At 57.5% G+C, this 135,106-nt stretch overlaps 10 protein-coding genes and 2 non-coding genes across 16 annotated transcripts; 9 read left to right on the forward strand and 3 right to left on the reverse strand.

Moving 5' to 3' along the window:
* Positions 1-6,702: 6,702 nt before the first annotated feature.
* Positions 6,703-10,057, forward strand: PRTN3 (proteinase 3). The gene is made up of 5 exons (XM_020890349.2): positions 6,703-6,769; positions 7,434-7,593; positions 8,005-8,146; positions 9,202-9,432; positions 9,780-10,057. Exons 1-5 carry the CDS (start codon positions 6,703-6,705, stop codon positions 9,948-9,950), a joined length of 771 nt encoding a protein of 256 aa, XP_020746008.1. The 3' UTR covers positions 9,951-10,057.
* On the forward strand, positions 8,762-8,833 carry TRNAG-CCC (transfer RNA glycine (anticodon CCC)). The gene has a single exon. It is a non-coding gene; the product is annotated as a tRNA-Gly (tRNA).
* A 3,624-nt stretch (positions 10,058-13,681) lies between the features above and the next one.
* On the forward strand, positions 13,682-16,170 carry ELANE (elastase, neutrophil expressed). Its single transcript, XM_020890303.2, has 5 exons — positions 13,682-13,862; positions 14,174-14,330; positions 14,514-14,655; positions 15,474-15,704; positions 15,859-16,170. Exons 1-5 carry the CDS (start codon positions 13,796-13,798, stop codon positions 16,063-16,065), a joined length of 804 nt encoding a protein of 267 aa, XP_020745962.1. The 5' UTR covers positions 13,682-13,795; the 3' UTR covers positions 16,066-16,170.
* A 2,101-nt stretch (positions 16,171-18,271) lies between these two features.
* CFD (complement factor D) lies at positions 18,272-20,683 on the forward strand. The gene is made up of 5 exons (XM_020890304.2): positions 18,272-18,567; positions 19,185-19,341; positions 19,431-19,575; positions 19,663-19,920; positions 20,464-20,683. Exons 1-5 carry the CDS (start codon positions 18,510-18,512, stop codon positions 20,623-20,625), a joined length of 780 nt encoding a protein of 259 aa, XP_020745963.1. The 5' UTR covers positions 18,272-18,509; the 3' UTR covers positions 20,626-20,683.
* A 1,250-nt stretch (positions 20,684-21,933) lies between these two features.
* MED16 (mediator complex subunit 16) lies at positions 21,934-37,521 on the reverse strand. Its single transcript, XM_020890283.2, is given in 18 exon segments — positions 21,934-24,212; positions 25,336-25,476; positions 25,972-26,055; positions 27,326-27,542; positions 28,024-28,216; positions 28,372-28,505; positions 28,871-29,081; positions 29,952-30,158; positions 30,825-31,036; positions 31,275-31,430; positions 33,111-33,216; positions 33,855-34,286; positions 34,858-35,027; positions 35,279-35,386; positions 35,947-36,019; positions 36,021-36,125; positions 36,483-36,616; positions 37,263-37,521. Coding segments are annotated over 15 exon segments (2,490 nt in total). The 5' UTR covers positions 36,081-36,125; positions 36,483-36,616; positions 37,263-37,521; the 3' UTR covers positions 21,934-24,212; positions 25,336-25,349.
* Positions 37,522-37,776: 255 nt separating this feature from the next.
* LOC139034600 (U6 spliceosomal RNA) lies at positions 37,777-37,883 on the forward strand. Its single transcript, XR_011487123.1, has one exon. It is a non-coding gene; the product is annotated as a U6 spliceosomal RNA (small nuclear RNA).
* Positions 37,884-40,571: 2,688 nt separating this feature from the next.
* Positions 40,572-50,151, reverse strand: R3HDM4 (R3H domain containing 4). The gene is made up of 8 exons (XM_020890306.2): positions 49,991-50,151; positions 44,725-44,879; positions 44,217-44,341; positions 43,696-43,819; positions 43,376-43,461; positions 42,828-42,913; positions 42,686-42,741; positions 40,572-41,561 (listed from the first exon to the last, which is right to left on the reverse strand). Exons 1-8 carry the CDS (start codon positions 50,071-50,073, stop codon positions 41,458-41,460), a joined length of 819 nt encoding a protein of 272 aa, XP_020745965.1. The 5' UTR covers positions 50,074-50,151; the 3' UTR covers positions 40,572-41,457.
* A 3,676-nt stretch (positions 50,152-53,827) lies between these two features.
* On the forward strand, positions 53,828-57,895 carry KISS1R (KISS1 receptor). Its single transcript, XM_020890348.2, has 5 exons — positions 53,828-54,227; positions 55,016-55,140; positions 55,634-55,769; positions 56,031-56,263; positions 56,475-57,895. Exons 1-5 carry the CDS (start codon positions 53,984-53,986, stop codon positions 56,871-56,873), a joined length of 1,137 nt encoding a protein of 378 aa, XP_020746007.1. The 5' UTR covers positions 53,828-53,983; the 3' UTR covers positions 56,874-57,895.
* Positions 57,896-65,842: 7,947 nt separating this feature from the next.
* ARID3A (AT-rich interaction domain 3A) lies at positions 65,843-98,828 on the forward strand. 4 transcript variants are annotated; one of them, XM_070465266.1, is made up of 9 exons: positions 65,843-66,041; positions 69,513-70,156; positions 71,142-71,466; positions 90,142-90,214; positions 93,154-93,337; positions 93,631-93,878; positions 95,747-96,028; positions 97,588-97,686; positions 98,111-98,828. In XM_070465266.1, the coding sequence occupies exons 2-9, from the start codon at positions 69,780-69,782 to the stop codon at positions 98,296-98,298; spliced, it is 1,776 nt and encodes a 591-aa protein (XP_070321367.1). In that variant the 5' UTR covers positions 65,843-66,041; positions 69,513-69,779; the 3' UTR covers positions 98,299-98,828. The 4 variants fall into 4 exon arrangements, with proteins under 4 accessions (XP_070321367.1, XP_070321366.1, XP_070321368.1 ...); XM_070465265.1 differs by having other exon boundaries at positions 65,843-65,991; XM_070465267.1 differs by lacking the exon at positions 65,843-66,041 and adding an exon at positions 66,117-66,150.
* A 6,309-nt stretch (positions 98,829-105,137) lies between these two features.
* WDR18 (WD repeat domain 18) lies at positions 105,138-112,439 on the forward strand. Of its 2 annotated transcripts, XM_020890309.2 has the most exons (10): positions 105,138-105,370; positions 106,378-106,488; positions 107,515-107,648; positions 107,843-107,984; positions 108,434-108,577; positions 108,667-108,731; positions 108,855-108,979; positions 109,106-109,272; positions 109,594-109,662; positions 109,957-112,439. In XM_020890309.2, exons 1-10 carry the CDS (start codon positions 105,161-105,163, stop codon positions 110,086-110,088), a joined length of 1,299 nt encoding a protein of 432 aa, XP_020745968.1. In that variant the 5' UTR covers positions 105,138-105,160; the 3' UTR covers positions 110,089-112,439. The 2 variants fall into 2 exon arrangements, with proteins under 2 accessions (XP_020745968.1, XP_070321369.1); XM_070465268.1 differs by lacking the exon at positions 107,843-107,984.
* A 2,084-nt stretch (positions 112,440-114,523) lies between these two features.
* GRIN3B (glutamate ionotropic receptor NMDA type subunit 3B) lies at positions 114,524-123,682 on the forward strand. Its single transcript, XM_020890350.2, has 9 exons — positions 114,524-115,010; positions 116,740-117,332; positions 117,804-118,836; positions 121,684-121,829; positions 121,920-122,035; positions 122,138-122,289; positions 122,594-122,758; positions 122,850-122,908; positions 123,079-123,682. Exons 1-9 carry the CDS (start codon positions 114,585-114,587, stop codon positions 123,419-123,421), a joined length of 3,033 nt encoding a protein of 1,010 aa, XP_020746009.1. The 5' UTR covers positions 114,524-114,584; the 3' UTR covers positions 123,422-123,682.
* On the reverse strand, positions 123,610-130,543 carry TMEM259 (transmembrane protein 259). The gene is made up of 12 exons (XM_070465270.1): positions 130,317-130,543; positions 130,099-130,264; positions 126,930-127,205; positions 126,378-126,477; positions 126,156-126,266; positions 125,787-125,909; positions 125,600-125,700; positions 125,430-125,487; positions 125,259-125,342; positions 125,040-125,172; positions 124,868-124,967; positions 123,610-124,782 (listed from the first exon to the last, which is right to left on the reverse strand). Exons 1-12 carry the CDS (start codon positions 130,373-130,375, stop codon positions 124,237-124,239), a joined length of 1,857 nt encoding a protein of 618 aa, XP_070321371.1. The 5' UTR covers positions 130,376-130,543; the 3' UTR covers positions 123,610-124,236.
* Positions 130,544-135,106: the final 4,563 nt, after the last annotated feature.

Genomic DNA, 135,106 nt, shown 5'->3' on the forward strand with positions numbered 1-135,106 from the left:
TGGAGCCCCAGACACTGACACCCTCGGGGATAGAGTGTTTTCTTTTTTTAAAGAGAGGAGAGAAAAAAGAGACAGAAACTCTGAGGATGAGCCTTTCTTGCTCACCTTCCCTGGATCCCGGGTGTGTCCGCCCAGGTCTGCTCAGCCCCCTCCCAGCTCCAGTTCCCGGCAAGATCGTTGACTGTTGCGCCAGCTACAGTTGGAGCAGGAAGGGGACAAAGCCGCAGCTTCCAGCCCCGCTTCCTCTCCACCCATGGGCCTGACCCCCGAGGCCCCAGAGAGTTCCCTCCAAGTTACAACCCCCAGTGCCCCCAGCTCCCCACCCAGGCCCACACTGTCCCATCCTCCAGACCAGCCTCCACCTTCGGGAAGCCCCCCAGTCCTGCTCTCACCTGCCGGCCCCCATCCCAGGCCTGGAGCAGAGAGGCGACCCCAGGCCATCCCCTTGTTGTGACTGATGATGTGAACACCCCCTGACTCTGAGAGGCTCCTTGGGGGGTAAGAGCTCCCTGCCAGGACCTTCTGGGCCATTCTCTAGCAAAGTTATGTATGTGTGTGTTTCTTTTTCTTTCTTTGGTTAAAGATTTATTGAAATGTACTTCACACACCATACATACAACTCACCTACTTAACAATTCAGGGGCATTTAGTACAGTCATGGGATTGTGTAACCACCGCCTCTAATTCCAGAATATTCCATCACCCCAAAAGAAGCCCTATCACCATCTGAAGTCACCCTTCTTCTCCCCAAGCCCCTGACAACCAGGAACCCACTCTGTGTGTCTGTGGATCAGCCTGTTCTGGATGTTTCCCATCAGTGGAATCACGCCCTGTGTGTCCTTCTGTGTCTGCTCCTCTCACTGAGCATCATGTCCTCAGGGACCGTCCATGTGGTAGCAAGTTTCTTTCCTTTTCAGGACTGAGTGATGCTCCGTGTGTGTCGTTTCATCAGCTGACAGTTCATGGAGCTTTCTTCTGTATCAGGTGAATCAACCTCTGACATGGGGATGTTCTCATCACCCACATCACTAACAGATGTGGAAACTGAGGCTCAGAGAGGTGGTGTGCCCAGCCCAGATTCACAAAGCACAGCAGAATGTGAACCCAGATGAGGAACTACAGAGCCTGGCATGACGGTGACAGTGACACGGCTGGCACCTCTGCTCACCATGTGCCCAACACCCTCCAATACTCTCATTTATTCCACCCTCCCACTGTCATCCCCGGGGAGGGACTATGGCTACCATCACCCCACTACTGTTCAGTTACCAAGCTGTGTCCAACTCTTTGCAACCCTGTGGACTGCAGCACACCAGGCTTCCCCATCCCACACCATCTCCCGGAGTATGCCCAAGTTCATGTCCACTGAATTGGTGATGACATTCAACCATCTCATTCTCTGTTGCCCTCTTCTCCTCCTGCCCTCAATCTTTCCCTGCGTCAGGGAAAGTTGGTTTCCTAATGAGTTGGTTCATCACATCAGGTGACCAAAGTATCGGAGTTTCAGCATCAGCATCAGTCCTTCCAATGAATATTCAGGGTTGATTTCCTTTAGGATTGATTGGTTTGATCTCCTTGCAGTCTAAGAGACTCTCAAGAGTCTGCTCCAGGACCACAGTCTGAAAGCATAAGCATAACTCAATGAAGCTATGAGCTATGCAGTGTAGGGCCACCCCCAAGACTGAGGAGTCATAATGGAGAGTTCTGACAAAATCTGATCCACTGGAGGAGGGAATGCCAAACCACTCCAGTATACTTGCTGTGAGAGCCCCACCTCACCATACAGGTGGGGGAACCGAGGCACCGAGCAGCCGGCCTGCTGGACCAGAAGGAGATAGTCTGCAAAGATGCTCTTGTTGAAAGAGAAAATCCTGTTCTGAAAGCAGACAGCACAGCAGCCCCGGGGTTCTGTGGGGACATGTCAGAGCCACACCCAGAGCTGTGGCAGATGCCCTGCAGGAGGACCTGGGGACCTTTCCCAAATGACCCGGCTGGTGCATGAATTAAAAATGTGTTGGCAATACAGATGGGCATTAGGCAAACAAAAAGCTGCTCCACATTGCTAATTCATAGAGAAATGCAATTCAAAACTACAATGAGGTATCACCTCACATCAGTCAGAATGGCCACTATTAAAGTCTTCAAGGGGCTTCTCTGCTGGTCCAGTAGTTATGAATCTGCCTGCCTAGTCAATTTTGAAAAAGAAAAACAGAGCTGGAGGAATCAGGCTCCCTGAATTTAGACTATACTACAAAGCTACAGTTGTCAAAAAGCATAGTACTGGCACAACAGTAGAAACATAGATCAGGAGAGAACAGGAGAGAAAACCTAGGAATAAACTCATGCACCTATGGCCAATTTATCTATGGCAAAACAGCCAAGACTATACAATGCTGAAAAGACAGTCTCTTCAACAAATGGTCCTGAGAAAACTGGACAGCCACATGCAAAAAGGAAGTTCAGATCATTCTTTAACTCTATACCCAAAAATAAGCTCAAAATGGATTAAAGACCTAAATGTGAGACCAGATACTATAAAACTCCTAGAGGAAAACATAGGCAGAAAACCCTCTGACATAAATCACAGCAGCATCTTTTTTGATCCATCTCCCAGAAAAATGGAAATAAAAGCAAAAACAAACAGATGGGACCTACTTAAACTCAAAAGTTTTTGCATAGCAAAGGAAACAAAAAACAAAATGAAAAGACAACCCACAGTTTGGGATAAAATATTTGCAAAAGTGTGACTGATAAGGGATTAGTCTCCAACATTTATAAACAGTTTATGATGCGTAACAGCATCAAAACAAACAGCCCACACAAAAAACGGGCCGAGGACCTGAATAGACATTTCTCCAAAGAGGACATAAAGATGGCCAACAGGCAGGTAAAAAGATGTTCAACATTGCTAGTTACTAGAGAAATGCAAATCAAAACACCAGTCAGAATGGCCAGCATAAAAAAAACAACACAGGGACTTCGCTGGTAGTCCAATGGCTAAGACTCCATGTTCCCAATTCAGGGGGCCTGGGTTCAATCCCTGGTCAGGGAACTAGATCCCACATGCCACAACTAATGATTCCACATGCTGCAACTAAGACCTGGTGCAAATAAATAAATAAATGCATTTTTGAATCCATAACAAATTCTGGAGAGGGTATAGAGAAAATGTACAATGTATGTACAGTGTACATACCTACACTGTTGGTAGGAATGTAAATTGGTACAGCCACTGTGGAGAACAGTATGGATGTTCCTTAAAAAACTAAAAAATAGAGCTACCATATGACCCTGAAATCCTACTCCTGGGCATATATCTGGAGAAAAACATTATCTGAAAGGATACATGTACCCCTATGTTCATAGAAGCACTGTTTAAAATAGCCAAGACACAGAAGCAACTTAAATGTCCAACAACAAAGGAATGGATAAAGAAGATGTGGTGTATATATATATATAAAACATATGTATATGTATGTGATATATATAGTAGAATATTACTCAGCCATTTAAAAGAATGAAATAATGCCATTCACGGCAACATGGATGGGCCTAGAGAGTGTCATACTGAGTGAAGTGGAGTCCCACACAGAAGGAGAAACATTGTATAACATTCCTTACATGTGGAATCTACAAAGCGACAATACAAATGAACTTATTTACAAAACATATAAAGACTCACAGACTTAGAAAAGGAAATTATGGTTGTGAGGGCAGGGGGAGGATAGTTAGGGAGTTTAGGAAGGTCATGTACACACTGCTGTATTCAAAATGGAAAACCAACAAGGACCTATTGTATAGCACATGGAACTTTATCAATGTTATGTGCCAGCCTGGATGGGAGGAGGGTTTGGAAAAGAATGGATACATGTATATGTATGACTGAGTCCTTTTGCCGTTCACCTGAAACTACGATGACATTGTTAATCGGCTATACCCTGACACAGAACAAAAAGTTTATAAAGTTCAGGGAAAAAAATTCATGGTGCCTCCATTCTAAAGCAGTTTATGTAGACATTTAAAAAATAAAATGCCTCAAAAAAAAAAAAAAAAAAAAGAACCTGCCTGCCAATGCAGGGGACACAGGTTCAATCCCTGATCCACTGCTGAGGGGCAACTGAGCACGTGCTCCACAACTACTGAGCCCAGATGCCTAGAGCCCACGTTCCTCAACAAGAGAAGCCACTGCAAACAGAAGCCTGTGCACCACAACTAGAGTAGCTCCCTCTTGTCTTAACTAGAGAAAAGCCTGTGCACAGCAACAAAGACTCAGCGCAGCCAAAAATAATTAAAATTTTTTAAAATCTTTATTGAATTTGTTACAATACTGTTTCTGTTTTGTTTTGGCTTTTCGGCTGCAAGGCATGTGGGATCTTAGCTTCCCGACCAGGGATCGAACCTGCACCCCCTATATTGGAAGGTGAAGTCTTAACCACTGGACCACCAGGGAAGTCCCCAAAAATAATTAATTTTTTAAAAGTCTACAAATGGGTCTTCCCTGGTGATCCAGTGGTTAAGAATTTGCCTTGCAATGCAAAGGATATGGGTTCAATCCCTGGTCAGGGAACTAAGATCCCACATGCCTTGGAGAAATTAATGCCACACACTGCAACTACTGAGGCCCCACGCCACAGCTAGAGAGTCTGTGCGCAGCATTGAAAGATACCGCATGGTGCCACTAAGACCTGACACAGCCAAATAAATGTTTTTTTAAGTCTACAAAGAACAAATGCTGGAGAGAGTGTAGAGAAAAGGGAACCCTCCTACACTGTTGGTGGGAATGTAAATTGGTGCAGTCACTGTGAAGAACAGGATGGAGGTTCCTTGAAAAACTAAAATTAGAGCTACCATATGATCCTACAATCCCACTCGCGGGAACACACCCAAACAAAACTAGAATTCAAAAAGATATATTCACCCCTATGTTCACAGCAGTTCCATTTACAATAGACAAAACATGGAAAAAACCTAAACATCCACTGACAGAAGAATGAAGATGTGGTACATGTATACAATAGAATACCACTCAGCCATAAAAAAGAATGAAATGATGCCATTTGCAGCAACACTGATGAACCTAGAGATTTTCAAACCAAATGAAGTAAGTCAGAAAGAGAAAGACAAGTACCATATGATATCACTTGTATGTGGAATCTAAAATATGACACAAACGAACATATCTACAAAACAGATACAGACTCACAGACATAGAGAACAGACTTGTGATTGCCAAGGGGATAGGAGCGGGGGAAAGACTGTACTGGGAGTCTGGGGTTAGCAGATGCAAACTAGTACATGTAGAATGGATAAGCAACAAGATCTTACTGTACAGCACAGGGTACTACATTCAATATCCTATGACAAACTACGATGGAAAAGAATATGGAAAAGAATATATATATATATATATATATATATATACACACAGATATGTATAACTGAGCCACTTTGCTGTACAGAAGAAATTAACACAATGTTGTAAATCAACCATACTTCAATAAAATTTAAAAAATAAAAATATGTCAGCAGAGGTGGGGCAGCCAACTGCAAGGGTCCTCAGTGGGCAAAAGGCAGAACAGGCTGTTTCTGCCTCGGACGATCCTCCTAGACACTAGATCATTCCAAACGGGAAAGTGTGACTTGGCAGGACGGACCTGGAGTCCGAGGGACCTCCGCCCAGGACGCAGACCCTGACTCCATGTGGGGGCCCCACACAAGCTCCAAATGCCCACCAGTACACAATATGAGGGACAGGGAAGGCTGAGCAGCTGCCCCAGAGCTGAGGAGACTCAGGGGGGCTCCTGAACCAGGGACAGGCGATTGTGACATCCAGGCGACCTGTGGAAGAGACAAAATTTGTGCAAGACCAGGGTCCCAGGGATGCCATGGCAGCAAGTCTGGGAACCTTGCAGACTTCTGAAAACATAAAATGGTTTCAACATAAAAAACCTGAAAAGTGTGTTTTTGCCCCCCAATTTCATGAACTCTTCTACCTATGCTTCTGTAGGTTTGAGCCAGTTATAAATAAAAACACAAATAAATAAAAGTCTCCTGGGCACCCAAGGTCTCCCCCGCCCTCCCACCCCCGATATGGAACAGCATCTCTGGCCTCAGCCGCTCCATGCCAGGTGCCCCCACCCCAGTCATGATGACCACAGGTGTCCCTGGGGGAAGACCACCCCAGGCTAGAACTCTGCTATGGAATGAAGCATGAATCCCCCAGACAAAGTCAGGGCAGAGAGATGACCCTGTGGGTGTGAGAAGGTTAAGGGTGCTGAGACCCCCCCCCCCATTCCCTTTTATATCCCACAGAGGGGGCTTCACCCTAAGCCCTGCACCCATCAGCCATATCCGACCTTGCTGGGGCTACAGGGACCCTGTAGGAGGGGGGCAATGTCCACTTGGAAGTGTGGAAGGCTGGAAGGCTGTGGCCACACTGCCCCCTGGCCCAGAGGACCCCGGCAGGGGTGGTGGGTGCTAGCCAGCTTCCCACACTTCTTGGGGGTGGGGTGGGACCCTGAGCCTGAGCTTGAAGCCCCTGCAGCCTTCTTGGGGTGCAGCTTTAAACCCCAACCTTCCTGAGGCCCTGGAGTTGGAAGGAGGAAGTGGGGACGTCCAACCCAGGTGTGGGGTAACCCCAACGGCCTGCTGAATGCGACTATAAGAGGGGGTGGGCACATGGGCAGGGGGCACCGCTGGACCATGCCCGGAAATTGCAGATCCCCTTGCCCCTCCCTGGCCCCAGTGCTGCTGGCTGTGCTGCTGGGTGGTGAGTGGGGTCCACGTCCGCCCAGCTGTCCATCTGTCCCACACCCTCACTGCCCAGATGGGGAGAGTGAGGCAGAATCAGGCTCAGGACAGGAGCCTCAAGGGGAGGGTAGGAGGAAAGGAGAGGGATGGGTCTGTTTCCCCATCTGTGAAGTGGGCAAAACCTAGTCCCTTCCGCCCAGGCAGGTATCCTGGGGACTCAGTGTAACCGGAATCCCCAGACAGTGCCTGGCAAACAGCAAGCGCTTAATATGTGTGTGAGGGCGCACCAATGAATGCCTGACCTGGTGAATGAGGCAGGTGTCATAGGAGGCCTGGGTGAGGGGCCTCCACCCTCACCCCAAGGAACCTGACTCATGCCTCAGCTTGTCCATCTCCTGGCCCCCAGGACTGGGCGCTGGGCCTCCCGGAGCCTCCAGGAGTAATGATAATGACCTCGGGGCTCTCCGCCCCAGCGCTAACAGTCCCAGGCAGGGTCCCTTTCCCCCAGCAGACCCCAGTCGGTGCTATTATAGGACCCGCAGTTTGCAGATGGGGAAACGCAGGTTCCGCGGGATTCCGGGTCAGACAGCAACTCTGCCTCTTCCCCGTGCCCCGTCTGGGCTTCCTGGAGGTGGGGCGGGGGCATCAGACGAGGCGACTGCCCCTGACCCCCGTGTCCCCAGGAGCAGCCCAGGCCGCGGAGATCGTGGGCGGGAGGGAAGCCCAGCCCCACTCGCGCCCCTACATGGCGTCGCTGCAGCTGGCTTCCGGCAGCCACTTCTGCGGGGGTACCCTGGTGCACCCGAGGTTCGTGCTGACCGCCGCTCACTGCCTGAACAACGTGTGAGTGCGCCGGAACGTGACGGGCCGGGGTCCGAGGAGGAGGGCGGACCTGCTCGGGAGTCGGGGGTCCGGAGTCCGGGGGGCGGAGGGCGGGCCTGCCCGAGGGTCCGAGTCGGGGGTGCGGCCCTGCCTGCGCTTCGCCTGGCCTCACCCTTCCATCCGTCCACCTGCCCAACCCTCTCATCCCAGACTAGGCGGGCACCTGCCCTGCCTGCTCTCCGCGCCCGACGTGGCCCCCTGATGCCCCAGGAGGATGAGCTCAAGCCAGGGGCCCAACCTTCGGGGGCGAGATGCAGACGGGGTGGCGGGTCTCCTGGGGGCAGCGGTGGGGAGTCCCTGAGGGGCTGCACCCTGGGCTTCAGGACGGGCATGGGGAGCACGGGTAGGCTTAGCACGAACGCCCCGACCCAGGAACCCTCAGCGCGTGCGCGTGGTACTGGGAGCCCACCGTCTGCTGACTGCCGAGCCCACCCAGCAGAGGCTCGGCATCAGTCGCCTGTTTGAGAACAACTACGACCCGCAGGAGAAGCTGAATGACGTGCTCCTGCTGCAGGTAAGTGGGTGGTGCCGGCGCTGTGCTCCATCCTCTAGCGCCTCCCGCTGCAGGCGGGAGGCCAGGCCAGGCACCAACTTCAGAGTATGCGGGCCCCCCCCGCCACCGTGGACTTTGCCCGGCTGTGTCCCCTCCCTTCTCCCTGCACTGTTCCCAGATACCCTCACATTTGGCTTCCCAGATGGCTCAGTGGATAAAGAATCGTCCGCCTGCAATGCAGGAGATGCAAAAGATGAGGGTTCAATCCCTGGGTCGGGATGATACCCTGGAGGAGGGCATGGCAACCCACTCCAGTATTCTTGCCTGGAGAATCCCATGGATGGAGAAGCCTGGCAGGCTACAGTCCATGGGGTCACAAAGAGTCAGACATGACTGAAGCGACTGGGCACCCACAGCTTTGGCACCAGCCTCCTCTCCTCAGGGAGACCTCCCTAGGCTGTCCCTGTATCACCTGAGTGATGCCCCCCACTCACTGTTCAGGATGAGGCTCTATTTCCCTTGACTGTGCCACCTGCCCTCCTCTTCTCAGCCCTTCCTGACCCAAAGATCAGCTCCCAGAGCAGAGATGTAGTGTCCCTAGGGCTTAGCCAGGATCAAGCATACAGTTGGGTAACTTCCCTGGTGGTCGAGTGGCAAGATTCTGTGCTCCCAATGCAGGGGGCCCAGGTTCGATCTCTGGTCAGGGAACTAGATCCCATGTGCCCCAACAAAGAGTTTGCATGCCGCAACTAAGATCCAACACAGTCAAATAAATAAATAGTTTTTTTTTTTAAAGCATACAGTTGGTGCTCAATAAGTGCTTTGTATGTGAATGAACACCACGGTGACCAGTGCTGGAAACAGGTGGCTCATGGCCTCAAGGAAGGTTAAACTGAGCCCTTGTCAGTTTGGAGGGTGATCAGGACAGCCTCCCTGGAGGAGGTGACCCTTGAGCCAGGCAGAGGGAACAGCATGTGCGAAAGCCGGGAGGAGGCACTTTGGGATAATGGTCTGTGGGTGGATGGGGGTCTAGAGGCGGGAGCTCACTGCCCCCTCACCCCCACCCTCTGCCGTAGCTGGACCAGCCGGCCACCCTCAACACCCACGTAGCGGTGGCTCAGCTCCCCCAGCAGGCTCAACCACTGCCCCACGGCACCCAGTGCCTGGCCATGGGCTGGGGCCGCCTGGGCACCCTCAAGCCACTGCCCCAGGTCCTACAGGAGCTCAATGTCACCGTGGTTACCTTCCTGTGCCGGCCACAGAATGTGTGCACCTACGTGCCCCGACGCAGCGCTGGCATCTGCTTCGTACGTACTGGCGGCTCTGGCGCAGGGACCGCAGGAACTGCCCCAGGGAGGAAGGGTGGGCAGCGGGGACCCAGCCCTGCCTTCTCCTTCCTGAGCTCCCCATCTGGAAGGTGGGCACACCCGTCGTGAGGGGTGATGTGGCCTTTGTGGGACTGGGGGCTCATCCATCCAGGGGCTCCTCGAGTGGGTGACCAACCCCCACTCTGTGGCCACACCCATCTCCCCGTCTCACTGGAGAGGCTTCAGTGAGACAGGGAGCATTTCACCCCTGCGCGGCCCCTTCCCCGAGGCAGCCTCGTCTGGCTGCTGGCCTGGCCTGAGGGACTGACCAACCTGCCCCTCCACAGGGGGACTCCGGGGGCCCCTTAATCTGTGATGGGATACTCCAGGGCGTGGACTCCTTCGTGATCCGGGGATGTGCCACCGGCCAGTACCCTGACTTCTTTGCTCGTGTCTCCCTCTATGTGGACTGGATCCACTCCGTGCTGAGCAGCGTTGGGGGCGAGGACAGCCCCTGAGCCCCCCAGAACCCCTGCAGGTGCTGCGGACAGAGGTGGTGGGTCTGTTTCTGTGTCCGTGCCCCATCTCCCTCTCCCTGGCAGCCCAACCTGTGCCGTCAATAAAAGCTGAACCACCCCCTTGGCTCCTGTATGTCCTTCCCACGGGCAATGTCAGGGAGAATGGGTCAGGCTCCTCAGTGTCTGGGTCCTGAAACCCCAAACTCAGGGTAGGGGTGAGAACAGAGGCCTGGAGGTCAGATGAGGGCCCAGGTCACCATGGATCCCACTCCCCAGATGCCCACACCCTGCCTGTGTGACCCTGGGCACATGGCTGCCCCTCTCTGTGCCTCCGTTTCCTCATCTGGAAAACGGAGTTGCCCCACACATGTCCAAGTGTCCAAGGAGCCCCACTCTGGCTCTGGGGGCTGGGGGTGTCCTGTCCAGTTCTATGTGTATTAGTTAGTCGCTCAGTTGTGCCCGACTCTTTGTGAATCCATGGACTGCAGTCTTCCAGGCTCCTCTGCCCATGGAATTCTCCAGGCAGAAATTCTGGAGTACATAGCCATTCCCTTCTCCAGGGGATTTTCCCAGCCCAGGGATCAAGCCCAGGACTCCTGCATCGCAGGCAGATTCTTTACTGCCTGAGCCACCAGGGAAGCCCTTTCATCAAAATGGCCTCTTGACTAAGTCATCACGACCTGGGGTGCCCAGGGCTGGTGGGGCTCCTGAACAAGCATGGGCCGGCAGAGGGCCATCAGGAAGGCTTCCTGGAGGAGGTGGCAATGCCTGAGATGACTCCCAGTGCAGGAACAGGAACAAAAGAAGGGTTGTACAGACAAGGCATAGACCAGGCAAGGGCCCTACATCAGGAGTAGCTTGGGAATGTGGGGAACAGCAAGGCCAACTGAATGGGGAAGGGAGAGCAGGTCAGGGAGGGGCAGGGCTGGGAGCACACACAGCCACCGGATGACCTGGGGTCTAGAGGAGGAGCCTGAGGCAAGGCAGAGGTAGGGGTCACAAGCCAGCCATGGAGAGGGCTGGTGGCCATGGCAATGCAGCAACGGAGGCTCAGAGAGAGGAGCCAACCAGCTCTGGGCACACACCAGCGTTGGAAGGCAGCTCTTTGGTTATTGATTTACTCTGCTGCCACCTGGTGGCAACATGCAAATTCGAGCTGGAGCCAGAATCCCCTCAGGCCCGCTGCCTTTTTTTTTTTTTTTTTTTTAACTGTTTCACAACTCAGCTGACCACCCCAGCGAGGAGCTGAGGCTGCTTGCAGCAGCAGCAGGAGCGAGCCTGCGCTGAGACCTGGGGCAAGGCCGGAATTCTGGGAAACCCCCCGCTGATAAACGTCAGGGGAGGGCCGGGAATTCCCCCCCGCAGCTCCCACGGGCCCACGGCAGGGAAGTGGTTTCTATAAAAAGCCCAGAGGGACCTCTCCCGCGGCGCTGGGGATAAATGAGGTTTGCTGGAGGGCATGTTGGACTGAGCCCATTGATGGGAACAGAAAGACCCAGAAAAAACAGCCCTGGGTGTTTTCTATTTTCTGAGCTCCAGCACATGAGTGTGTGTGTGGTGTGTGTGTGTGTGTGTGTATGTATGTAAGATGAGTCAGAGGAAAGCTCTGCACAAAAATGATCAGATCCAAGGAGGGGAGAACAGGGACCTGGGAGCTGGGGCTGACTTCTGGAGGTTGACAAGGCTGTTGACATTCAGGGGAGGACCGGGCCACAGGAATTATAAACAGGATGTTGCAGAGAAGTGACCCGGGGAGGGGGGTGGCCGGGGAGAGCAGGGCGGCCCCCAGAAACACAGGATCCCCTAGCTTCCAGAGCATCATTGTCCTGTGAGATGCTCCACGTGGCATCACTACTCTGATGGGAACCAGAACACCCCCAAGAGGATCATCACCATACCCTCTGGGAGAGGGTTAATGGTTAACAAACCCTCAAGGACGGCACTTTCTTATCTAAGAACTTCACACAAGTTCATTCATTTAATCCGTGGGACAATCTCGTGAGATGGGAACCTACAGCTTCCATTTTACAGATAAGGAAACGGAGGCTTGGAGAGGGCCTGAAGTCACAGTGGTCAAGTCCCCTGGAGTCCACAAATTTAGCCATCGCAACCTGTGAGGATGTAGCATGCAGGTGGTCCTCAAAAGATCCAACTTTGTTTAAATCTGGTCTCCCCACCTGAGACACAGCCTCCTCCATTCTCCCTAGCCCCGATGGAAACTGGGTTATGTATACAGCAGGTGCTTGCCAAGTGCTCTATGGTAGCTTTAACTCAGCAAAGTGGGGAACCTGCCAAGAGGGGAGAGATGGGCCACTTGCCTGTGGCCACACATTAGGGGTGGGGGGGGGGCCAGGGACAAACTGGACTCCCACCCCAGCTGGGCTCTGGGTGTCCCTGGGTGCCCCCGCCCGCCCCTTCCTCAGATGGATCCGTTGGTTCCCGCCCCGAGCCTTGCTCCAAGCCAGGAGAACGTTGCTTCTTGCGACAGCCTTGGCTACGGCCGTTACAGCTGGAGCAGCTGGGGTTGGGAGGTGGGTGGGGTGAGGGGAACGGGCGTCGTGGGGCTGGGGGTTGGCCCTGGGGGACCCCATCTCCCTTGTCCAGATTGAGCTCTTCCAAGGTCCATGCCAAAGCCCTCAAACTTGGATGGAGATCCATGGTCCAGCCTCCAAGCCCAGGAGGGAATTCTCTCCTCTGGCTCTGGCTAGAAGGGGTTTCAGAGAAGTTCAGAGGGGCAGGGGTGGGATGGGTTGGGAGGGGTTCCTTCCCAGAACCTCAGAGGGCCCCCAGAGACTGACTGAATCCCAGGTAGGAGTGAGTTCCCTGTTAGGTGCAGCAACCAAAGACAGGTTGGAAGTCCAGGCTCCCAGAGGGACATCCAAAGCCAAGGAAGAGTCAGCAAGTCCCCCTCTAGCTGTGAAGTTTGGGTTCAAAGCCCAGCTCCCCCAACCATGTCACTGGGCAGGTGGCTCACATGGAGACCCCGCCATGCCTGCAAAATATTAGGACAGAGTTGGGTGCACGTGATTGCTGTTATCAGAGAGCCCTGGGGAAACTGAGGCACATGGCATCCCAAGCAATTCCTTTGGGCCAGAGTGACCAGTATTCTTGCCTGGAGAATCCCACGGACAGAGGAGCCTGGCAGACTACAGTCCGTGGGGTCGCTAAGAGTTGGACACAACTAAGTGACTTAGCACGCATGCATGCATGACCACATTTAGCAAAAATACAGGACACCCTGCTAACTAACTTCGTACAAAACTACATGTAGGGAATATTGGCTTCCCTAGTGGCTCTGGTGGTAAAGAATTTGCCTGCAGTGCAGGAGACCGGGGTTCAATCCCTGGGTCAGGAAGATCCCCTGGAGAAGGAAATGGCAACCCACTCCAGTATTATTGCCTGGAGAATTCCAGGGACAGAGGAGCCTGGGAGGCTATAGTCCATGGGATTGCAGAGTCAGACACAACTGTGTGGCTAACTTTCACTTCACTTACACAGGGCACCCTGCTAACTTTGAATGTCAGATAAACTTGCACATAACTACATCCCATGCTCATATGTGGGATACACTTATGTTAAAAAGATGTCTATCTGACATTACAGTTTAATTGTGCACCCTGAGTTTGAACTGGTGACCCTCCTGGGGCCTCCTGGTCACTTGCACAGGTCCTTCCCCAACTGTTCTTCCCATCACCCAGTCGGCCGTCCCCCAGTCCCTGGGATGGGGAGAGGAAGTAGGGGCACCTGGCCCCAGCGTGGGGCAACTGCAACTGCCTCCAGGCGTGGGGGCTATAAGAGGGACAGGTGGGCACAGAGGGCAGAAACCCAGGAGCCCCCAACCGACCATGACCCAAAGCTGCAGATACTTCAGCCCCGCCCTGGCCCCCATCCTGCTGGCCCTGCTGCTGGGCGGTGAGTGGGGTTGAGTCTGTCCCTGGTCTTCTGCTCCCGCCTCTCCACTTGCCCTGGACCCTGCCGGCCCCCTCATCCTCATGGGATGAGGAGGAGACTGAGGTTCTGAGTGGTGAGGGTGAAGGGGGGGTTCACCCCGCACCCTGTGGGGACTTCAGGTCTGGCTGCGCCGGGGCAGGAGGACCGCACACGCCCCCTCCCCTCTCTGGATGATAAGCAATAGAGGAGCCCAACCCAGCGGGGTCCTGGTGGGGGTTCCAGGGGTCGGGGTTCCTCCTCCGCTTACCGCCCCACCCCGCCTGTGCCCCCAGGCCCCGCGCTGGCCTCGGAGATCGTGGGGGGCCGGGCTGCCCCGCCGCACGCATGGCCCTTCATAGCTTCGCTGCAGCGACGCGGAGGCCACTTCTGCGGCGCCACCCTCATCGCACGCAACTTCGTCCTGTCGGCAGCGCATTGTCTGAACGGCCTGTGAGTATCTCCGCGCGCGCACACATCGGGTCCCGGCGCGAGGGGAGTGGGGCCGGCCCAGGGTGGGGGCTTCCGGCAAAAGCGCGAGGGTTTGCAGGGTCCTCCTGCGCCCCAGCTGGGTCTCTCCGCCGCTTCCCATCCCGGGGGCCCCCACATCACCTCCTGTCCGCCCCCCGACCCCAGGAACTTTCGATCGGTGCGCGTGGTGCTGGGGGCGCATAACCTGCGGCGGCGGGAGCGAACGCGGCAGAATTTCAGGGTCCAGAGGGTCTTTGAAAACGGCTTCGACCCCTTGAGCCTGAGGAACGACGTCGTGGTTCTCCAGGTGCGCGGCGGCCGGGCGGGCAGGGCAGGTGCAGCGCCCTGAGAGGCTTGGGGAGGGCGTGAGGAGCAGGAGACTGGGGGGTGCGGCTGGCGGGGGCAGACCTGGTGTCCCCCCTAATCCCGGGGCTTCAGTCACCCTTCTGTGAAATGGAGAAGTGCACCCCCGCACCCCGCAGGCCTGCCAGAGATTAGATGATAGGACAGCCAGAAACTCTGAGCAGCTGTCTTTGCTGGCGGTGGGCACCTACGGCCTCCTTCTTTGGGAAATGGGGCAAAATTACCTACATTCGGGCGGGTGGGAGTCTGGAGGCAGAAAACTACCTTTCCCCTCTGCTTGCACAGCTATGATTATTCACTGAGACTGTTCTAGAACAAGGGCCTTATGGTCTCTGGTGTGGCCCACGGTTTGTTCTGTTGAACACTTACTGTTTACTGCATTCAAGACACATTGAGGGACTTCCCTGGTGGTCCAGTGGCTAAGACTGCACGCCCAAATTCAGGGGGCCCAGGTGCAATCCCTGGTTGGGAAACTAGATTCCGCATGCTGCAACTAAGACCCCGCACAGCCAAATAAATAAATATAAAAAAAGAAGAAAAAAAGACATATCTAGAGACGTGGCCTCAGCCAAGGTGGTTCCTCCCACTTTACAGATGGGGAAAGTGAGGCTTGATGGGAGGCATGCTGAGGGTGGGTGTCCTGCTCTTAAACACCCCAGGACAATGGCGGAGCCTCTGCGGGGGAACCCGGCCCCAGAGTCACAGCCGTGGCTCACCGCCCCTCCCCCATGACGGCTCCGTACCCCCCACCCTCCTCTGCAGCTCAACAGGATGGCCACCCTCAACGCCAACGTGCAGGTGGCCCGGTTGCCTGCCCAGGACCAGGGCGTGGGCGAAGGTGTGCAGTGCGTGGCCATGGGCTGGGGCCAGCTGGGCACGAACCAGCCACCGCCCCAAATCCTGCAGCAGCTCAATGTGACCGTGGTGACTGGCCTCTGCCGCCCCACCAACGTGTGCACCCTGGTGCCACGCCGACACGCTGGCATCTGCTTTGTAAGTACCCTGGGTTCCCCCAGCCCCCACCCCACTCCCTCCCAGGCTGCTGCAGCCAGACCCCTGGAATATCTTACCCACCCTGAAGGGCAGGTAGGTGGAGCTGAGAGGGCTGGGCCGGGACCCCAGCCCCCCAATTTGTCTGGCTCCACAGGGGGACTCCGGCGGGCCCCTAGTCTGCAACGGGCTGGTCCATGGGATCGATTCCTTCGTCCGTGGAGGTTGCGGCTCCGGGGTCTTCCCAGACTCCTTTGCCTCTGTCGCCAAGTTTGCCAACTGGATCAACTCTATCATCCGGCGCCACGGTGACGACGATGGCCCCTCTCTCCACCCCAGGGACCCCGTGAGCAGGACCTACTAGAAAGGCTGCACCTGTCACGCCCCCTCACCTGCCCCTGGCTGGGCCCTTCCCATGAAGCATCACTCAGCATCTGGCACAATAAAAACCTCTCTCTGTTTTGTAGAAGGTGTCTGCGTGTTTGTTGGTTGTACAATTGTGTCTTGAAAAGTCCTCAGGAGAAGGTCCTGGGCATGTCACAAGTACACAGCCACCAGGTGGTGGCTAATTCAGGGCACTGGGGTAAGAAGTCCCTTCCCTACCTTCCACAAAAGGATCCCAGTTGCTATTTCTGGTTTTCCCTCCTGTTAAACAATTAAACCAGCACTGCAGGTGGTGAGAACACAGAGCACTACAGCAGGTGTTCACATATGCTTACAAGCACAGACATCACTCTGAGTCTTTGGAAGTATTCACTCAGCTGGTCCTCTCTCTGCCCTCGAAACAGAGGGGCAAACAGGTATGAAGTCACATTCAAGAGTCTGGGTTCGAGTCCCAGCTCTGTGACTTTGAGCAACTTGTGTGATATCTCTGAGCCTCTCTTTCCCTGCAGGAAAGAGTGATGGACTGTCTGGGAAGCAGCCAGCCAGGAGATGGGGTCCCGGGCCAGCCTCAGCATCATTGAGTGGGGAGACAGTCCCTCCCCCACCTCCCCAGACTTGGTGGGGAGGTGGGGGAGGAGGGAGGCAAAGACGTCAGATGTCTCACAAGGAAACACTTCAGCCCGAAGGAGTCACAACAGCCCTGGAGAGGCGACCAGCCTGTACCCCTCTTCTGCTTCCCTGAGCCTGGGAAGGAACCCCCAGGGGCCCACAACACATGTAGGCTCTGCCATCATGCGGCTCACAGGCTGATGGTGGGGGAATCAATTGCCTAAACCAGCAAATAAATTTGAGAAGTAACATCAGGCAATGCCCCCTCCCCCACCCCCTCCCCCACACCACGAGGCCAGGATAAACTTCTCTCTGCACCAACCCCGCCCCCCCCCACATCCTCCCAGTGGGGCACACCAGCCTGGGCCCTACCTGACAGTCAGTCCTTTTGCTAGTCCCTCTGTCTGCCGGCTCTTCCTGAAGGTATACCTCCCCACAAGTGCCAGCGGCTCAGAAACGTGACCCGCTGCCCAGCAATCGCTTTTTCCATTTAATACTATACCCTGGCAGTATTCCCAGGTCAACAGAGCATCCGGGGACACGCGGGGTTATCCATTGAACTGACCTGTCTTGTTGGGTCATTTCAAAATTTTGTTGCAATTTCCAATACGCTTACTTACATAATCTGGACTCCACTTGCAAATGTGCTTTCGTTTCAGAGATTCTGATTTTAGTATAGAAACATGTCAGGATCTAACGAATCACATTTGCTATGTTGTTTTCTAATTTTCTTTTCACTGTGAAAAGGAGAGGGGGAAAGATGGTGCACTGCTTCCACTGGGAACAGCTCATAGCTCGAGGTCCTCCCCACTCTTCTGGGAGCACCCAGCATCTCCCCCTAGTAGGTTCATGAGATATTGACCCGCCATCCCCAACTTACAGAGGACTGTGTGACTCAGGTTCTGCTCATCAGAACCTTTCACCCCCTGCCTGCAAAAGATGGTTTAGGGGCATGAGATCCAAGTTCGGCCAATGAGAGGCAGGCTTGAGACCCTGGCTACAGTGATGGGGAATTTGTAGAGGGACTGACCCAGCTTCTGGGCTGAGTCTAGGGCTCCTGGGGCCACAACAATGAAGTCTGTTGAGGAAAAAAGTCATCAAGGAGGAAAGGAGGAACCAGAGGGAGACCTGACCTTGTTCAGGTGCCTGGATCAAACTATAGCTGAAGGTGGACCCATGAACTTTCCATGTAATTTCCTTGTTGAAAATTCCACCCAGTTTGCCTTGGTTTTTCTGTCACTTGTATCCAGTCTTTCCAGCCACCCCTACACATCACTTTTCCCATATTCTACTTATTGGGATATCAAGCTCCAGAGCCAAACCAGTGGGAACAAGGGTGTTGGATGACCTCTCCCCACCCCCACCTGACCTCTTCTCCAAGTTGTAGGAGGAAGAGAAAGAAGGGAGGAGCAGAAAAGGAGGAAGTGGGTTGTTTACAGACTGTGGTCTTCAGCTGCTGTTGCGAAACTTTTGGAGCTGGATAGACACTAGGGGGGACTGGGCTGGGGGGCTAAGGGTGGGTCCATCCCTCTGCTCGGCCCGCTGCCCATCTAAGGGGCAGCTCTCCACACCAGGGCTGGCCCTGGGTCAGGCTCACAGGGGTAGTTGGCATACTCAGAAGCCTATCTATACTCAGTACAAAGTCCGTGGGAGAGAACCGCACCCCTGGGGAAAATGGACAGGCAGCTTCCCTTTCTCCAGCTGGGCTGATGCCCACCCGGCAGATAGGGCCTGTGGGAGTGCCCGCCTCCTTCCAGCCTCATAAAAGCACCCCCAGGGTCCTGCCTGGGTCAGTGTCAAGGCCACGGCGGCATCATGGCAGACCGCACCCTGCACCTGGTGGTTCTGATCCTCCTCGGGACAGCCCTGTGTGGTGAGTGGATGTGGGATGACCAGTGGGGGCCACCAGCTTGCAGGGCAGTCAGCGAGGTGGCCCCTTCATCAAACAGGACTATTCCCCAGCCCCACATGAACAGAAGGCTCTGGAAACCAAGGAATTCTCCAAACTTTAGGGATTTGGGGGTTGTTTTTTGTTTTGGCGGTGCCAAGCGGCTTGCAGGATCTTATTCCCTGACCAGGGATTGAACCCCTGCTCTTGGCAGTGAGAGTCCCAACCACTTGCCTGCCAGGGGATGCTCTTAAAACTTTGCATCTAGCTTTCCACACACTGGCAAACCGAGAGGCAAATGCTGGCAGAGATGTTGAGTTTGGGCGGCCCAGCTTTCCTCGTGTTTAAATTGAAGCCATCAGGCCCAGTGTGTAGGCATGGGGTTTTCCCCAGGCTCCCTCACTCCTTATTCTATGTCTTCTCAGACGTTCCTCCCTGGGGCCCCGGGAGGTTGTAACTCTGTTGGGGAGGATTGCAGGATGGAATTCCAGGTCTGAGGGGGTATTACAGCCACCGGAGGGCGGGGTCCACGGGGGATCCTGAGGGCTAGGCTGCAGTCACCTAAGTCACCAAAGTCCTCACGCTGACCTGCCCACCTCCAGCGGCACAGCCCCGTGGCCGGATCCTGCGTGGCCAGGAGGCTCCATCCCACTCCCGGCCCTACATGGCATCCGTGCAGGTGAACGGCAAGCACGTGTGCGGAGGCTTCCTGATAGCAGAGCAGTGGGTGATGAGCGCAGCACACTGCCTGGAGGACGTGTGAGTGGCCCAGGACAAAGAATGAGGCCGAGCGGAGCGGGGCGGGGCGGCGGGGACGTGGTTCTGATGTGCGTCCACCCCACTCCCAGGGCCGATGGGAAGGTGCAGGTCCTCCTGGGCGCACACTCCCTGTCGCAGCCGGAGCCCTCCAAGCGCCTGTACGACGTGCTCCGCGCAGTGCCCCACCCGGGCAGCCGGCCAGAGACCATCGACCACGACCTACTCTTGCTGCAGGTCTGCCGCGTCTAGACGCAGTCCCCCCGCTGCCCTGGGGCTCCGCCCTGCCCCGGGCCTAACGTTGGCTTCTGCCCCATCCCCCAGCTCTCTGAGAAAGCCGTGCTGGGCCCTGACGTGCAGCTCCTGCCATGGCAGCGCGAGGACCGCGACGTGGCTGCGGGCACTCTCTGCGACGTGGCGGGCTGGGGCGTGGTCAGCCACACCGGCCGGAAACCCGACCGCCTGCAGCACATACTCCTGCCGGTGCTCGACCGCGCCACCTGCAACCTGCGAACGTACCACGACGGCACCATCACTGAGCGAATGATGTGCGCGGAGAGCAACCGCCGGGACACCTGCAAGGTTCGCAGGCGGGGCGGGACAGAGAGGGTTCAGGCCTGCTGTGGGTGGGGCCTGTAGAGGGGCGGGGCAGAGAGGGGACCAGCCCGTTGGGGGTGGGTCCAGGAGAGGGGCGGGGCGCCCTGGGGACTGGGCAGAGAAGGGCAGGTATGCTGGAGGGCGGGCCCAGCAGAGGGGCTGCGCACAAGGACACGCTGGGCGGGCATGGCTGGCCTGAGGACAAAAAAGGGTTGGGAGGAGAGGTAACAACTGGGAGAAGATGTGGATGCATTGGGACCCGACCTTGAAGGCTTCGAGGGGCTGCTGCGCAGACACTGGGACGGAGGGTGGAGTGGAGCTTGAAAGAGGTGGAACCGAAATCCGTAGGCGCGGCCTTGATGCGCGGCAGTAGGTTGACCCTGGGGAAACTGACGAGTGAGGGAATGACTGGGGCCTCAGGGCTGAGCGGAATTGGAACAGGCTGGAAAAGCAGCAGGCTCTAGTGGAGCCGAACCAGAACGCGGGAGGGCGGGCCTGCACCGGACCTCACGACCCCGCTCCCCGCAGGGCGACTCTGGAGGCCCGCTAGTGTGCGGCAGCGTGGCCGAGGGCGTGGTCACCTCGGGTTCACGGGTCTGCGGCAACCGCAAGAAGCCCGGTATCTACACGCGCTTGGCGAGCTATGTGGCCTGGATCGACGGCGTCATGGCTGAGGGCGCAACCGCCTAAGGAGCCCCTGAGAGGCTGCGGTCACGGGGCCCGAGCAATAAAATCATCCATTCCTGCACCCGATCCGCCTTTATTAATTGCACGCTGCCTGCAGGAGTGGACCGAAGTGAGTCAGGCTGAGGGGGCGGCGGAGTCCTGGTAAAGATGGTAAAGCTGAGATTTGCCTGAAGGAGGGACATTCGGGCTAAAGTCCGGAGGCTCCACGCCCTTCAAGCCTGGCTTCACTTCACGCCTCAGCCACACGGTGGCGCCCTTACTCTTCCTAGGAAATAGAAGTGCCCTGAGACCTAGCAAGGGGTGTGGGTGGGGTAGTGTCCCCTTGGTTCCCGCTTCCCAAGAGGAATGTGAAGGCCTACTGTGTGCAAGACCCCGCTCTGGGCTGAGATCTAGGTACACAGACAGGTTGTATTCTTAGAACCGTGTCCCAAATGGGGAAACGCTCAGAGACACTGTGTGACTCTGCTGAGCAGCCTGGAATTCAGCCCAGAGCAAGGTACCTGCCTGCGTTCACAGTCTGTCCCCACGTGCAGTGTGGCTCACTGACTGTCCAAAGCTGACTGATGTCCCAGAGCAGCCCCCCTGATTGGGGACCTAGATGATTCACCACCTTCCTGGGTCTTGGTTTCACCCTTCTGCGAGATGACAGGGCAGAACCCAGGGACTGAGGCCCTGGGCCCTCCCACCCCCGGATAAAGGGCCACTGAAGCCCAGCACCTACTTGGCCCCAGGTGTTAAAGCCTGACCCACAAAAGGAGCCTCTGACCTCCCTTTGGTCGATAAAGAGATTGAGGGTCTGAGAAATGGTCATATGCCTCACGAGGGACTGGAACTGGAAACTGGCCAGGTGTTTTTCTGCTATGAAGCATTCATTCACATGGAAGCTCTTGAGACACAGCTAAGACCCAGCCCTGCTCATAGCAACCGGGTCATATATTCCCGGATGCACAAATAGAACTTCTGAGTGATACTGAGGACGGGCTGGGGGTTCTCCTCAGTGTGCTCAGGAATTTTTTTTATGTGGGATTTAAGAAGCTGCATGCACTTAAGTGACAGCGGAAAGGAAAATGTAACTGCCGGTCAGTCAGCCATCACAGACTCACTCGTCCCATGGTTACTTCCTGAATTAAGTCAAGACACTGGGGAGTGGCCCTAAAATGATCCAGTTGGTAGGTGGAGCAGTAGGATTATCAGATTTAGCAAACAAAAATGCAGGTTGTCCAGTTACATGAGAGTTTCTGGAAAATTTTGTTAAGTATGTCCCATGTCCCACGGGACAGACTTAGACTAAAATACCATTCATTGTCCATCTGAAATTCAGACTTAACTGTCCTTCTGCATTTTATCTGGCAATACTAGTTGGGGGTACAGATGAGATAAAACAGTGAGCAATGGCCCCTGAGGTCAGTGGCTGGAGCAGAACCAGATGGAGTTGGTGGGGCGGGTGGGGATGGAGGGGACTGTAGGCCTCCAGGGGGAGACACAGGCTCCTACCATCTACCCAGGTGGGATTGGGGGGAGGGGGGCACGTTGCTGCAGTCACCTGGAACCCTGGGACCCTGGAGGGCTTCCGCTTCCACTTCTATCTGGAGGATGGTGTCTTCAGCCTCCTCAAGCACAATGGGGTCCCGTGGGCCCGGCTCTGAGGAGACTGAGGGCACAGGAGACATGCAATCGGAGGGACCGAACTGCCTCTTCTTGTCACAGGAATGCCTGCTCTTGTCCCCAGAAGGGGACCTGTGTGGACACGCGATGGGGGAAGGATGAGGGGCAAGGAAATCTCCCCACCCACAAACCCCCTTCCAACAGGGCCGTCAGATGACCTGACGCTTCTGGACAGCCGGGCATGGGCACGCCCACTGGGCTTGTCACAGCAGCTCATGGGCGCCCTGGTCATCCACCGCTCAGTGACAAGCTGCCCTGAACTCGGTGACGCTGAGCCATCCCATCCCCTTCATCTCACTTGGTTTGTGTGGGTCGGGGTCACACGGGCATAGGGGTGTCCCTACTCCACCCCCTGGATGACCAGACCCTAGGGGCCAGCCTGCAGGTGTCCAGAGGCTCTAGGAGGCAGCCCAGGAGCCAGGCCAGGTCCCACCAGCCTCAGGTCAGCCGGCACCACCTCCCCTGCACAGGATGGGTCGGAGCAGGTCCAAGGGGAAGGGCCTAGGACTCGTCCTCCAGAGACCATCCGAGGATGGTGGGTGTGGTGTAAACCCCCACAATTTAACCTTAAAGCAATGAAATGAGTGCAAGAAACACGCTCACTTTTCTAAAACAAGTAGCTGCTTTAAAGACTTTAGAATGACTTGAGAAAGGCAAGTGGCTTAAAAAATATACAGTCAGATGAGGTAAAAGGCTGAGAAAATGTATGCAAGAACCTGGGCCATGTGCCGCTCCACCAGAGAGGCTGCCCATTTCAGGCCCATTTCTCCAAGGGGCTGGGGCACCAGCAGCAGCACGGGTGGGGGGTACCCCAAAGGTCCCTGCAGAAAGCACTACTCAGATGGCAAGACATGGACACCCCTGAGTGCTGGGGCCACAGGCAGGTGGGCAACTGGCTCAGGTAATGGGGCCCCTGGAGCGCTGCCAGTCCCTGAAAGCCCGACACAGCGGGCAGCATGCTGACCTCCACAGGGCGCCTACCCGGCCTGCCCTCCCTTGAGCCTCCAGAAGGAAAACAAGAGAAGCAATTACCGCTTAACAGGCAGGCACTGTGCCCGGGCCCTGGGGAGCCACATAATCGGTAAGAATGGTTGCTGGCGAGGCAGGACCCCTGGGAGCCACAGCCTGAGCTCCCAAAAACCTGGTGGGGGAGGGGAGGAAGGCAGGGAGGCAGAGAGAAAGAAGAGACAGAGATACTCCTGTGTACAGGAACCCAGGCAGTAGGAAGCAGCCCCCGCCCACGTCCAGTCCACTGCTCCCCACTGGGACGCCTGCAACTGGTAGACAGGAGGTGCTCAATAAATGCTGGCCAAGCAGGAGAGCAACACACACAGGCACAGAACCCCATGCGTGTGAAGGGGGAGGGGCTGTGGGGGGTGGCGCCCAGGACACCGACAAGACACCTGCTGCCCAGGGGGATGTTTCTGGGGCCTGCCCATGTCAGAGACAGCAGTGACAGGTACAGGTGGGGGACCCAAGGCTGACGCCCAGATGGTGTCCTTGACAGTGGCCACTGGATGCCTGGCAGATTCATGTGTCATGTTCTAAAGCACAGAGCCCTCAGATCCTGGACCCTCTGAACTGGGACCTAGGGGTCCTTGGGGTCCTGAGGGGCAGCACTTGCCGTGGTTCTGCCTGGGGCAGGCCCCAGCCTATCAGTCACCACCTTGCAGGGTGATCACATGGCCAGGTCCTCCTCCCAGGTAAATCAACAGGCTCCGAGGGAGAAAGCCTCGACGGCTGGGCTGAGGTGCCAACTTGAGGCTTCAGGCTCTGTCCTCACTGGCCCTGTCGGTTACACGAGTGCTGGCGCAGCAGACAAGGCCCCCAAAGCATAGTTCCAGGGTGGTGGTGTCTAAGAACACCCAACGAAGGTCTGGAGCACGTGGCTGCTCTGTCACCGGCAAGGGGACAGCATGGCTTTCCTGTAAGTTCATTAGGAATCCACTGACATTTTGCACAGCAGAGGAAACCATACACAAAATGAAAGACAACCTACAGAATGGGAGAAAATATTTGGAAACGATGCAACTGACAAGGGTGCAATTTCCAAAATATACAAACGACTCATATAGCTCAATGTCAAAAAACCAACCCAATCAAAAAAATTGGCAGAAGATCTAAAGAGACATTTCTTCAAAGAAGACATATGGGTGGCCAACAGACACACGAAAATGTGCTTCACATCGCTAATTATTAAAGAAATGCAAATGAAAACTACAATGAGGTATCACCTCACACCAGTCAGAATTGCCATAGTTAAAAAGTCTGCAAATTCTGGTGAGGGCATAGAGAAAAGGAAACCTTCCTACATTGTTGGTGGGAATATAAGTTGGTGCAGCCACTGTGGAGAACAGTATGGAGGTTCCTCAGAAAATGAGCATTCTTACTCCTGGGCAAATATCCAGGCAAAATTATAATTCAAAAAGACACATGCACCTCAATGTTCACTGTAGCACCATTCACGGCTGTCAAGACATGGAAACAACCTAAAGGGCTATCAACAGATGAATGGACAAACACATGGTACATATGTATATAATGTAATACTGCTCAGCCATAAAAAAGAATAATGCCATTTTCAGCAACAGTGGTTGGACCCAGAGATTATCATACTAAGTGAAGTAAGTCAGACAAAGACAAATATCACTTGATATCACTTACATGTCAAATCTAAAATATGACACAAATGAACTTATTGACAAAACAGAAACAAAGAATGCCAATTTACAGTACCAGAGGGGAAAGATGGGAGGGATAAATTGGGAGTGTGGGATGAGCAGATACACACTGCTACATATAAGAAAGATGAACAACAAGGTCCTACTGTACAGCACAGGGAACTACATTCAATATGCTGTCATAAGCCATAATGGACAAGGTATGAAAAAGAACATGTGTGTATACATATGACTCAATCACCGTGCTATATGCCAGAAACAACACTGTAATCCTTACTATAATAACTTTTAAAAAATTATCCAACTAATAATTAAAGACCATAACAAGTGAAAAAAAGAAGAAAAGAAAGAAAAAGAATGCACTTACAGGCCGGGATGCAGTCAGGGGTAGCTGTGGGGCATGCGCCACCAGAGCCCCCCACACAGGCAGTTCTTGATCCAGCGCTGTTCCCACTGCTTGACGGCGGTGGTCTTGTTGGGTGACTTGAGCATGGTGACGCAACCGCACCTGCAGATAGAGTAAAAGTGGGTGGGATGCTAGGCAGGCCAGCTGTAGCCACAGGGCCTGGCACATGCTACGCCACCTCAGGAATGGTGTTCCCTGCAACCCTACACCCCCACAGTGAGCTAATTATGCCACATCCTTCCATCCCCACTCAATACCACCCCTCACTTCCCTGAGTGGACAGAGGCTGGGCCAACCTTAGTGGTTGACCCTGGGGTCATCTGGCAGCAAGCAGGACCACATCTGCACAGAGCAGCACTGAGGCGGTCACTCCTCCATTTCTGCCCTTGTCAGGTCACTGGGAGCCCCAAGAGGGCAGGCTTGGGCCAGCCACTCGCCGCCACCCCCCTACCTCGGCCCCACCCTTTATGAAGACCGCCAGGGATACCCGCTCAGGAGCCCCAAGGAGCCCCAGAGAGACACACTCCTGGGACCCTGGCTTGTGGGCTGGGAAGCTGCCGGAGGCGGAGCAGAACCGTGTCTCCTGCAGCTGCTCACCTGGTACAGGCCTTGCAGGCCTCCGTGGGGTAGGCGCCCAGGTGCAGTCTCCGCAAGTGGTCCATCTTGGGCTGGCCAGGCGCCCTGATGGAGATGAGCAGGGGAAAGGCTCGGGGATGTGTACATGCACATATGCACACAAGCACTGGCGCACACGTGCATGCACACACACGCATGCGCACATGCAGACACAAGCGCATGCACACATACAGCCGTACAGGCCGATCTCCTAGAAGCAAAGCGTGTGTGAGAACAGAGAGAATCCAGGAGCCGGGCTTCTACACAACCTCTGTCCACAGGCCCCCACTGAGGGTGGCGCTTGGAGCAGAGTGGGGCAAGCCCATCAGGATTCCTGAGGCTGGGGCACTCGTATCACACAAGTTTGAAAACCGAGAGTGTGAAAGCCCTTTGGCGACCAGCCACCTCTCTGTGTAAAGTGTTTCCTGAAACTCGAGCACAAACCACAGTGTGTGATTCATCAGGCCGTTCCTCCCACGGCTTTAGAGATGAGAAAGAAAATCCGGAAGTGGAGGAGGAAGGCCCAGAGTCTTCCCAGGGGGGAGGGGGGCTGTGGGGACACTAAGGCCCCTCCCCAGTAAAGGACTCTCCCCAGTAAAGGACTACTTGATAATCCATCCCATGACACCTTGAATGGGAGGTGGCCTGTGGGGTCCTAGGTTTGCCTTCTGGCCTGGTGTCTATCTCTGGACTGCACCTCGGAGATTGAGTTTACCTGCCTGTAAAGTGGGGACAAATCCTCCACCCAGGGTGCTGCTCCCTCAGCAGGCCTGGGCTTTCTGGACTCCGCACATTCAAAGAATGGCCCCCGAGGTCACTCCCAGCCAGGTCTGCCTAAGAGTGTTCTGCTTCCTGGGGCTTTGGGACCTGCCAGGCACTCTGGGCTGCAGTGCGATTTATGGTGGGGGCTTGGGGTGTGAACCTGAGCTCCAGAGCGGCTGGAGCCCGAGTAACCAAAGTTGGCGACATGGGCCCTCCATGTGGGCCGAGACAGGCCAGGGGGAAGATGACTTCACTCGGACAAGCAAGGACACAAATCAGTACAAGCCGATGACCTGTACACTTTAGTACAGTATAGTGCCTGGATGGAGGAAGTGACAGGGCAGGGGAGGTGGGTGGGGAGGGGAGGAGTCTGGGGGCAAGGAGGAATATCAGGGGCAAGGGAGGGGAGGAGTACTGGGAGTAGCACTCAGGTCAGGCTGGAAGGAAGCAGCAGGCGCAGCACAGGCACAGGCCCTGAGACAGACATGTGAGGGGGAATGTCAGGCAGGTCTAGGGGAGACCCTTCTGGAAGAAAGGGTATACAGGGCCCTGAGTCAGAGGTGGGTGCGCATACCTGATGAGGCCGTCCAGCTGCAGGCCGGTGGAGCCACCAGGCAGAGCAGGGGCCTTGCCAAAGTGCAGGCGCAGGGGCTGCTTGGGCTGCAGGCGACTGACCAGTCCGTCACTCACAGGCAGCCAGTCAAGGCTGGGGATGAGTAGCTGGCTGGGCAGCAGACAGCACTCATCCACCAGCGCCTCATCTGGCTCACTTGTGGGACCCTCGTCACGACCTGCAGGGGGAGCAGGGGACACAGGACATCATGCTTAGCGCCCCTGCCCACCAGGAGGCATCACAGCCTCCTTTAGGCTCACAGAGTGCCAGGTGCAGGCCCTAGCCCTGCCCTGACTTCGTGAGGAGCCTGGGAAGCTCCTCCCCCTTCTTGGGCCTGGTCCTTTCCTCTGTAAAATGGGGACCCACTTATTTTCATTTAAAAAATGTGCAGCAAGTCCTGGGTGCCCTTCTTGGCATCAGGGAGCAACAATGACAGAGCCTGGTCCCAGAAACACGACACAGAACAACTAGGAGCTTAAGAGTGGCTGAGGTTTACTGAGCACCCACGCTGTGCCTGGATCTGTGCCAGGTGCTGGGGAAGCAGTAGGGGGGCCACAACAGAGCAAATTTGACCTATGGGAGATTATATTATGGTGGGGGGACTCAGCCAGGGCTTGTATTTTGGTGGGGAAATGAGAGAAGAGGAGCAGGTGTCTTACAGCAGATCCAGAGCTTGGTGAGCAGGCGAAAGAGCAGGGACATGCTGTCCTGAGTGTCTGAGGTAGCCGTGTACACAGGCAGGCAGCTGGGCTTCAGCAGGCCCCAGATGCGGATGACAACCATCAGCTCTCGCAGCATGCCCAGTGATGTGCCATCCCGCAGGAAACTGTGGCCTGGTCGCAGCGGGGAGCCCTATGGGGAGGAAGGTTCTGTTTGTGCGCTTTCATGTTTCAGCATTCCAGGACCTCTGTGAGTTGGCGTCAGATGGCCTTTGGGGAGGGGTGGGGCCAAGGAAGTGGGGCTTCTGGGAAGAGCTGAGCCGGAGGAGGTGGGGTGGAGGGGCACACCTGGTTGGGCAAACTGGCCAGGAGGTAGAGCACAAAGTCGCCCACCCACTGCAGGAGCTGCTGCAGTGCCTGGAGCGTGTTCATGTCCAGAACGAACTCTTCCGTCTTGAGGTTGATCATGACCTTGTCAATGTCTGGGAGGGGACAGACAGTCAGGGGAGGTTGGGACCTCAAACGGGGGCCCTGGAGGGCAGGGCTGGAGGGAGAGGCTCCAGATACCCACCACAGGACTTCAGGACACCCCGACGCCCCTTGGACCCCTTGTGCAGGACAACCTGGAGTTCCTGCCAGCCTCCAGGCGCCCATACATACAGTGCCCCTGGGGATGCCACCCAGGCTGCCTCATCTTTGTTCCCAGTAACAGCCACCATGTGTCCCCACAGGCAGTGGTGGTGGGAGGGCTGCACATGCGAGACACCTGAGAGATCCTCCCTGGCAGACAGCGAGGGCACTTGGAGGGTGGGGGTGGGACCCAGGATGCCCTGCAGGGTGGACCCACCAACGTCTGTGATCTTGGCACAGATTTCGGTCAGCCGGTCGCCAGGACTTTTGTCAGGTGTGTTGAGCACGTGCGGGCGCAGCAGTGACTTGAGCGTGGAGCTGATGGCGATGAGGAAAAGCTTTGCGTGGTAGTCGCATACGCGAGTCACCGTGCAGGGAGACAGCTTGCACAGTGAGGCCTTCATGGCCAGGATCCGGGTGGACAGGACCTGGGGGCCAGGACGTGAGCGGGTGGAGCCTGCGCCTCGGGGTGGGGCCAGAGCAAGGCGCTGGGCACAATGGGCAAGGGGCTAAACCTCTGGACCTTGCCCTCCTTCTGGAAAAATCAAGTAGAACCTTCCCTCACAGGACAGCAGGGTTTCAACCTGTGGGTGGGTCTGCCCTGGGGCTGAAGGGCCGCATCTGGGATCCCGAATCGGGAGTCAAAGGGCCACATCTGGGATCCCTAACGATTTTGGGGTGCCTGGCATGAAGTGGGTGGGGGCAGGGATGCTGCTCTGCCCCTTACCCCACCTCGTTCCTTGACCCTGATGTCTCCCGGGATGCCATGACTGAAGGACTGCAAGCATCAACATGCTCACACACAGCTCAGCTGAGCACTGAGCGGTTGGTCACTAGCGGGGTTCCTGGCTCTGAAGCCAGCTCCCTCCTGTGCAGTTCACGCTGGCAGCACCCTCTCACATCTGAGCCCTCTCATGTCTGAGCACCGGACGTCTGAGCCCTCGCACATCTGAGTGGGCTGCTAAAAACCATGAGACCTCTCCTTCCTATTTCCTCCTGGTGTTGGAGACTGGGGCACAGAGGACAATTCCGGATTCCTAGCAGTGCTGACCTCAGGGAGGCTGTAGGTTTGCAGTTACGCCCAGTGGCGTCTGGGGGATCATTTCTCCCTGCCCCTCCCATCTTTAAAACTCGAGGTCATTGTTCTTAACACAGGGGCAAAGGCCTCCACTGACACGCAGAGGCAGGTGCAGCCAGGCCCGCAACCGTGCCCTCCCGGGCTGAGAAGGCAGCGAAGTGGGCCATCTGACCCACAGGGAGGAAGGGGGCCCTAGGGGAGGGAGGGGATGAGCTGGCACCTGCTGCAGCTCGGCCTTCTGGCGCGTGTACTCCTCGTGCAGCTTCTCCACCAGGCTCTGCACCATGCCAGGCTGCACGTGCAGCAGGATGTCCCACCAGTCGTAGCCGGTCACCATGCAGTACTCCAGCAGGAAGAGCAGGTGCCGCAGGGCCAGCCCCACATCCAGTGAGTGGCCCATGGATGGCGAGATACGTAACATGCTCAGCTGTGGGCAAAGGACGGGGCGTGAGAGGCGGGGTCTTGAGGGGATGGGAGTCTGAACGCCAGGGACAAGGAGGGCTCAGCCCATGTGGGGTCCTGGCCTGCCTGATCTCCTGTCACATGGGAGGGTTACAGAGCCACAGCCTGTCCAGGTGGCATGAACGGAGCCCTTCCCACCAAGGGTGCGCCTGTGGGGTGGCAAGACCTCCAAGTCTACCTGGGGGCCACATGGTCCTCCCCACCATGCCAAACCCATCCGTACCCCGCCCACCCAGAATGCTGAGGGCAGGGCCAAGTAGGTGCACTGCCCGATAGCTACTTCCTGGGGAGTAGGGGGCACATGCATGTGTGAGCAAGTGTGTAAACACATGTAGATGTGTGTAAGCAAGTATGAGTGGGTGTGAGAGGCACCTGTCCTCCTGACAGGCCACGGCCGGGTTCCTCTTAGAGCCAAGAGGCCAACACAGGGCACCTGCTGCACATGTGGGGGAAAGGTGTGGGGGGGGGGGTCGGAACTAGAACCCGACATGTGAGGAGAAGCCACCCTAAGGGCCCCCACCTCCTGCGTGACCCCCGCAGGCCACAGGCCTCACCCTGCAACAATGACCGCACCCCACAGACAGAGGCACGGGGCTCCCCTCACTTTTGGCACCCCTAGCACAGCACTGACCCTGCCGTGGTTGTCAATGCCCACGAGGGCCAGGGAGGTCCAGGAGAGTTGCATGGCCTTGAAGTGGACGGCGGGGCCTGTGGTCCGGGGGCGCTTGAGAGCCGGCTCGTCCACGGGGCGCGGGGCGGCGGAGCTGTAGAAGATGGCCATGGTCTGCAGCGAGAGCCGGTGCACGATGTGGACACTGCCGTCGTGGAAGGCCAGGGCCAGCCCTGGGGGCACATGCAGGTCAAGCGGCCGAGCCCAGCCTTGGACAATGGGAAGTGGCTGTACCGTGCCCAGCTTGTTAGCAACCTCATAGCCTTTCAAGCTCACTGGATATCAAGAGCAGTGTCCTCACCCCCATTAGGACTGACATAACACTGGGCCAGGTTCCCATGACACTGAGACTGGAGGTGAGGTCACAGTGCATTCCTCCCTCTGACCCCCAGGAACCCCAAGACACTGTACCGAGGCCAGGGTAGAACTGGGTGTCACTGGCCACCTTCAGGTCAGTGTTGGTGAGCGAGATGGGCAGCTTGGGCAGCGCCACAGCAGACACACGGTCCAGGTCATTGGTGGCCGAGAGAATCCGCCATTTGAGAATTGTGGGCTGTTTGTCGCCAACTGAAAGGGGGTGTGGGGGACAAGGGGCAACAAAATGAAGATGAAACTGAAACACAACAAGGGTGGACTGGACCCAGCGCCCTTCCCCTCCTGGGGGCCCCAGCTAGCTCATAGGAGCATGGAAGGGGGGTGGGGGGGCCCCCACAGGGCCTGGTGGGCCTTCACAGGGATGGGAAGAGGTGTCTGCCTGGGCAAGAGGCTGTCAACTTACGGGGGTGGCCACCTTGTACCCTCAAAGGAGCCAACACGCCAAGGAGGGGAACCCATCCCAGACCTTGCTGCCATACAAACCCCACAATTCTCCTGTGGACTTGGCTGGTCTGCACAGGGTTCTCTGACCCTGTGGTCCGAGAGGTCCTGGGTGGACCCCAGCTCTCCTCAGGAGGTGGACAGACAGGCCCCTCCCGGCACCCACACCCTCAGTGCCACAACAAAGCCCCCCAGCAAGAGGCGGGGTGGTTTCCATCCATCCGGGCTTGGTCCCTGCATGCTGTGGGCATGATGTGGGCAGAGGTGCCTGGACACTAAGGTGACTCTGAGACAAGCCCAGGCACCCAGCCGGTGGCCAGCATTCCAGCTGCCCTGGGGGGCCAGCAGACTCAGGGAAGCTGGCCAGAGTAGTGAGGCAGCCCGACCCAGGAGTGTTCAGCTGTGTTTGTGAGAGTTTGAGGCTGGCTGTGACAGCACGCCTCTGTGCCCACCTGTCCTGAGAGCTCTGCCCCAGACATCTCAGCATGAGGGGTCTCCTGGAAAATGTCATGCCACAGGGAGACGGAGGCCCAGAGAGGGGCGGCACTGAGCAGAGCTGTCAAGGTGACAGCCATGGCGGTACCCAGAGAGGGCGTACGTTCAGGCCAGGCCCGCACCAGCCGCCCACACTGGCTTCCTGACAGCCTTGGCCGTTACTAGGTCACAGAGGAGAGTGGCCGCTGTCAGAGGCTGCACAGCTTGCCTGAGTCTACCTGGACCCACTGTCCACCCAAGTCAGGCCACCCCCTCTACTGTAGGCTGGACGGTGGCTGGTAGAGTGGGGCCCGGGGGAGATCAGTGTGGGCAAAGGTGAGGAGGAAGGGACAGGAGAGGCAGGTCTAAGAGCCCACAGGGCTGCAAGGCTGGGACAAGGGGTGGGGTGGGGCTGCAGGTGAACTCAGCAGAGACCCTTCAGCACCTGGATGCCTGCCTCGGGAAGAGGCTCCACCAGGACGGGAGGGCTTTCTGCGTGAAGTCTGGTCCTACTGTGACAAGGTCCCAGGGCGGGACTGCAGGGCAGGTGGGGAGCAGGGCCAGCCTGGGACTCGAGAAGGGCCAGGACCCCACTTAGGAGGTGCAGCCCGACCATCCTCACACACCTCCTCTGGGGCCGTGTGGAGCAGCGTATGTAACCCACCTGCGGGCGGATGGATCTCAGGGGCCTCTTGACTCAGGCCAGTCACTCCAGGGCCATAAGCGCTACTGGCAGCGGGAACGCCCCTGGGCTATGTGGCCGTGGTTCACCCCCGGCATCTCAGCCACATGGTTGTCAGGAAGCAGGCCCCTCTGGTGGGGATGTGGGGCTCCGCGTGAGTGCAAGGTCAGAGAGGGAGGGAGAGGTGGGCACGTTCTAGCAAACTCAGGTCACCCCTGCGCCGCCTCGCTATACCGAGGGTAGTCTGAGTGTGCCTGGCCACCTGGGTGACTCACCAGCCGGTGAGAGCTGCTGGAAAATATTATTCACAGGGAGCCCCTCCTTGCGCAGTGACCAACACTCCACCACACTGCTCGTCTGGCTGGATGCACACAGCAGCACCTAGGGGTGGATGCGTGGTGAGGGGCCTAGAACAGCCCATGGCCTCTGCGGGGTTCTAGCTCGTCTTGGAGCTCACATGCCATTGTGAGTCCAACCCAGGTCTGCCTGGCCTGCGTCTGCATCTGCCCACCCATTGCCCACACTCCCCTGGGGAGTGCTGTGCTGTGCTAGGGGCAGTTATCCATGGTGCCCTGGCAGGAAACAAAGGTACTAGGGAAACACATCAGGGACTGGTGAAGCTAGGGCTGGTCAGCACAAGGCTATGAGGGACCTCAGAGAACTTGGTGCAGGTAGCTCAACTTTGCCCCCAGAGACCCCCCCCCCATCCTGGTCTTGGGACCTGTGGATACATCACCTTATGGGGCAGAGGGGACTTGGCAGCAGGGATTAAGCTAAGGCCCCTGAGATAGGGATGACCCTGGATTCCCCAGGGGGAGTCATCACAGGGTCTTTATAAGAGGGAGGCAGAGAGTCAGAGGCAGAGAGACGGGAAATTTGCACTGTTGGCTGTGAAAATGGAAAGAAAGGCCATGAGCCAGGGATGCGGTCTCTCTATAAGCTGGAAAAGGCAGGAGCCTCTGGAGGGAGCAGTCCGGCCCAGGTGTGGGTTTAGCCTCGAGGTGGCGGGGCGGGCTCACCTGCTCTGACATGTCGCGGGCCAGGAACTTGAGGTGGGTGATGGCGGGCAGCCGGTCGCGGCGGCTGAGATCAGTGGTGCAGCGCATGAAGAGCGAGGGCAGGAGCTCGGTGTCGATGCGGCACTTCTCGTTGACCACGCTCACGCACACCTTGTACAGCTGCACCGGTGATGCGCTGCTGCCATCCGCTGTGGCCACCACGATGTTGCCACCACCTGTGAAGGCGATGTCGGCCAGAGCCACGCGGCCGCGCAGCCGGCACAGGCTCTCAGTCGAGGTGAGCACCTGCCCGCTGGGCTTGAGCAGGGACACAGTGACCAGGCCGCTGACCGTGACAGCGATCCAGCCCTCCATGGGCTTGCCCCCGAACAGTGTGAGCGATGGTGAGAACTTGACGCGGGAGAACTTTTCCCCGAAGCTGGAGGCACCAGACTGTGAGGGAGGGGAGGGGTCAGCTGCAGGGGGGTGGGGGCGCCCAGGTCACGCTCGGCCTTTAGGGGTCTATCTTCATGGCCCGAGGAACCCCTCCTGGGAACCGCACCCTCAGGAACACAGAGGAACCAGGCAGCAGAAGCCTCAAGAGCCCAAGCCTGAGGTCAGATTCGGCTTCAGCCACTGAGCACTGGGTGACATGGGCCTCTCTGACCTTCAGTGTCCTTGTCTGCATGTCCAAGGACACGATAAGGAGGACACAGCTAGATACACAAGGGACAGCAGTCAGCCGTGTTTTCTTTAGGGCCAGATAGACGTCCAGTGTTCTCAAGTGCTCAGTTCAGCCACTCGGGGCTCCTTGTGTGGGCAGTGTGGAGCATGGCCTGAGCCAGTGCACAGAGCAAGCCAGGTGCAGACAAGAATCAAGGGCTGTCACCACATCAACCACGTAGGAGCTGCTGGCAACACAGAGGCTGACAACTGGGTGGCAGGTGTGACGGCCTGGCCCCATGAGAGGAGGAGCCAAGCCCTCCGTGGGCTTGAGGCCTGCTCCCCCAGGCAGGACACCCACCTTTTCCACGTGCAGGGCCAGTTTCACGCCGTTGTGCAGCCAGGACAAGGCCACGATGGGGTCCCCTTCCACCACGCTGCCCACGGGGCTCTCCCAGCTGTTGGCCAGGTGGTCAGCCATGCTCCAGCACTTGATCTGCCCATCAGCATCAGCTGACAGCAGACGCGAGCCTGGGGGGAAAGGGGGAGATTGGGCAAACCTGCGTCACAAGCCCAATCCCTGCAGTTCATCAGGGTTGGGCGGGCTGGCCTGGAGGTCGTAAAGCAAGGAACCAGCACAGGCGAGTCCAGAAACAGGGGCGAGAAGAGCAGAAGCCTCAAAGGCACAGGTCAGGGTTTCAGGTCCCAGCTCTGAGCCCAGGGCCAAGGCCAGGAAGACAGAGAAGGCAGCCCTGGCATTCAGGGTGGCAGGCCGCCCTCACCGGACTGGTCCCACTCCAGGCAGGTGATGGCCTCGCTGTGCTCTGAGCGGATGGAGTGCACGTCCCAGGGATGCTCAGTATCCAGGATGTGGATCATGCGGGTCAGGTCTGCGAGGGACAGTGAGGTCAGTGTGGCAACAACGGCTTGGTGCCTGACCACCCCAGGGGATCGGGATGTCGAAGCCGATCAGGAAGCGTCAAAGCCTGGCTGCAGGGACTCCAGAAAAAGATTTATACACAGGCAGCCCGAGGGGAGACAGCAGGCCCATGACCCCGCCTCCTGTGAGGTTACAACTGTGCTTTCAAAATGGACCCAAAACAGTAACAGCAGGTGTTGCTCCATGGAAGGTTAGGGTTCTCCTCATCCTTAAGTTTCACGTTTTCCTAATTCCCTCTAAGAAGTGCATATTGTTCTGTGGTGGGAAGAATACCAGCCCTGCGGCAGAGTGCACCGCAAAGGTGGTGGTGACACATGCGGCTGGAAAACTCCTGAAGGAGCCTCAGCAAGCCACAAGCGGTCACCGTCCTCCCTCCCCAGTGCCCCGCAGCCGTGGCCATTCCTCAAGGTTATCTCTGTGCCCCTCAGCACCTCCGTCTCAGAGGAGGAAACACCATGGGAGCTGGGGGGGAGGGCCCTATGAGGGGGCCTGGGATGGGGGGTGACACACCCTGGTCATCGCTGCGCAGGTCCGTGGTGAAGGCGATGAGGTTGCGGCAGGACCAGGTGCAGGCCAGGGGACCCTGAAGGGCAGTGGGTGCTCTTGGGCCATTTTTCCCACTCACAGATGTAAGCTAGGTCCATGGCGCCCAGCTGCCAAGGTCATACAGGGAGGACAGTCACCAGCTCCTACAAGAGGGAAGACAGGCTTGTCATCCATCCTCACAAGGTGACTGCAGGGCCCCGAGTGCAGTGGTGGATGCTGGTTACCGCGGGGGACAAAGTGGACTCAACCCCTGCCCAGTGTGTGGCCGGGGAGCTGCGTTTTACACAAGCATGGCCAGGGATCAATCCATGCAGCTGGGAGGAAGAGCATGTCAAGTGGAGAGAACAGCCAGTGCAAAGGCCCAGAGGCTTGACTGAGTCTGGGGTGCTCAAGCAGTGTCAGGCCGCAAAGCAGGAACAGAGTGAGTGTGGGGGCGGGGGTGGAGCAAGGTAAGGATGGGGAGGGGATGAGGTGGGTCTTGCAGGGCCTGGGGGTTTCACCTGGAGGGAGATGGGAGCCCCAAGAAGCCTGTTTCTGTTTCACAGGTCCCTCTGGCTGTCTGGAAGGCACGGCTCAGGGATGGGGTAGAGGTGATGGCACTGGTTCAGGTGCACAGTGACGGGGACAGTGTAAGCTGTGACAAGAGGTAGGACCCAGGTCTACTCTTAAGAAGGAACCCGTGGACACAGGAGAACCAGTGAGGCTGCCTTAGACAGAGGCAGGAAGGCAGGGTGGGGGTTAGGCAGCAACTTGGGGCCTGGCTTCCAGAGGGACCGAAAGGGACAGTGAAGGCTTTCTCAGCAGGCTCTTAGCGCCCAGGCTCTTAGCGCCCAGCAGCGACTAAGGTTATTTCCTTTCACCTTCCCAATCACACTACCCGCTGCTCCTTAAAGCCCCGCCCCAGAACACTGAGGCCCCGCCCACAAGCCCAAGCAGCAGTCTTTTTAAGCTCTGTCCCCAAAGCCCTCCGGCCCCACCCCTACAAAATGTGCTTTCAGACCCCACTCTCAATTTGTCCCTGGCGTCCCCAGGCCCGGCCTAGGACCAAAGTCTTCAAAACAATCCCAAAGCCCCTTTTCCACACACCAGGCCACCCAGGACCCTCCCCAACCCACCCGACAGTCCCTAAGCCCCGCCTCAAATGCATCCCAGGCCCTCCCCGGGGAGGTACAACCTTAGGCCCTCCCCGATTTTCCACCGCCCACCCCAGGACGCTTCAAGTCACCCTAAATTTCCGCCACGACCCCCCAGACCACGCCCAGCGCACTCAGGGAGCGTACCCAGCACCCCCTGCTCTCCAGGACCGCCCTCTGACTCCACAGGCCCTGCTCCGACTCACAATCCCAGCAGCCTCGGCGCCATCCGGAGGCTGGCCGACTGCCCAAGCACCTAGCCCTGCACTCACTGGACCAGCCTGTACGCCCACCGAGAAGGAGGCTGCCGTCTGCATTCGCTCTAACACCCCGGCTCCAGCGCCGCCATCTTCCCAGAACCAACTAGTCTCCCGCGCAGCCCGGCTGCTTCCCGGAGACTTCTGGGACGGCAGTGGCTCCGCCCCGCTTCCGGGGTATTTTGCATACGACCGTGGCTTTCCAACAGACATCTGCGTTATATTTGGTGGAAACAACAGTTTCTCAATTTAAGTGAATAATCGCCTTAGATTAAGCTACGATTGAACTAATTTCGTAAAGGAAAGGGGGAAATTGGCGGATTGGTTTTTAAATAGAATTCACCATCACCGTAAAGTATTTGATTCTGTCTACTATAAATAGTTCTGCCGTCTCAGCACAGTTTGTGCTCGCTTCGGCAGCACATATACTAAAATTGGAACGATACAGAGAAGATTAGCATGGCCCCTGCGCAAGGATGACACGCAAATTCGTGAAGCGTTCCATATTTTGCCTTTTTTCCACGATATCTAGCCAAGGTGTTGTTAACTCCTTCATAAGCAAGGTAACAACACATCAAGGTCCTGTAGAGTCAGTCTCCATCCTCAATTCCTCCTCCAAAAGCTGTCGGACTCTCCCCAGTTTGTAATGTCTTTTCCATAAAGACCTGGGATTGATTGCAGGGAAGGGTACACTAAACAGAAGGCAACACCTGAACAAAGGTCTGGGGGCCGGGCTGTCTAGGGACGCGGGGTGTGGAAAACCCACACAGCCAACCAGGACCCTGGGCAGGACAGAGTCCGCGTGGGTCTGGAGGCAGCGTGTGGGCTTGCCCTGGGCCCCACATCCGTGCCCTGAGCCCCAGCCGGTCTTCTCAGTTCAGTTCAGCCGCTCAGTTGTGTCCGACTCTCTGAGACCCCATGGACTGCAACATGCCACGCTTCCATGTCCTGTCCATCACCAACTCCCGGAACTTGCTCAAACTCATGTTCATCGAGTCGATGATGCCATCCAACCATCTCATCCTCTGTTGTCCCCTTCTTCTCCTGCCTTCAATCTTTCCGAGCATCAGGGTCCTTTCCAGTGAGTCAGTTCTTCGAATCAGGTGGCCAAAGAATTGGAGCTTCAGCTTCAGCATCAGTCCTTACAATGAATATTCAGGACTGATTTCCTTTAGTTGACTGGTTTGATCTTGCAGTCCAAGGGACTCTCAAGGGTCCTCTCCAATACCACAGTTCAAAAGCATCAATTCTTCAGGGCTCAGCTTTCTTTATGGTCCAACTCTCACATCCATACTGGAAAAACCATAGCTTTGACTAGACTGACCTTTGTAGGCTTTTTAATACACTGTCTAGGTTGGTCATAGCTTTTTTTCCAAGGTCAAGCTTTTTTTTCTAACTTTTCCCCCAAGTCTTTTAATTTCATGGCTACAGTCACCATCTGCAGTGATTTTGGAGCCCAAGAAAATAAAGTCTGTCATGGTTTCCATTGTTTCCCCATCTATTTGCCATGAAGTGATGGGACCTGATGCTAAGATCTTAGTTTCTTGAATGTTGAGTTTTAAGCCAGCTTCTTCACTCTCCTCTTTCACTTTCAAGAGGCTCTTTAGTTCCCCTTCACTTTTTGCCCATAAGGTGTCCTCTGGGCACTGGAAATTCAGTGCCCTTGGCAGGTGGGGAAACTCCAAGCTGGTTATTCAAGTATTAATATTTCTTTGTGTCCTCCTAACAAGTGCTTTGGGCTTTGCTGGTGGCTCAGAGGTTAAACTGCCTGTCTGCAATTTAGGAGACCTAGGTTCAATCCTTGGGTTAGGAAGATTCCCTGGAGAAGGAAATGGCAACCCACTCCAGTATTCTTGCCTGGAGAATCCCATGGACAGAGGAGCCTGGTGGGCTACAGCCCATGGAGTCACAAAGAGTCAGACTCACTGAGTGACTTCACTTTTTTTAACAAGCCCTTGGGAGTTCCATTATTTAGTATCTACATGTAAAACTTTTTCAATACTTGTTAAAATAGAAGACAGCAAACACAGCACCCACATCTTGGTTTCTAAAACATGCCCCCAGGGAAAGGAACCAGGCTCCTTGGCAAAACGGCTGGTTCTAGGATGAAGCAGGAATATACCAAGAAGCCCTGTGCATCTCGTAGCAGCGTAAAGTAAGGCCGTTTCTCAAATAAATAAATATAGAGGTGCCTCAGTGAGACACAGGAGCCATTGAAGGGGCTCCCAGAAGCTGAACCTTGAACACTCTAAGCAAGAAAAAGGAATATTAGATTGCAACCCAAACTAAAAAGTAAACACCCAGGCATCTGTACTGATAGAACTGGTTAAATAAACACTGAATACACAGGGCAAGAGAAAAACCTCTCCTGGGGAATTTTCAGTAATTAACATAAATATTCCACCTTCAGACAGGTGGAGATCAGCAGAGGTCAGTAGCGAGGACCCCCATGGAAAGCATGGAGCTGTGGTGTGGCTCCATGAGAACAGCAGAAAACCCAGGCTAAGGGGCCCTGCAGGACACACAGCCAGTCCCAGACACACACAGATGGAAGACATGGGCAGGAAGCCATGTGAAGACAGAACCAAAGGCTTGAAGGTTGTGGTCACAAGTCAAGGGAGCTGGAGCCCCTAGAAGCTGGAAGAGGCAGAGAGGATCTTCCCCTGGAGTCTCCAGAGGGAGTAGGACACTGGGACACCTTGATCTTGGACTTCCTGCCTCTAGAACTGGGTGCCAATAAATTCCTGTTTTGTTTTTTGCCAGGTCTTAGGTGCAGCATGCACAATCTATTTCCCTGACCAGGGATCAATCCCAGGCCCCCTCCACTGGGAATGCCGTCCTAGACACTGGACCACCAGAGAAGTCCCTCAAATTCCTGTGGTTTTTAAATTGCAGTGTGCTGTATTGTGTTTAGCCACTCGGGAAGCTCACACAAGTGACCTTTTGGAGGTCACACAGGTGGTAGGTTGAAGAGTTGGGGTTTCAGCCTGGGCACACAGGAGGAGACCAGCAAGGGTAGCATAGCCAAGGGCCAGGATCTCCTGGCAGAGTCTTCACACACACCTGCCTCCACCTGGGGTCTCACTCAGCACCAGCCTTCTTCTAAGGCCTGCATCCCTCAATGACCAGGACCCAAGGGTATCGTGAGTGCCTGGAGCATCCCCCGCCCTGCCCCAAGGGAAAACCCTAGAGCGAGAGACCAGAGCACCAGAAATTTATTGAACACTCTGCTTTTCCCAAAGCACAACTAGCCACACCCATGGGGATTGTGGAAGGGAGGGAGTGGGGCAGTTTCCCAGTCCTGCTCTCCTGGGCCAGGCCAGAGTGACCAGCAGGAGGACACCCCAGAGCCAGGCTGGGGGCGGAGGACACAGAGAGGGGAAGAGGACAGTCTGAGGGTGGAGGCTTCTGTCTGGAAGTTCCATGTCCCCAGTACAATGGGAGAGGAGTGTGTAGAGCAGATGGGGCCCTAAGAGCAACCAAAGGGCACCAGGAGGGCAACACACATTCCCCAAAGAGGGTGACACCATTTTTTAAGATGAAGCTCCTGTCCTGGGTCGCGGGGAACACACAGACTCAAGCACGCACACACACATACACAAAAATGTTACACTCCTGGGAAGAGGGGCGGATCCCCCGAGACCCAAGCCAAAAACTAGGAAAGGGTCAAGCAGGGACTGGAATGAAGCCCCCCGATTTATCACTTAGGGTGAGTTTTTGTTTTTTTCTTCTCAAAAGGGATATGTAAAAATCTACAACAAATCATGCCAAATGCATTAAGAATGATAAAAACCCAGCCTCTCCCTCCTCACTTAAGCATCACACAGGGCCAAAATCGCCAACTGAGGAGGTGGTAGGGAAGTGACCAGGCTGGGTGCCGCCTCCCTAGTCGGAGCCCGGGGGCAGATAGCGCAGGCAGCCCAGCCACCAGCTTTATTCTGGAAAGCTGGGCCCGGAGGGGGCGGGGGCCACCCCAAGGGGAAGAGCACGTTTCCAAGGGAAAATTCTAAAAATAATAAAAGATATTTGAGCGGATGGTATTGGAGGTCTTGGCGCTAGGGGTGGGGATGGGGGTGGGGCCGCCATCAGCTGTGCTGCTCCAGGTAGGCGGACAGGAGCAGCCCTGGCGGCAGGAAGTCCAGGTGGCGATTGCTGACCTTCATCTGTCGCTTGCCCTCCAGGTCAGCGCCTGCAGTGGAGACAGGCAAGATCGGGAAGAAGGCGAGGGTGCTGGCACCCAGGGACACAGCCCTTCGCCCACCCTGCAGGAGGTTCCCGCGAATTAGGTTGCCCCACCCCCCCAGGACCCAGGACAGTGTATTCAGCAGCTCCTACTTCCAGCCTGCCTTCCCTCTGCCAGCCTGTTCCCTTCTCTCCCGTTACTTATCCCATGTCCTAATGACACCCAGATGCACTACTGAGACACACTGGCCTGATGTCAAGGGGACTAAACGAGGGTCCTGCCTGCTTTGGTCTCCCACCCCCTCAGAGGAAACTCCAGGCCCTGGGTGACTCAGTCCCCACTGACCTCCCTTTTCCCAACTCATGTCACCCCAAAACTTGAATATAGCAGTACATAACCCAAGCTAGGCCCACCTCCCAGCCTCTGCCCTGGCTGTTCCCTCTCCCTTGATCCCCATATTCCAGGGCCATTCTCCTATTTTCAGGCCAGGGTCCCACTCTGGCAGAGAAGCACCCCCAGCCCAGCCCCTCCATGCCAAGTCAGTGGGAACAAAAGCAAGTGTGGGGGCTACACCTCCCTCGGAGCCATCCTGAGAGGAACCATCTTGGGGTTGCCATGGAAACTGTCTCCTCCGCAACTCTGGGCAGGAGACAGATAGGCCTGGAGAGTGTGAACCCTGTGGGATGCCAAGGGCCATGAAGGGCCTGCGAGGACCCTCCCTGAGGGGACTTTGTCCCAACAGCATCCCCATTGAAAAAGGGGGTGCTGGCCCCTGGAGGGGAGACTTGCCAAATGTCACACTTGTGGCACAGTGGAGGCAGGCTACAGCTAAGTGAGAACTCTACAGACATTGGGGTCCCCTCATCTCATCTCAGGGTTCCTGGAAGCTCCACATAGGCCCCTGAAGATGCAGACAGAGGCAAATCTGTGTCCACAGCATCATCCATCATGGGGACAGAGGTACAGGAGCTGCTGTTGAATTAAGGAAGCATCCCCCTGTTACCTTTGTGCTCATGATGTCCCTCCTCCCCTGATGCCTGTTGCCGGGTGAACAGACTCCGGTAAGCCCAGCCTCAGTTTCCCTGGGATAGAATCAGCTAACTGGGGCCCAGGGGCCACCAGATACTTACTGGCTGAGATGAGATCCATGTATTGGCAGATGGCATGAAGCAGGAGCCTCTCGAAGCTGCAGAAAATGGGTGGTGAGTGGCCTGAGCTGGACACCATGGTGGGGGGGGGGCGTGCCCACTGCACCTGCCCCCACACATTCACCTGTTGTCCAGCATGGCCGTGTACACGGCCTGGGGGGACACAGAGAAGAACCTCAGCAGCCGCTCCTCCCAGGTCTCCAGTGTTTCCTGCAGGAGAGACAGGTCCAGGGGTCAGGCCAACTGTGGCACGCTGGTCCCCCAAATCCATGCCAGCCTCTGGAGCCCAAAGCCTTGAGTTCAATTGTGGCCTCTGACTCACTACATGAAGCTACTTAACTGTTTCCAAGGATACCAGGCACTTAGACATATCCACTCTTGAATGTCTCAGCCTTCTGCCTGGTGAACTCCTACACATCCTTCAGTACCCAACTTCCTTGCCCCTGCTGCTCCCACCCTCAAGGAGAGTCCTTGCCCAGCCCTGAGTCCTGCACTCAGATCACATTGGTCTGTATCCTGCCCATCTTCTCCATCACACCCCATTCACTAGGTTTCTGGTCTCTCCTCAACCCAGCCCCCAGTTGAGAAGCTGAGAAAAAAGGCCTTCAAGAAAGACCAAAGACAAAGAGAGGCAAGAAGAAGACAAGGTCAAGGCCGGGGCCTGGTACTCACCATGGGAATACGGCTCCGCTTGAGGACAGCTCGCAGACGCCTGCTGATGCGTTGGAAGCACTCCCGCGGCGTGTAGGCAGGGTCCTCTGAGAGAGTCCAAGCAGTGGGGCAGATGAGGGAGCAGAGCCCCAGGCCCCACCCACACACGAGACTCCACTCCACCCACATCGGCCCCGCCCCCACACCGGGCTCCTCCCATCTACCAAGCCCTCAGCCCACACATCAGACTCCTCCCCCACCTGCCCCGGCCCCACCCTCTCACCCTAGGCCACGCCCCCATCATGCCTCTGCTGCCACCTGCACCCCAGATTCAGACCCACCTCTCCGCCTGTCTTCCCCGCGGGTAGGCCCCCTCCTCCGCGCCTTGCTCTTGCTCTCATCCTCCAGGTATCGGAGAACACGCTCCTGCTCCTCCCCAGAGCGGTTCATGAAGTCGTTCCAGATCTGGAAGAGAGGAAGGCAGGCCCTGACTGATGACTGACCACTCTCAAGCCTCAGTTCCCCCATTTGGCCAGTGCACATGGTGGGGCCACAAGCGCACGGAATTACTCCTCGTGGACACATTTGACCACTGGGTCAAGAGTTCGTGGATCATCTGTGTTGGGGGTGTCAATATGGACCAAATACATCCCCAATTCTGTCAATAATTTCAAGGTAAGCAAACGAACCTCAGGTGCTGGAAGGTTCTGGGGTGGAGGGATTGCTGGCCTCTTGAGGGAGACCCAGGGACATTCATCAAGGGACCAGAGAGGGTTCAGTGCAGGCAGTGCTGGTGGTTTGCGGGGGGGGGGGGGGGGGGGGGGGACGGCGGCGGGGAGCCAGGCAGGACATGAGGCCCCACCTCCACATAGGTCTCATTGCTGCAGGCTTCTGCAAAGATGCCAGGTGCCGCGGGAGGTGCCAGGTCCCCATCCTCCAGGCCAGGTGTTCCTCCATCTGTCTCCAGCAGGGTCAGGAGGTACTGTGCTAAATGGAAACAAACAGTCTCTGGGCTGGGGGTTGCATTTGGGTCACCCCAGGCTTCATGGGGTCCAGAGGCCCATGTTTCCTCCCATCCTCCCCACCTCTATATTTAGGGCCTTTACTCTCCGGCTCACACCAGCCTCCCCTCCTCCACACTCCAGCTGTCTTTCCCAGAAGACACAGGAACCATCCAGCCTCCAGAATTCCTCCTACATGGCCCTGGCTTGGCTTGTTGCATTCCTACACCACCTTTAGAGCCCCAGCTCCAATGCCCAGAGCTTCCTCACATTTTCCAGCTCAGGGCCAGTCTCAGATAACAGAACATGCACACCATTGCTGTCTGAGGCCTAGGAGCCCCCAAGAGGCGCCCTTCGACCCCTGCTCACTGTTCTCCAGGCGCTGGAGGCTCTTCCGCCCCTTGGCCTTGGGCACGAGGTCTGAGTTCCGTACAGCCTGGTTGATGAAGTGCTGCTTCCGCCGGGAGGCCGAGAGCCTCTTCACCTGGGGGCTGGCTAGAGCGGGCAGGCAGCCCGGAAGGGGCCTGTGGGTCGGGTTCGGATGGGGGGGGCAGTCCTCAGGGCCAAGATAGGCCAGGACCCCCAGGAAGAACCCTACCATCGCCGCTCTCTCACAGCCACCCTGGCTTGGTTTCCCTCTGCAGTGGGAAGCTCACCCCCATTGCACGTGGAGCCCTGGACCCTAAGAATGTCACTGTGCCACAACGCTCAGGAGGCAGATACCACTGAGGACAGATGAGTAAACCAAGGCTCACTGAAGGGAAGCCACATGTTGGTGGGGCCGCTGAGGGGGGTGAGGGAGCTGCTCCCCGTGCTCCCAGGCTTCCAGGTTTGAGCTGTAAGCCAGTGAGGCCCGTGTCTCCTTCCTCTGGGAGTTTCTCAAGAGATTTAATTTGATGATGCATTCCTACCTGCCCCCCCCCACCCCCAGCCTCTAACAGCAGGTAAACCAGAAAACAGCTCCCAGAAGCTAAGGCGCTGCCTGAACATATCTGCCTTGTGCCCCCAGAGCCCCCCTGCTATGTGCTCAGGGCCTGGGTGGGGGAAGCAGGCAGAGTGGCCCCCTCTGAGCACAGGTACTAATCCTGGAAATGGATTAGTGGCCCAGGCAGGCCTCCCACTGGGGACGTGAGGGCCAGGCAGTAGGTGGCTATGTGGGAGGGAGGGGGCAGGTACTGAATGGAAACTTCCTGGTAAGAAGCTGCAGGGCTGTCATGGTCAGCCCCTGACTACACGCTAAGAGGAAGGTCCCACCAGGCTCAGAAACCCTCATGCTGAGAGGCTGATGGTAGATTCTGAGCCTTGGAGGGTCTGGGGTGCCAGGACTCCCCCTTCCTCCTTGCCCTGCACTCTGGCCCTAGCCCACCAGGCACCCCCTCTGTGCTGGCTGTCCCCCACCCCACTGGATGCCCATGCCCCAGTCTCCTCACTCCTCACTCCCATCTCCTTTTGCCTTCTGTTCAAATCTCCCCAGCCCCTCACTGCTTTCTTCTCCTGATGGCTGCATCTCCTACCTCCCAGCCCACAACCCACCATGACCTCCATGCACAGGTAGGGTCTGATGTCCTTTGCACCCCTGTCTAGCATACAGTAGGTGCTCAGAAAATAATCACCCAATCAGGTCTCCAACAAAACCCCATGATTCCAAGACTGAGTAGAACCCAGAGTCCAGAATTCCACCCAAACTTTCCTGGTGTTTGGGTGATCTCAAGACACAAATTAAAACAGAAGTGTGACCCCTCATGCACAAACAGCTGCTAGAAAATGCCATGAAGCCTTAGGATATGAAAGAAGGTGCCTCAAAGAAGTTAGGAGTGAAGCCCATGCTCATTAAGGCTTATACACATAACTCCTTGAAAGGAAAGCTATGACAAACCTAGACAGCGTATTAAAAAGCAAAGACATCACTTTGCCAACAAAGGCCTGTATAGTCAAAGCTATGGTTTTTCTAGTAGTCATGTATGGATGTTTGAGAGTTGGACCATAAAGAAGGCTGAGCACTGAAGAACTGATGCTTTTGAATTGTGGCCTTGGAGGAGACTCTTCAGAGTCCCCTGGACTGCAAAGAGATCAAACCAGTCAGTCCTAAAGGAAATTAACCCTGAATATTCACTGGAAGGACAGATGGTGAAGCTGAAGCTCCAATACTTTGGCCACTTTATGTGAAGAGCTTTCTTACTGGAAAAGACCCTGATCTGGGGAAGATTGAGGGCAGGAGGAGAAGTGGGTGGCAGAGAATGAGATGGTTGGATGGCATTACCAACTCAATGGACATGAGTTTGAGGAAGTTCCGGGAGATAGTGAAGGACAGGGAAGGCTGGCATGCGGCCATACATAAGGTTGCAAAGAATCGGACACAACTTAGCCACTGAACAAAACAGAGTCCCCAGCCGTTAAATTTTTGCACTGGACAGAAAGCTTGTTACATCTTGATTAGGAAGCAAACAGGCTTATGAGCCCCAGCCCTGTCGCCTGAGGTTGGAGTGGGACAGACTTCATGGATGATACTATATGTTAGGCAAAAATCTATGAAGAATTAGCTGATGGATAAATTAATCTGGCACAAGTACCCATCAGCGGAGACACACAATCAGTGGATAGGATTCAAGCACTTTCACTACTGGGGCCTAGATTCAATCCCTGGTTGGGGAACTAAGATCCCACAAGAAGCACTGAGCAGCCAAAAAGAAAAACAAAATAGGAGACTAGCATGCAGGCAGAGACAGGGATCAAGCCTGGTATCAGCCTTGAGCTTGAATCCCAGCTATGATACTTAACGATGTGACCCAGAGCCTCAGGTCTTTCTCTGCAAAGAAGATAAGAATGGCCCCCTGCCAGTCCAGGAAGGGCACTCAGAGCCAAGAGAAACCAGGACACACACCTCATCCCAAGCTGCCACCTGCTTGGTTTCTTCCTATAACTGAGAGCTCACCCCCTGAGCCACAAGATTGATCACAGCAACATCCTTGGTTAAGTGACAGTCCTTAGTTAATCAATCACTGTTACAGTAGGAGGCAAATACTACTGTCCAGACACCCTTTATTCAGATTTGCAAACCAAGGAGCAAAGTCTTTATCCCAAGATCCCACAGCTGCAAAGAGAGCAGCTGGGAGAGGATGGGGCAAATCAAGTCAGCACACAGTCAATGACTCTGAGGCTGGTTGTGACCTTCCTGAGGCCTGGGCACCAACACCCCAAGCTCCAGATTCAGCTGTGGCCTCCTCAGGGCTCTGAAACCTGTGTCTCCACCCCAGCAGCTGGATGCATGCCAGGATGGTGCCTGGTGGGGCTGATAACAAGACCACATCCGGGAGGGGTGGGGGGGGGGGGCTGTTGGGAACATCAGAACTGGGCGGGACTCAGGGAGAGCCTGGGCCCTTGGGGTGTGAGGCTCCCTGTTACCTTAGGACCCAACATGGAACCAGGGCTGGAACCTGGTCTGAGCAGGACCACTCCCGAGCCACCAGCCTCTGCTTCCCTTTGGGGCCACAGTGGGGCAAGGGGCTCAAACTCAGGTCTAGTGGGCCCCTCAGACCACACCCCACTGTGCTTGGATCTAGCTGCTCCCTGCCCTGCTCCACCACTACCTTTGGCTCCCTAGCACCCTCAAGGCAAGGCTCAGCCCCTCCCTGGCCTGGCACTGCACTTGCCCGGTCCCACAGGGCTCCTGGGGCCTCACTGCTCTCTAGGATCCCAGCACTTCCAGCAGGAGCCTTGGGGCAGATAGCAGGACAGCCATGCCCCACCCTGTCTCTCCCTTTCACTCCCTCTGCTCCAGGCACTGAGTCCTTTTACTGCATTTTAAACCCACCTCAGGGACTTTGCAAGTGCTCAGCCTCCTGCCTGAAGCAACCTTTTCCTGGCTCCCAGTCTAGGCTCAAAAGTTACCTCCTGGGAGAAACCACCCTGCCCCCAAGCTGGCCCAATCAGCCCCATTTCCGGCTTCACCAGTTGGCATCAACAACCAGCTGGCCCTCACACTTGTTTACTCCTGGTTCTCACCTCCTTCACTAACCCCAAACGATAAGGACAGGGTCCCTCTCTGCCCCTGCTGGGCCCTCAGCAGCTGGCCCCCAGCAGGCTCTCAAGAGCTATTTGTTAAATGAATAGCTGAACTTTTGTTTACACTCACGAAAGTGCCAATTCAAAGTGTCACCCAAAGAGACCACTTTACAGACGGGGAAACTGACCACACAGACAGGCATTTGAGGTTTCCTGGACCAGGCAGGCCCTGGGGAAAAGTCTACACTTGGCAGGGGCCAATATCCAACAGGGATGGACGGGCCTGACAGTGGAAACAGCTGCTAAGCCAGGTTGGCCCGGGGTGGGGGAGGTGGCTGACAGGCTTCTTTGCCTCCCGCAACTCTGCTCCCCAGTTTTGAGACCGGCCTTTGACATCCCCTCCTCTGGGCAAAAATACACCTTCTCAGGCACTGGCCCCTCCCCCAGGGACAGGCCAGAGAGGAACCTGCTTCCCCAGCAGGAAACCAAGGAGGGCTCAGAGCGGAGGTGACTCAGGTTGGGGTGGGGCTGACGGGGGAGCAAACCACCACCCCACCCAGGACACAGAGGTGAGCGGGGTGCGGGCAGGTCAGAGGGACTCTACTGTCAGGTAAATTACCCATTTTGGGTGGTTAAGGCCCTTTAAAAGGGGGTAAATAACCACATCTGTAGACACCCGTATAGCTTCTGGGTAAATACCCTGGTGGAAGTAATAACACCAAATAAAAAATACAATAAAGCAATCATAAAATACCAAAGTGATAAAATTATTTTAAGACACCTACAACAGTAAGCTATTTAAGATAATTATCAAAGAACAGATGGTCCTCTTTGCTGGGCGCCTCCAATCGCAGGGTCACCGACCCCGGCCACTCTGAGAGGGGGCCCGTTGTTCCATTTTACAGATGGGGAAGCTGAGGCACAGCAGCGGGTACTAACCTGCCCAGGCCGCTTGGACGTGCCCACGAAGGGGCAGAAACAGAGCACAAGCGGGTGGACCGCGGGAATTTCTGCATAAACACTCGGATTAGGAAGAAACCTACGACCCCTTCCCCGGGGGTGGGTGGGTACCCATATGGGGTCATCCACCCGCTTTCAGTCTACGTCCCAGGACACACAGCCTCGTGTTAACCGGCTGTGTAAGCCCCCCTTTCTTCTGGGTGTTCGCCCGGAGAAAAACAAAGAGCGCGTCCGCCTGGAAGTTGGAGACAGACAACCCCGACGAGTACCCAGGACCGGTGCTGGGTGAATCCCCAGCTTGGAGGCACGAACAGCTGCCAGTGGGTAAACTCCAGATCACCACCAGCGCGGTGACGGGTACATCTCGCGCAGCGGCAGCGCCTCCCTGGAGCCAGCGATTCGGGGCCTGGGACCCGTGAGGCTCCGGGACTCCAGAGCCCCGGGCTCCGCAAACGCGGACACGGGGGTGCCCCCCTGCGCTCCGGCAAGTACCCAGGCGTGACGGGGATGGGGTTTCCCCAGGAACACCTTGTAACAACAAAGCCCCTCGCCACCCAGCTCCACTCGAGTGGGGTACCCTCAGGAAAAGGGGCGGGGCGGGGGCTGCCGCCCGCGAGGGGTAAGGGATGGGAGCCCCGGAAGCGCGCCCCGCCCGCCACCACGCCGCGCTCACAGCGTCCTCCGCCCGCCCGGGGCGACCCTCGCCGCCGCCGCTGCTTCCTCGGGACCGGCCGCAGGGTTCTCCAGAACGACCATAGCTTAGATGCCGCTGCCGCTGATGCCGCCGCCGCCCGGCAGGGCCTTCTCCGGGCCGGGCAGGAAGTGACGGGCGCCCGAAGGCGGGCCAAGGCGGAGCCTGGAGGCTGGACACGCCGGGCGGGGGCCGTGGCCACGTCCCGGCCAGGCCCCGGCGGCGGGCCGGGGACACCCAGCCTCGGGGCAAGGACGGGGACACCGAGGCAGGGGGCCGCTGCCGGGCTGTGGGCCGGGCCCTCTGACCCCGAGGGACCGTGGGCAAATTGAGGCCTCGGAGGGAGGCAGGAAGGGGACGTCCTTTTCAAATGCTTGGACAGACCTAGTGCCCCGTGCCACACACCACCCCACCCCACCCCCCAGCGGCAGCAGGGCTCTCCTTCCACCAGCCCCCTCCGGGAACCTCCTTCAAAGAGCAGCCTCCGGATCCCGGCTGAGTGCCTCAGTTTACTCTACTCTAAAGATACAACGTTGAAAAAAGAAATAAATAAACATACAACGTTGAAAGGACTGATGCTGAAGCTCAAGCTCCAATACTTTGGCCACCTGATGCGAAGAACTGACTCAATGGAAAAGACCCTGATGCTGGCAAAGATTGAAGGCAGGAGGAGAAGGGGACGACAGAGATGGTTGGATGGCATCACCGACTGGATGGACATGAGTTTGAACAAGCTCTGGGAGTTGGTGATGGACAGGGAAAGCCTAGCATGTTGCAGTCCATGGGTTCGCAAAGAGTCGGATAGGACTGAGAAACTGAACAAAACTGAAAAATACAACATGGACTTCTCTGGTGGTCCTGTGGCTGAGACTCCTCCAGCCCAGTGCAAGGGTCCAGGTTTGATCCCCGGTCAGGGAACTAGAGTCTGCTTGCCTCAATTAAGACCTGGCACAGACAAATAAATAAATAGAAAATAAACATTAAAAAAAGGAACAAAGCTAGCGGCACCTTTCTTTGCCTTTTAGAATTTATTCATTTAACAAATGCCCACTGTCACTGGGATAGGGGCTAAGTCTCCAGACCCAGTGGTAATCAAACAGACCCCTTCCCCTGAGTGGGATCAGGAAGAGAGGACTTTTGGAAAGAGGACTAGCATATGCAAAAGTGAGAAGGGTGCAGCAGGCAGAAGGAACAGTGTAAAGGTCCTGGGGCATCCAGGTAGCCAGAGCAGGATAATGGGAGACAGGTGGTGGTGGTGGGGGGGGTCAGTGGTGGGCAGAATAAGATAGAGAAGAGGGGACAGACCAAAGGTTGTCCTTTAATGGCAGATCTGGTTTTTGACCCAAGGGCAATGGGTAGCCAGGGAGGTTTAAGAACAGAAACTTAGACCTGCTCTAGAATCTAGAATCCATCCTTCATTCCACAAGAAAAGTGGGAAACTAGGACCATGTTGGGCCTTCCCAGGTGATGCTAGTGGTAAAGAACACCCCTGCCAATGCAGCTAGACATAAGAGATCCAGGTTTGATCCCTGTGTGGGGAAGATCTCTTGGAAAGGGAAATGGCAACCCACTCCAGCATTCTTGCCTAGAGAATCCCATGGACAGAGGAGCCTGGTGGGCTACAGTCCATAGGGTCGAAAAGAATCAGACACAACTGAAGCAACTTAGCACGCATGTACAGAAGACCATGATATGGGACACCAAGGGATGCAACCCACCCAGATCCAGCCTGGTGGAAGCTGTACAGGACAAATTATCACATTGCTTTAACAAGTAAAGAGCAAGAGGAGAAAAAAGAGAGAGAGAGGAGGAGGAACTATTACAAGACCCAAGAAAGCACACATTGTATGACCTCATGTAGATAAATGTGGAAATAAGGGAAAGAATCAAGGTGATGGGAAATGGGATCTCTGGGGACAGTGCTTGGGCAGGGTCTCTAGATGTAGGGGCAATATTTGGTCTCCAACTCTAGCCCATGATGACTAGCCACTCAACAAATGTGCCAACCTGGGTCTTGACCTGATTCTTGAGCCTCATTCATTCTGTCCTCACCCTTTTATTTTCTCCCCTTGACTCATTCCTCTCCTCACCCTTTTTTTTTTTTTTTTTGGCAAAGGTCGGGGAGGGCAGCACAGTGGAGCATTTGGGATCCTCAACCAGGGATCAAACCGACATCCCCTGCTGTGGAACTGCAGAGCCTTGACCACTGGACCACCAGGGAAGTCCCTGTCATCACCTTCCTAACACCCTCCCAGATCCTTGGCCTGTCCAGGAGCCACCGCTGTCCCCCAGAGCCCCGGCCCCCTTCTCACTGCTCTCCCAGGCCCACGCAGCTGAGCAGCCTCCCCAGAACAGTTCCTCCCCTCTCCAAGTATCCCAGGGTCTCCTCATGCTGACCTGGCCCTCATTACCACCCTTGCGTGCTTAGTCACTTCAGTTATGTCCAACTCTCTGTGACCCCTCAGACTGTAGGGGTCTGTAGGAGAAACTGCCAGTCTCTCTGTCCATGGGCTTCCCCAGGCAAGAATACTGGAGTAGGTTGCCATGCCCTCCTCCACAGGATCTTCTCTACCCAGGGATCAAATTTGCACCTGCTGCATTGCAAGTGGGTTCTTTACCACTGAGGCACTGGGAAAGCCCCTCCAATACCACCCCAAAAGGATGTTTTTCCCTTTTCTGAATTTTTAGGCCATTGTCATGATGCTGAAGGTATGAAGAGGGTGAACAGAGAAATGTCCCCCTTCCCCCCCCATCCCAGGCTCATTGTACTTTCTTTTGGAGATATTTAATGCACTTTGGAGCCCATGCACATTTTTTTAATTAATTAATGTTTTTACTATGCTGGATCTTTGTTGCTGCACTCAGGCTTTCTCTAGTTGCAGATAGCAGGGGTTACTCATTGAGCTGGCTTCTCTTGTTGCAAAGCACAGGCTCTAGATTGGGCTTCAGTATTTGTAGCACATGGACTTGGTTGCCCCCTGGCATATGGAATCTTCCCAGATGGACCAGGGATCAAACCAGTGTCCCCTGAATTGGCAGGCAGATTCCTAACCACTAGACCACCAAGAATGTCCTTTGTGCATACTTCGTTTTTTTTCCGCCTTTTAATCTTCGTTTTACACTGAGGACATCATCTTTTCTTCTGCACCTTCATGCCCTGTTTCCTGCCTCACAGGCTATTACATCCCCAGAAATGGGATACATTTCTGAGTGTGGATTTAGAGATCAACATTGTTCTCTATAAACTGCCCTCCACCTGGTTCCCACCAGCAGCAGCACACAGGTGACTGTGTCCCCAGTGCAGACAGCGGGCAGTTGATTGCCCTTTAGGGTGAAGGTGGACAATCCCTAGGGATCTGATTTGCATCAAAGTCTTGGGAAGGTTGAGTTAGTGAAAGAACAGGCATCATCTGACCACCAGATTCTGGGCAACCCTCCCTCGCCCTGAACTTTCCATGGCTCCCCAGTGTCCTGGGACAAACCCTGGCAGCAATGATACTCAGGGCCTCTGAGGGCCATGGAAGGTCAGAGGCATGGCCTCTCACAGGCCTCATCCCCTAGTCTCTGCTTTTCTTATTGGTGAGTCTCCTGGGGTAAGGATGGGTCCTTCCCGGATCTACAGCATCCTCTAGGAACCCTACCGCTCCCCCTGCTCTGCTCCACACTCCCTTCCCTAGTCCTCCTCCTGTGCGCTCATCCTTACCTTGGAGGGGGAGGACGGGATGCAGGAGCAGGGTGTTGCTCCGGTGAACAGAGGGCGCACAGGCAGGGGAGGGAGTGGTCAGCGGCTGCAGGAGAGGCGGGAAGGCGGGGCACGGTGGGATGAGGGGTATAAACGCGCAGTGGCTGCAGCTGAGGAGTCCAGGAAAGCTGTGACCCAGACCTTGTAGCTCATCCCCAGAGGGCGATCGGGAAGGTCACGGCAGCGATCGCAGGGTGCAATCCCGGAGGGTGGTCAGGAGGAAGAGGGTGGCAATGCAGCCGTTGTCCGCGTCTGGGCCTAACGCGTCCTGGTGGGCGCCGGCCAACACAACGGTCTGCCCCGGCTGTGGCGCCAACACTTCGAACGGTGCGATCCCTGCGCCTTGGCCCGTGGACGCCTGGCTGGTGCCGCTCTTCTTCGGCGCGCTGATGCTGCTCGGCCTGACAGGGAACTCGCTGGTCATCTTCGTCATCTGCCGCCACAAGCAGATGCGGACGGTGACCAACTTCTACATCGGTGAGCACCCGGCGCTTCACGGTGCCGGAGGGCCACTCCGGGGGTCTACGAGAGGGGGTAGTGGCCGGGGAGGGGGGACGCCCCTAGCGGTGAGTCGGGGTCCTCTCAGTTGGGGATTTCTCTGCTGCAGGGCTCCTGGTCCTTTTTCCCTACTGTCCTGGTATCTTAGGCTGGAGGTCGCCAAATGTGGCGTTGAAGCGTTCCATCTTGACTAGAGTAGTTAAAAGAGAGGTTGGAGAGTGTGGCCCATGAAGCTTTGCCCCCTGCCACTCAAGGAAGATGTTCGATTGAAATGTGGTTCTTATAACACCGTGTGGGATGAATAAAAGGAGTGGGGGAAAGACTGCGTGGCCCACGGGCCCCCAGTTGGCAACCACTGCCCCAGAGGCTCAGTTTATACGTTTGTGCGATGAGGGTGCTCTACCCGGGTGAGTACTCACTCAGTCCGTGTTCTCCATTCTCTGTTGGCTGGCACCACTCAATTTGCAGATGAGAAAACTGAGGCTCAGAGGGCAAGGGCCTATTTGCAGTCTCGACAGGGGTGAGCACGGCCCATTACTGCTTGAATGGCTACAAAGCAGGTGCTGGGTGAGGGGTGTTTGAAATATTAAAAAGTGAGAGGAAGCGCCCAACTTCTTTGCCCACGGATGCTGGGGTCTCTCTGGGTGCCTCCCGAGCCGCCCTGCTGGTCATTCGGACAAAGGCGAGACCCAGGAGGCTGGGCCAGGGTGCTGAAGGGCCAGGGCGATGCGCCCCACATTCAGAACCCTCGCGTCCCCGGCCTGCAGTCAACCTAGCGGTCACAGACTTAACGTTCCTGCTGTGCTGCGTGCCGTTCACCGCTCTGCTCTACCCGCTGCCCGCCTGGGTGCTGGGCGACTTCATGTGCAAGTTTCTCAACTACATCCAGCAGGTGCGCGGGCTGAGGGCGGGAGGGCCGGGGGCGGAGTCTGGGTGTGGGCGGGGTCGGACCTCCTACGGGCCGGTGCGAGCCAGGGGCTGCTGTGGAGGCGGGCGGGGCAGAGTCTGGGTGTGGGCGGGGCCCGTCTCCCGGCGGCCTGGTGAGGGCCGGGGACTCGGTGCGGAGGCGGGGCGGGCACTGGGACTGGGTTACCCACCAGGGCTAGGGCAGGTACTGGGATCCTACTAGGATGGCTCTGCCTCTCCTGGTCTCAGTCTTGGGGGTTTCAGGCTACCCCCGAAGGCTCCTCCCTCCGCCACCACCCTGGGCTCCTTTCTGGCATCCCCTTCTCCTGCCCCTTCAACTGTGGGCCCTGGAGACCTTCCCGGGTCAGGTCCTGCCTGTACTCGAGTGGCTGGACAGTGGGGGACCCGCAAGGAGGGCGCGGACAGGGAAAGGCCCTGACGGGGCAGGGGGCCACGCGCCGGACTCCCGGCCTTCCCAGGTTTCGGTGCAGGCCACGTGCGCCACCCTGACCGCCATGAGCGTGGACCGCTGGTACGTGACAGTGTTCCCGCTGCGCGCCCTGCACCGCCGCACGCCCCGCCTGGCGCTGGCAGTCAGCCTCGGCATCTGGGTGGGTGAGTTCAGCGTGGGGGTCGCACGGGCTGGGGGAGACAAGTCTTCGTCCCTGGGCTCACCCCCTCCCACTGCCTCGATCGTGCATCTGTGAAATGGGCGCACTAGCGCTCCCTGCAAGGGCGCCTGAGGGCGGGGACACAAGGGGACCCGTGCCTAGCAGGCTCTCGGTGGCCCACTGCCCGGGAGGCACCGGGGAGACCCGGGCCCTCTTGCGCCCCTCGTCCCCCCGGGGCAGGATCTTCAGCAGGGCCCTGATGCAGGCTCGGCTGTCGTGTCGGCGCCGGTGTTCGCCCTACATCGCCTGTCGTCCGGACCGCGCACCTACTGTAGCGAGGCCTTCCCCAGCCGCGCCCTCGAGCGAGCCTTCGCGCTCTACAACCTGCTGGCGCTCTATCTGCTGCCGCTGGTCGCCACCTGTGCCTGCTACGGGGCCATGCTACGTCACTTGGGCCGGGCCGCCGTGCGCCCAGCGACCGCCGACGGCACCCTGCAGGTGCGCGGCTGGCGGGAGGGGGGACGGGACGCGGCCTGGCTGAGGGTGGGGGGAGGTACAGTAGCGGGGAGTGAGGCGCATCTACGGAGGGGGGTGGGGCGGTGGCCCGGGTTGGGGAGTAATTCGAGAGGGTCAAGAAGGGGAGCGCCGGAGAAGGGGTGTCGTCGCTGCCGGCCCTTCGCCTTCCCTTTTTCTCCTCCCGTCTCTCCAGGGGCAGCTGCTGGCGGAGCGGGCGGGTGCCGTGCGGGCCAAGGTCTCCCGGCTGGTGGCGGCCGTGGTCCTGCTCTTCGCTGCCTGCTGGGGCCCCATCCAGCTGTTCCTGCTGCTGCAGGCGCTGGGCCCAGCCGGCGCCTGGCATCCGCGCAGTTACGCCGCCTACGCGCTCAAGATCTGGGCACACTGCATGTCCTACTGCAACTCGGCGCTGAACCCATTGCTCTACGCCTTCCTGGGCTCCCACTTCCGCCAGGCCTTCCGCCGCGTCTGCCCCTGCGCTCCCCGGCCGCTCCCGCGGCCCTGGCGGCCCGGACCCTCGGACCTCGCGACCGCCGGCCATACCCAGCTGCGACGCCTGGGCCACGCCAGGCCCCCCGAAGTCAGGCAGCGGTAGTCCCGGGCTGCGCAGGCTGTGCGTTCTGAGGGGACACGCTGTGTCTCTCTGAGCCCTCTCTGAAGGGATCAAGATGGGCCCCTCTGAAACAGGCGGGCTTAAATAGCAGCTGCTATTATACTGTTTTTACCCCAAATCATAATAGAGTAAAGGCCTTGTCCTCTTGCAACATTTGATACAAATCTGCTGTATGTTTGCCACTGTTGATGCTGTAATTATTATTTGTGTTTCCTGAATTGAAGATGCTTTGATGCTGACATTTTCTGGAACTTTGGAGGAAGCGTCAATAGGACTTTTCACACACTGCCCTGTGGATGACTGTACAATTGTAAGCCTGTACAAATGCCATTTTCAGAGATACTAAAAAGTGAACGTGATGTCCATCTTATAATGGATGAAATAAGGTATTCTTCTTGGCACCTTGTGAGTGAGTGTTCAGAGTCCTGGCTGGAAAATCATGGGTGTCATTGAATAAATAGCAGAGACATCACTTTGCAGACAAAGGTCTGTATAGTCAAAACAGGTTTTTGCAGTAGTCATGTATGGATGTGAGAGTTGCAACAATCTTTATAGGAGGCTGAGTACCTTAGAATTGATGCTTTCTAATTGCAGTGTTGGAGAAGACTTGAAATCCCCTTGGACAGCAAGGCCATCAAACAAGTGAATCCTAAAGGAAATTAACCCTGAATATTTATTGGAAGGACTGATGCTGAAGCTGAAACTCCAATACTTTGACCATATAATGTGAAGAGCCGACATACTGGAAAAGACTGTGATGCTGGAAAGATTGAAGGCACAAGGAGAAGGTGGCAGAGGATGAGATGGCTAGATAGCATCACCGACTCAATGAACATGAATTTGAGCAAACTCTGGGAGACAGTGAAGTACAGGGAAGCCTGGCATGCTGCAGTCCATGGGGTCACAAAGAGTGAGACATGACTTAACGACTGAACAACAATCCAAGGGAGCAGGATTATTGCTACATAACACACCCCCAAATAAAGAGGCATATAGCAACATCAGTGTATTTTTCAAAACTAGTGTCATTAAAAATATATATATATTTATTTGCTTGGAGAAGGAAATGGCAACCCACTCCAGTATTCTTGCCTGGAAAAGTCCATGGACAGAGGAGCCTGGCAGGCTGCAGTGCATGGGGTTACATGACTGAGCATGTGTGCATGAGGGTGGAGGGAGATGGATTGGTAGCAATAAAGTGGTAGAACTAAAATAATAATAATAATAAATTAAAAAATTAAAAAAATATTTACTGGCTACAACGGGTCTTAGTTGCAGCACACAGCTCAGTTGCTCTGAAACATGCGGTATCTTAGTTCCCTGACCAGGGATAAAACCCATGTCCCCTGCATCATAAGGGGGAGTCTTAACCACTGGACCACCAGGGAAGTCCCCAGCATCAGTGTATCATTGCTCACGGTTCTGTGGGTGAGTGGACCCAGCCAGGCAGTTCTTGTGATCCATGGGTGGTACTGGGTGGAGCCACCAACCCAGCGGCTGGACTGGGAAGGCCAGAGAAGGCTTTGCTCTCAGGCTGGTAGCCAGTGCACTTCCATGGCTGCCTGGACTTCCTCCCAGCAGGGCAATCTGGGGAAAGTCAGACTTCCTCCTGGGCAGAGACTTCCAATTAGAGGAGGAGCCCACAACCTCAACCCTGCCGCAGGGAGTTGTTGGGAGCTATCAGGATCACAACCAGATTCAAGGTGTGAGGGCAGAGCCACCTCATTGTGGGTTCAACTGCATTTGTCTGTGGGGTGGGGGGGAGGGCTAGGATCAGTCCCTGCAGGCCTCAGGCTTAGTCTCCCTGAAGGACAACTGCCCATCTCGAGGAGGGCTCTGTCCCCGCAAATTATTAGGGAACATCCTAGGTCTCCAAAGAGCCCAAATGTGCAGAGATGTTATGTGAGAAGGGGAGGCCATTCTGACATTGAAGTTGTCCAGGCCCTTACCTGTGGCCTTTGCACAGGCAGGTCCCTTGTTGGTCCAGGTCTCCTTAACCCTTGCTCATCTATCAAGTCTCAGCTCAGCTTCCTCCTCCTCCAGGAAGCCCTCCTGGATCCCAGCAGGCTGGGTCAGGCCCCTCACCTGTGCCCAGGGCTGCCCCATCTCAGTTCTGACATCCTTGTGCTGTACTTGCTGGGTATGTATCTGGATTGGTCCCCAGTGTGTCTCCAGGGTTCAGCACTCAGTGGGAGTGATGAAAAGAGATGGTGTGTATACAGGGAATGGCAGAATTTCTCTATGAAAAATGAATAAAAACAAACAAACAAGGAGTTCCCTGGTGATGCAGTGGACATGAATCTGCCTGCTGAAGCAGGGGACATGGGTTCGATCCCTGGTCCAGGAAGATTCCACATGCCAAGGAGCAACTAAGCCTGTACACCACTATTACTAAGCCCACATGCCCTAGAGCCTGTGCTCTGCAACAAGAGAAGCCTCCACAATAAGAAGCCCGGGCACTGCAATAGACAGTAGCCCCCACTCACCACAACTAGAGGAAGACCATGAGCAGCAACGAAGACCCAGGGCAGCCAAAAATAAGCAAACAGTTCAAGGGGACTCTTAGGCATCTATCTCAGAGAAATAGAAACTTCTGTTCACACAAAACTATGGCTTCCCATGTGGCACTAGTGATAAAGAACCCATCTGCCAATTTAGGAGACATAAGGGTCACAGGTTCAATCCCTGGGTTGGGAAGATCCCCTGGAGGAGGGCATGGCAACCCACTCCAGTATTCTTGCCTGGAGAATCCATTGGACAGAGGAGCCATGGACAGATGAGGTGAAGCTACAGTCCATACCACACACACATGATCATAGCAGCTTTATTTGTGATACTCCCAAACTGTCAATGAACCAGACATCCTTCAGTGGGTGAGTAGTTGAAAAAACCATGGGCTGGTCCATCCACAACTGCTCAACTGTTCTAAGTTATGAACACACTGTTGATACACACACACCCACGGCAGATTTCTGGGAATGATGCTGAGTGTAGGGAGGAAGCCTGCAAAGGTTACATGAGGTATGATTCCATCTGTGTAACCTCCTCAAGGTAACAAAAATATGGAATGGAGAGCAGATGCAGGGTGGCCAGGGTAGGAGATGATGGGAAGCAGACAGCATGTGGGACCTTTGTGACGGAGCCACTCTGTCCCTGGATGTGGTGGAGACACAAACCTGCACATGTGACTGAACTGCAGAGAAGGAAAAGGGCACACACGAGTACAAATGAAACGGGGGCTCCAGACCCACAGGTGGAACAGCAACCCTAATACCCTGGTTCCAATGTTGTACTGCATGGTTTTGCAAAATATCGCTGTTGGAGATGCCTGGTAAAGGGCGTGAGGGAGCTATCTCTGCATTAGAATCTGCAATACTCTTAAAAAAATTTTTTTAAGAAATGATGTGAAAAGCTTGAAAGGGGACATATAGGAAGCAGCATCTTCACAAAACTGCAGACCCTTGCTTTATCCTCAAGTCTGTTCATCTGAGGACTGTTTTCAGAGCCCCTTCTGTGTGCCAGGTGCTGTGTGAGAGGCACCCTCCGACCCCTGCCCCTACAGAGCCCCTGTCTAGTTGGCAATGGGGCCAGTAAGTGGTAAGCTACTGAGATAGATGCAAATAAAAGCAGTGCAAAGGGTTACCAAGGAGATGTGGGTGTCCTTTGTGAGCAACTATAAACCTGACCATGATTCAGGGAAGGCTTCCTAGATGAGGTGAAGCCAGGAAATGTGACCTCAGCTCAGAGGTGGGGAAAGAGCGTATCCAATGGAGGCCACAGCCAGTGCAAAGGCCATGAGGCAGGGTATGCCTGGTGGATCTTAGAAATAGGTGGGAGGAAGGTAGGGCTTCCCAGTTAAGGATGGGAGATGAGAGAAGTGAGAACAGAGAGGTGGCCGAGACCTTATAAGCAAGGAGATGTATTGGGTCTTTCCTGATTGGATGGGAGCCATAGGAGGCTTCTCAACAGGGAGGGGTGTGGTCTAAGGTATGAGGAGATTTTTTTTCAATTCATTATATCGTTATTATGATTGCTGTAACCTTTGTGGCATCACCGACTCAATGGACATGTGTTTGAGTAAACTCCGGGAGTTTGTGATGGACAGAGAGGCCTGGCGTGCTGCAATTCATGGGGTCGCAAAGAGTCGTACACGGCTGAGTGACTGAACTGAATTGAACCTTTGTGGGGTGCCAACACCAGGCATAGGCCAGTGCCGCTGATTTGGGTGGGGATGGAACCCGAAACCACAGCATTAGAATAAACCCCAGAGGTTAGGGTGGGTCAGGAGACGGGTTAATTTCAATTTCAGATAAACAGTGACAAAATTTTTAGTATCATTATGTCCTGTGCAAAATTGGGATATATATAAATTATTCATTGTTTTGTTTTTGAATTGCGGTGCTAGAGAAGACTCTTGAGAATTCTTTGGACTGCAAGGAGATCAAACCAGTCAGTAGAGAAGAGTGAAAAAGTTCGTTTAAAACTCAATATTCAGAAAATTAAGATCATGGCATCCACTCCCATCACTTCATGGCAAATAGATGGGGAAACAATGGAAACAGTGAGAAACTTTTTATTTTTGGACTCCAAAATTACTGCAGATGGTGATTGCAGCCATGAAATTAAAAGATGATTGCTCCTTGGAAGAAAAGGTATGACCAACCTAGACAGCATATTAAAAAGCAAAGACATTACCTTGCCAACAAAGGTCCATCTAGTCAAAGCTATGGTTTTTCCAGTAGTCATGTATGGATGTGAGAGTTGGACCATAAAGAAAGCTGAGGCCCGAAGAATTGATGCTTTTGGACTGTGGTATTGGAGAAGACTCTTGAGAGTCCCTTGGACTGCAAGGAGATCAAATCAGTCCATCCTCAAGGAAATCAGTCCTGAATATTCTTTGGAAGGACTGATGCTGAAGCTGAAACTCCAATACTTTGGCCACTTGATGTGAAGAACTGACTCATTTGAAAAGACCCTGATGCTGGGAAGAATTGAAGGTGGGAGGAGAAGGGGATGATGAAGGATGAGATGGTTGGATGGCATCACCGACTCAATGGAAATGAGTTTGAGTATGCTCCCAGAGTTGGTGATCGACAGGGAAGCCTGGCATGTTGCAGTCCTTGGGGTCGCAAAGAGTCGGACATGACTGAGTGACTGAACTGAACTGAAAGGAAATCAACCCTGAATTGTCATTGGAAGGACTGATGCTGAAGCTGAAGCTCTAATACTTCGGCCACCTGATGTGAAGAACCGATTGGCTGCAAAAGACCCTGATGCTTGGAAAGATAGAGGGCAAAAGGAGAGGAGGCTTAGGGTTAGAGAAAGATGAGATGGTTAGATAGCATAACGGACTCAATGGACGAGAGTTTGAGCAAACTCCGGGAGATAATGAATAATAACAGGGAGCCTGGCATGCTGCCGTCCACGAGGTCACAAAGGAACAGATACAACTTAGCAACTAAACAACAATAACAGCAAATTCCTTGTTTATTGGAAATTCAAATGTAACTGCAAGCCCTCTGTTTTATCATCAAATCTACCCGGGAGCATTTCAAAGGAGCCACAGGAAAGGCTCGGCTTGCCTGTTTCCTCATCCGACGGGAAAAGCTGATTTACAAGTCAAACGGCGCTCCCTGGCGGCCTTGGACTCGAGGCCCCGCCTCTGGCTGCATCCAGTAGGTACCCGGCAGGGGGCGCGCGCACTCCGCGGAGGATCGAGTCCACCCCACAAAGGAACCCCAGCGCTTGTAGGGAGTCTCTCCCCAGTACCCCAACCTGGACCCCTGGCTCAATGTGTGCCCGCTGCAAAATAAGTCACGTAGAGCTTCATTATGAATGTCCTGGGTATCCTGGGCCCCTTCTATGAAAAAATACTACTAATCATATTTTGCTGCTGCCTTGGTATAAAGACAGATTATTTTAGGGTGGATTCATGACTATACATTCCTTATAATTATACTCCATTTTTTCATCTTATTCTAAGTTAAAATTACATTTCCACAGACCCTGGCTCGCAGAGACAAGTGTGGAGTGACAAAAGAACGTCCGGGTTCAGGGGGTTTTGGAGGCTGAGACATTTTGAGATTGAGATGGTGAATAGTTCAATTTGCCCTTCACCTCTGTGCAGACAGACATCAGAAATACTACAGGATTAGGGAGGACAGAGAGAACCTGTGAATTCATTCATTCAGACAACTTCATATGTCAGGCCCAGCCTCAGCACTGGACATGCAGCCAGCTATGCTCAAGGCTGACTAGGTTAAATAAATACAGCTGTTTTGAATAGAACAGCCTGGAAAAAGATAAAAGAGTATGACCCAAGGTTCCAGTTTGAATGAGAAGGCACAGCTGGGGAAGGGCAGGCCAGGCAAGGGAATGGCCAGGGCAAAGGCCCTGAGGCAGAATATGTTTGAGGAGGAATATGCGTGGAAAGGTGGGCAGTTTGGAATCTGGGTAAACTTTATTTATTTAAATAATTTATTTTTAGTTTATTTGGATGCACCAGGTCATAGTTGAAGCATGTGGTATCTTTAATTGTGGCATAGGAATTCAGTTGCAGCATGTGGAATCTAGTTTCTACACGCGTGCATATGTGCTAAGTCGCTTCAGTCACATCCGACTCTGTGAGACCCCGTGGACTGTAGCCCGCCAGACTCCTCTGTCCATGGGATTCTCCAGGCAAGAATACTGGAGTGGGTTGCCATGCTCTCCTCTGGGGGATCTTCCTGACCCATGGATCTTGAACACGCGTCTCTGGAGTCTTGCATTTCAGGTGGGTTCTTTACCACTAGCACCACCTGGGAAGCCCCCTAGTTCCCTGACCAGGGATCAAACCTGGGCCCCCTGCATTGGGAGTATACTCTTAACTGCTGGACCATCAGGGAAGTCCCTTGGCGAACTTTTTAAAAGGTGCCTCCCAACCCTGAATGGAGGGCAGGATGAGTGTCTTGAGGGGCTCAGTGAGAATCAGGCTGGTTTTCACAGGTGGCCCACAAGCTGGTTTGGCCAGGAAAACTTACAGGGCTGGGGTCGCTGTACTCATTTTCCAGTTTGGGAAACAGAGACCAGAGAGGGGTCCAGGCTAACCTAAATTCACACAGCCAGGTGCAGCCCATACCTGCTGCCTATCCCTGGAGGAACCAGCAAAACTGGGGTCAATTCCCAGCTAGCTCCCTGCGCTAAAAATAGGACCCCCTTCACTAAAGGCAGCTGAGAATCTTGCAGCCCCTCACCCTGCTGGGCCAGGCTACTCTGGGAAGTTGCCCCCAGCTATTTAGAGACAACTGCTTTCCTCTGGAAAATGCGGGGGGGGGGGGGGGGGCTAGGTGGCACCCCTCCTGGTCCCCAGGAGAAGTGGCCCCTTCCCTTTGACCAGAGGGGAATGAGATCCTCAAAACCACTGAAGGAGGAGTGAATGTAAATTGACCCATTTTAGAGAGGGGGAAAGGCACAGTGAGGCTCATCCTCCTGTGCCGGGAAAGGCAGGGCTTGCATCCTAATGTTTGGCTCTTTGGTGGAGGGGGGCCTCTTCTGCACTTTGGAACTGACCTGGGGCCTGGTCCTTAAAGGACAGCTTCCCTCCCCCAGCTCATCAGGGTCTCCAAACTCTCCTCTCTGCTGGGGCAGGGCCGTTATTGCCCCTCTGGTGGCAGGGGCGGTGAGGTGGGCAGCTAGGGGGTGTATGTTTAATAGCTTCAAGGTGGAGGCCTCCCTGTCACCTGCTGTCAGTAGGCTATAATGGCCCAGGGGCTGGAAGGTTGGGTTCCTGAAAGGAGCAGGCAGAACTCTGCCTCTGACCACCCATCATGGATGGAGGTGGCTCCCTTGCACTGTCCCCTGGGTTTGGGAATCCCCCAGAGAGACAGGGCCTCAATGGGGGTGGGTGATATTGAGTGCGGGGAGGACCCCCAGAAGATGGCAATGCTGTCTGTTATATTGGAGGGGCTGCACACACACACCCCCAACCACAACTCAGGATCAGGGACTGCAGTCCCTCCCCATAGGGGCCCTCTGGGTGGCCCCCGCCTGCTCTCCATGCTCTTGCTTTGCTCTTATCTGGGCTGGAGCCTGGGCCCCTGCGATTAGCTCCCAGGGGAGGCCTCAGGGGCTCACACCCCCAAGCCCCACCTTACCCCAACCTACTCTGGCCTCAGTTTCCCCCGCTGTCTGAAATGGGGACAGACATCTGCATTACACAAAAATGTGAACTTCATGCGTTGGGCACATGGCCGCGCGACTGAGCGCTGCTTAGAAGATGGAAATTATTGAATTATGATTACCCACAAGATAACCTTGCCTCTCCTTCTGGAAGGTGTAGGCCGTCAGGTTTCCAAGAGGAGTGGGCTATAGGGGAATGGGGAGGGTAGGGGTCATCATGACTTCGCGATGAGCCCTCCCAGGAATCCTGTATGCCATCCCACGGCTTTGCCAGTGCGGTGCCCAAGGCTGGCAGCCTCTCCCTCTCCCAACCCCCCTCCACCATGCAGCGCCCTCATCGCAGAGCCCTGGCCCCCTCCCACCGACCCAGCACTGCTCTTTTCCTGTCACCGCAGATCCTTTGTTTATCAAGTCTCTAATCCCCACTTTACAGACTTGGAAACCGAGGCACCAGTCCTGGGGGTGAAGTCTTCAGCGCGAGTGGCTTAGTCCAAGGGACAGAGGCGAAACTCCGAGCTAGGTAGGTATATCCTCGGCTGTCGTTACAATAGGTAGAGGTCCCGGACCGGGCTCCTGTGCCCTAAGCCCATCCAGGAGGAGCCCCAACTTTCTCCCCTCCCTGTTCCCCTGGGTCGCTTCCAGCCCTGCCGGCCCCCTCGGTGTCCTGTACACTCTGGCCCACGGAGAGCACATTACCGACCGTCCCTAGATAGGGGCGGGGCATACCGCGTCCCTGTTCCCCTTCCCTTTCATTATTTATTATCATTTAAAGGGGCCGCGACTTGAAATTTTCCGTCCACTCTCTCCCCTTCCCTAACACCCCTGGGCTCTTGGAGCGCCTTCGGACCTAGCGTGGGGGGCGAGGGGGGTGTCCGGGAAGGGGGAGGGGGCCTTACGAGAGCCCTCCCCACGTCCCGGGCCGCGGCGCTGAATCACCGGCGAGGTATTTGCATCTGAGAGCGATTTGTCACCCGGTGATTTGTCTGCGGGGCGGTGAGCGCGCCGGTGGGGGGGAGGGGAGGGGCGGGGGAGGCCGCGCGCGGGGAGACTTTTACCAATCGGGTCGGTGGGGGGTGTAGACGCGGACTCGGCTGGCGACTCGGTGAGTCGGCGCGCGGCACAAACCCGGCGGTGGCCGGGAGCCAGCAGCGCGCAGCTCGCGGCCCGGGCCGGAGGCCAGGCGCGGCCGGGGCAGGGCCGGACGCCAGGCGTGGGGCATGCGCCCCCCGAGCGGGCCCTGCGCCCCCCGAGCGGGCCCCGCGCGGTGAGGCTGGGGCAGTAGGTGGGCCGGCCTTTTAAAACGTGGGTTTCGTCCCGGGTGGGCGTCGCGCGCCCTGGAAGCTAATGAGGGGGGGTCCCCTCAAAGTTGGTCAGGAACGTGGGTGCGGAAAGGCTACCCGAGTGGGTCGGAGTTGGAACGATTTTCTCTTCGACCCCCTCGGAGCCCTCACCCCCTACCATATTGTGAGGGTGCGGGAGTGACCGGGGGTCGCGAGTGTGTGTGCCCCCCCCCCCCCCCCAGCGGAAGGAAATGGTCTTTAGGCGCGCGCGCGCGGGGGGCTATGGTCGGGGTTATTTCATTTATTGTCGCTGGAATCCGTGTTTTATTCTGGAGCTTCGAAGGGAGTGGGAGCGCCGGGTCGGGAGGGCAGTTCTCTGGTGACCCTCCTCAGCCTGGATGGTTTATTTATAAAGTGTCGGCTCTGGGGCAGAAAGGGGCCCCTGGAGGGGACACCACGGGGCCCGCGGCCGGGGAGTGGGGGAGGCTCGGCCCGAGCCCTAACTCTTTGGCGGGGATCCTCTGGAAAAGCCCCCTCCCTCTTTAAGTACCCCCCAGACACAAAAGCGGGCGCAGGAAGCGTGGGGGAGAGCGCGTTGGTCAATTCCAACGTTCCGCGGACCCGGGGTGGCTGGTTTGTCAATAATCTTCCGTTTTCAGTCGCCCAGCCTGGAGGGTTTGCCCCCCCACCACCACCATGCAAATCGGTCGCTTTCCAAGAAGCCTTTGAAATCGGACTTGGGTTTCTGTCGTCTAATTTCTTCTCCCTCTTCGGTGTTTCTTTTCTCACTTCCTCCGGGCCACCCTCTCCGGACTCTCCTAGCCCCCTCCCCACCTTTCTGCCCCGCCCTCCCCCTCCTCTTCCCCTCGTGAAGTGAGGGCCCCCTTTCGCCACCCGCGGGGCCCAGCCTTGCACAACTCTTTAAATAACCGTGTTTTGCAAGCCCTGGGCCGAGCTGGTGACCTCTCTCCGGGAGGCCTGGGAGGGGGGGAAGAGGGTGTGGCCTCAGATCCCTCCTTGCCGCCCCCCACCCCAGCCAGGTCCCAGCGACCCCCCAGCAGCCCCCTCCCATCCCAGCCCGGTCCCTGCCTGGGAATGCCTCTCCCCTGGGGTTGTCATAAAGTGGGGGTAGGGCCAAGGACAAAGGGCTCTTTCGGGGAGGGGTCTGGAGGGGTGGGCTTCCTCAGCCTAGGGTTAATGGCAGCCACGGTTGCGGGGGAGGGGGGGGGGACCCAGGCCCAGGCCTAGAAGGGCTTTGGGGTTCCCACCTGCCCCCTCCACCAGCCCCTACGTGGAGGCCTGCACTGCTCCCCTCCCCCACCCATGGACCCGGAAGGGTCATTAAACCCAGCAGGCCTGGGGGTGGTGGCTTGGGGGGGAGTGGCTTCCTTTGGCCTCTTCCTTCTCCCCCCCCAAAGGGAGGGGGCGATGCCCAGAGCATTTCCGTGGGGAAGGGGGGCTCATCTTGAAGTTGTCAATGGTGGGGGAGGGGCAGCAGACCAGACTAGACACTGGGTGAGAAATGTCCCCTCAGCACTTCTTGGGGCTGGTGGGGGGACGAGTGACTGCCCATCCCCAGGGGTGGGGGCTGGGTGCTCTTCTGCTGCCTCTAAGGGTAGGCTGTGCCAGTAACTCTTCAGCAGTATGGCCTCTGAGAGGGTCTTTGTGCCCTGGTACCCCTGCCCCTGCCAAGTACTGAGGGCCTTTAGGGATGGGTCCCTCCCCACTTTCCTGCAGGTGCCCCCACTCCCCCCCCACTGCCCTTTCACCCGTCCTTCTGGGAACCCTATCCCTGGGAAGGGGCCCCCTCCCGTGACTGGGGAGGCTGGGAGGGTCTCTACTATAAGACTCCCTTGGGGGAGGGGTCAGGCTTCTCTTAGCAGGTCACAGGAGGGGCTGGCCTTGTGGCCCATGTCTACTGTCAACCAGGAGCCCCTGCCCACTGGCCCCTTCTGCCTGAGGAGATGCTCAGAAGCCTGTGGGGGTCACTGGCCGGCTGGAGTGGCTCCTGGACCCTCCTGTTCCCCACCCCCCAGCTTCTCAGTGATGTACCATCTGGGGTATCTCTGCCAGGCCTGTTGAGTTCTGCCTGGTCTATTTTATTGGCCCCCTGGGCGGGTGGGGGTGTGGCCTGGGCTGGAGTGGGGGCTGGGATGCAGATAGGGGGCTACATCCTCCTATCTTTGGTGGTGGCTCTGGGACATCCATGCCTGGAGCCTGCCCAAGGCCCTGGCAGAGCAGGTTGGCAGTGATTCAAAGGGACCCCAGTCTTGGGGAGGGGACAGGGGGCAGAGTGGGCTGTGTTCTGGGCCCTGGCCCCCACTTGGGGTTCTAAAGGGCAGGGAAGCTGCCAGAGAGCATGGCTGTTGGGAGGTTCCAGCATTCCCCTAGACCTGGGTTTGGATTTGACCCCAGTCTTGCCCGGAACCTGCTGTGTGTCCTCCAGCAGGACAACTCAAGCCTATTTTCTCCATCCGTGAAACATGGCCCGTCCAGCCTCCTTCCATAAGTCTAGCGAGTGCCTTCTGGGGTTGCGCCTGCATCATCACAGACTTGCATCATTCCTGCTTTGGCACACAGGGAGATGGGTGCTGTATGGGCCCTGTTTTGCAGATGGGGAGACTGAGGCCTGGAGTAACTGAGGTTTAGAGATGAGGTGGGAGCTTGAGTAGGGAAGCCTGAGCCTGTATACAGCAGGTGCTCCATCTGGGTCAGCCATGGTTTCTATAAGAAAGGAAGGTGCTTGGAGCCCCCTGGGCCAGGCTGCACCAGCATGTCTGTGAGCAGCGCCTAGAACTCAGAACTGGAACCCGGAGCTCCCTGGACTCTGGCACCTGATAGCTGGCTTTGACCAATCAGAGACCGGGAATACTTGGTCCCCTTGCTCTGTTTATGAAGCCATAATCCAGCTGTTTCTGGGGGGTGTTGTTTCTCTGTGGCCCAGACGGGTGGGGGCTGCCTCGAGGCCCTCGGGAGTCCAGTGCAGAGTGACTCTGCTTCTCAGCCTGCTGGAGGGTGGACAGAGCGGGGAAGATGGGGCGAGCATGCTCCTCCACCTCCAGGGAGGCCCCCAGGTTTGCACCCTTATGGGCATGAATGGAAGGGATTTTCCCAGAGGCCTTTGAGGTCCGACCTCAGTGGGGAGGAGCCCAGGTGTGGTCTGACAGTCTCTTGTCACCCCCAGGTCTCTGTACACACGTGAATGAGCCACCTGCCAGCCGCCGCCAGCCGCCGGTGCCCAGTGTGAGAAAGGAGGCGTCGCCCGCCTGCCACTGGCATGCCCCGCCAGCCCTCAGCCTGAGACCAGCGGCGCCTGCCCCTGCCCCCTGCCACCCTGCACTGCCCCGGCTCCCCCGCGGCCCCCACACTGCAGTGCGGCCGGGCCCCCTCCCCACAGGGGCCGCCCCCACCGCCCCCTCCTGGTGCCCGGGGCGGCCCGGCCCGCAGGGCCATGAAGCTGCAGGCTGTGATGGAGACGCTCCTGCAGCGGCAGCAGCGTGCACGCCAAGAACTGGAGGCCCGGCAGCCACCGCCGCCCCCTGAACCCCCAGCCCGCACCAGGGCCACTCCGGAGGAGGACAGGGAGCCTGAGAGCGCCCGGATGCAGCGGGCGCAGATGGCTGCCCTGGCCGCCATGCGGGCCGCTGCCGCTGGCCTTGGCCATGCACCCAGTCCCAGCTCGGAGGATGGGCCCCCCGGCTCGGAGGATGAGGATGCGGCCCTGGAGGGGGCACAAGGCTCGCCCACCCCACCCGGCCGAGGCAGGGAGGCAGCCAGCCTCCCCATGGGCGATGGCCGCTTTGAGGATGCAGGCTCCGACGATGACCTGTGAGTCGGGGTCTGTAGGCTCCTTATGCCGACCACATACCCTGCACCAGCCACTCTCAGCCCTGGGGCACTGCCATAGAGGAAGGACAAAACTCCTGTCCTGCTGACCTCCCAGGGCATACCATCCTTTAGAACTCACTGGTGGACAGTTCTCCATCTGCACCACCCAAGATGGGGTGTCCTGTCCCAGAGGGCTCACATACATGTGGCCAGTACAGCCGCACTCTGCGTCTGTAGCTTTATTTCACCTTAATGTAAATGGAGCTACTCACACGGGATTGGTGGCTCCCATCACCTAGCGAGGCTGTAAGAGATTTAGTGACGGGGACAGACTTAGAGTCCATGGCCCAGGAGAAGCCTGCACAGAGCAGGCATCCATTGGCCCTTTCGTGTGTCTCGCCAGCGTCTGATGCAGGTCCCGAGCTGGGCACTGGCAAGACCCTGGTGGGATCCTCCTGGGAAGAAGTTTGGCAAGTCACACATGAGTGTGATTATGGGCAGTGATCAGAGTTGCCAAGAAAAGAAAGCGGGGATGTTGAGGGGAGGGATGGCTGGGGCTGGAATCAACTTTGGGGGCATTGTGAGTGAAGGTCTCCCTGTGTAGGTGACAGCCCTTAGGAGGGGATGAAGGGAGCAGAGAACAGCATGCCTGGCAGGGGGAACAGCCTCAGTGAAGGCCCCAAGGCAGGAACAGGGTCGGTATATTCAGGGCCTAGTGAGGAAGCCTGTGCTGGAAACAGGGAGAGGTGGGATTAGCAAGTAGGTAGGGGGGGTTCATTGCCACAGGGACACCTCCAGTTGCTCTGGACTAACTGGGAACAGGGCAGTAAGGGCCGCACCCTGAGCAGTTCTGCTCATGGGTGCTCTTGACAGCTCACCCACATCCAGACAGGGAAACTGAGGCCGGATGAGCTGGGTTCCTTGCCCCAGGGCCTGACTTGAGCTGGCGCCTTCTCCCCTGACCTGTGCCCCTTGTCCGCCCCAGGAAGCCAAAATGGGAGGAGGAGGAGGAGGAGGAGGAGGAGCTGGAGGAAGACCTGGGGGATGACGAAGAGGATGAGGAGGATGAGGACTACGAGGACGAGGAGGGGCTTGGGCCCCCGGGCGCCGCCAACCTGGGCCCCACAGCCCTGTTCCCCCGCAAGGCTCAGCCGCTCCAGGCCTTCCGTGGTGACAGTGGATCCCGGGCACTGGGTGGCCAGGAGCGCCCGGGGACTGGTCCGGCTGTCCCCGGAGGGGCTGCCCATGCTGCACCTCAGCTGCAGCCACCAGACCACGGGGACTGGACGTATGAGGAGCAGTTCAAGCAGGTAGGCCTTGCGTCGTAATTGGGGCTGCGGGTGGTCGCTGCCAGAGTCCTGACCTGCCCTCAAGGGCCAGGAGCTCACCTGTTGGAGCCCCAGTGTGGGATCGTGGCCCGTGGGTGGGATGGGCCGGCCAGTAAATGCAGGGACATGGGGACACATGGGGACAGGAGTCAGGAGGGGAAGCTCCACAGACTGTCTGTACCAGAAAGCCGAGCAGAGAGACCTAAGCAGAGTGGGTTCTGACTGGAGGCCCTGGCTTGGGGAAAGGCCACCGTTCTGTATGGGGCTCTGGGGGTCATGGGTGTAGCCAACAGGCGCGGCCAGAGGCATTGTCAGCGGTGTTGCATCTGATCTGTTGAGGCTGTGGCCGTGGAGGGGCAGGGGGTGGCCACGTCGGTGTGGACAGTCAGGAGGGGCGGGGAGGAAGCAGGCGTCCTGGTGCCGTCCCCGCGGGCGGCCAGGGCAGAGGAAGTGGCCAGGCCGGGGAGCCTTTGAAGTCGGGCCTCGCCGGGCTGGGCAGATGGAAACCAGATGGCGGCCGGGGCAGCCGGCTGGGCTTGCATTCCATCCTGAGGCCAGCTGGGCCCTGCCCCGACCTCCGAGAGTGGACTTGGGGACTTGGCCTCCCAGGCCCAGTGCCCAGCCCTCATCTGGGCTCCACGGGGCTGGGGACGCGCCAGGCACATGGGAGCCGGGAGGTGGCTGTGTGTGGCCTTGGGGCACGGCCCCCCCCCCCCCATGCTGGCTTCCAGGATGGGCAGTGGGACCCCCCTCGAGGGAGCAGGAGGCCAGGCCGCCACGTGGGGAAAGGGCACTGGGACCCTGGTAACCCTCAGAAAACTCAGACAAAGTATAGAATCGGACATGCAGCATGAGGGGGATGAGCCAAGGCCGTGGTGGGATGATGCAGAGGCAGGTGTAAAGGCTGGAGGGGAAGGTGCCCCTGGAGTGGGCGTGGCCAGGGCAGTAGCCTGAGGCAAGAGGCCAGACTGAGGAAGGCTGGAGGGTTAATCCCCTGCCCAGGCATCTTGGGCTGGGTGGGGCTGCCCTGGCTTCCGGCTGGGTCCTGGCTCGCAATGTGGGGGGTGGAATGACACCTAGTAGACGTCACCTTCCCAGGGCGTGGCTGGCCACTCCCCACGCATGACCCCAGCTGCCCCCTTCAGCCTAAAGTCCACACCCTGGCATGTAGACCCCAGCCTGCAACCTGCCTCAGTCTGCCTCCGCTTCCAGAGGGCCCACTTATGTCTGGGCTGCTCTCCGTCTATTTGTACAGATAAGAAAACAGAGGCAAGGCGTGAGGGGGGCAGGGAGAGTGGTGGGTTTCCCAGAACCGAGCTCCTGACGTCTGTTGGGGTAAAAGTAATGAAACAAGAGTCTCATGGGTGATTTACATCAATGTTTGCCATCTGAGTTCAGCCCTCAGGGAGCCCCAGGCTGGAGGCCAGAGCTGGACAGATACCCCCCATCTCACAGGGTCACTGCTGAGCAGGAGGAAGGGACAAGTCACAGCCCCTGTGGGATTGAGGGTGGACAAGCACCCCCAGCCTCGCCCAACCTGGTTTTGAGTGGCCAGGCCCGGCACAGGCCAGGGGTCAGGTGTCCTGACTATAAAGCCCCCTCGGCCCATCAGGAGCAAAGTAACTCAAGGGGCCATTCTCTTGCTGGTCTGGGAAACAGGGATGATGTCTTGAGGACCCCCAGGGTCAGGGCATAGATGGGGAAACTGAGGCCCAAGAAGCACAGGGAACACAGGTCACAAGTCAGCCTCATGCTTGTGGAGTGTCTATGGGATGCCCAGCTCCCCTGCCAGGGGCAAAGAAGGTCTGTAAACAGATGGGTGGGAAGGGATGATAAGACCCAGCCTGGCAGCTGCTGGGGGATGTAGCTCATGGGCCAAGCCTGGTTGGCAGAGGAGCTGAGCACTCGCACCGTGGGGCACCCATGCAAAGGCCCTGGGGTAGGATGTAGCATGGCTTGTGTGTGGAGGCCAGATGCTGCCACTGGGCTTGGCCCTGCAGGGCCTGGGATTGAATTCCCAGGTGGAGGGGGCTGGGGGTGGTGGGCAGATGCCAGGGTCTTATTGCTGCCTGGCTGTGGCAGTTCTAGCCACCCGCACTGCGCTCCTGCCCAGCTGGCCAGGCACCTGTGCAGCCAGTGTCAACAGTGGCCCAGGCCTAGCCGGCCCAGCAGATGTCGGGGCTGTGTTGACTCTGGCGCCTGCCCCACCCCCTTCCTGGCACGTGGCAGCCGGGCCGGCCGGCCGCCTGCTTGGCACCATCTCTGCCTCTTCCTCCCCGGTCTTGGCAGGGCCCAGGCCTGACTTCCGCCCGAAAACCCTCGACAGCCGTGAAATCCCGCCATCAGCCGCAGGGTTTGGGGGGCAGCCAGGCTGGGGAGGGGCAGGGAGCAGCAGGCTCACGGCCACGGAATCTTTCCTTGGAAGCCGAGAGCCTCGCTACTGGGCGGCCCCAGGGACACACGCTGATGGAGGCCAGGGCTGGCCAGGATCGCAATGTGTCACAGGGCACAATCAGCAGCTTGCCTCCTGCCATCAGATATGGCATCCTAGTGACATCCCAGTGACTTCCTGTCACCAGCAGGGCTGTGCAGGGCTCTCAAGAAAGTGCCATCATGGGGTTTTTAAGCAAGAAGACTCAATAGCGGGTCTTCAGCCACTTAAGGACTTGAATCTTTAGTTTCAGTGACTCTATAGATAAACGCTGGGATTTTTGCTCGTGGTTTTATTGATAATGAAATTTATGTAGCATGTGATTCAGCCATGGAAAGTGCAGTTCAGTGGTTTTTCATGCATTCACGGGGTGTGCAGCCATCACCACCATCAATTTTAGAACATTTTATCTCTTCAAAAATAAAGCTTTTAACGTGTGCCATTTCACTATTACCCCACTCCTTCCCCTAGCTCCTGACAACCAGTCTCTAGATCTGCCTGTTCTGGATGTTTGCCATCAGTGGAATCACGCCCTGTGTGTCTTTCTGTGTTTGCTTCTATCACTGAGCATCTTGTTCTCAGGATCTGTCCACATGGTGGGGAGTGTCAGGGCTTCTCTCCTTTTCTTGGCTGAATAGTGTTCCATTATGCACATGCCATGCTTGTGTGCATGTGTTTGTATGCGCGCACACACACACACACACACACACACACACACACACTGCATTTTACTTACCCACTCATCCCTGATGAACAATGGGGTTGTTTCTCCCTTTGGCTGCTGTGAACTTGTGTGCACGAGTTTGTGTGTGAGTATGTGCTTTCGGTTCTCACAGGCACGTACCTGGGAGAAAAGGTGCTGCGTCATATGATAACTGTGTTTAGTCTTCTGAGGAGCTGCTCTTGTTCACGGTGGCTGCTCCATTTTGCATCCAAGCCGAGGGTTCCAGTTTCTCCACGTCCTCGCCGACACTTGTGGTTATGACTGATTCCAGCTGTCCCTCCGGGGGTGGTGTGCTATCTCCCTGTGGTTTCAGTACGCATTAAATGTTGGGATCTTCTTCCCCCTGCCTCCCAAGGTCGTGTCTGCTCACCATCACTAGTAAATAAGCTCAGAGATGTAGAAATGACAGTTCCAGGTAGTGTTTGTCACCTAACTATGCACAGGTGGCAGGTTGAATGCCTTGCGAGTGTCTTGTGTATACTCACTTGGTGATGGTGGGGGGCACTGTGTTTGCACCATTGTGCAGGTAGGGAAACTGAGGCATAGACCAGTGAAACCACTTGCCCACGGTCACACGGGGGACGTGTCAGACTGGGACTTGACCACAGGGTGTATCAGAGGAGTGGATGGATGGGAAGGGGTGGGGGGCAACCCGCACTGGTGAGGGTTTGGAGGGAACCTGGGTGGCTCTGAGCCTCCGTCTCCTCATCTGAAATGGAGGTGGTCGGTCAGGGCCCCCCAGCAGGGTGACAGAGCCCAGGGTCTGGACACAGAGGCCCCCAGACAGGAAAGCCACCATCAGCCTCACGTCCCCAGCCCTGAAAGGCTGCCGCATCCTTGTTGTGGACCCTGTCTGTCCCCCCTTCCCCACCCTGCCCTGGGCCTCCTGCAGCCCCTTGAATTTCCATGGGTGTCCTTCTCCACACAAGCTTCTGTGGCCCCGGAAATGGGTTCAGACAACTTAGGGTGCAGCCCTGGTCCCCAGAAGCTCCCTCAGCAAGGGACTGTGGTCACATTTTTTTTTCCTGTGTTTTTCAGCTCACTTGATTTTTTTCTTTTAATTATGGAAAATATACACACATATATTTTTAAAGTCTTTTTTTGGATTTCAGAAGTGACACTTGATACCATTCTGGTAGGAAAAAAAGGAAGGATTCCAGAGAGGTCTGAGCCCGCCAGCCTCCTCCCCAACCTTCCTGGCATCAGCCACACTGTCTTTCCAGGCCTTTCTCTGTCCACTCACACAGAAGTGTGACGGGCAGGGTATTAAAGTGTGGTCTTTTGGGGGTTGCTGGGGTCTGCCATTTGCTGAGCTGGACATACAGCTTTTCTCGGTTTTTCCCATCATTTTCACTCTTTGTTTATTTTATCAGTGTTTTGAATAGTCTGGTTCTTTTAGCTGCTTCAGTTTCCCTTGTGGGGCTGACACCAACACACTGGTCTTTTTTCCTATTTCCCAGTTGTAAACAACACTGCAGTAAACATCTCTTGGGGTTGTGTAGGGTGGGGGTGGGGAGCAGAAATTGCTGGGGCTGCAGGAGGATGTGGCAGATACTTCCTTCACCTGGAAGGCCAGAGATGGACACAGGCACTCCAGCCATGCAGTCCGGGCTGCGCTAGAGGGGAGGCTGCCCAGAGTAATGGGCTTTGGAACTGGGGCTTTGTAGGATGTGTAAGAGTCAGCCAGATGGCCAGAGAATGGTTAGGGTCTGTATCTGGGAACCATGTGACTGGACCATGAAGTGGGAGAGGTAGAGGTGGGCAGAACAATAGGGCAAGCCAAGGTGGGCTCAGAGGGGGCTTTCGCAGGATTTAGCAGTGCTAGGGGAGAGAGAGGGACACTGGGAGGACCCTGCTGGGATCCATGGCCGGGCACCACAGCTAGGCCTCTGGGGCCAGGGAGAAGGGTGAGAAGTTTTGGTGGAGAAGTGTGTTCTGGGCACGGGCTGGAGGTCAGGCACTAGTTTCTGGGCCCAGTGATGTTTAGCCGGCGTGCTGGGGGTGGAACAGGCCAGGGGCCAGGCCCGTGGGTCCTGTGGGCCAGCTCCGGCGCCAGGCGTCTTCCTGGGGAACTGGGGCCCTGGGCCCTGGGCTGGGGGTGGGACCAGTGCTGCGAAACCCCCCAGCAGCCCAGCCCTGCCGTCCTGAAGCAGCACCCGCCTCATCAAAGCCACTGCGGCTGCTGGCGCAGAGCCAACCGGGCCATGGCAGGCACAGGGAGGGTGCCCGCCTGACAGTCCTGGCACCGTGCCCCCGCCCGTGCCAGGCTTGGGAACCACACTGACTCAGCCGGAAGAGCCTTATCTGGCCCCGGCGCCGCCGCCTGGCTGCCCGGTCACTGCTGTGGGGTCACCGCCACTGTGGCCTGGCCCCACGCCCACCACCACTCCCCACCCTGGTCGCCGCTGTCAAGCGCCCGGCCCCTCCCCACGCTTTCTAATAACACACGCGGCTGTGGAGGGCGTGGTGGCCAGCGGGCATGGGAAGCATGTGGAGTCCAGCTTCTGACGCGGGCACGTGTGTGCACGTGGGGAAGGCCTGGCTACGTGGAGTCCCCTCTCGAGGGGCTCCATGTGCATCAGAGTCTGTGGAGCTGGGTCTCTGGGGGTCTTGTGAGACCCCGTGGTGTCCGTGACCATGCATGTGCCAGTGTGGCTCTCCCGTGTGTTCATTTGGATGGTCTGGGGCCACGTGGAGCTACTTACGGCATCTTTTATGTGTATCTGTCATCTTGGGTGCCTGCTGGTGGGTCCCCCACCTGGAGTGTTGGTGTACATCTGTGTGTGCCCCCATGTTACATGGACCCAAGCCATGTGGGTGTCCCGCCAGTGTGCCCTGGGGTCTGGACACACTTGAGGGTGGCCAAGCTTGTGTATCCGAGTCATCAGTCCCAGCGCCGTGCATGTTGGGGTGACCCTCTCCCATGGTGACCCTCTCCTCTGCACATGGCTGTGTGCCTGGGGGTCTGCAAGAATACACACTGATGCCCCCTACCCCCCCACGCAGCCCCTTGTCTCAGCAATCTTGAGGGTGTGGTGGGGCCCATTAACCGTTAGCCAGAAAGTCAAACTGCCCCAGTCAGTGGCTCGGATCAGTGGCCCGGACACAGGTCAGCGTCCCGTGCTGCCTTGCTGACGCAGCCCCAGGAGCTGCGAGGTGTGACGAGGGCCTCTGGGCTGTAGGGGCTCCCATCGCTGGGTCCCATCCTTCTCCCCTCACGTGCTGTGTGATTGTGGGTGGAGGTGTACCCTCTCTGATGCAGAGGTGCAGTCGGAGGATGCCAGGCATGGCTCCCCTGCTCTGTGCCTTGGTTTCCCCATCTGACACAGAGCCTCTTCAACCCACCCATCCTTCTGACTCTGAGCCTGCACCCCACACAGTGACTTGGGGGTGTCCTGGGCCCTGTGGAAGACCCCATCTGCTGATGCTGCCCACTGCTGGGTCCTGCTCCAGGCGGGGTCTGGGGCAGCTGGGGGTGCAGGCCATGGGTGGGCACGCGTGGGGGCGGGGCTGGACCGCCCTCCTCTGCTCGACTGGCTGCGCTCGGCCAGAGGACAATTGGGGGTCACAGGGTTAAACGCTAGCCAATCTGCCTGTGGAGGCTCCAGCTCGGGACTCAGCCTTGCCCCTCGGTCAGGGCTGGAGGGCGTCTCGTGGGGCCAAGGGGTGGGGGCGGGGGCAGGGAGGGCATAGAGTCAGCACCGCCTGCCCCCAGCAGGCTTGTGGCCTTGGGGACACCTGCCTTCCAGACAACAAACTAGGGACAGATAAAACCCCGTGTTCCAGGGAGAAATCTATTGGGGGCTGAATGGTGTCCCCAGAGTGACGGGACCTTGTTTGGAAATCGGGTCTCTGTAGACGCAGTAAAGATGAGGCCATAGCAGAGGAGGGCAGCCGGGGTCTTTATAGAAAGGCAAGGAGGCAGAAAATAGCCATGTGAGGGCAGAGGTGGAGATGGGTGATGTGGCCACAAATCCAGGGCCCCCCAGAAACTGGAAGAGACAGGGAAGACCCTCCCCTGGAGCCTTTGGGAGCATGGCCCCATCCACACCTTGATTCCCAACATCTGGGCTCCAGAATCATGGAAAAACGAACCCCTGTTCCAAGTCCCCCGCCCTGTTGCCATTGCAGGAAATGAATACAAAGTCCAGTGAGGGGTTTGGGTCCCTGACTCTTGGGGCTCAGCAGTGCCAGGCAGATGCATAGGGAGCCGGTCTGCCATGGAGCCTCCTCCAGACCCTGACTGAGTGGTCCATGGTGTCATGGACTGCTGTGGGCAGAAAGGCCAGGCTGCACACCCACATGCATACGTGCATGCGTGTGTGTGTGTGTGTGTGTGTGTGTGTGTGTATGTGTGTGTGTGTGTAGCACTGGGGGTGTGCCTGAGAACAAAGCGCACAGAAGTGCTGCCCACGTGGCTGCATGGCAGTGGGGGCGCCGGGCCCAGTGGGCCTGGTGGGCGTGGCGGCCGAGCGCGGGGCGTCTGGGCCAGTATCTGTGAGCCAGCCGCCGGGCGAGGGTGTGTCTGTGTGTGTCTGTGTCTGGCTGGACGGGTGTGTCCATGCGTGCCTGGGAACCACAGTGGGGTGGCAGGACCTGCCCGGCGGGGGCGGGAGGGTGTCCATTGGGAGGGTCCACATGTGGGGGTGATGGCACACGTCCAGACAGGGGTGGAAAGGTCCGTGTCTAGCCATGGGGCGGACACAGGTGTCCACAGCCACATGGAGGTCCAGGTGGGGGGCTGTGTGGTGTGTCTGTGTCTCTTGAGGTGGGGTGGGGTGAACCCTGCTAGTGTCTGGGGGGGTGTCTGGCATCTCTGTCCGGGCTGCAGTGGCCATGGCCCTGATGTGCCATGTGCCACTTTCTCCCCCAGGAGGGGCCTCTGAGGGTCCCCGTGGCCACCCTAGCCTTTGCCCTGTTAGGCCATGCCCCCAACCTCACCCCCTTGCTTCCAATGTGGATCTTCCAGACTTGTGAGGTCCCTACCCGGGGAGGGGCTCCCCCAGCCCCAGGGCTGCCAACTCTGGATGGGGTGGGCCACGTCCTCCTTCTGTTCTTGTTTTTTAAATTTTATTTATTTTGGCTGTGCTGGGTCTTTGTTGTTGCGTTCGGGCTTCGCATTGCAGTAACTTCTCTTGTTGCAGAGCACAGGCTCTGGGCGGACGGGCTTAGTTGCCCCGCCAGCATAGGGGATCTTCCCCAACTATGGATTGAACCAGTGTCCTTTGCATTACAAGGCGGATTCTTAACCACTGGACCACACCGGGAAAGCTTCTCCTTCTGTTCTTTATCCCCCCCCTTTTAGGGCGAGCCCCATAAGTTCTTCCCCAGGACTCCAGCCGGCCCTGGGTCCTCACTGAAGGCTGGAATCAATGTGAACTGTCCCCTTCCTGCTAGGCCACTATGCCTGGCACTGGGGGAGCCGGGCCTGGGCCTGGAAACTGACTGTGTCTGTCAGTCTCCATGTTTCTAGTTTCTGTCTCCCCCTCATGGCTCTCTGTTTCCTTTCTTGTCTCTGATGGAAACAACCCCCATGCCCCTCTGTCCATCCTGCCCCCATCACCCTGTAATTACTCATCTGCCCTTTCCCTGGGAGTACCTGGGGACAGTGTGCATGGCCCCAGCTGCCACCTCTCCCGGCCTGGTGGCTGCTGCCCCACCTGGCACTCTGCCCAGCCAGTGGCCTGCCCGGCCCCTCCCTGGGCCCTCTGGCAGGCCCATGTGCCCGCTGACAGGGTGCTGGATTCTTAGACTGGAAGTGGGGCCCTAGGGCACCTCTGGGGTTATTGTGGGTGGGGTTTTTTTTTTGGCTACTTGGTATGCTTTGCAGGATCTTACTTCCGCAACCAGGGATTGAACTGGCACCCTTGGCAGTGACAGTGCTGAGTCCTAACCACTGAAGTACTGGTGGTTATTCCTTTATTCCATGCCATGGCTATCTGGGGGAGCCCAGCCCAGCTGATGTAGGTGGCAGCTGATCTCAGCACTGTCCTTCTGGGCACAGTTTCCCCATGTGGAAAACTGGCAGATTCTGAGCTGGGGTTTTGTTGTCATCATTGTTTTTTTATTTTATTATATTTGTTCATCATTGTTAGTTACTCATCACCGAGGGTCCCGGTGGAGGAAGGCAGGGTGTGGTGGGCACCTGCTCTGTCCCCAGGTGCCCAGCATGGTCTCCTCACTGCAGAAGTGTTCCCTGGGGAGGTGGGAGGTTCCAGGAGAGGGGTCCCCCCCCTGCCGTCAGGGGGCAGGTTTTGGTGGCACCCTGAGTCCGATGGCCATTGTGGGGCAGACTGTGTTCCGCCCTGGGCCCAGGTCTGATGGGGGTTCCTGCAGGTGTGTTCAGCGGGAACTCCAGAACCTGAGCCCCCTGGGGCCCCTTCCTCTTGACTCCTGGGTGGGAGGCAGGAAGCAGCCCCCTTCCTTCCGGTCCCGTCTATGAGCGCCCCGGACGGTGGGGACCTGGTCAGCAGGGCTGGGGAGGGATGGGACCTGCCCCCACGACTCTGTGTGCTTCCGTTGAATGAACCTGGGTGGGGGGCAATGGGGACGTCACTCCCTGAGCAGGTGGAGCTCTACAGGCTGCTGGACCACTAGGAGGGTCCCTTTCCGCCTATTGGGGGCTGCCCACAGCTCTTCTGCAGGTACACGGGGCTACTTTCTTTCAGAAGTTACTCCTGCACAATGCAGGTTTTTTGTTTGTTGTTTTTTTATCTGGCTTCGCCGGGTCTTAACTGTGGCATGTGGAATCTAGTTCCTTGACCAGGGACTTAATTGTGGCATGTGGAATCTAGTTCCTTGACCAGGGATCGAACCAGGACCCCCTGCTTTGGGAGCACAGAGTCCTAGCCACTAGACCACCAGGGAAGTGTCCCCCATGGTGGAAGTTTTAATTCCCAGGTGCCAGGCTTTGGGTGCAGGGCTCAGACCCCTCAGCTGCCCTGAGCCAGCAGCTAAGCAGTAACAACAGTGTTGTCCTCAGGTTGTGGGGGTCCCAGGACCCCAGAACACAGGAACCATCATAACTGCAGGTGGAGGCGGTGGAGAAGGAGAAGATGCTGGATTTTTCACTTTCTGACCCCAAAGCCTTGCCCGGTGCTTCACACATGCCAGGCATTCTTGGGCAGGGTCCCACCCCAACCCCCAGTCCCACCAGATTTTGACATGGCCAGAAGTGCCAGGGGGCTCTGTCCCGGGTCCCAGTCCCACTCTGTGACATCTCTCAGCACCTCAGTCTCCCCATCTGAGAAATGGGCTCCCATATGGACAGTGGTCTGCTCCAGCCAAGCCCGTGGGCGGGGGGCTCCCAGGTGGATGGAGGCCGCTGCCCAGATTTGCATGTTGGGGCCGCTACCTTCCTAGAAGTTTCTCTCCCCTGCTCCCCGTTCTGGGCACATCCTCGATGCCAGGCCTGGCTGGCATCCCCAGCTGTGACACGGGGCCAGAATGTTCTCTCTGCACAGCCTGTTCCCACAGTCCCTTTGTCCTCCCCCACCTGGATGCCCCAGGTGCACCCCTGCCCACTTCCCAGGTGGGGAGATTGAGGCTCCAGGGGCCCCCACTCACATGAAAGGCTGACTGGAGACCAGGGCACGTCCCCGGAACCTCGCAATCCGGAAATCCAGAAAGAAGTGCCTTTCATCGCTGACTTTGTGGTCAGGCTCTGTGACTTGTTTCTGGAAGTTTTATTAATATCTGTGTCGTGGGTGGGGGTGCTGCGTCTCTGCAGAGAGGGGACACACACCAGTTGGGGGGGGGGTGGCCAAGCGGGCAGATGTTTCTGCCCTGCCCAGAATCACTTCCCCAATTTCCTGCCGGCCGAGTGGGGCCCCTGCAGCCCTGGAGTGCTGACGGGAAATGAAAGGGCCGTGTGGCCCTGAGCCTGGGTTGGGGTGGGGCTGGCCCCAGGGGTCAGGTGCATGGAGAGGCCAACTTGTGGGAAGGGCCTGTCACCTTGTGGACACTATTAAGCCCCTGCTGTATACAGCAGCAAGCAAGACTGCCCTTCCCCTACCCTGCAGGGAGCTGCCTGGCTCCAGGGGTCCTGGCCACCCTTGGGTGGGATTCCTGCTGCCCCCCTTTCAGGCCAGGTCTCTCTTGGGTGCACTGTGTCCCCAGCATCCAGTATGGACCTTCACATAGAGAAGGATGGGACTTGCCTGGCAGTCCAATGGTTAGGACTCAGTGCTTCACTGAATTGGGCCCAGGTTCAGTCTCTGGTGGGGGAACTAAGATCCTACAGGCCCTGCACCCGAAATGCACAGTGTGGCCCCCACAAGAAAACCAACACAGAAGGTGCTCAGTCATGGCTATAAAATGGCCTGACCTGACCCCAACCTGGAGAGCTGACACTGCTCTCCCTGGCTTCCTCTTCCTCTGCCCTCCTCCTGAGCCCCTGCCACCCCCAGAAGGGCTGTGGGTACCGCACCAACTTCTGCTTACTGCCCACCCGCCACAGTCCCCCCACCTGCCACGATGGGTAAACTGAGGCAGACAGGGAGGTTCCAGACTCCAGGTCCTTCTGCCCCACCCCACCTCCTCCCACAGCCTGGCCATGGTCCTGGCTTCATCCATCTGACCCTGCCCCTCAGGGTCTCTGAGGAGAGGGGGCGAGAAGGGGCAGAAGCGCACCCCCTAGGCAGGTGCTGCGGAACAGGATGGTTATAGCGCCCAGTGGCTCAGCAACTGGTGGGGGCAGCACTATAGCCAGACCCAGACTGGTCACCAGTGTGCATGCAGCCCTGCCCCCGCCTCATTTTCCTGGGTGCAGAGTGGACATGAGGGGAGGGGCCATGGGGATGCAGTGCACCCCACCCCCAGCCCTCCTCCCAGGCTGTGCGTGGGCGGTTCTGTGAATGGGTCCGCGGTTGAGTGGTCCCCAGGGACCCAGCCAGGGCCTGGGCCCACCTGGCAACGGCTGCCCATGCTGAGTCATCCCCTGCCCAGGCCTCCCAGGGCCCAATAGATAATGTGAGGAGGGGCTTTATCTGCCCAGGGAGGGTCCCCGGGGGGGGGGGGGGGGGGGGTGTGGACAAAGGGGCTGAGCTGTGATGGAGGACACACCAGATGGGTAGGAATCTAAGTTCTTCTTTAGCACCTGCTGTATACCAAGCCCACCCACTGTTACCTGTTTTGCCCTGGGGGGTGTCATCTGGGTGAGAATGAAGAAAGGAAAGAAACCATCCCCCAAATAAGTGCAGAGTCACGTGACCCGCGACAGATGCTGGGGGTGGGGGGGACAGGGAGCATTACTCAGGGTGTTTCCCTGGCTTGGGGGTCAGAGCAGGAGCCAAAGAGGGTTTTAAGGATGGAGGAGGGGGACCCAGATGGGGGCACCAGCAATGCAGAGGCCCCAGACAGGACCAAGATGGGGACAGTGAGGGGCCAGCACTGGGGAGGTGCTAGGTGCTGGCATCCAGGGGGTCAGCCCCACCCACCCAGCCTGGCAGGTAGGAGGTCTGGCTTCTCCTGACAGAGGCAGGGAGCCAAGGGCAGCCTTGGAGCAGGGGAGACACAGCCTGATCTTGTAGAGATTGAAAGCTCCTGGGACCCTCCACTCTGGGAAGCTGCAGGGAAGTGTCATCTTGGTTGCTCTGAGGGGGGACGTTAAGGATTAAAAGCCAGCTGTAGGGCCTTCTCTGCTCTTTCACTGCAGTTTCACTTGGTTTACTGGCGGTATGATGAATCAGTTTTTGTCCATACCCCAAAGGATATAGAAATAGGTGAGATTTGTAATAATGGCCAAAAAAGGGAAACAAGCCAAATGCCCATCAGTGGTGAATGGATGAACTCATGTGTCCCTCCACACATCTGGAATATTTACTCAGCCACAAAAAGGAGAGAAGCCCTGACACTCACTATCACGTGGACAGATCCTGAGACCCCAATGCTCAGTGAGAAGCAGACACAGAAGGACACACAGAGTGTGATTCCACTGATGGGAAATGTCCGGAACTGGCAGATCCACAGACACAGGGAGTGGGCTCCTGGTTGTCAGGGGCTGGGGGGGAGGGGGTTCTGATGAGGACAGGGTTTTTTTGGGGGGAATGGAAGGTTCTGGAATGAACAGAGGTGGTGGCTGCCGAACACTGTGCACAGAAGGCCCCTGAATCATTCACTGTAAAACAGCTAATTCTATGGTACGTGACTTTCACCTCCATAAATATTTTCTTTAACAATCCAGGATAAAGTAGGCGAGATTAAGGCGGCGCCCAGCCCTGCCTGTCGCCCGGCTCCTCCTCCATCCCTCATCCCTTCCCTAACCCCCTCCAAGTCCTGTGCTCCCCATGGGGGTGGGGGGTCAATGGGGGTAGGGTGGAGGTTCTGTTCCTGCCCCCACCCCCACCCCATTGCAGCCATGGGGGATGCATCCTTCTCTGGTTCCCAGGAGCTGTGTGTGGTTGGACACAGTGTGAAAACAGGCCTTTTTTCGCCTGTCTCCAGCTGTGGGCTCTCCAAGCAGCATCAGTGTCTGCCGGGGACAGAGTTGTCCTGCTCAGGGCCTGGGGGCTCTCCGTGATCCCTAATCCTTCCAGTTTCTCCTGATTTGAGTCCCTGTCTCTGCTGTCCAAGGACACAGCCTCACTCCTAGAGTCCCCCTGCCGCCCGGTGGCCCCGTCCCTCCGATACAGGGCCCCTCGGACTTTGGAGCTGCCTGGGTGGCAGGAGGGGGCCGAGCAGACACTGTTGAGGGGGCAAAGGTCCTCTCAGGGGCCCCGGGCTGGCAGTCTCTTTACAGCTAGGGCCTCCTCAGCCTGGGGCCGGACGCAGCCCTCACCTTCAGCCCCGTGGGGACTGGGGACGAGGTGTCTGGGAGGGGTCTCCTGATTGTGGGCGGTCCTGGGGGCCCCTCCCCCCTGCACCAGGCCCCACTGTGGGTTGATAGAGGCCTGTCCTCCTCTTCCAGGCTGGCAGGTGGTGCCCTGGCTCCTGAGGTGCCTGCTGTCCCCACAGGGCAGCTTCCCGTGAGGGAGGGTCCCACCCCAACCCCCACTCCCACCCCCAGCTCCAGCTAGGGCTTCTGGAGGCCTGGTCAGCAGCCGGGTGGTGGTGGTGGTGGTGGAAATGCTCACCATTCGCCACAAACAAGAATTTCCTGTTTGCCCCTCAAGCACTTGGGGGATGGGGAGGTTATCTCGCTTTTTCCTCCGCAGCCCCTCCCCCACCCACTACCTGAGCCTGGAGCCCCGAGCCTGCTTGGCTTTATCTGCTTCCTCCTGGACACTGGCCCCTCCACCCTCTATGGGGCGGGTGGGGGGTGGGGGTGGGGTGGGAGGGATCCCTCCAAAGATCCCCGCTCCGTACCCCCTCCAGCCTTCTCCCACACCTGTGCTGGACCCAGAGCAAGGCAGGTGTTGGGCCCTCACGCTCACTGTCCCCCCTCCCCAGGGTGGTCAAGTGTCCACTGAGAAAGCCATATGGGACGCCAGGCTGGCTTGTGTCTTTGCCTGAAAGGAAACTGAGGCTGAGGCCGGGATCAGAGGATGAGGAGGGGCCAGGAAACTGCTTTCCAGGGGAGGGAGCACAGGTGGAAAGGCCCTGAGGTGAGCTCTGTGCCTTTTGCTCCAAAATCATGATGTGGTCCAAAGAGGCTAAGCAGAGGGAGGTAAGGGCCAGCAGTGACCACAGGGGAAGTATAGTCCTCGTTGGGGTGATGGGGAGACGGGAGACTGCAGGGCAGGGGAGGTCAGGACTGGGCTCTACCTGGTCTGTGCCTCAGTTTCCCTTCTGTAAAGTGGGTGGTGCTGAGTAGGGGGAAGATGGACCACGGGCAGCCAAGCCTTGGTAACTAGCCGACAGATGTGTTCCACCAATGAGTGGGGGCCCCGCCACAGCCCAGAAAGGTGGCATGGCTATGTCCCAGTGACTCTGCCTGGCAGGTAGAAAATGGGAAGGGAGGTGTGCACTTGGGAGCATTTTTGGGGACCCCCAGCCCAGGCCCACACATCCACACCCACATCCTCAGGCTCCTGTGCCCCCTTCACAGATGGGGCTGGGGGAGGGCAGAATCTGAACCAGCGGGGCAGACCCTAGGAACCCCCAAGATGCTTATCTGCCCAATCCTGGGCTGCAGGTGCCCCAGAGCATGGGTCGTGCCCAAACATGTCTGGGATTTGGGAAAGGATGGGGGGAATCCTGTCCCCAAGTTGGGGTGAGAAATCAAAGTCCATTTTAATGAGCACTTTTGAAGCAGCTTCTGTGTGCCCAATCCTAGACTCCTAGATGGGAAAACCGCCTACACTCTCCCAGGAGGACAGTGTGAGTCCACGCAGCTCAGTTGTGCAGGGGACAGGGCGGGGCGGGGTGGGGTACACAAGAGAGTCTCCCACAGTTGGTGGACCTGGTCCCAGTGAGAACGCAGCTGCAGACAGCCCTCCGGGGTGACCTCAGCACAGAGAGCTGGGTGACAGGGAAGCCTGGGGGGCAGAGAGCTCAGCCAGGGACAGGCCAACATTCCAGGCCAGAGGAGCTGCCAGGTCAAAGGCCAGAGGTGGGGCCGCGGCCCCTGGCGGGCTTGAGAAGCTGCAGGAAGGCCGGTGAGAGGTCAGTGGGGAGGGCCCTGGCAGGTCCTCCAGGACCATGTGGCCTCAGGGAGGTGGGGTGCCCTCAGCCGGAGGAGGCCCCGTGATCACAGCACCTGTGGCCCCAGTGCTTAGCTTTGGGGAGGGAAGGGCCAGGCAGTTTATCTCCCGCTTCAGCCCCAGGGGGGTTTCCTGAGGTTTTGCCCAACCTCCAGCCTGGGTTTGCAGCTCTAGGCATGACAGCACCTCCTGGGCCCTCCTGAAAGGGGCAGGGTTTCAGCCAGAGGACCCAGGTGGGCCGGAGGCCTGGGCGTGGCCAGGGAGGTGTCCTGGCCCAGCTATGTGGCTTGAAAGCCTTGTGAGACCAAGTAGTTGGGCCCAGCAGCTCATGGTGGCGGGGGAGGGGGCGGACACCATCCACAGCTCCCCCTTGGCTGGGGCTTGGTGGGCTGCCTTGGCCAGCTGACCAGGGCAGGACACACCCCACAGGGGTGCAGAACTTGGGGCCAGAGCCCCATAAAGCTCGGCGGCCTTTACTACCCGTCTTTGTTGTCGGCTGCCCATAGCAACGGCCATTAAAGCTGCCCCCTCTGCCGGCTGCCTGGGGACCTACCCACCCCCTTTATGGCCTCACATAATGCCCCGGCCCCGTGGGGGTCTGGCCATGCCACCACTGCCGCCCACTGGCCTGGGGGTTAGTGAGTGGACCCCCTCTAAGCTGGGCCACCTGTGCAAGCAGCTGGTCTCTGCCCTGAAACTCCATTTGCCCACCTGGAATACGGGCGTCCTGATGGTGCCATGAGTGCTGGGTGAAGCTGTTGTACTTATCAACCACTGTCCCTGAAAGATGGGGAAACTGAGGCAGGAGGGGAGCTCTGATCTCTTGTGGGGGCTAAACCTGGAAAGGAAGGGGTTCATGCAGGGTGGGCCCCCCTCCACTGGGGTTTGAATCTTACAGGAGGAAGTGTTGCCCCTCATCAAGACAGGCTTGAGGTTGGGTGAACCCCACGTGAGCTTCCTGGAGCAGGTATGACAACTGACTGGACAGGACGACTGACCACACACCGGATGGCTTAGATCTACAGAGATCTTCTTGGTTCTGGAGAGCTAGTGGCCAGGGTCAGGCCACGGCAGGGCCCTGCTCCCTCCAGAGGCTCCAGAGGCGAGTCCTCCCGCCTCTTCCAGCTCCTGGGTCTCTGGGCGTCCCTTGGCCTGTGTCCGCATCAGCCCAGTCTCTGCCTCATCTCCCCATGTGTCTGTCTGTCTTCCTCTCATAAGGACCCCAGTCGTCCTACTGTGAAAACCCATCATGACTAATGACATCGGCAGAGATGCTGTTTCTGCACAAGGTCCAGTCCTGAGGTTCTGGGTGGATGGAAATTTGAGGATGAACCCCCACAAGTCACCCTAGTCTTCTCTGCCCAGCCTGGCCCATGTCGCAGCTGAGCAATCAGGGTTCACTTAACGAGCATCTATTAAGCAAACTGCTGTGTGCTCAGCCCTGTTTTAGACACCAGAAACAAAAACAGACAAACTCCCTGGGCAGACAGGAGACCAGACCAGGGTGTGAATCACGCGCTCTGAGAAAGGGGTGAGGGGCCCACACAGTGCTGGGGGCTGTGTGGGCCGGAGTGGGGGTTGGGGCGGGGACAGCAGAGGGGCCCGGATGGGTGTACGCCTCTGGCCACCATAAATCAGTGCAGGAATGCAGCTGGCCGGCCTGGCTGGGCAGGGTGGAGACAAAGGCTGGGCCTAGACCACCCAGGGCTGGACTCCTAGCTCTCCCAGCCTGTTCCCTTCAGTCCCCGCATTGTCTCCACTGCACAGACTAGGAAACTGAGGCCCAGGGAGGGGCCAGATGGCTAATGGTAGCCTCCCCGAGGACCCTGCCTTCCCAGGCCCAGGGGTGTCCCGTGCCACGGGAGCTGGGCCTTACCCTGTTCTTAGGCCTCGATGACGGATTATCCCAGCTGGAGCTAATTGGTGGTTTCAAGGCCCCCCACCACAGTCCTGCTCGCCCTGTGTCCAGGCAGCCAAGGGGGCACATTCCCTAGAGCTTAATTTGAAGCCTGCTATTTGCACTGCCCCTCCTCGACAAACCCCCCCCCCCCCCCACCTCCAAGCTTTGCTCTCTAATTACCTCTACTGGCTTCCCTGCCCACCAGCACCTGGGAGCTGACAGTTGAGACTAGGACACCCTGCCCTGCAAATACCGCAGACCTCCATAACTGGTGGACCCAGGCAATGGATGTGCAGGACAGAGCTCCTGAGAGTCCTGACTCTGTCCCAGGCCTGCCTCTGTGCCCTGCAGGAGCATACACACTGGCTTGGTGGACAGTGCCAGACATCCACCACCCTCATGGTGGCAATAGTCTGGATGAGACAAATTGTGTCCCCCAAAATTATATGTTCAAGACTCAGCTTGAGCACATACCTGTGATCAGAGCATGACGCAGGAGTCGGGTATCTGCAGGTGTGAGCAGTTAAGGATGGAGATGAGATGGCCCTCAGCCAGTGAGTGGGTGCCCCATGGGAAGAGGGGACTTTGGACAAATCCCCAGGGAGAAGCCACAAGATAGAGGCAGAGACCAGGGTGGTGCAGCTGCAGGCCTGGGACACTTGGGCCCCTGCAAGCTGGGAGAGAGAGAAGAATCCCCCTTAGAGCCATACCTTGACTCCAGATGGCTGGTCTCCAGAACCAGGCAGGAATAAAAAAATATCCATGGTTTAAGCTGAGAGTGTGGTCAACTGCTACGCCCTCCCTGCACAATGTCTCAGTGTCTTTGTCTGATGGCAGCGGTAGGCTCTCGCTGCCGGCTCAGCGGGACCTCGGCAGATGTTTGGATGCTGGGGGACAGGGCCAGGGCTGAGACCCTCTGCTGGCTCTCCTACTGCCAGTCCCCTCAACTAACTTTCCAAGTGACGTGAACATTCTGCCAGCTCCGGCACCCGCTAACCCATTCCCCTCCCTGCCTTCACAGCTCTACGAACTGGACGCAGACCCCAAGAGGAAGGAGTTCCTGGATGACTTGTTCAGTTTCATGCAGAAGCGAGGTGAGATCTGCCTGCCAGGAGGATGGGCCCTGCTGGCCATGGCCTGGGGCAGATGTGTCAGAAAGTGAGCTCCCCATGGCTGGAGGCATCCAAGAGATGCCTGAGCAGGAGACACAGCCCTGCCATGGTGGCAAGCATCTGAGAGAAGAGGCACCGTCCTGCCATGGGTATCTGACAGAGGAGGCCCAGCCCTGCAGGTCTGGTGGGAGAGGCACAGCTATGAGAGTATAAGGGGTATGTCCTTGGGTGGGGGGAGGGTCTCGGGACCCCAACCCAGAAGTGACAGTGCAGGCTTCCTCCCTTGCTGCTCCCAGGATCCCCCACAGCAGGCCGGCCTCTGTGTGGGGAACAGGGTTGGATTCCCAGGAGGGCAGGCGCTGGGTGGTGGGCAGAAGCTCCTGGCAGACTGGAGACTGGCATTCCTGCTGCTGCAATTGGTGGGAGGTTTGGGTCCCTGCTCCCACCTGGGGCCTCAGTTCCTCAGTCTGTGAGATGGGCCACCTGCACCCCCTGCCGTGTGGTGGTCAGTGCCCACATGTGCTGAGTGCCAGGGCCACAGTTATTATGCAAAGACAGGGTACCAGGCCCGAGCCACCTCTGCCCCCCAACCCCACCCCCAGTGTCTGGCAGATGCCAGACACAGCCTTGTGAACAGGAGATGACCAGAGACAGAGGCCAGGCCTAGGGGGCATTCAGGGAGAGCCAGGCCCAGAGGACCCCCAATACCCCCCCCCCACCCCCAGCTCAGAGCTTCAGCCAGATGCAGATCCTAGGAGTACCCACTGCAGTGTGGGCTCAGTTCCCTGATACCCCCATGCCCCCCTTGTTCAGGGAAGGAAACTGAGGCCTGGAGAGGCAGGAAGGGGTGGGGCCAGTATGGACTGCAGGGGCCTGGCAGCTTCTTTGTCCAGGGCCCCTGCCTGCCTCTCCCTGCTAGCAGCTTCTGTAAACACAGGCCCAGGCCGGAAGGGAAGGAGATGAAAGGGGAGGGGGCTGCGGCCTCCGCGTTAACCCCTCCTGTACCGGGGTAGAGGAGTCCAGCCCAGCCCAGTTATCTTCCAGCCCAGCCAGGCCTGCTGCCCCCTATGCAGTCAGAGAGCTCCTACCCCACCCTTTATCAGCCCGGTCCACACCTACCAGAGCCCCCCACTGTCCCCCCAACCATGGGGCTCCAAGCCCTTAGGCCCAAAGCCCACCCACTCTGCCTAAGACTGGGTTTCTGGTGTCCTGGAGGCACGGAGGGAGTATGGTGAGCTGCTCTGGAGTGGGGTGTCAGTGAGGCCAGGTTCTCTGGGGCCCCAGCTCCTGGCCACCCAGGCTTTCAGGGTCTGTGTCCAGCCCTGCCTCCCTCACCAAGCCAGGTGCTCCTGAGGACAGGAAGCAACAAACTCCTATGCATCCCTCAGAACCCAGCTCCAAGGCCCTGCTTCCCCACCTTCCTATTGAACCCTCCTGTCTATAATTGGGATGGAGGGCTTTGGGGCTGAGAATCTGGATATCATGTCCTGCATCCCACAAGCCCCTTCCCGTCACTCCAGGGGGAGAGTAATTCCCGCTTCCCCTGCCCCCATCACAAAATCAAAACGTCTCTAACTGGATGGTTCTCCAGAGTCTCCAGGGCTACAAGTGGGGGAGGGGCCCTGCCTGCACCCCACCCTCCTGCTGTTTCCTTGACGACCTCTCCACCCTTCCTTATCACCCCCCTGCCTGCCTCCATCAATGCCTCTCTGTGCTCACCCAGCTCCACGTCTTCTATAAACATCCGCCTGCTGCCGAGCCAGGGCCCAGGGTCCCGGGAGAAGCCCAACTCAGAGCCTAACTCAGCACCCCGGGTGGGCCAGGCGGGCGCTGGGGGTGCCTCTGGGGCCGGGTATGCCACTGACGCCTGGTGTTGCTTGTCTGTCTCCTTGGACTGGAAAATGAAGTGGGGGGATCTGAGGCCCATCTTACTCCACCCCCGCCAGGCTGTGTTTGTTCCTTGGGGATTTGGCGACTTAGGAAGCAGCCACGGTTGGCAGGAGGTGGTTCTGAGATGTCCCACTGGGGCTGGGGAGTGGGGAGTGGAAACCAGGGTCCCAGGTCCAGAGCACCATGGGGGCAGCGGGAGCGGGAGCCAGATTCCATTTCTGCAGTGGGGGCAGACCTGCCTTCAAGGCTGCAATTGGATGGGGGCCCAGCTGCCTTCACTGTTGTTTACTGACACCTGCTGTATGCCAGGCTGGGCATGGGGTGGGGGTACTTCATGTGAGCAGGACTGTGTGGGGGCCTCAGAGAGTAAACCTGTAATTTCACTGCCCGGGGGAGAAGTATAATTGGGGGCTTCTCCACTGTCAGCCAGGAAGGTGCCAGGCAGACTGACCTGAGACCTAGGGGCTCCCTTGGCTGGGACGTGTTCAGGGGCTCAGACCATCAGGGTGGGCAGAAGTGGGGAGAAGGCCTGTCTGCAGGGAGGGGCCCCTCTCCCCTGGCTGGCCCACCTCTGCTATCTAAACTGCAAAGTGGATTAACCAGCCCCGCTTCCCCACTGCAGAGCCCCAGGGGACCTGGAGGGAGCCTGCCTCAGGGAACACAGCGGAGTTGTTTTGGCAGCTGTCAGTTGTAGAAACAATAACAGAGGCTGTATTTCTCATGCTGGGCCCCCAGGTTGGCCCTGCAGCACCTCCTCATCCCCAGATGAGCAGCATGAACCCAGATCACTGATGGAAATACTGAGACACAGCCGCCTCCGGGCTCTTGCAAGCTGGGGTCTGACCCAGTGACCCTGCCCCCAGGGGATGCTGGGTGCCACACTGGCTGGGGCAGGGATGCTTCTTTACCCCCTATAATGCCAGGGGCAGCCCTCCAGAGGGCCAGATGCCTTGGGTCAGCTGTGCCAAGGGTACCCACTCTCACTGATGCATTGGGCGCCACCTCAAGTGACAGCACCCGCCTCTCCACAGGGACACCTGTGAACCGCATCCCCATCATGGCGAAGCAGGTACTCGACCTGTTCATGTTGTATGTGCTGGTGACGGAGAAGGGCGGCTTGGTGGAGGTCATCAACAAGAAGCTGTGGCGGGAGATCACCAAGGGACTGAACCTGCCCACGTCCATCACCAGCGCTGCCTTCACGCTGCGCACCCAGTAAGTGCCCACTCACGCCAGGCGGAAAGGACCCTAGGTAGAAAGGACCACAGAGCAGGGGGTCACGGAAAGTCCCGGCCTTTAGGCCCTGCCAGTTGAGTGCTCAAGGATTAGCAGGTGGTGGTCATGGGATGGGACGTGCTGCAGGACAGGCATCACGACAGAGGGAACAGCATAGGTGAGGACAGGGGCTCAGAGGACCAGTGGGCATCCAGGCAGGGAGGTGGGGCTTGGCTTCATGCAGACCCCCAAGGTGTCCTGAGTGCCATCCTGCCTCTTGTCCCTGCCCACAGGTATATGAAGTACCTGTACCCCTACGAGTGTGAGAAGCGTGGCCTCAGCAACCCCAACGAGCTCCAGGCAGCCATCGACAGCAATCGGAGGGAGGGCCGGCGCCAGAGCTTTGGGGGCTCCCTCTTTGCCTACTCGCCGGGCGGGGCCCACGGCATGCTGTCCTCGCCCAAGCTGCCTGTGTCCTCCTTGGGCCTGGCCGCCAGCACCAACGGCAGCTCCATCACCCCAGCCCCCAAGATCAAGAAAGGTGAGGGCTACGCAGGGCCTGGGGCCTGATCATGACTCTGCTTTAGCCTGGCATTGTGACCTAGGGATGGGGATGTCTCTTTCCCTTTCTGGGTGACCAGGAAGATTAGACCCCAAAGTGGGTGTGGAAGAGGGCTACCTACCCACCAGTGGTATGCCTGTGGCAGACATTACTAGTCAACTGCTCTTCCTTCAACCTTGGCCCATGGCAGGCAGACATCTCTAATCAATTTTTTTCCCCTAAACCTGTTCCCTTGGCGTATATCACAAATCAATAGTTGTTACCTCCAATTCTGTGCCAAGTCGGAGAAGGCAAACCATGCCCAATTTTCCTATCCTTTGCCCGTGGCAGACATTGCTAATTAATCACTCTTTTACTGTAGCATTTGTACAGGCTGCTGCCCGTGGTTATCTCTAGTCCCTTGATGTGACAGACATTGCTAGTTGATCAGTGTATTCTCTTCCCTTTGAACTTTAGAATTGTTCTGAACACACGGTCCCAGTGTGGGTCATCAAACTGACTGTAACCACCCTTGGAGCTATTGCTCAGTGCTCACTGGCCCTTTCTGAGCCTAGCTCTTGTTATGGGTAAAGTGCAGGAGATTATACCTTTGTGGAGTTGTTGGGGACCTTGGGTGTGTAAAATGCGCAGCGTGCAACACCCTAGACCCCATCTGTGGCAGATATCACCAGTCGATCATTGAGCTTCTGAATCCTTCCTAACACAGAATCACCAACAGCTCATGTGGTGGCCTGGCCTCAAGCAGGCCGGTGCACTGTCCAAGGTCCCGTTTCTCATCTGCCACACGAACTGCGACTCCCTACGTCACAGGCTTGGCCCAGGGATCCAGGATGATCCTCCCAGCACCCTGAGAATTCAGGGCTGGTCAGATCTAAGGTGAAAGAGATCTCGCCAGTGTCAGCTCCCTCCAACCTCTATGGGCCTCTGTTTACCCTGCCCCAGCCTCGGGGAGTCACAGCCATACCTGTGAATGTCGTTAGGCATCTGTTCTCTGCGAGCCCCGTGCTGGAGCTCAGAAGGACAGTGGGGGACAAAAGAGAGATCCGAACCCGATGGAGCTCATGAGGGAGCTGGGGAAAGATGGTTGTAATGGGTCTGAGGGGCTATTTGGAACTGAGAGTAGCAGAGATGGCTGCAGAGACTCCAGGGCAGAGGGGCTGGCAACTACAGAAGTTGGAATGGGGTCCATCCTGGAGAGGCAGTCTCCGGCCACTAGAAAGAGACTCAAGAGGAAGAATTGGGACAAGAGAGAGTGGGTCACAGTGGGACCACTGAGTGGGAATGATGGGGTTGTTTGTTTCAACTGCTGGAGAGGGGAATGGTCCAGAGCTGGTTCTGGGCTTGGGCTGTGTGCGTTTGATTTCAGCTCAATTTCTCTTCAGCTCAGTGGCCTCAGGAAAGTTATCCATCCTCTCTGAGCCTTGGTTTTCTCAGCAGTAAAGTGGAGAAGAGGGTGTCTAGGTAGAAATGGGGTTGATGGGATGGTTCACATTAAGTGCTTTAGACAAGATGTGGTGAGCTCTGGTTGTAATTAATATTGTATGTGTATGTAACGTGTGCTACTATGGTCTCTGTCTGATACTACTTAATGATGCCAAGCAGTACTATATACTGTAACTATCACTAGTATTGTTACCATTATGGTGGTATCTGATGTCAGCCTGAGAGTAGAAAGGCTCTTAGCACTTGTGTTTGTTCCAAAACCTGTCCACTTCATCCCTTGAGAGGAAGTGAGCACCCCATCAGGGGAGGTATTCAAGGAGGCACCTTCCTGCCTTGTGTGGGAGGCAGGGACTAAGCTACCTCCATTCCCTTCTGGCCACCAACTCCTCTTCTCTCCTGTCCAGAGGAGGATGCAGCCATCCCCATCACAGTCCCCGGCCGCCTGCCAGTCTCCCTGGCAGGTCACCCCGTGGTGGCGGCCCAGGCAGTAGCAGCCCAGGCGGCCGTGGCAGCACAGGCGGCTGCCCTGGAGCAGCTTCGGGAGAAACTGGAGTCTGGGGAGCCTCCCGAGAAGAAGATGGCCCTGGTGGCAGAGGAGCAGCAGCGGCTGATGCAGCGGGCACTTCAGCAGAACTTCCTGGCCATGACGGCACAGCTGCCTATGAGCATCCGGATCAATAGCCAAGGTACCACCCCGGTGCTCAGACCCTCTGTGCTTCTTGCATAAGAGAAGGGCCTCGTAGCCAACATATGTAAAGAGTGCCTGCAGATCAAAAAGAAAAAAAGGTAAACAGACTAGTACAAGGAATGGGTAGCTGGGACTCATCATGCATACTCAGTCGTATCCAACTGTGCAACTTCATGGACTATAGCCTGCCAGGCTCCTCTGTCCATGGGATTCTCCATGCAAGAATACTAGAGTAGTTTGCCATTTCCTCCTCCTGGGGATCTTCTCAACCCAGGGATTGAACCCATGTCTCCTGTGGCTCCTGCATTGGCACATGGATTCTTTGCCACTGAGTCACCTGGGGAACACAACTTATAAACTAGTAGGAAAAACTGTTTAACTCCATCTCTTTGGGGCTCTGCAAGTTAACTAGGGGATTCCATTTTTCATCCATCAGAGTTTATTTATTTATTTATTTTTATTTTTTTTCATCCATCAGAGTTTAATAATATCAAATGTTGGTCAGGATGTGGTGGAAATGGGCCCCCTTGGTCCTACTGGTGGATGTGTAAACAGGTGACAACTTGGCAGTCTTTTTTTTGGCTGTGCCTCGGAGTATGTGGGATCTTAGTTCCCTAACCAGGGATCAAACCTGTGCCTGCTGCATTGGAAGCATGGAGTGTTAACCACTGGACTACCAGGAAAGTCCCGGGGGGAATCTTTTTTAAAGATAGAAGATGTACTTGCCCCAGAACTGGGTGATTCTGCTTGGTATCTAAAGCAGAGCTGATGCAAGGGCTCTAGGAAACTCACGTGTCCAAGGATGTTCACTGCAGATGTTTGCACGATGTCCCATCAGTAGGGGAATGAATGAACCAAGGCTGGAATACTCTGGCCATTAAAAAGAATGACATGATTTAGGCTTCCCCGGTGACTCAGACAGTAAAGAACCTGCAATGAAGGAGATCCAAGTTCGATCCCTGGATCAATAAGATCTCCTGGAGAAGGGAATGGCAACCCACTCCAGTATTCTTGCCTGGAGAATCCCCATGGATATAGGAACCTGGTGGGTTACAGTCCATGGGGTCGCAAAGAGTAGGACATGACTGAGTGACTAAGCACAAACACATTGCTTAAGACTTGTAATCCTGCTGTACACCTGAAAAACTTAGCACTGTAAATCAACTAAACTCCAATAAAAATTATTAGAAAAAGACTTCCCTGGCATTCCAGTGGCTAAGACTTTCCACTTCCACTGCAGGGGGCACAAGACTTCCATCTCTGGTTGAGGAGCTAAGATCCCACCTGCTTGGCAGTGAAGCCAAGAAATTTAAGGAAAAAAAATTTTTTTTAATTATTAAGGGAAAACAAGAGTTATAATCATGCAAAAAAACAAATTTGAGACAAATACATTCTTATTCAATAAGTATTTTTTGAATGTCTACTGTGTGTGCTGCTGAGAGATCAGGTCTGAAGCTCTGTGAAGCTTCACATCTGGTGGGGATGACCCACATGATACAGCTCATTGCAGGGGGGCTGGTTTATGGTGACAAAGGGTGTTTTTTCTTCTTCCCACAGCCTCCGAGAGCCGCCAGGACTCGGCTTCGAACCTGACCAGCACCAACGGCAGCAACAGTATTAGCATGTCAGTAGAGATTAATGGAATCATGTACACAGGTAGGCTGGCTTGGCGCACACGCCCACCTTGACCATGTCTTTCCAGAGTCCTGGTTGCCCCTCAGGTGTGGCTGGCTTGAGCCCAGAGCTCTTCCCTCATGAGACTAGTGTATGAGCGATAGTCTGTGTCTTATACTTGGGCAGGTGCTCAGCAAGTACTAAGTAAGTGCTCAGCATGGTCATATCAGGTGTTGTGTACTTCAAAAATAATGTGGTCAGACCCATGACTCCTGTAGGCCACCAGGTGGCGATGTTGACACAGAACAGCTCTGTTTCTGTAAAGACCCCATGAGGGGAGGCTTGAGGAGGTGGTGGTGTCCTGCGGGAGAGGGACTTTGCTGGGAATCGCTCAGGAATCGCTCACTCCTGTCATGTGATCTTTTACATTCTCCACGACTTGTCTCTCCTCCTGTCCTTGCACCAGGAGTGCTGTTCGCCCAGCCACCAGCCCCCACGCCACCCTCTGCTCCCAGCAAAGGTGGAGGCGGCAGCAGCAGCCGGGGAGGAAACAGCGGGACCAACAGCGGCAGCAGCAGCAGTGCAGGCAGCCAGGCAGGTCCAGCAGGGATGTCTGCACCCCCCACATCTACCTCAAACAACTCATTGCCTTAACCGCAACACTCCCCACCCTGGGAACCTGCCAGATTGGGCAGGGAATCCAGGTGGGCCAAGCAGGGGCTGGGATGGCGGAAGATACGGGTGGGGAGGGGAGGTATCCACAGAGGAGCGACAGCTTAACGCCAAAAAGAAAAGAAAAATATATATACATATATATATATATATATAAAGAAAATTTAATAAAACAGGGGAAAACCAAGGAACACTTGAATTACTCAGGTTTCGGACATTCAGAGATGAATTGTGAGAATATCAAAGGAAATTAGAAATGAGGGAGGCAAATGTTTACTAGGGCTCTCCCGCAGCCCTGGTGGACCCAATGTGGACTGGTGTCTGGTTTCAACAGGCCAATCCTGTTTACCTCATACATCCCTGCACTGTGTTTTTTCATTTTTATCTGTTTTTTTCTTTGCTTTTTTTTTTTCGTCCGTTTGTCACGCACTCACCACACCCAGCTCCTTGTGTTGAATGAAACCCCTGAGCCAAGATCAGTTGAATTTTGTTGTTGTTGTTGCTTTCGGGAACTTTGTTGTTGTTTTTTTAAAAGAAATAGTGAAATTCAAACTATAGGGTTTTTAAGAGGTTTTAGGGGTTTTGTTTTGTAAATATTCTATTTTATTCTTGGGGGAAGAATCAAACCTAGGAAAAGGATATATATATCTATATATTTGTGTTCATTCAGGGAAACTGGACTTGAAAAAGAAAAAAAAAAGGCCAAAAAAAACCCAAGTAATACCCTTTATTTTTCCCATGACTGATTTGGGTTCGGTTGTGCATTTCCTGTGGTGCAGTGGGCCCAGGACACTGGATGCCTAGGCTGGAGTCAGCAGAGCCGATGAACTCAGGTGCTGTGGGCTGGGCTGGGCTGGGGGTGCATGGCGGGGTCCTGGGGCAAGAGGGGCAGGGATGCGGAATGCTAGATGTCACCGGACTTGTGTTTCAGGCTGGGCTCCTCAGTCAGGAGCCCCGAAGTCTTAACTCAAAAGGAGAAATTGCTGGGGTGGGGGGTGCTCCCCCGCCAGCCCCAGGCTCCTGTCTCAGGGATGAACACAGCCTGGGGGTGCCGTGTCTGGGGATGCCATGTCCGGGGATGCCGTGTCCGGGGATGCCATGTCCGGGGACGCCGTGTCCGGGGACGCCGTGTCTGGGGATAGGGGTGACCCGGCCTTAGCTCAGGGTGGGGTTTCTGGGGCCATGGCACCCTGAACCCCCTCACCCCACCCCACTCCCGTTCTCATCTCTTTAACTTTGTCCCTCTATACTTGCTGGGAGCCCTGCAATGACTCAAGGAACTACACACAGGCCGAGGGGGGGCCACCCTCCTACCCCCCCACCAACCCTGTTCCCTAGGTCAGAAGGCAGGCGTTGGTGGGATACAGCTGGGGGTCGGGGGCGCCGGTAAGATGTAGCACGCAGCCTGCACATCCGTCCGCCCTAAGCCCAGGCGTGCTTTTGGGCCCAGTTTCCTTCCGTCCTCAGGACCAGGTATTGTTGGGGGGAGCTGTGCCTCCCTCCCGCAAGGCAGCGCTTTTTCACATCCCTCTGAGGTTGGGGGTGGGCTGGGAAGAACGCAGCTGTTCCCAGGTGAGCCTGGAAAAACTAATTGGACCCCGGGAGCCCGACCTAACGAGCCCGGAGGGGCGGCTGGGCTCCCCCAGCAGCCTGCTCTCTCCCAACCCAGGCGTCATCTTGTTGCCTTGGAGACCTTGGGGGTGGTCCTGAGACCCCAGTCTCACCGGGTTTGCCTTCCTGTGGGGTGAGGTGTGTCTCTGGGAGGGAACCCATTTCTTTGGTGTATCTCAGGGTCGCTGACGCCCCCCCACCCTCCCAGGAGAGGGTGGCGCAGGGCTTGGGTCTTTCTTCCTGCTTCTGGAAGGGTCTCCCCTCCTGTCGTCTCCCACTGCAGCGGCACAATCATTGTGGGAGGGGGATCCTTTTGTTCCTAGACACAATCTGCCCCCCTTGTTTGCCATCCCCCCTCTCCCTCTGCTCTTCCCTCACCTGACCCCAGGAGTGTGCGCGGCTGCCCTCTGCCCCCCACCCGCTTCCTGCCGGCATCGTAGAGGGGGGTGTCTGCTGCGAGTTTCTTTCTACCTCAGGTCTGACTCTTGATGCCAAAACCCCCGCCTGGGTGCCCACCTCCCTAGCCCCCAGCTCAGGGTCCCACGCATGCGTGCTGTTGCATCGACGTATATAGCGGGGCCCTGGCATCGGGGGACAGAGCATCGTGCAGGCAATGGGCCAACCCCCCCACCCCCCGTGTCTGACTCAGGGTGTGCCTGTGGTGCTGGGCAACGCTGATGATTGTAGGGGAGGGGGCATGGGCCCAGGATGGGGGGACCCACCAGCCATGGAAATAGCAGGGGGTCCTGGGGCCAGGAGAGACTTCGCCCTCTAAGGGGCCCTGCCTCTGCCTAGGTCGCTCCAATCAGTACCCCCACACTCCCAGCCCCACCGCTGCCTATCGGTGTAGGGTGCACTTAGCACCCCTTATGCAAACCTGGGGGGACCGGGGTTGAGTGCTGTTCATTCCTGAATAGGTGGGGCTTAGCAGCATGCCTTGGATGGGGGCCCCCAAACTCAGGGTGGAGAGGGGCTCGAGGGGTACCCCTGCTCTGCTGATGCTTGTGGACGGGCTGCTTCTAGAACCTTCCTTGTGACCTCCAAACTGGCCGCAGGTCTGTAGCTGTCCAGCTGGGGGTGGGCAGGGGTGGGGGGCGGGCACGGGGTGGCGGGTTGGTTTGTAATAGTTGTGCGTTTGTACAGTCACTTTTCTCACTGTTAGCATTTTTGCCCACCACCATTTTTTTTCCCTTAATTTTGCTTCTGCATTTTTTTCTTGGCAAACACGACTTCAGCCTTTCATGCCTGACTTGTGAAATTTCAGTTTCTCTGGGGTTTGTCAGAAGGCGTGGGGAGCACGCCTGAACTCAGGTTAAAGGGAAAAAAAACTTCCAATAAAAAGACGTAAAACTACTCTCTACCTCTGGCCGGGCTCAGCCTGTCGTACCTTGGCTGCGGCAGGGCAGCCCGTGACGATTTATTTCAGTTTTTGCAGGATATTCAGGTATTAAAAGGAAGGGGGGAAAAAGACAAAAAAAAAAAGTGTGATTTTGAAATTTAAAGGAACACTGAAAGTTTACATTTTATAACATTATTATGCAGATTGTATTTAAACTTCAGAAATATTTAAGACAATTGTAACCCTGTAAAGCTGATGAAATATTAAAACAAGACAAAACACTTCTGACTTTTAACAGAAAACTGCTCCTCTGGTGGTTTTTTTGGGCGTCGCCCCACCCCTACTCTGCTCCTGGTGGCAGGAGGCTGAGGGCCTGATGGTGAGGTCCCCCAGTGGGGACTGTGCCCCCCATGGCCACTAAGCCATGTCCCCCATGTCCTCCAGTGGGTGCAGTGGTGGGGGGAGGAGGGGACAGTGGATGGCCCACCCCCAAGCCAGCAGTGCCTCGCCCTTGTGGGTGAAATGTAGGGACCCCCACACACCCACCAGGAGGAGCCCAGGCAGTCTTGGCGGCCATATGGGTCCACCCTGCACCCACCCCCCAGACTTCCGGCTGTGGTTCAGTCCACACTTCTACACTTGACCTAAGGACCCAAAGTAAGTGGACCAAGAGTCAGACTCAGCCCTGGGACCCTTGGGCTCAACACACCTGGAAGGGAAGCCCGTGTGCATTTTCTGAGCATCCGTTCCTCATCCACCTCTCGCCCCCACCCCATGAGCAGAGGACCTAATGGCCTCAAGGTCAGTATGGCCAAATGGTGGGTAGGACTGGCCTCTTGCGACCTGTTTCCCTGGCATCGGCTGGCCTGGGCCGGTCCCTCCTGCCTGGGTCAGCCCCCAAGTCTGCATTGAGTGAGGAAAAACAATTCACTCCTGGTGCACGCACCTCCCCATAGCCCATTCACGTGGTCCCAGCCTCTGGGAACCAGGGGGACCTGTGGCACTCAGAGGACAGGCGTTAACCCACCTGTCTCTCAGAGCCCCTCTGCCCTCCCCCACCAGGGAGGTAAAGGAAAAGTGATTTTTTTTTTTTAAAAGGCCCTCTGGGCAAACTGGATCGGCCAGTCCAGCATCTTCATTCCTCTGAAGAGGCCCAGAGAGGGGCCCAGAGGCCGTGAGGTTACACAGCCCCGAGGCTGGGGAGGGAAGCAGGGAGGGTGTCGGGCCCCACCCCCTCCTCCCCAGCCTTTCAGATCCCCGCGGAGCCTCCCACTCCGTGCCTGTGAGTAGGCCGGGGAGCCTCCCTGGAGGTGAAACTCAAAACCACGTCTGATCAGCAGAGTCGCGGGAGCCAGGCCAAAGCCAGAAGAAGAGGGCTTTCTCTTGAGTCATCAGCCTTCCGCAACGCCATTAGTGCACTTAGCAGGCTAGGCGCTGGATTTGAGCCTGGGTTCTCGGTCCCCGCCCCCAACCCACAAGAACCCCCCTCCCCGGGCTCCGGCTCCAGGTGGGCAGGGCGGGAGACGGGGCAGAGTGTACCCTGAGCCTGGAAAGAGAAGGCACTCAATACCCGAGTAGGGAATAAAGAACGGGGTTGGGGGGCTTAGACCCAGAGCTGTTCTGTAGACCTCTGTGCCTCGGTTTCCCGTTCTGCCCCGCCCCTACCCTTATGTCTTCAGGCCTAGGAGTGTTAGTGGATCTGGGACGGGGCGCCAGGCTGGCACCAAGGAGGTCTGGCGACTGGGTGGTCTGAGAGGCCCCCAAAGTGTGGCTTTTGTCCTGGCCTTCTGACACAACTGGTCTGTCCTCATTCCGGAACCAGGCTGGGGGTGGGGTGACCTCTGACCTCACACATCAGCCGGGCTGAGCTGGGTCCCTGGGGAGGGGAGGAGGGGAAAGGGAAGGAGGGGAGGGAGGGGGCCCAGGACTGCACCGCAGCTGCCTGCCCTCCAGCGGAGCCCTGGCCTGCCCAGGCCTGGGCTTCCACATCTTCGACTTCTGTTTGTAACGGGTCCCCCTGCGACCTGCACCTGCAGGGCCCACCTTTCCTCCTGGAACCCCGGTGCTTGGCAACTTAGCCAGGGAAGACCTCCCCAGAGGAGCATGCAAACCCAGAGTTCAAATCAGCATTCCTGACTGGCCCCTGGGGAAACTGAGGCCCAGAGCTGGTCAGTGACTTGCCCCGATGCTAAGAAGGAGGACTGGGTTCAAGCCCTGAGCTGGTGGTTGGAAAAAGGCCACCTTGGTCTACCCCTGGGAGCTTCAGGGTGTCACCATTCTCAACTGGGGTTCCACAGAATGACCAAGATTCAAAGAAAGATGTGGTTTGGGGAAAACAGTATCCAGAAAATGTAAATAAGCATTCAAGGTGTTTCATTTTTCTTATTCACATTAAGAACAAAAAAAGTTTGAGGAACTGGGTTTCTAGCTCCAATTCATCTTCAGACTAGGTAGTACTTGCCTCAGTTTCCCCTTTTGGAAGTTTCTGGAGATTTGGACACCCACCTCTCTCCAATTTACAAAAGTCCTTCAGTTTCACATTCTACACACACCCCCTAGCTTCCCTGGGGTTAAAAAATAACCCAGGTCCCTATGTCCAGCTCCCCCCTCCACGGTCAGCCTCAAGGCCTTTGTTCGCGCGTCAGTCCCTCTTTCTCTTCAGGACACCTGTTCAGGGAAGCCCTTCCGCCCGATCAGGCCGGTCCCCCTGACACCCCGTTATGCGCCCCCCGCCGCTCCCCGGTTGCTGCTTGTTGCTGTTGGTTCCCCGCGCTGGGAGCTACTCCCTCCGGCATCTCGGTGAATGGCTCGAGCCTGCCACCTGGCGGCCGGGCCTGGGCCTGCGGAGTCCCCGGCTCCGGCGCCGCGCCTACTCCAGGAAGGCCCCCTCTTCCCCATCCTCTCCTCCTAGATCTCGCGGCGGGGTTGGGGGACGTACCCAGATTGCTTCTGGATACACCTACCAGGACAGGCATGAGACCGCGACTTTTGAGCGAATTCTCCGTTTTCAAAGGTTGGCAACTAATTCCCTATTTAAAATGTATTGTTTGAGGACACAGCCTGCAGCCGGCAGCTCTGACACGAGGTTAAGTGCTCCCTAGACCTCACGATTTGTTCGACCTGCACCAAGTTGCCGAAATTAAAATGTGGGTTTTGTGGCCCCCGAAGAAGCGAGGTCCAGGGGGAAGCGGACCGTGGGTCCACAAACACACATCTAACTGGCTATGTTTTGAACGCCAGCTACATGTTTTGTTGGGGTTTCCCTGGTGGCTCAGCCGGCAAAGAATCGGTCCGCAATGCAGGAGACATGGGTTCGAACTCTGGATATGGAAGATCCCCTGGAGGAGGGAATGGCAACCCACTCCAGTATTCTTGCCGGGGAAATCCCATGGACAGAGGAACCTGGTGGTCTCCAGCCCATGGGGTGGCAAAGAGTCGGACACGAGTACCACTACCTGTTATGTTAGGAGCGTAGCCTGTTTTACGTGCAATGTCTCGATCCTATAAGGTCGGTACTCAGTATTTGTACAATTAGAAGAACCATAGTCTGCGAAATTGCGTGCTTGGCCAAAAGCGCTCATTGCAAACCAAGCCAGACCTCCAGGCTCTGAAGCTACTAACTGTTCTCAGGAGACTCTAGGCCTTGGTTTCGCCAACTATTTCTGGAAGTATTCTTCTAAGAGCTCTAACCAGGCGGGGCACCTCTTATTTTTCGCGGGGCAGGAGGATAACTCAGCTTGGATCTAGGGCAGCCCCCTCGCTGAGGCGTGTGCGCACGCGCAGGACAGCCGGCCGCCGAGAGCCGGGCAACCTGTGCGCCGCTCTACCCGGCACGGCGCAGTCGCCCGCGTCTCGCTGATGGTGACGCACGTCCGGGGCGGTGGAGAAGGCAAGATGGCGGCGCCCATGGAGGTGGCCGTGTGTACGGACTCGGCGGCCCAGTTATGGAGCTGCGTTGTGTGGGAGCTGCACTCTGGCGCCAACCTGCTCACGTACCGCGGAGGCCAGGCCGGGCCCCGCGGCCTGGCGCTACTCAATGGCGAGTACCTGCTGGCCGCACAGCTGGGCAAGAACTACATCTGCGCCTGGGAGCTTCAGAGGAAGGTGCGGCGGCGTGCTCCCGGTTGCCGTTGGCGAGCTGCGTGGCGCTCAGGGGTCGGGGGAAAGGGCGGTGGGGGCTACATGGACCCTGAGCCGGGGTAGGAGTGGGTAGTCCCGTTAAGGTGTTCTGCGCAAGCGCAGGTCTAGGGTCTTTGGGGGTAAGGTAGGGAGTCGCGCGCCTGTCCTTATTGCGAGCTGTTAGGGCGCTGCGCGCACACGCCGAGCTGAGAGTGGGCAGCTGCTTCGGGGTGGGAGTGGGGTTGCTATCGGTGCGCACGCGCACAAGGAGGGCCGGGGTGGGTCCCTTGGGGTCCCTGCGGGGCAGCCAGTGCGTTATGCGAGAAGTTTAGTTGAAAAGAGTTTGCATTAGGGGTTCCGTCGGTAGCCTGAGCTTGGAGGGTGAAGGTCCGAGGCTTGAGGGAGCCCGCTGAAGGGTGACTCGGGAGTCTAGTGCATTTAATCGTCCCGAAAGACGCTACCTTTTGCCATTAGGGCCCACGTCAGAGAAACTTAAAAATGCAGCCCTTGACGCTTCTTGCTGCCTGCTTTTGCCAGCTGACATCTCTTTGGGTGGGTTCTGTGTTCTGGCTCTTCCTGGTGTGGTCCACAAACTTGAGAAGTTGTTCCATTTTAGAGATCTGGAAACTGAGGCTCAAGGTCCCAGGCAACACTTTAGTGGGGATGCTGGACTAGGGCAAAAGCCAAGTGGCCATTGGGTCCTCCTGGACCCTCTGTGCCTTCCCCACCCGAACACCCAGGGGTCCCTCTGACCCCCCAGTCCAGAGATGTGCTGTCTTGCCTTGAAAGAGATTCCATAGGCCTCCACCCCCACAATGCATAGCATCAATTGGAGCAGATCCCTCTGCTGAACCATGGATTTGCTCACAGTATCCCCTCCCCCGCTTCCCTCCCCACCCCCACCTTCTCTCTGCTCCTGGACTTACCGGCTGTCTCCTGCCCCTTCCCCAGCTTCCTCCCCCATGAAACTCAGACACCTTTTCTGTCTCTAGGACCAACTTCAGCAGAAGATCATGTGTCCCGGACCAGTCACCTGCCTTACCACATCACCCAATGGCCTCTACGTCCTGGCAGGGATCTCAGAGAACATATACCTGTGGGAGGTGAGCCCAGGGACTCAGAAACACGAGGGTGGGCTCAACCTGTGGGTGGGTTGCTGGTCAGACCACTGAGTGGGTTGTCACCGACAGGCTGTTACATTTGGGGGGACACTCACCTCCGTTCCTGTGCATAGTGCAGTGTCCAAGGTCCCAGGACAAAGCCTTTCCTGATCCCTGCCCGGCAACCAGTTGCAGAAAGGAGAGGGAGCTGGCAGTCTCACTTCCAGCTCTTAAACCTCACTGCGCGATTCTGAAACTAGGAAGCCTTGCCCAAGTGCAGGGAGAGAAACTGAGGCACTCACCCTGTGGTAGAGATCCTCCTCTGCTGTGGTTAGGCCAGTGCAGGGGGTGTGGGCAGATTTCAGCAGCCGGTCCACCATCATTAGACGGTTCCGGTGGCTTGCCAGTGATTGGCCCTTCTTGATGGGGGAACAGTCTGGGGTCGGTCTCCCCTGCAGGTGGAGGCTGCCTGGCCTGGACGACCCACCCTCTAGGAGAATTCCTGGCCAGCGTGCGTCATGACCACAAGGGGCACCCCACAGGGCTGCTCTGACTTGGGCTCTGACTCCTGTACTCTGGACCTTCTCCCCTCCCCTCTGCGGGATGAGCGCCTGGGTGTCTGTGTCAGGTGTCCACACAGAGACAGTGGTCACCTCATTCCCATGTCACCTCATCTGAATGGATTATATCTCCAAAGACTATATTCAAGTGAGGTCACAGGTTTTGGAGGTTGGGGTGTGGACTCGTTTATCTGGGTGATGAAGTTCATCCTACCACAGCATCTCTGCCCTCTCACCCCTGCCCAGTCCTTCCCTGGTGTCCCTGCCACCAGGGACCTCCTCTCCTGGAGCCCAAACTCCCCCTCCCCCATGGCTCCCAGAATGAGCCCCACCCCCACCCCCAACTCGGAAGGTGGTCACTTGAGGCTATGACCAGCTTGTCACAGGAGCTGTGAAGCCCTGGTGCAGGGGCCGTGGGGGTAGGCTCTCCTCGCAGGCCCCCCCACCAAGCCGGTTCTCCTCCCCCCAGGTGTCCACAGGGAACCTTCTAGTCATCCTGAGCCGCCACTACCAGGACGTGTCATGCCTGCAGTTCACGGGGGACAGCAGCCACTTCATCTCAGGGGGCAAGGACTGCCTAGTGCTGGCCTGGAGCCTCTGCAGGTAGCACCATGGCCCCAGTGGCTCCTCGTCCAGCTGTGGCCTCTGGGCAGAAAAGGCCTTGACCATGAGGGCGGGAAGCAAGGGGCTCTGGGTCAGGCGGGCTGGTACCAGGAGGACCGGGGGCCGGGCTACCACCTGGAGATGAGATGAGGGCGTGGAGATGCCCGCTGAGGTCTGCCCAACCCCTCCCCAAGCGTGCTGCAGGCAGATCCCTCCCGGACCCCTGCCCCCCGGCACGTCTGGTCTCGCCACACCCTCCCCATCACAGACCTGCACTGCGGCTTTGGGGGGCCCCTAGCCCGGGTGGCCACCGCCTCGCTGGACCAGACAGTGAAGGTAGGACCCTCACCCTGCCACGTCCCCCGCAGTGGATGTGAGCCGAGCCCAGCTGGCAGGTTCCTGGCCCAAGGGAGCCAGCACATAATGTCCTCCTCCAAGCCAGCGGCTCCAGACAGCTCTTGATCCCCCGACGCTTCCAGCCTCAAGGACGGCCAGAGGGTGGACAGTCTAGGCCTGTGTCGGCTTGGAAATTCCCACTTGGCCACTGCTCCTGGTGGCTCCTGACCAAGCCTTAGGGGATTCAAGGGCGTCCTCGGGTCTTTGTCCCTGGTTGGGGGATTCAGGGCTGAACTGCTGGGGGCCTGGGGGCTGACAGTCACTGAAGTAGGTGGTGGATAGGTGTCCCTGAGCCCCTGAGATCCCTGTGGCAACAGTGCTTGTCGGAGGTTCTGTGGGACCCAGCCTCCCAACTGGTCCTTGGCTCTCACACCGCCACCCACCCCCAGCTGTGGGAGGTCTCCTCAGGTGAGCTGCTGCTGTCTGTACTCTTTGACGTGGGCATCCTGGCTGTGACCATGGACCTGGCTGAGCATTACATGTTCTGTGGTGGCAGTGATGGCTCCATTTTCCAAGTCGATCTCTGTACCTGGGTGAGTGTCTGGGGGCAGCAGGGTCAGGGGACGGGTTCGGGGCTAAGGCATTGCCAGGCCCCTGCTCACCTGCCCTCCTGCATCTGCAGCCCGGGCAGAGAGAGAAGAGCTTCCAGCCGGAGCAGGAGCACGGGAAGGTGTTCAGAGGGCACAGGTGCGGGGACCAGGCAGGGACAGGGGTTGAGGGGGGTTGCTGCCCTGGGGCACAAATGCGGGCCTGGTCGTGCTGCTGCCCCGCCCCCAGCCCGAGCATCCCAGCTGATACATTCATCATCAGGAACCAGGTGACCTGCCTGTCGGTGTCCACGGACGGCAGCGTGCTTCTGTCGGGCTCCCACGATGAGACCGTTCGCCTCTGGGATGTGCAGAGCCAGCAGTGCCTCAGGACGGTGACCCTCAAAGGTGGGCGTGGCCACCACCACCACTCCCCAACCCCAGGCAGGGCAGAGGAAGGACTCAGGGCCTGCCTCGTGGAGGGCACAGCCTGGCTGAGGGTGGTCCTGACCACCTCCCCCACCCCACCCCCAGGCCCCGTGACCAACGCCTGCATCATGCTTGCACCTGTCAGCATGCTGAGCTCCGACTTCAGACCAGGCCTGCCCCTGCCCCACTTCAACAAGCACCTGCTAGGTGCAGAACACGGGGACGAGCCGCACCACGGGGGCCTCATGCTGCGCCTAGGCCTCCACCAGCAGGTATGCCTCACCTGGCAAGGACAGGGCACCCTTTCCCACTGAGACTGGGCTCTGTCTGCTGTCTCTCTGCCCTGGAACCACACAAGACTGCAGGGGCTTCCATACCCCTCCAGGGGACTTGATGGATGCCTGTGCCCAGCATTGGCTACTGGCCCAGAGCGGTGCGCCCAGATGGTGTCCGGCAAGAGACAAATGGCCTGGAACAACAGCAGGGTCCAACCATTTTGCCAGGCCAGCAGCCTGTCCCCACCAGCTGGAGGCACTGACTGACTGCCTGGCCATCCCTGGTACTGGCTGACTGATTTGGCTCTTGTGTTTCAGGGGTCAGAGCCCAGCTATCTGGAGCGGATGGAGCAGCTGCAGGCGGTGATGTCCAGCACGCTGGAGAAGGTGGGAGGAGGAGCAACCCCAAGATGGGGAAGGGGCAGGGCCCAAAGATGGGAGAACGAGCCTGGAGGGGAGAGGCCCAGGGTGGGCGAGGGGCTGGGTTCAGGATGGCCAGGCTCACCTCAGGTGGGCTGCTAGCGGCAGGCTTGGCTCAGGCTATTGGTTGGAGAGGATCTACCTGCGCCCCCTCTCACCATCCTGGACTGTAGGGACAGTGGCCTTCAGGGCAGGGCAGAGGTCCGAGCCCAACTCCCCACAAAACCCCGGCCCAGTCTGAGCGCCCCGCCCCTCCCCCAGAACGTCCTGGGCGGCCAGGACCAGCTGCGGATCCGCGTGACTGAGCTGGAAGACGAGGTGCGGAACCTGCGCAAGATCAACCGCGACCTCTTTGACTTCTCCACACGCATCATCACGCACCCAACCAAGTGACACGTCTGGACTCGCCCTCAGCCGGCAGAGCCCACGGCCCAAGCCTGTTCTCTGCAAGGTCCCATCGCTTGGATTGGCACCCCCACCAGGGTTGCAGTCGAGGGTTGACTGGCTGCCCTGCCGTGACCTGCCATGTCACATGGGTGCTCTGCTGTTTCTAACAAAAGACTTGAAATCCTACCTTTCGGCCTCCTTGTGCCCCCACCGGGCTGAGGACCCTCGCAGTGGGACCTGCCAGGGGGATTCGCCACAGCTATCACAGAGTCCGAGTCCCAGACATAACTACTAGAAGCCTGGGTCCTCACCTGCCGCCCCTGTGCAGCTCCCAGGGGGCTGGGCCATGGGCCAGGTCCCCAGGGGCAAGGGTAACTCAGGGACAGCAGAGTGCTCACACCAGGCCTGTCTCCCCAGCCTGGCTCTGGGCAGCTGACGCTGGGGTGGCAGCCAGTTCTGGGCCAGGGTCGTCTCAACCAGAAAGTTCTTGGTGTCAAGGGCCCGAAAGAGGCCAACCTCCCCTCCTCCAGCACCACACATACGTACACACTGTGCAGGGTAGACGGGGACACTGCTAGCTGCCAGCCGGAACCTGGAACCCAGCCCAGACTTGGGCCCTGAGCCTCCCATGGAACCTTCCAGAAAGCTGCCCCTAAGTGACAGTCTGTTTAATGGTCCGGAAAATCCATGTGACTTAGCCGGTGCTATAGTAACTGCAGCTCCTGCTTTTAGCTGATGGGTGTCCTCTCCTGGGGCCCTGCAACCCCCTCACAGCCCACCTTGCTCTCAGACCTAGACAGGTTTACTTGGGGCCATCAGGTGAGGAGTCCTGCTGGCCTCCACATTGCAGTCACCCCACACAGAATAAGGTTCCAGCAGCAGGGAACCTGGTTGGTTCCTGGCAGCAGGGTGGGGGAAGAGGACCTAGGGGCTCAGTGTTCCCCTCCTCTCCCTTTGGTTTCCAGGGGCTCTGGAAGGTGGGGAGGGCATCAGGGTTGGCTGAGGCTTCCCCGGGGCCTAGGGCTACCTTGCCTGCCTGGCACCATTTCCAGGCGCTGCCATCCTCTGCCTGGTGCTTCTCTGCACCCTGGCCACTGCACTCAGCTCATCGTTCAGTGACTTGGGAGGAGATGCCAGTTCTGGAGACCTGGGTACTGTTTTCTGTGTCTGGTGAAGTCCCAGGCAGGAGCTGGCAGGGTCAGCCTCTGGAGTCACCTCCTCTGGCTCATGCTTCTTCCCTGAGCAGGAGGGGCGCTGTTGTCACTGCCAAGTTCCGGGGCACCTTGGCACAGCTGTGGACCTTCAGCTGCTGACTTGGGTCCTGGGGTCCCTCCTGGCTTGCCCAGGATATCTGTGGCTGCAGCTGAGGGGACCTTGGTCACTCATGGCTCCTGAGGGGCTGAGGGTAGTGCGCCCCTGGGTAGGGATGGTGGGGTCCCACCCCGGGGTGGTCACTGTGATGACTCAGGCCTGAGAGGTGGTCCCAGCAGGGCCTAGGGAGAGCTTCCAATCAATGCACAACCAGCCTCGCCCAAGCTGTCCTTGCCATGAGTCCATGGGGGCCTGGAAGGTCCCCTTTCCCCCTCCATAGGCCACACAGAGTCCAGAGAAGGTCCTGGTGGGCTCTAAGGGCTGGAGCCCACTGGCCCCTTTCCCTGAAATCCCCACGTGGCCACGGACAAGCCACACCTGGCCCTGAGACTGTGTATTGTCACTCAAAGGAAACGTACCTCCTTGATTCATGAGGAGTCTTCAAGAGCCAGTGTGCAGCTGTGCGGGTGCCCAGCACAGTCAGTACTCCTGTTGCTTGTCTGAGAATCTGTAGAAAACCAACCTGACCCTGAATCCTGGGCCGTCACTGCCAGAAGGGGAAGTGCAGAGTGCACCTGACATTCTCAGGTGACTGCCTGAGTTGATGGAAACCCCTCCTGACCAGGACAGCTGTTATTTAAAAAACAAGTGTCAGGATATGATGGAGGTGTCTTCTGAGCACTTGTGCATCGTTGGTGGGAAGGTGAAAGGGTACAGCTGCCCTGTCAAATAGTCAGGAGGGTCATCAAAAAGTTAAGTATGGAATCACCATGTGTCCCAGCAATCCCACTACAGGTACCTTGCCCACAGAAATGAAAGCAGGAGGCTCGAAGAGATGTTTACACACCCGTGTTCACATCAGTGTGATTCACAGCAGCCAAAGAGTGGAGACAACCAAATTGTCAAAGATGATGGATGAGCAAGGGTGGTCCTTCTGCACGGTGGAATATTACTCAGCCTTTAAAAAGAGATTCTGACACCCGCTACAACCTGGTTGGACCTCGAGGACATAATGCACAGTGAAATAAACCAGACCCAGAAGGAGACACACTGTCTGATTCCACTCACTGGAGGTCCCTAAAGGAGTCAGATCCACAGAAACAGGAAGTAGATGGTGGGGCCAGGGGCTGGCGGAGGGGTTGGGGAGTGTTTCATGGGGACAGAGTTTCTGTTTGGAAAGATGAGAAAGTTCTGGAGACAACGGTGGGGCTGGTTGCACAACAATGTGAATGTGCTTAATGGCATGAGCTGTAGACTCTAGAAATGGTTGGAATGGTGAGTTTTGCATTATATATATTTTACCACATTTAAGGAAAAAACCTCGCCTGTGTTTGTGTGTGATGTGAACTACTACCAATGCCCTGTAAAGCTGGGAGCTGAGGCGCAGAGGCCAGGCACCCACCTCAGGTCACCCAGATGGGGGCAGTCCCAGTTTCCATCAGGGCCCTTCACTGGCCCAGGAGATGGGGAGATAGTGGCCAAGTGGGCCTGGTGGGAGGGGAGATGTGGGGGCTTCCGGGGCTGCCCCCACATGAGTCCCAGGAGGGCCTGAAGAGCCTTCTGGCATGTGCCTGCCTCCTAGAACCAGCCCTAGCAATGTCTATTGACTGACTGTGCTGAGGGCTATGTTAGGGTGAGGAAGTGTCCCTCCCCAGGCTGGGTCCCTATTTTGGAGGACTCATGCTGGCAAAGGCATCTCTCCCCATGATGGAGTAATGTCCTGGTGGTCCCTGAGGACTGTTTTCAACTTAGCACCTTACCCAGAAGAATGGGGTGGGGGGGGGGACTCCCTGGTATGACCGTCCTTGTCCTGGGACTCCTGGCCAGGTGGCTGGATGAAGTGGCCTTGTCACTTGGAAGCCAGTCAGCCACCCAGCCCTCATTAGTCATCTCAAAATTCAATCTATGCTGCTGGCCGGCACTTAACATTTTTATTCATCTAATGGAGTTTGTTCCCTGCCTCTTGAACACTGGCTCCAAAAGGAGATTTTTTTTTGGGTGTGTAAAAAAATAATTGAGTGTAGACTCATCCATTAGAGATGGAATGATCTGGACTGATCTGCTGCCCTGTGCCCTGCGGGGTCTTGTCCTCCTGTGGAGGCTTTCTCTACTCACCCACCTGGGATGGGAGATGGGAGGAGTCCATGCACAGCGCCGCTGGGGCCCTTACTTGACCAGTGTTCATTGAGCATCTGCTGCATGCCAGGGGCCGTTTCTCATGGGGAGGCACAGAGAACATAGGAGGCTGAGGGATTGGTAGGGGAGCTATGGAAGGTTCTAGAGCAGTCATGAAATCAAGTGTCCTCATCCAAACAGTTGCTCAAGCAGAGTGCCTACTGTGTGCAAGCACTGGAGACAGAGCAGTTAACAAGTCAGGCTCACCCCTGTCTCCCAGAGTTGCCCACTAAATAAATAAAGCAGCAAAAAGATGACAAGTGTGTGATGGAGTTAATGTAGGCAGGGGTGAGAGGGGGTGTTCTACATCTTTCAGGGAAATTTTTCAGTCAGGGACATTTGGCTTTGGGTCTTGAAGGGTGAAGAGGAGCTGTCTGGGTCAAGTTTCCTGCCCACAGCTGGAGGGCATGAGATCTGCCCTATAGGTTCCCATCAGACAAGTCGTCTTCAGTTTCCCCAGCTGCCCAGGATGGTAGAACGCACCCAGAGGGGTCGGTCTGGGTAGACACTGCCTCCTGGCGGAGGGAGAAGTACTGCTGTGTGACTATGGAGGCACACTGACCCCTTCTCGGCCTTAGTTTCCCTGCCTTATCAATGGGAATTATTTCCAGGCTGGAGAAGGGGGATGAGGGATCCAGGGGTCAGTGTGGGGACCAATTTTGATGCAGAATCCCTCCCTGCTACTAACCTCATCTCGGCTTTCTCATCTGTAGAGTGGGCACAGAGCCAGGGATAGTGGTGGTTAGACTCCACCCCCACCCCCGCCTGTTAAGATCATCTGAGCCTCAGTTTCTCCCCCTGCGTCGTGGATCCGATTCCTCCCAAGTGGCTTACCTGGCACTGGGGGACCAGGAGGGGCGAGGGCGGGCGAAGGCGGGCAAAGGCTGGTGGACTCCGGCAGGGAGGGAGGAGTTGGCCCGGCAGGGGCGGAGAGGGTGCGGTGGGGGCGCGCGAGATCCTGCCTCCCAAGGTGCCAGCCGCGGCTCCGCCCCGTGGAGCCCGCCGGCAACTTTGGGATGGAGTTTGTGCCGGCGCTGTGGCTCGGCCTGGCGCTGGCGCTGGGACCGGGGCCCTCCGGGGGCCACCCGCACCCGTGCGGCGTCCAGGCGCGCCTGGGGGGCTCGGTTCGCCTGGGCGCTCTCCTGCCCCGCGAGCCTGCCGCCCGCGCCCGCGCCCGCGCCGCCCTAGCCCGGGCCTCCCTGGCGCCGCGGCTGCCCCACAACCTGACCCTGGAGCTAGTGGCTGCCGCTCCCCCCGCCCGCGATCCCGCCTCGCTCGCCCGCGGTCTGTGCCAGGCGTTGGCGGCACCGGGAGTGGCGGCCCTGATCGCCTTCCCCGAGGCGCGACCCGAGCTGCTGCAGCTGCACTTCCTGGCGTCCGCCACCGAGACCCCCGTGCTCAGCGTGCTGCGGCGGGAAACGCGCGCGCCCCTCGGCTCCCCGGTACGCGCGGGGACCCGGGGCCGGATGGGAGAGGCCCTGGGAAGCTCCCGGGGCGTGGGGTCCGGGGGTCTGGAGACAGTCCTTGGGACGCCCAGGACTCGGACTTCTGGACCGTAGATGCGCGGATTCTCGGAGTCCGGATGACAGAGGCCCTGGATCCCTGGACCACGGATGTCCCCGGGGCTCAGGGACACGGAATGGGAGACGGGAGCCCCGGGACGCAGGGACCTAGAGCCACGGACCTGCGGCTAGGGACCCCGCGGGACGCCTCTGGACTCCAGACGGAGCCAGAGGGCCTCGGAGGTGTAGACCCCCCGGGAGCGGGACCCCCTTGTAGGGTCCGGGGGCGCCTTCGGATCCCCACCCGGCGGGATCGCGAGGCTGGGATGGGGAAGCGGGTCTCCCTGCCCCCTCTCCAGGGGCAACAGTTTCAGAGGCTGAAGCTGGAGGCCTTCCTCCCGTCAGCATCCTCCCGGAGGCCCTCGAGGCTAGGCCGCCCCCACCCACAGCCTCCTTGACCCACAGCCTCCTCAGACCCCCAGACTCCAAAACCCTCGTCTTCCTCCGCCACTCCTCGACCTTGGAGTTCATTCTCTCGTCTTATTTCCACCCCTAGACTGGAATTTGGGTCCGAATAAGTAGAGAATGGGACAAAGAGGAGAGAGGGTGACTGGCAGAGCTCTGGGAACCCCGCGGTGCCCCAGGGAGAGACCCCTCCTCTCAGGACTAGCTGGGAGGGACCCAACGCCGGGATGTGGGGTCTGGTAGGGGACGTCCCAACCCACCTTGAAGCCCCCTCCAGGTCTTCCTTCTGAGGGCGGGGAGACCCTGATCCTACAGGAGGCCTGGGGTCTCTTTAACCCACCCCCACTCCGTTCCTGCCCCCTCCCGGTGGGAGAGATGCAGGACCCAAATCCATGCCTGTGGGGCCCTCTGCAGCCGGATCCAGGAACTGCACCCCTGCAGTTGGCCCTGTCAGGCTTTGGGCGGATAATGGCTTGCCCCCTCTTCCCCTTCCCCCCTCCTCGCCCACGCCAGGGACTAAGCAATAGACTCCAGCCTCTCTCCGGGCACTCAGCACCCTGTCCCCACCCACACAACATCCTGCCTACCCTAGGTGTCTGGTAAAGTTCTCATCCCACACTGAAAGCAAATCCAGGAGAACTTTCAGGGTGCTCCAGGCAAAGTGGGGCCCTTCAGTGCCTGGTTGGCCTGGGTAAGTCTGAATAGAGAGGGGGTATGGAGCTGGGCTTTGAAGGATGTGTAGGAGTTGGCTGACCTAGATGGGGAAAGGTCTTCCAGCTGGGGAATCCAAAAAGCCTCAGAGTGACTGGAGTCAAAAGAGCAGGCCCTGCAGGTCAAGGCAGGGCCAGGCTTTGTGCTGATGGCGATGGGGAGCCACAGAGGGGTATAGAGCAGGGGCTGGGCTGGGAGGAGGTAGACTCAAGGTCCTTTGAGTAGCTAGGGGCAGCCGAGGGATGCAGCCTGTAGCACCTGTCGGGAGTAGGTGCTGTGTGCATGCCTGGCATTCCTGGGGGCACTAGCAGAGGGGGAGGGGAGGGGGGAAGGCCCCGGTCCCCACAGTCATACTCCTGGGCTGCAATGCGGCCCACTCCTGACATCAGCTCAAGGTGATGTGTGTTTACTGGACATGTACAGATGGGGGTGGGAAGAGTGGGTGGTGGGACTGTGAGGTCGCCAGCCCTAACTTGACCAACCCCTCTGCCAGAACCCGTTCCACCTGCAGCTGGACTGGGCCAGCCCCCTTGAGACACTGCTGGATGTGCTGGTATCCGTGCTGCGGGCTCACACCTGGGAGGACGTCGGCCTGGTGCTCTGCCATGTACGCGACCCTGGCAGCCTGGTGGTCCTGTGGACAAGCCGGGCAGGCCGGGCCCCGAAGTTTGTGCTGGACCTGAGCCGGCCAGAGCTGGGTGATGCAGGGCTGAGCGCACGCCTGGCACTCCTGGGGGCACCAGCTGGAGGGAAGGCCCCAGTCCCTGCAGCCGTACTCCTGGGCTGTGATGCAGCCCGCTCCCAACAGGTACTGCAGGCTGCACCCCCTGGTCCCCGCTGGCTGCTGGGCACACCACTTCCTCCTGAGGCCCTGCCCACTGAGGGTCTGCCACCCGGAGTGCTGGCGCTGGGCGAGGTGGCCCGGCCCCCACTGGAGGCCGCCATCCAGGATGTGGTGGAACTAGTGGCCCGTGCGCTGGATAGTGCTGCCCGCATGCAGCCAGAGCGTGCCCTGCTTCCTGCCACAGTCAACTGCAGTGACCTACCACCACCAGAGCCCGAGTCTTCGGGCCGCCTCTTGGCACGGTGAGCGGGGCCCCAGCTGCAGGAAGCCACCTCTGCTGGTGGGCTGTGACAGACGACAAGATCGAGTGTTTGCTGTGTGCCAGATGCTGTGTCCATCTTGCATGAAGGCAGAACCTAAGAAGGGGATTCTGTAGGGCTGGGGTGGGGGCTTTGGGAGAAGAGGGAAGGGAGGAGAAGGAATGAGTGAGACTGCTGAAGTGAGTCACCTTCTGATCGCCAGGGCCCTCGAGGGGGACAGTGCCCCAGAACGAGAAGGCCCCACCTGGGCCTCTGAACTGGGCAGCAGCCCTTGGTTCAGGGCTGGGACGTCGCCCCAGTCCCCAGGGCGCGGGTACCCTGCTCGGAAGGGGTCATGGGATGGGGGGCTCGACAGAGCCTCCGGTGGCCCCAGGTGTGTCTGAGCTGCAGGGCCAGGGGTCTCACCTGGGAGGAGGGATCCCTCCGCCCTGACGCCGCCCCCACCCCCACCAGGTTCCTGGCCAACACATCCTTCTGGGGCCGCACGGGGCCGGTGTGGGTAACCGGCTCCTCGCAGGTGCACATCTCCCGGCGCTTCCGCCTGTGGAGCCTCCGCCGGGACCCCAGGGGTGCCCCGGCCTGGGCCACGTTGGGTCGCTGGCGGGACGGGCGGCTGGAGTCGGAGGCATGGGGCGCGGCCGAGCAGCCCCCACCCCCGCCAGGCGCCCAGGCGCGGCCCAGGCTGCGGGTGGTGACGCTGGTGGAGCATCCGTTTGTGTTCGCCCGCCAGCCAGATGAAGACGGGCGGTGCCCGGCGGGGCAACTGTGCTTGGCCCCCGGCACCAATGATTCGGCCACTCTGGACGCACTCTTCGCCGCGCTGGCCGACGGCTCGGCCCCCCGCGCGCTGCGCAGGTGCTGCTATGGCTACTGCATTGACCTGCTGGAGCGCCTGGCGGAGGACGCACCCTTCGACTTCGAGCTCTACATCGTGGGCGACGGCAAGTACGGCGCGCTGCGCAACGGCCGCTGGACCGGCCTGGTGGGCGACCTGCTGGCCGGCCGGGCGCACATGGCCGTCACCAGCTTCAGCATCAATTCGGCCCGCTCGCAGGTGGTGGACTTCACCAGCCCTTTCTTCTCCACCAGCCTGGGCATCATGGTGCGCGCGCGCGACACGGCGTCGCCCATTGGCGCCTTCATGTGGCCGTTGCACTGGTCCATGTGGCTGGGCGTCTTCGCCGCGCTGCACCTGACCGCGCTCTTCCTCACCCTCTACGAGTGGCGCAGCCCCTTCGGCCTAACGCCCCGCGGCCGCAACCGGGACACCGTGTTCTCCTACTCCTCTGCCCTCAACCTCTGCTATGCCATCCTCTTTGGACGCACTGTGTCCAGCAAGACGCCCAAGTGCCCAACAGGCCGCCTCCTCATGAACCTGTGGGCCATCTTCTGCCTGCTTGTGCTGTCCAGCTACACGGCCAACCTGGCTGCCGTCATGGTCGGGGACAAGACTTTTGAGGAGCTGTCTGGAATCCACGACCCCAAGGTGGGCAACTGCAGGTGGTTTGTGGTCAGAGCTGAGAAGTCTAATCCCCCCACCCCATCTTCACCCCAGAGAGGGCAGCTGTTCTTTCTCTCAAACTCATACTGAGCCCAGCCCCAAGCCAGGACAATACAGGCAAGGGTGCTGGTGAGAGCTGAGAGAGAAGCCAAAAGGATGGTGTGTGAGATGGTGGTAAAGTTCCAGGCAGGGACTTCCATGGTAGTCCAGTGGCTAAGACTCTGTGCTCCCAATGCAGGGGGCCTGGGTTCCTTGGTTGTTGGGGAACTAGATCTCACATGCCATGACTAAGATCCAGCACAGCCCCCCAAAAAAGTCCCATGGAGGAAAATTAGGCAGAGTTGGGGACACAGGGCACAATGGAGAGGAAGAATTCTCCAGTGGGGGTCTCCAGTGGGGAGGCGTGACCCATGAGGTGCTTGGTGTCAGGGAGCAATGTGGTCAGCAGTGGCAACCTGTGCAAAGGCCCTGGGGCAAGACTATGCTTGATGTATTGGAGGAGCAGCAAGGAAGCCTTGTGTCTGGAGCAGAGGGGTTGAGGAGGGAAGAGGGAGGAGGGGAGGACAGGAAGAGGACAGGGCAGGGCCTGCAGGGCCTGCAGGGCCTGCAGGTGTGGGAGGATATGACCCTTGAAAACAGCTCTGCTTAGAATTTTCACCAGGAGTCCTAGAGGACTGTGGGCAGAGCAGGGCATGCCCTGGCCTACATATTTTTCTTTTTTAATGAAAAAATTTTAATATTCTGGAACAAGAACAACTATGAATGAAACCATTGCCCAGCTCTAAAATAACTCCTGGCCAGTTTCATTCACCCACCAACCCCAGTCCCTGAATTATCCTAAAGTAAGATCCAGGCCTCCTGTCATTTCATTATGAATATTCGGGAAGTTAAACATCAGGGACTCATTTTCTCAGTTGTCTTCCACTCACTCCGCCATGGTTTGTTTGAATCTGGATCCAAAATGCATAGACATTGAGGATGGCAGAAACCTCTTAGTTATCGAATCAAACTTAGATCCACTCACTGGTGTGCAGTGAAACCATTCTATTGACATGGGGTCATGGCGAAGGAAACCGCAGGGTTTATCGCAGGTGCCAAGCAAGAAGCCCAGGCAGCTAGTGCTTAAGACCTGAACTCTTAGGTGGCCCTCAGGGAAAAGTGGTTTTCATTTGTTTGTTTTTTAATATTGGGGAAAAGACTTTAAAGACAGGGTGAGGGAGGGGTGTTTCAGGGTGTGTGTGATCAGGTGGTGGACATTCTTCTGACTGGTTGGTGGTGAGGTAGTCAGGAGTCAACATCATTAACCCTCTGGTTTTAATCAGCCTAGGGCCTCCGTGCTTATGGGCAGCATAGTTAACTTCTACCACCTGGGGGCAGGGGGAAACAACTGAAAGGACCTGGCTCAGGATTTTTTTTTTTTTTTTTGGTCACACTGCATGTCATATGGGCTGTCAGTTCCCTGACCAGGGACTGAATCTATGTTCCCTGCAGTAGAAGTGCAGAATCTTACCACTGGACCACCAAGGAAGTCTGCTGGCTCTGGATATTAGCTATAGCACCTGAGAAGGAATTAAAAGTCCTTGGTTTTAGTGACTAAACTATTTTTGTCTTGACTCTTTTCCTTTGTTTCTGCATTTTGTCATTTCTTTGATTTATTCTTTTGAACTCAGGGAAGACCTAGGAGGCTATTTTCTATAGACAAAAGGCAGGTAGAGGGCAAGGGGGTGGTCTGTCCTGAGAAGGCCCCAGAGGGTCATTTTGACACTCCTGTCTTTTTCACTAGTGATTTGTTTGTTGAAGTTGTTTTGTGTTTTGTCCCATAGTATCTCCCAGTGTTTTGATCTGGCTGATCTTGTCTCTGAGTGGTGTTTAGTCTCTTCTGTCCACCCCCAATTCAGGGCTTCCCAGTTATCGATAATGGTAAAGAACCCACCTGCCAATCCAGAAGACATATTAGGAGACATGGGTTTTATCCTGGGTCAGGAAGATTCTCTGGAGGAGACAGTGGCAATCCACTCCAGTATTCTTTCCTGGAGAATCCCATGAACAGAGGAGTGTGGCAGGCTATACAGACCATAGGGTCGCAAAGAGTTGGACACGACTAAAGCGACTTAGCACACATGCTGCCCACCCAATCCACCACCACCCCAGTGTCCTCTGTAAACCATTAAGGAGATGTACATGGGCCAGCCACTCTCCACATGTGGCTACTTTTTAAATTGATTTAATTGAAAGCATGCAATAGCCATATGAGAACAGCACAGTTGTAGAGTGTTTGCTTCCACAGAAAATTCTGGACAGCCCTGTTTACCTCAGGTTCAGCTTTTCGGAGGTGCATAGCCTCACCAAGGAGGCCCCGGTCAGTGTGGCCCCAGTTTAGTTCAATTCAGTCGCTCACTCCTGTCAGACTCTTTGTGACCCCATGGATTGCAGCATACCAGGCTTCCCTGTCCATCACCAACTCCTGGAGCTTGCTCAAACTCATGTTCATCCAATCAGTGATGCCATCCAACCATCTCAACCTCTGTCATCCCCTTCTCCTCCTGCCTTCAATTTTTCCCAGCACTAGGGTCTCTTCCAAGGAGTCAGTTTTTGCATCAGGTGGCCAGAGTATTGGAGTTTCAGCTTCAGCCTAAGTCCTTCCAATGAATATTCAGGACTGATTTCCTTTAGGATTGACTGGTTTGATCTCCTTGCTGTCCAAGGGACTCTCAAGAGTCTTCTCCAACACCACAGTTCAAAAGCATCAATTCTTCGGCGAAAGCGGGGCACGAGGGGGGAGCGGGGGCAGGGGTCAAGGCCCTCCTGTGCTGACTGGGCGCTGGCCCGCAGCTGCACCACCCGTCTCAGGGCTTCCGTTTCGGCACGGTGTGGGAGAGCAGCGCCGAGGCCTACATCAAGAAAAGCTTCCCGGAGATGTATTCACACGTGCGGCGCCATAGCGCACCTACCACTCCCCACGGCGTCGCCATGCTCACGTGAGGGGGGCGTGCGGGGTGGGGCTCAGGGCGGGGCCACGCGGGCGGGCGGGGATAGTGATGCTCATCCTGCCCCCATGCCCTCCGCAGGAGCGATCCCCCCAAGCTCAACGCCTTCATCATGGACAAGTCGCTCCTGGACTATGAGGTGTCCATCGACGCCGACTGCAGGCTGCTAACCGTGGGCAAGCCCTTCGCCATTGAGGGTGAGGAGTCCCCAGGACCAGTGATCTGCGGGCTCCAGGAGGGTTCTGGTCCTCTGGGTCTGCGTCTAGCCTGGTCCCAACCCAATGCCCGGCCTCCCCCAGGCTATGGTATCGGACTCCCCAGAAATTCTCCGCTCACCTCCAACCTGTCCGAGTTCATCAGCCGCTACAAGTCCTCCGGCTTCATCGACTTACTGCACGACAAGTGGTACAAGATGGTGCCTTGTGGGAAGCGGGTCTTCGCCGTGACGGAGGTGCGGCAGGTCCCTGCATGCGGGGTGCGGGTCGGCGTGGGGGAGCCCCCGAACCTGCGTGGTCCTTTACCAGGGTAGTCAACCTCTGCTCATTTCCAAAACGAGGGTATTTGTCTGCTTTTGTGCATCCTATTCATCCTACAAAACCCCAGCTCTAGTGCTCTCTTGTCCATGACACCTCTGAAAATATAGCCCCAGGCCCTTCTCTCTGGCCCAACCTCTGTCCCCGCTTCTGTCCAAGGCCCGGGCTCCACCGGGGTCTGGTATGACCCAGAGGGACTATGTGCCTGCATCCTACCCACAGACCCTGCAGATGGGCGTCTACCACTTCTCCGGACTCTTTGTGCTGCTCTGCCTGGGTCTGGGTAGTGCTCTGCTCAGTTCTCTGGGTGAGCATGTCTTCTACCGCCTGGCGCTGCCGCGCATCCGAAGGGGCAACAAGCTGCAATACTGGCTGCACACGAGCCAGGTGAGGAGCTGGCCAACCCAGCTGGCAGTGGGGCAGGAGGGGGGCTGGGGGGGGGGCTGTCTTCCCGCTGAGCCGAATTCTTGGCTCCTAGAGAATTCATCGTGCCCTCAACACAGAGCCACCAGAGGGGCAGGAGGAGGCGGAGTCGAGGTAAGGGACTTAGGGGATGGTTCTCCACCCCAGCAACTCCCACACCTGCCCTCCGACCTTGGACTGGGTCCACACCTCCTTCCACTGGCAACTTCCTCAGGAACTTTGATCCTAAAGGGCAGATGGGGACTGTGGGTAGGACGTGGCTGCCCAGCCCATCCATCCCCCAGGGGTCTCAAGGAGCCGCAGCAGAACACACAGGCCGCCCCTGCGAGCCGGGCGGGCTGGACACGGGTGCGCCGGGCCGCGGTGAGGGAGCGTCGAGTGCGTTTCCTGCTGGAGCATACTGTGGTCTCTGCCTCCCCGGATGCGTATGTCCCAGATGCGGATGCAGCCGCACCACCCGAAGCCCCCGTCTGCTCCAATGGCCCGCCCGCCAAGCTTCAGTCTGGCGCCCCGCTCCCCGGGGAGCTGGAGGAGCTGGAGCAGCGCATCGTGGGTGCGCAGGAGAGGCTCCGCCAGGCGCTGCTGCGGCGCAGGGCGCTCCTGGCCCAGCTTGGGGACAGCACCTGAGAGCCGCCGTGCACATGGCTCCTGGCCTGCGTGAAAGCACGGGAGATGGCCCCCTGAAGTGGGATCCAGCCTTTCTCCACCTGCTGTGCCTGCTCTGAGGGGGCCACCTGGCCATAGGGTGGGTGGAACCTCCCTTCCCCCGCGGCTCCCGGGGCCCCCCAACCCCGCCCCAACACACAGACGCTGGCTGGACGCTGTCAACAGTTTATTCTATATACAAACACCATTCTGTACACTGCAATTAAATAAGAGTGGAATGAGCGCTCTTCTGCATTCCTCACAAAGTGATTGGGTTGGGTCACCGGCCATCTCCCCACCCAGAGCAGGGCGGAACCCCGGTGCCCCTGGCTGCCTTAGATGTTGGCGCCTATGCACCATCGGGGCCGAGCTCCACCTTCCCGGGGCCCCAGCCCGGGCGCGTAGGGTGGCCGTGGAAAGGCACTGGGCATGACAGAGCACCAGCTAAGCCAGCCCCACCCGATGCTTTGCTCCGGGGCAGCTTGCTCCAGACTTTTCACCACCTTTTCAGAACCTCCATGGAGCCCCCACCCCTTCTCCTACCCTGGTTCACAGGCTGGTCTTCATTTACTAGCTGAGGAGACCCACCAGGGACAGGGACAGGCTGTAGGCTGGCCCCATGCCCTGGGGGAGAGACGCCTGCCTCCCAGCAAACCTGATGGACCCCAAACCACCCAAGGCAGGCTGAGCATTCCCAGAGCCACTGGGGACAGTCTCCCTGATCCCCGAGGGCTCCAGCCAGGTCACACCCAGCTGGCTTGGATGGCCAGGGACAGAGGCAGTCAGCTGCCCAGAGTTCAGGAGCCGACCTCTGAGGGCGTGCCCACTAGATCAGTGGATGCAGGGCTGGGCCTGCCCCCCCCGGTGGTCTGAGGGACTGCATCAGACCCTGGAGAGTTGCTTGTAGGGGCATTGTCCTGCAGGGCCTGTGGGAGCCCCCCACTGGGGCTCAGGGGGCTGGCTGGCCGCCGGTCCAGGAGAGAGGCGCTCAGGCCAGACAGGAAGGAGGCGTCTGTGATGATGGCAGCCGTCTCTGCCATCCAACCCAGGTCACCACTGGCTGCTGCAGCCACTGAGGCCGCTGCGGCCACCAGGGAGCTAGGTGCCTCAGCCACGGGCCCGGGGGCCCCGCCAGCACCTGGCAAGCCAGGGCCCAGGGCAGGGGACTGGTTGGCAGCGTCGGGGGTGATAGGTGGGATGCCTCCATTGTTGTTCAGGTCGTCCGGCAGGGCCGTGGGGGTGCCGGGGCCCAGTGGTGGTGTTTGCAGCAGCATCTCCTGGACACGGATCTGCTGCAGGATGGCAGGTAGTTCGTAGTGGTGGAAGAAGTAGATCATGGAATGCTGGGGGGACAGGCACTGGGTCAGGCGAGGGACCCCCAAAAGGCTGGACCCTTGGACTGCCAGTCCCAAGGAAAGCCCACCTCACCTGGATGAAGAGCCAGGAGGTGACGAGTGCCAGGCTGCTGTACTGCCCGTTGAAGCGATAGTGGTAAGCGTAGAAGGCAAAGTGGTACAGGTAGAAGAACCTGCAAGGGAAACAGTGAGGTGCTGCCCACCTGGCTGCCTCCACCCCGGACCACATGGCCCCTGGTGCCCACCGAAGCCAGTGCCGCTTGCTGGTGTTGGTGTGGCAGCAGATGGCGTCATACTGGTCAGCCAGCCACACAATGAGGATGATGTAGAAGGCTGTAGTGGTGTCGTTGAAGAACTCGGACATGATCGCCTCCATTCCTGGGGGGGAGACGGGAGCCACCGGTTGAGGCGGGTGGCCAGCACGCCAGGAAAGGGGGCAGGGTGTGGGGGCGCAGGGTCCTCACCCACAAGGGCCAGGATGACGGTCAGCAGGGGCGCTGCGGGGAAGGCGATGGCCATGTTCATCTCCAGCATCTGCAGCAGGTCCACTGCGGGAGAGGGCGGCGGGCGGGCAGACCGGGTGAGGCGCCCGGAAGGGGGGAGGGGCAGGGGAGATGGCCAGAGGGGACACTCACCAATGAAGACAAAGATCTGGTGGTGGGAGTAGCGCAGCAACATGGACACACTCAGGGTCTGCAAGTGGGCCACCGTGAGGCTTTGGATGGTTGCCCCACCCCTCCGGCCCCACCTTGCCCCGCCCCGCCCCACCCCACCCCACCCCACCCAACCCTGCTGAGGCACTCACAAAGATGACCATGATGACGAAGGCGGCCAGGTAGGACGTGCGGGCCATCCACATGCTCACGAAGCGGTAGTGCTCGCCGGACACCACATTCCTCAGGAAGCCTGCATGAGGGGTGGAGTGGAGGAGGCAGTGAGCAAGCGCCCCAGCCCAAGACCCACCTAAGCAGGCCCCACCTTCGCCCCCGCACCTTTGTTCTCCTCATTCTCCGCCAGGCCCTTCACACTGGACATGAGGATGTCATCATAGCCCAGGAACTCAGCCAGCAGCAGGCGGCTGAAGCGGTCACCAAAGCACTGGTCCCGTGTGGGATCTGTGGGTAGGACCGGGACAGGGATGTTAGTCCAGGGGCACAGAACTCCACTGCCCAGCAGAGCTGTGACTGACAGGTGTGGAGGAATGGAGCCTTGGGAAGCTTCCTGCAACAGGACAGCAGGGCCAGCCCTGAGACCTTGGACACAAGTGCTTCCGGGTCACCCCTCCCCAAGGAAGACATCCAAGACTGAGGAGAAAGGAGCTCCCTCTCCTGGGCATTGCTCTGTTCGGCAGGGGCACTCACCCAGGGTGACCACCATGACAGGGATGCTGAGCCGCTGGCGCGTGGCCTGCGACAACCTCAGGAAGCCATACTCCAGCGAGTACTCCACGATGTACTCGTCCTGTGGCCAGGCTGCAGGCGGGGATGGCTGGTCAGCAGAGGAGCCCTCTCCTGGGAGGGCTAGGGGGACTGCACCACACCCCCACCTCCGTCACTGGACGTAGCCCCAGGGAGTGGTGGTACCTTTTGGGGGCGTCTCAGGGAATGGGAACTCCTGGCTGTCATTTAAGGCCTCGGGGCCACCTGGTGGCTTGAACACCTTGGGCTCGATGTCCAGCTCAAACTGCACAGTGGGAGGCAGAGATCAGCAAGCCCTTGGTACCAAAGGGTTGGCCTGAAGGTCTCTGCACCACCCCCCCAATGGAAGGAGATGTACCCCTGACCCATAAAAGCCCTAATCCAAACATTGAGCTCCCTGAGATTTCCGGGTGAGGATATGAAGAACAGGATCAGCGAGGTGGGGCCTCCTATTGGGTCTGTACCAACAAACACTCTGCCCACACCCACCCCTGGCCTCTGGCCACCTGAGCACAGCCCTCCCTCTGGGTTCCCCATCTTGTGGGCAGCCACAACACCAAGGATGGCTAGGACCACCTCAGAGCTCTGAGCCCAAAGCCTGCTTCTCAGCCTGTCTGCCCTCAGCACCCCAGAACCAGGCCTTCAGTAGACAGCTGGGAAACAGCCCAACAGGTCAGGAGTGTTCCCTGCAGCCCTGACCATGCCCCGGCTGCTCACCTTGATGGAGCTGTTCCCGAACATGTCCATGGTCAGCTCCTCCTCCTCCTCCTCCTCCAGCTCCAGGCCATCTGGCTCCACAGCCAGGCCGGGGAAGCTGCCATGGCCACCATTGCAGAACTGCAGGAAGACGGGCGCGCGGCTTGAGTTGTGTTGCACCTCTACCCGCAGGATGCCCTCACGCGGCCACTTGTCACGCACGTGCTCCAGGCAGTTGATGGGTGAGCGGGAGAAGACGATGTGGATGTAGGCCAGGACAAACAGCACGAACAGGGCCTGCAAGGCAGGGAGCAGTCAGAGGGGAGCTGCCTGGGACCCCCACCCCCAGATGGAGGACCCCTCCCAGTACAGGCCCCCACAGCTGAAGAGCCTCCCATAGGCCAGCCTGCACCGGGGCCAGAGATGTGCCACAGGCTCAGTGTCTCTGGGAACCCCAAGCACCTCTCCGCAACATGTATGGGGACCTGTGAGCTGACAATGGGAGTCAGGAAAGTGTGGGGCCTATGGTGGCAGCCAGCTGTGGTCAGAGCTGACCCACAGCCCCAGCTGTGCTCTCTGGGCCCCAATGTCCAGCAGGAGCCATGTCCAGGACACCGTTCACTCAGCCATGAGGACAACACCACACCACATGCCGAGACATCACAGAAAGTGCTGACATGCAGGTGGCCTGATGCCAGGGGCTGCCCGAGCTCGTCCCTGCAAGGCACGTGCCTGCCATCATCCCCAGTTTGCAGATAGGAAAACAAGGCAGAGGCCACACAGCCAGGACGAGGTGGAGCTAAGAGTTAAACCTGGAGGAAACACCATGCAGGGCAGCTAGGTTCTGAGAGGGGCATATGGATAGATAGGGGACCCGTGACCTCAAAGAGTGGCTAAGTCCCCACTGTCACCCTAGAGTCCTCTCCAGTGCCCCGCACAGCCCCCCTACCATGAACTGAAACCCCAGGTGGGGTCCATCACCCTGACCAATTGGGTGGGTGCCTAAAGACAAGCCAAGACTCTCGCTCCACTGGACAAGGCCTGACCCTGAGCTGAACCTGGTTCCCCACCGCCTCCGTGGAACAAGCTGGCAAACAGCTGCCTCCTAAGACCTATCGGCAGACACACCCGGCGGCCCCACCCCTTTATCCCTCTCAGCATTTCAGGAATCCATCCAAGGCCTTTTCTGTCCTCTGCCTGGCAGCTGGCCTGGCCATATCACAGGCCCTGGATGCTCCAGCCCCCAACCTCTGGTACCCCGTGACCGAACACTCCACCTCATTGGCCACGCTGTCCCGTCAGCTCCAGGGCCTCTGCACACGCCATCCCTGCACCCACCTTCTTCCTCCCAGTCTGAGGCTGTCTCCTCTGACTTGGACCCTGCCCTGGTGGCTGCTGCCTCTCCCCGCTTCCTCCTGGTCCACCACTCATCTCTGGTCCCAGAGATTGGCACAAGGTGGCAAGGAGCAAGGAGGGGGGACCCGCTCTGCAGGTGGGAGAACAGGTGCCACAAGAGGCGACCAAGTGAGGCGGGGAGGGGAACTTGATCCCTGCAGCTAGAGTCCAGAAGCTAGGCAGCTGGAAAGCAAAGAAGGGAGCTTTCTGGAACTCAGGCAGCCTCAGAGATTGGTGAGCTCAGCCCTCACTTTGCAAAGGAGGGAAACCAAAAGCACCAGGGGTCAGGGAGGGACCTGAGAACTGAGAGGGGCCTTCTGGCTGCAGCCCCGTGGAGAGAAAAGATGTAGGCAGCTAAGGGTGGCCTGATCCCGCGGGCCCCCACACCAGGGGCACGACCTGGATGTGTGGCCTGTCTGCTGAGTCGGCCCAATTCCTGACTTGCTCCTTGGTCCCAATTGGGAAGCAACCAGAAGAATAAAGCCAAGGCCTCAGGCAGGACTCTCAGGAAGGCTGAGCTCCGTGGGGGCCCACCTCACACAGGGCACTCCCTCCCTCGGGTGATATGGGGTCCTCCTGAGTGTGCAGGGAGGTCAGGGCTTCCTTCCAGGAGGCAACCACGCCCACACTCAGCCTTCTGCCCACTCTCAAGCTGCTCATGGGTCCCACGCACCAGGTAAGGGAAGCCCTACTGGGGAACCCTCCAGAGTCGAGGCCCCCGGGGGGGGGGGGGGGGGTGGGACACCTGCTGCTGCTCGGGAATTGGGAGGCTCAGTGGGGACCCACTCCCCACTCCCAGGTCAGTAGGACAGCCCTGCACGCACCCCTGCTACCCAACCCCAAAGAGCTGGCGGCTCCCAACCTCGCTGGCCCGTGCCCCACCTGCCTCAGACCCCTTTCTGTGGATAAGGAATTCAAGCTCCCTTCTAAGTCGGCAACCTTGGCCCCGGCCCCCACCCAGGGGGCACCCTAAGACAGGACACAAACACGAACAGCCATTTCCCCATTTCCTCAGACCCGCCAGACAGCCGGGGTCCGGCACCCAGCGTTAAGACCCCTCCTTGGAGGGACCCGCGCCGGCCCTCCAGAACAGGCGAACCGCCCACACAGCCGAGGGAGGACAGGGGGCGGATCCGCGGGACGCCCCTCACCGAGCCACCAGCGGCACCGCTGGCTGGGGCTCTGCCAGGAACCCTGGTGACGTGACCTCGGCCTGGTCACCTTCCCCCAGAGGTTCAGAAGGGGTAGAATCTAAGTTGGAGCAGAAGGGCTCCAGGAGGCGCGCCCCAAGAAAAAGGGGGAGAGAAAAGTAGGGAGCAGCTTCCGGTGCAGGTGGGCGGTCCGGGGGTGTGTCCAAAGAGGCGGCAGTGGCGGTAGGGCCCGGAATCCTAGGGTATGTGGTTCGCGGCGAGGTGAGGCTCGGTAGTGGGGACGGGGTCATCCCGGGAGGAGGATCCCAGGCAACAGGGTCGAGGGTCACGGGACTGGGCTCTGGTCTCCCGAGGTGGGGACACCGGGGAGGGGGAGGCCAGCGGTAGGGTGCGGCCTGGAGGAGCTAGGAGTGAGTTCCTGGAATCGGGATCAGGGGCCACTAACCCGGGGAGGCCCGGGCCTTGCGGGGTGGAAGCTTCTGGGAAGGGGAGCGGGGGCGGCAGGCTTAAGGGAAGGGTCAAAACCGGCCCCGCCGGGTCTATGCTTCCAGGAAGGAGGGGCACGCGGCCCCGGGCGGAGTCAGAGGTCGAACTCAGGGGTAGGGGGTCCATCCGCCGGGGTTAAGGGTCGGGGCCGCGGTCACCTTGAGCAACACGAAAAACTCGAAGAGCCGACGGAAGGCGGGCGGGAAGAGGCGCGAGTAGGTGACAGCCATCTTGAAGAAGAGAGCGTGGAAAAGCCGGTCGCGCACGTTGATGAGAGGATTGGGGTTGAGGTTGGGGGTGCGAGGCCCGCGCGCGGGGGCCGCCGCCGCCGCCGCCGCCGCCGCCGCCGCCGCCGCCGCCACCACCACCACCACCGCCGCCACCACCGCCGTTGGGCCCAGGCCCCGGGGCCCCGGGTGCCGCGTGCTCCGACATGCCGCCCAGTGTAGCACCCTAACGGCCCGCGGCTCCCCGAGGGCGCCTCCCGGCCGCCATCGGCAGTCTTCGCCGCCGCCGCGCTCCTCACAGCCACCGGGCCGCTGCCGCCAATCTTCCGCCTCCGCTCCCCAGCTGACGCCAGCGAGTCGCAGCGACGGCTAGAGCGGCCTCCTTGCGCTCGCGGAGCACGCTGGGAAACCGGCTGCCGACCCGCGGTGGCTCCGCCTTCTGGAGTCTCAGCCCGCTCGGGAGCGCTGAGGGGCGGGGCCCCGTCTGGCCCCGGTCTCTTGCATATTGCCCCCACTACCGCTGCAACTCGAGCGTCAAAATTAGTCAATATCTGAGGTGTTTAGAAGTGATAAAATATACTGAAAGGAAATACGACTGTTGGAGCTGTCTTCTACGTTGCACTCTAGAAAACTATACTGAAAATAGGCTCACAGTAGAGTATTCTGGCTGAAAAGTGATTTAATTTGCGGTCTTTAAATTACGTCCCCAGAAGTGTACGGAATTCTCCTTTCGGCCGGGGCCGCTGTGCCCCTAAGCAGACTAACCTGATGCGCCGTGAAGTCATAAAGGCCCGTGATGTTGCAGGGCCTCGCTTAGTTAAGTACTACCTCCCCCTCCTCGCAGAGGTCGGTAAGTGGAAGGACTGACGGACCTCTCTCTGCACTTGGTGGCGGTCTGGGGGGTTTTAGGGGTCTAGAAGAGGCTAAGCGAACTGCCTTTGCCCAACCTTCTAGCCTTCGGTCCGTTCCCGACTTTTGGTTGTTCAGTCGCTCAGTCGTGTTGGACTTTGCGACCTCATAGACTGCAGCACGCCAGGCTTCCCTCTCCTTCACTATCTCCAGGAATTTGCTCAAACGCGTGTCCACGGAGTCGGTGATGCCATCCAACCGCCTCATCCTCCCTAGGTTTTCCTTCTGAGAACGCGGGCCGGCTCAGCACCACCCATCTCTCTCCGGCTCTTAGGGCGTCAGACCCGCGGTTCCAGTCTTTCCAGGACGACTGAGCAGACAGCCCTTTGTCAACTAAAGCGGGATAGCAAATGGTGTATACCTGACCAGGCCCTCCTTGTTGACTGCCACCAGTTGCCTGCCCGAGATGTCCCAGACCTGGGAGCCCACATGTGAACTACAGACATGCTCATTCATTCATCTTTGAAAAGCCTGGGCGCCTCCTAGCAGCCATGGTAGTAATAGAATCCAACATTCACTAGGCACCTACTCTATGCCAGGTACAGTACTTCCATTCCATGCTCCAAAGCAAGAACGGGTGGGCTGCAGCAGGGAGCATGGCCGGTCAGGAGGAGCCAGAGGCTGGGTGTGGGAGAGGACACCTGAGTACAGACGCTGGGGAAGGACACCCAGGGAACATTAAGGGTCAGTCAGGGCCTCTGAGAAAGACCAGGGTGTGAGGCAGGCATGGCGGGGAGGAGATTTTTCAGCTGTTCTAGAGCCTCAGAGAACGTTCCAGACCTACCTGCCTGGTTTCATAATCCTGGGAGCCCCACTTCGTTGAGGTGGACAGGAAGCTAAGGTCATCCCATCTCTTCCTGTTTCATAGAGAATGCCCTGTATGGGGGCCTAGCATACAGTGGCTGCTCAACCAATGCACATTCTTGACATTGTTACAGGCCACCCCAGATCATTTATTGGTCACAAAAGGAGAACACAAACTCCTCTTTTATAATGGAGAGGCCAGTCGATGTACCCTTGACCTGGGGAGAAAACCCAGCTGCTCAGTGGGGGTGGGGGGGTGGGCTGTGAGTCCCTGAAATGTGCAGTGAGGTCTAATGCGTTAGCCATATGCAACTTCTAAGTTCTGGAAATGTGGCCAGTGCAGCTGAGGAATGGGATTTTAAACTTTATTTTTATTGAGGTAATTTGTATTGAAGTAGGGCCGTGTGGGAAGCGACTGCTGTACTGGTAATCCCCGTCTAGCACTCACTTCCACGTTAGGGAGACACTCGACTCGGGAGCAAATGAAAGTTACTGTCACAAAAAAGGAAAATGGGGGGAAACAGTTCTAAATCTAAGACAAAGATACGGAGAAGGACCAGAATCCGCACTTCTGGAAACAGTTGGAGACTTTATTTTACTTTATTTTATTCTTTTTTATTTGGAGGATAACTGTTTTACAATGTTGTGCTGGTTTCTGCTGTTGTTTTTTGGTTTGGGTTTGTCTTCTGTTGGGGACTTCAGAAGATGGCTGGATCTCACAAGATGCTGTGAGTGTCACTTGGGACCTGAATGGTATGTGTGAGTGGCATTGGGCTGGGAGTCCTGGTTAGGGCTCACTGAGAAGATTCTAGAAGGCAGACAGTGAACATGCCAGGTGGAAAGAGTTTCAGGTAGAGAGCACCGTGGGAGCAAAGGCCCTGAGGTAAGCCTGTAGCTGATTATTGGAGGCAGAGAGAGGAGAAGCCCCATGCCTCTGGAGTACAGTGAGCCAGGGAGACCTGGGGACCTGGAGATGCCTTTGTTGAGGGGTGATAGGGAGCCTGGCAGATTGTGAGCAAGGGAGATGCTGACCTCAGTTAACAGGCTTGTCATTTTTACTGTAACTATCATTGTTTTCTTGTCACTGCATCATTTGGCACATAGGACCCCTGGGGTCTCATGCAAAGCCCAGAAGGCCCTCACCGCACCTGCAGCTCCTGTGCCCACCCACTCAGACCCTGGGGCCCAGCACCCAAGGCTGAGGCTCCAGGGTTTCCTGCAACCCCAGGTCATCCAGCCGTGGCCCCCATCCCAGAGTACCTGAATCTGTCCCCAGTGAGCCTGCGTCACTCCACAGCCGTCCTACCCCCACAATGTCCCCAGGGTCAGTCCTGGACAGAGAGGTGAGCGCCAGCGTTCAAGGCTGTAGGGCAACTGCAGAGGCCCCAGGCCTCCCGGCTGTGTTCCGAGGCTGAGCCAAAATTCCTGAGATTTTGACATGCCTTTATCTCAGCTGACCGGGAATTTGAACCCAGGTGGGGCCCACTGAGGTTGTAAGATTACACAGAACCACATAGTTCTGTAAGCTTCAGGTCCTGGGGGAAGTTTCTCAAATTATAATATTCTAAGCTTTTGGAACCTCAGGGTTTTGAATTCTCAGATGTCTGACCTGAATTTCTGGGTTTCAGGAGGCTAAGAATATAGTGTGTTCTCAGTTGTTCAGTTGTGTCCGACTCCTTGCTATCCCATGGGCTATAGCCCACCAGGCTGGCTCAATTCTCCTTCCCACTACTGCCAGCCCCCACAGTGCCCTGGTCCTGCCCACCCCCTGTGGAATCTGCAAGGAGTCCACCAGCGCAGCCCCTACCCAAACAGCTCCCCACCTAGACACTGAGAAACCACCCTGTTCCCACTGGCACATAGGACCCACTCAGACGCACTGTCTGGTTGAGCACTGGTTCCTTTTTCACAAATGATGAAACTGAGATCCGGATGGGAAGGGACTCACCCAAGACCACCCACCTCGGACTTGAGCCCTGAAGAAAGGAGCCTTCACATAGAATAGGAGATGCATAGTAAGGGAAAGAGTCAATAGACATCGAGAGAGTGGGGCACTGGGGAGGGGTGTTCCCGGGAAGGGCAGAGTGAGTAATCTCTAAGCCCTCACAGATCATTTGTCAAATGTTTCAAACTCCTACTTATGCTTCAAAACCCCACTTCTCATGCCCACTCTTACATGCCTCTTTCCTTTACCCCTCCAGGGGAGCACTCACTCACTCCTGGGGTTCCTCCACCCCAGACACCTCTCTGTCCTGTACCTGCTCACATGGGGTGGGAGTGTCTATGCCAGGGTCTGTCTTCGAAGGGATGGGCAGGGCCAGAGCCATGGCCTCCTGGGAGCCAGTACAGCCTAGCAAGGGATTGGCCCAGAGGCCCTGTCATAGAGCTTTCGATGAATAAGTAAATAGGTGTGTGAATGAATGTTACTGAAAAAGTGAAATTTATTCCTTTATTTATTGATTTATCTGTACAAGCAGGCAGCATGTATTGAGTGCCAAGTGTGTGCCTGGCTTGGTTCTCTTGGCGTCCTCAACTCTACCCCTAAGGCATCTCCTGACTTCAACTCTCTGCTGTTCCATCTCCTCCCCATTCCCACCATCCCCCAACCCAGAATCTAGGGTCCCTTCTCATCCCCCACTTCCCCAACCTATCTGATTGATCTCTGCGCACTTTCAACCACTGATGGTCCCTCCAAGTCTTTGCACTTTTTGTTCTGCCAGGACAAACAATACCCTTTGGACTGGCAAACTCCTACTCCTATATCAAAGTCCCAGCGCCAATGGCCCCCTCCGCTGAAGAGCCTGTCCTAGTTCACTTGCTTACCACCCAGCTAGGAGGGTTTCCAGAAGCGGACCTAGACTGGGAGGCGCCTCTAAGCATCAAAGAAGGAGTTCCCCTGCACACCCCCTCCCACATTAGTGTCCAAAGGGAATTAGGGTCCCATTCAACCATTTTCCCCGTACCATCCTCATGTAGAAAGGTTAGTTGAGGCCCAGAAAGCATGGGGAGAGCTGCCCGGGAGATCCCAGCATTGAGTAGGAGGGGGTGCCGGGTCTCCGAGGTGCGGGGCCCCGTCCCTCCCGGCCTCTGTCTCCCGGGGGTTCCGAGGGGGCGGGGCGGGGGTCGGGCGGTTCAGGGGCTCAGGAAGCCCGCGGCCTCAGGAATCCGGCGCGGCGCAGCCTTATAAGGACATGTGCGCCCCGCGCCAATCAGCGGTGGGGGCGGG

This window comes from Odocoileus virginianus, chromosome 3 (assembly GCF_023699985.2).
Source record: "Odocoileus virginianus isolate 20LAN1187 ecotype Illinois chromosome 3, Ovbor_1.2, whole genome shotgun sequence".
Classification (NCBI taxonomy): domain Eukaryota; kingdom Metazoa; phylum Chordata; class Mammalia; order Artiodactyla; family Cervidae; genus Odocoileus; species Odocoileus virginianus.

Bases quoted from the DNA above. Each gene is read 5' to 3' on its own strand.
- TMEM259 (XM_070465270.1), bottom strand. From the start codon at position 130,375: ATGTCGGAGCACGCGGCACCCGGGGCCCCGGGGCCTGGGCCCAACGGC. The intron at 125,910-126,155 runs GTGAGTGCCCCT...TCCTACCCACAG, and splicing joins TGTCATGGTGGTCACCCTGG to ATCCCACACGGGACCAGTGC. The intron at 125,173-125,258 runs GTGAGGACCCTG...TCTCCCCCCCAG, and splicing joins CGTCATCCTGGCCCTTGTGG to GAATGGAGGCGATCATGTCC.
- PRTN3 (XM_020890349.2), top strand. From the start codon at position 6,703: ATGCCCGGAAATTGCAGATCCCCTTGCCCCTCCCTGGCCCCAGTGCTG. The intron at 8,147-9,201 runs GTAAGTGGGTGG...CCTCTGCCGTAG, and splicing joins ATGACGTGCTCCTGCTGCAG to CTGGACCAGCCGGCCACCCT. The intron at 9,433-9,779 runs GTACGTACTGGC...GCCCCTCCACAG, and splicing joins GCAGCGCTGGCATCTGCTTC to GGGGACTCCGGGGGCCCCTT.
- KISS1R (XM_020890348.2), top strand. From the start codon at position 53,984: ATGCAGCCGTTGTCCGCGTCTGGGCCTAACGCGTCCTGGTGGGCGCCG. The intron at 55,141-55,633 runs GTGCGCGGGCTG...CGGCCTTCCCAG, and splicing joins TTCTCAACTACATCCAGCAG to GTTTCGGTGCAGGCCACGTG. The intron at 56,264-56,474 runs GTGCGCGGCTGG...CCGTCTCTCCAG, and splicing joins CCGCCGACGGCACCCTGCAG to GGGCAGCTGCTGGCGGAGCG.
- ELANE (XM_020890303.2), top strand. From the start codon at position 13,796: ATGACCCAAAGCTGCAGATACTTCAGCCCCGCCCTGGCCCCCATCCTG. The intron at 14,331-14,513 runs GTGAGTATCTCC...CCCCGACCCCAG, and splicing joins GCGCATTGTCTGAACGGCCT to GAACTTTCGATCGGTGCGCG. The intron at 15,705-15,858 runs GTAAGTACCCTG...CTGGCTCCACAG, and splicing joins GACACGCTGGCATCTGCTTT to GGGGACTCCGGCGGGCCCCT.
- GRIN3B (XM_020890350.2), top strand. From the start codon at position 114,585: ATGGAGTTTGTGCCGGCGCTGTGGCTCGGCCTGGCGCTGGCGCTGGGA. The intron at 115,011-116,739 runs GTACGCGCGGGG...CCCCTCTGCCAG, and splicing joins GCGCGCCCCTCGGCTCCCCG to AACCCGTTCCACCTGCAGCT. The intron at 122,290-122,593 runs GTGCGGCAGGTC...TCCTACCCACAG, and splicing joins GGGTCTTCGCCGTGACGGAG to ACCCTGCAGATGGGCGTCTA.
- R3HDM4 (XM_020890306.2), bottom strand. From the start codon at position 50,073: ATGGTCGTTCTGGAGAACCCTGCGGCCGGTCCCGAGGAAGCAGCGGCG. The intron at 43,462-43,695 runs GTGGGTCTGAAT...GGACTCTCTCAG, and splicing joins CGGGGAAGACAGGCGGAGAG to AGGACCCTGCCTACACGCCG. The intron at 42,914-43,375 runs GTGAGTACCAGG...TCTCTCCTGCAG, and splicing joins AGCGGAGCCGTATTCCCATG to GAAACACTGGAGACCTGGGA.
- WDR18 (XM_020890309.2), top strand. From the start codon at position 105,161: ATGGCGGCGCCCATGGAGGTGGCCGTGTGTACGGACTCGGCGGCCCAG. The intron at 105,371-106,377 runs GTGCGGCGGCGT...TTCTGTCTCTAG, and splicing joins CCTGGGAGCTTCAGAGGAAG to GACCAACTTCAGCAGAAGAT. The intron at 107,649-107,842 runs GTAGCACCATGG...CCCCTCCCCAAG, and splicing joins CTGGCCTGGAGCCTCTGCAG to CGTGCTGCAGGCAGATCCCT.
- ARID3A (XM_070465266.1), top strand. From the start codon at position 69,780: ATGAAGCTGCAGGCTGTGATGGAGACGCTCCTGCAGCGGCAGCAGCGT. The intron at 70,157-71,141 runs GTGAGTCGGGGT...TGTCCGCCCCAG, and splicing joins GCAGGCTCCGACGATGACCT to GAAGCCAAAATGGGAGGAGG. The intron at 93,879-95,746 runs GTGAGGGCTACG...TCTCCTGTCCAG, and splicing joins AGCCCCCAAGATCAAGAAAG to AGGAGGATGCAGCCATCCCC.
- CFD (XM_020890304.2), top strand. From the start codon at position 18,510: ATGGCAGACCGCACCCTGCACCTGGTGGTTCTGATCCTCCTCGGGACA. The intron at 19,342-19,430 runs GTGAGTGGCCCA...CCCCACTCCCAG, and splicing joins GCACACTGCCTGGAGGACGT to GGCCGATGGGAAGGTGCAGG. The intron at 19,921-20,463 runs GTTCGCAGGCGG...CGCTCCCCGCAG, and splicing joins ACCGCCGGGACACCTGCAAG to GGCGACTCTGGAGGCCCGCT.